We start from the raw sequence: 144179 nt of genomic DNA on the forward strand, positions 1-144179 counted from the left end.
CGACATTCCTTACTATCCTCTTGGGTTTCGAGAACACGCTTATGGGAGCGTTTCTTTACAATGAGAGGGAGTGCTAAGAGAGGGCTTGAGAGAGATTTTGGATTTAACCCCACATCACTTAACTCCCCACTCCCCTGCAATAATGCAGGGAGTTAATAATTAATATTAATCAATTAATATTAATATTAATATAATTAATATATTAAATAATTATTAATCAAATTAATAATTAATTAATATTAATAATTAATTAATTAAATGTAATATTAAATAATTAACAATTAATTATTTAACATTTAATTAAATATCTCATATTTAATTAAACCATATTCTCTCTTGTATAGCCTATAGATTTAATGTACATCTTATGTGCATCTTATGTGCATTAATTTTTAACCTATAGTTTTAATATGAATCATATTCATATTAATTTTATTTGAATCTCATTCAAATAATTTCTCTCATAATATATAGTTTTAATTTAGAATTAACTATATATTATAATGTATCAATATACATATAATCCCTTAAGAAATTTGAACAGTTCAAATTCTTCCAAAAACTTGATCCTCGTTTTATCCGTTATGAGCTAACAAGGAGACCTAATGGACCTACAGATCTGAAGCTCCAACGATACGAGATTAATCGGTCAAACTCATTGACCGAGTTAATCAACATTCGTTAACTACGGGTTACTCCACTAAAGACCCGCAGTTGCACTCTTCTCACTGCACAATGTTTTTGTGTCCATGGATATACGACCATAAATGACGAGTCAATCCTTCATGAGTGCTCGTAACTCAAGTTGGGTCAAATTACCGTTTTACCCCTGAGTTACATCTTACTCCTTAAATACCACTGCTCCTCTAATGAACAACCCGCTTATGGTCGACCAATAACCGGAAGTCCTTCTCAGGCCAATGAGAAGGTGGGGCCCCTTATTCAAGTATCGGAGTCAGCATTTAAGGGAACACTCATCTACTCCCCTAAAGTCGAAGAGGAGTGAATTCTATCTTGTGAAGTTATGTTCCCAGCTCCCCACTTGGTCTCGTCCCCAAAATGGTAGGAATATTGAGTCGGCAACTCGGGCCACTCTCACCCATACAGATCAAAGGACGAGCCCTCACGGGCAGGAGTCCATAACTCACTCAGGATTGAGAATGAGATGTCTGGTCATCCTAAGAAACAACAATCTATTAGTTAACGGTGTTACATCTAAAGACTGGCTATTTCGTGGTCCGGTCTTATACAAACTCATTGTATAGTATACCCCCACTCGCATGTCTCCACACGAACGACCTGGATCGAGTCGTCTGTAACCTTTACAGGGTGGGCCGTATCCATAGTGTTGCCAGGATAAGGTACTCAGCCTTATCCATATACTATAGACCCTTTAGGTTATTCACGGGACATTATCCACTTGTATATCAGGGTATATCAATATATATACCCAATATATATACTGTCCCGGTTACACTAAAATAACCTCGGATGTTTAGTTTATTGGATTTTGGACAATGTAATACTATGAATTCAACAACAAATTTATTGAATAAAACTTTATTGAATATAGATTTGTTTTTACACAAAATACAAACTACAAGTTTAGGGCAACACACCCAACACCTCTTAGGTTTGGCTCACTCTTCTATTTATAGAAGTCGAATTCTCATTTCTTTAGGGTTTACCCTAGTCGAATCCTCATACATCTGGGCCCGCTCACTTCGTTGTGGGCTTTAGGTCGAATCGAGAATCAAGGTGGGACAATTCGGGTGGGATTGCGAAATGGTCGGGATGAACCGCTACAATTCTCGGTTGGGGGTCGAGATTTGCTCGGCGCCGACCACTGGCTGGCCGAGGGCCGGCTTGGGAGTCGAGTGCCGACCCCCTTTTCCTAGTTCATGCTTTCTCTCGGGTTTCCTTCGACCCCCCATTGCTTGGTCCGTTCTCCTTTTCTCTTCCCATAACACATGATAATTTTATAATTAATTATGATAAATCACAAGTTTAATCCCTAAACTTCTAAGATTGTGTCTAATAAGTCCTTAAATTTCTAAATGGGGCTATGGAGGAGAATCTTTACCTCCTCATTTTGCTCCCAACTTTTAAATACATACATATTTTGCCTTTCAAATTTCTACGAGAGACACGATTGTTCGAGTTAAAGTGTCTGTTGAGATAACAAATCTAAAAAAGTTGTGACCATTCGATGAAACAAGAAGTTTAATCCAAAAGAGTTGTAACTGTTCGAGTGAAAAGGTGTGTTGAGAGAAGTTAATCCGATGAAAAGTAACTGTTTGATGAAAAGATGCATCTATCCACGTATAGGTGCCATAACAAATAATCTATAAAATGAAAGATTATGTCTTTTTCTTCTATGACCTAAAACTCATTTCCAAAATATTAATAAAGATTTTTCTTATCTTCATGAGTGAAAACTGAACCATGTCAAAAGAATATTTGAGAATCCAGAAATATATTTAATCGATTAAGAGGTAGAGTAATAAAATTATGTATTCGTATATCTTCAACTTTTATTTTTTTTAAAATTACTTTTAAGTTATATATTCATGATACCTTCGTGTTTTAATATTTAGTTAATGTTATTTTCGAAGATAGCAAGGAGGTGATTTGTTCGCTGGGCGATTCAACTAGCCAAATCGCACTAATGCAATTCATTCGCCCTACGAGACTACAGAGCAATTCAAGCTCTTAGTAAGACTAGGGCTAGGGCGACTCATTCTATTCTCTCTGAAGTCAGGTAGGTGAAGCGTCTAGCTTCGGGGGGCGCGTCGAATCGCTGAAAGGCCTTGGTGATTCTCCAATTTGGTAATCTGAAGATAGAAAACCACAATGATTCCAAACTAAACTTCCCTCGTCTCGTATCCATGCTGCTTTGACTCCAAACTCGAAAGTTTGATTTAATATTTAGTTAATGTTGTTTTAGGTTTGATTTATATTTTATTATTAGTTTTCTTATTTATCTTATATGACTTTTTGATTGCTGTTGTTCTTATTTTATTTTTCTTGGTCATGTGTTTCTTTATCCCACATTTTTTAAATGATTTCATGGTACTACATAGTATTCAATTTATTTCTCAAATTTTCAATTCTTTAATTTGGTTCATTCTTTCTTATTACATAATATACAAAAGATAAAAGAATGAGTAAATAATTTAAGAAAACACACAAAAAGATTATTGTTGTATTCTTTTTAAAAAAATTGACAATGAATAAGAATTGTCCGGTTCAAATGAATTTTGTATTAAAATTATGTTTGCACAGATAGTAATGAATCATTGTGGGCACTGGACAAGAGTTCAGGAGAGAGCAATATAAAGTTCTTACTTTAAAAATATCTAAAAAAAATAATTATTAAAACTAATAATTAATAAATTTAAGATGAAAGAGACAGATCCTCGTTAATATGGTTAGATCTCATTAATATAGTTAGATAAGATTATATTTTTTTTTCTTATTTACTATTTTGGTTTAATTTATATTTACGTCATAAACTCCCATTTTTGTATTGTGTCTATTTTACTTTTAGTTTTTTAATATCAAAACATTATCTCTTTTAACTACATAATATTACCTTAATATATTCAATTATACCATCAAATTGTATCCATATTTAGATTAAGAAAGTGGTTAATAATTGTGCCAATAGGTATAGATTGTATTTTTTTAATTATTATTATATTTAAATGGTGTAGTATAATTTATACTTATCCTTTTAAAAATAGAAAAAATATATTTGATTTTTCAATTTTAGAAAGGAGCTTAAGAGTAAAAATAAGTAATTTTATTTGTTCCGATCATTTAATATTTAATTATAATTTTGACAATCTAACAAATTATTTCACTATTGTTTCGAAGTTTTAGTTACATAATTTGATTTAATTTATTATGTCTCAATTAACAATAGACTTGATAATCAAAAATTGATAACCACATTAATTATTTCAATTTTATAGTATATTCAATGTTTTGTATGCCTCTTATTTTATTGATTTAGTTGGAAGACTGTACTTTTTCTTTTATTGAAAATGTCTAACAAATAATAATATATTTTATTTGAAACAAAATATTAATATCATTTAAAAGTTTCGTTGGGTTGTTATTCTATGTGTTAAATTGGTAGAAATATTATATTAAATATATTTTATTTGAAACAAAATATTAGTACATTTAAAAGTTCCGTTGAGTTGTTATTATATATGTTAAATTGTTAGAAATATTATATTAAAATATTTATAACCACGCGCAATGCACGTGATACTAATTAGTTTTATAAAAGGATCCCTAACCTATTAAGCATATTTTAAAATTCATAGGGTTATTAGACAAACTTTACAAATTCGTAAATTTTAAAATTTTTTATAAAATGTTAGGGACCTTCTAGACACAAAATTTAAGAGACCTATTATTAGATATAAAATTGAACGTTTAAGGACTTATTAGACACAAAATTAAAAATTAAGGGTCAGGGATCTAAAGGAGAATCTTGAAAGTTCATAATTTAACCTAGTTTGTTTTAATTTTATTTTTTGTTACTCAACTTGAACAAAGCTCGATCGATACATATGTCTTGTATCAGAGTTCGAATTATCGCCCTCACGTGGGAACACGAGTCAAGATAAATGGTTTTAGTTAATTTTTGGCATAATTTAACTATTATCTCAACATGTATTGCTAGATTTGAACACTCAAAGAGTACAGGGACCAATCATTTAAAGGAGTTTTTTTTTTAAAATAAGATATAATCTAAATCAACTCTCTCTCTATTTTTTTTAGTACTTACCATTTTAGAGTAACCAATGCATGTGTTTTTGAAACCGTAGGAAATCTCTCTCTCAAGTCTCACGTTTCTCTTTTTATTTTTTTTTATTTTCGTATGTCCGGGTCAACTTACGCACCCCGACTAATCACGGACCAACTGCCTGACCTTATTACATTTGATTGACAAGGTATCTCGTAGGATATTAAATCTCGTGTTAATGAAGCATAAAAACAAAAATAAAAATAAAACTAATTAAATAGTTAAATTCTTTTATATAATTGGACTCTTTTATCTCTCAAATGTTATTATCTCGCTAAGTTTTACGTATTTTTTATGTTTATCTCATGAAATCAACGTCTTAATAATTCTCATCACCCACGCTAATTTGGATGTGGCTAAAAAAATTTGAGAAAGGTTGATCACTTGAAATTTTTTTATAAGTAAAATATAACAAGCAAGAAAAAAAAACTTCATACACATTCTTCGATTACTTGACTTTTTTTTTCTAAAAAGAACACACATATTCATGGATTTTTCATCTTTTTTTTTTAAACATAACGATGCATAAAATAAAATAAAACTTTGTTTTTATTTCTTATTTGAGTTATTGAGAAAGACACTGATGCGGAGAGTAAAAAAAAACAAGTATAGCATTTTAAATAAATTACTTTATATATTGTTGGTAATCAAGTCTCGGAAGAAAAACTAAAACTTTGACGTTAAATCAAACAATCGAACTAAAAGATAAGAAAAGACAAGACACTAACTAAAGAAGAAAAATATATCGAAGGATAAATAATGCTTAGTGAGAAAAAAATTGGAAGAAAAAATAAGAAAAAGTTATTTATATAGTTGTAGAATACAGGGAATTACAAAACTTTTGAAATTCCTTATTAGTTATGATAAAAAATAAATTATAATTTTTTAAATTAATTCATAGAAAAACAAAGAGACATAACGTATTCTAAACTCTTTCGACATGATTAAATAATAAAAACAAAGTGGAATTAAGAGGGAAAAAAAATGGGAGGGAGTGGTGTGGGATAAAGAGGAGAGAATAGCTTGAGAGAGAAATTTTTATATTCGAAAGTAGAAATAAACTTTTTTTTTCTCACCATATAGTATAGGTTTAGAAATTTGGCTAAGACTTATGAGGTGTTTTTAGAAAGTTAAAGTTTAATGTTGGTCAAATTGAATAAATGTCGTTCTTAATCACGAAGGGTTGATAGTTGGTTAGATGAAACAATTAATTATGTTGACACAATCCACCTCATGCCCAAAAAATATATCTTCCAAGTTGCAAAAAAATAGTCAAACAACATTAATTTCGAGATCATCACTAGTACTGGGAACTCGTCGTAGAATTTGATTAAACTTGCCATACTTACTATGATTTAGAAGTTTGATTTATAAGCTGAAGATTCTAAATTATGCCATCAGGAATCGAACTCACAACCTCATGATTGAATTATCGTTGAACTATGTTCGCTTTAGTAATTAATAATTTAATGTTTAATTGTAGATTTACTATGTTAAATTAACTTTATGATTCTCAACCCTCCCCTCCGTCACTTGTGGATCTCGATAATTGACAAGGCCCAACGAGTGGAAATCAATATAAATGAAGAGTAAAAAAATGTTAGAACTTTTTTTTTTTATTATTATTATTATTATTATTATTATTATTATTTTACCAAAATATGATATAGGTTTAGCCTTTTCTTATTGTGTTTAAATAGTATATTTGAATTTGATTTGAATTATATTATTGTTATGGGTGGAATAGAGCCTGCCTTGTAGACCATTCGCTTAGAAACACGTGTTCGTGTTTAGGCCTCGAACAAATCAAAGATGAGATGACCCTGACCCAACGGAAGCATAGCGACTTAAGAAACACAAATGTCATAGCAAGAACTAGCATAACACGACAACACTTTCAAAAACCTTCTAAAAATTCAAGTGAGTCTATCTTTTGTGAAGTCCATTCCTCTTAACCGTATGTAATTTATATGTTTTAGAGTGTACGTGTCCCACCTTAAAATTTCAAGCCTTCCACTTACTTTATAGATTAATATTTATTTTAAATTACTTATGTGAATACTTTTTAAATTATCAAAGAATATATATAGCTCAAGAAGGAACGGAGGTATCTGTCTTCAATTAAAAATATAATAAGTTCGAATTTCTGTCTTTATATAATTCCTTTAGAATAAAAATAAAAATATATATATGTATATGGCTTTGTTCTCCACTCGATGTGGGACTTCTCCACCTCATCATCATTTTAAAGATCGTTTCGATTCCCAAAACGCATCCCAATCCTTTCCCCTTTCATAAGATAACATCCAAAACCCCTCTCTCTCTCTCTCTTCTCTCCTTCTTTCTCTCTCCTCTCTGTTACTGAGTTTCCGGTTCCTCTGCCGTTTGTTGCAAAGTTTCCGAAATCTGTGAGCACCGCAACTGTCCAATTAATATTCTGCAGCCACCCGTACTGGAATAATCGAAGTTAACCTGGATGAATCGCAACCGATTCTGATTCTTCTTCATCTGCGCACGCGAAAATGGAGGTCGAATATCAAGAGGTAACTCAACGATCTAAAACTCGAACTCCGAAATCTTCTTCTTCTTCGAGTTCGATCGTCTTCCCCTTCCTCTTATGTGTAGCGGTACTGATCTGAAATAACGGACGATGGCTTATTTGGAAGGTGTACATAAGGAATTCAAGAGGAGTGCAGATCTTCACTTGCCGATGGCTGCCGCGGCTTTCTTCTCCGAAGGCGTTGGTGTTCCTCTGTCATGGTTGCTCTCTCTCTCTCTTTTGATTCTTCTTTCTCTCTCTAAAGAGTGAGAGTAATGTGTTGCTGGTGCGGTATTTAATTTCAGAGTTATTGTTATTTGTTTGTGGTTGCAGGATACGGCATGGAGTGCAGTGGTTTCATGAGAGGTAATAATTACTTCTTTCTCTCTCTCTCTTTAGTTTTCAGTTGTTTGATTTCGATTTGAATGCTCTGTTCCCCCTCATTCCGTTTTTCACGTTTTTTCTTATTAATTTTTTCCCCTAAATCATTCAAAATCCCCTCGAATCCCGGTGGCTGAGTTTTGTAAAACGGGATAATCACTCGCTCACTTCTTCGAAAAAATTTCTGATACCAGATGAGCATAGATATTCATTTAATTTACTAATACAATAAATAAATGATATAAAAAATTATTTAGACAAGATTAAAGAATGGACAATTTTTTAATGCATTATTCAAATCTAACGAATATTAAAGGCATGTAAATGGTATGCTAAGAGGCGGATTGTGTTAAGTTTAGGTTTCAGTAGAAATTAAAAAAAAAAATCAAGGAAATTAAGTGAATCTTTGAGTTCCTAAGGTTTAATTCAACCAGTGGGAAATTTTGAAATCATTGGGATGAAGTGTTGAAATTAGCCCCAAATTATAAGAACTTAAAGTGAAACTTTTAAAACTATTAAATTAAAGATCAAATTGGAAATAAGTTCTAGGTATCTAAATTTGTAATTTAATTTTTTTTATTACGACAATAATTTATTAAGATGTATTTTTAGTTTCTATATTTGATCCGGAAACTTTTTGTTTTAAGAAATGAGAAAAATTTATTGACGTATGGATCTTACTATTTAGATGAATGCATCCATTTTCCAATTTGTGTGGCGAGTAGGTCAATTTTTTCCCTTCTTTTCTTTTTTCTTTTTGCAGTGCAAGAGAGTAGGTTTTGGGCCACCTTCTTTACATTTGTAAAAGTAGAAAGATTAAATTATTCAAAAAGTATAGGAACCACAACACAATTATTAGAGTCAAAGTGTGAGCTAACAGTAATTTCATGGTTGTTTGGGAATAATTCATTTTTACCTTCTAAATTTGATAAAGGCTAATAAAATTTTTTCCTAATTTTTTTTTTTTGGATGAACATTGTAAGTTTGACATTCTATTAGGCTTCTGTTTGAATAATTGTAAAAAAAAATTTTATGTGCATTCAGTTGACTGTAAAAACAGAGGTTTATTACAAAATTGACGAGCTTGAAAAAAATTGTGCTAAAATTATTTAACTTTAAAAGAACTACCGAAACAGCGGTCTGGTACCAATTGTTTCTCTCTCTCTCTCTTCTTTTTTTTTTTTTTTGAAATACAAAATTTTAAATAATTACCTAACACATTCTATTTTTATTTTTAAAAAGCAGAATCAATGACATAAAAATAGTAGACCCAATTATTTTGACTAAGTTTTTAAAGCAACCGTTGCGACAGCATTTGGGAATTTTGGATTGTGTTTATACTGGAAAAATTCCAGCACTATGAGGGGACCCGCTTATTACTCAATAAATGAAATGGATGGATCTTTAATACACTTTGAGGGTGCAAGTGAGCATACTACTCTTGTAGTACCAGATGTCATTTTTAATACACTATTGATATGGTAAGGAAGTATGATACTCTTGTAGTACCAGAAAATTTTTCTCGTCGCGTGGGATTTGGTGCCATTTTTTTTTTCATTTTTATGTTACTAAAAAAAGTGTACTTCATTCTCTCTTTTTTCAAAATTGATTGAAATTTTATTACAATCATGGAAACATTAAGAGAAAAAAAGAGTGAAAAATATCACGGCAATGGTTCCATTTTTCTCCTTTCTAACTTTTGAGAAATATTTTTGAAATTCTAGAAACAACAAAATTATATATACTTTTTTGGTTTCTTGTTTTCAAATTTTTAAAAACATAAACAAAAATATTATTCTTGTTAATTATAAAATGCATAATAAATATAACAAAATTATTTTGAGTTTTTTATTCTTAAAAAACTAGTTTCATTTAATTTAAAATTTTTTAAAACAAGAAAAAAATGATTAGTTGATATATTTTTATCTTTTAATAAAAAAACAAGGGAATATATTTATGTTTTAATTAAAAAGAAAAAAAAAAGAAACAATAAACTAAAATCTTAAAATAAGAAGTAAGAAATTAGAATACTAGGGCCCTTTTTGGTAACTATTTTGTTTCTAGTTTTTTGTTTTTAAAATTATGATTGATTTGTCAACAATTTTATTGGTGTGTTTTTACATTTCTTAGAACTTATATTCAAATTTTAAAAATAAAAATAAGTTTTTGAATTTTTTTTTGAATTTTTAAAATTTTGTTAGATTTTGAAAATGTTTGAAAAGTATATACAAAACAAATAAATAGTGAAAATAGTATTTATAAATTTAATTTAAAAAATAGAAAATAAAAAATAAAATGTTATCAAATGGAAAGATTCTTGCCATCTGAATCAAAATTCAAGACTAATTTTTCTTAAAAATAAAAAAAGAAGAAAAAAAAAGACTTTCAACAATTTCAGGGATGAAAATGAAGTGTCAAGATGAGGTTGGTTTGGAAGGCCAACAAACAAAGACACGTGTCCAGCATCTCACCAGATTTTTGTTTCATCTTTAGGCAACATTTCACCAAATTGTTTTCCTAACTTAGAAAGTCGATTCAGATGTTGACATAACCTTTCACCAAAAAGTTGATCGGCTTTCCTTTCATATTCGGGTTTGCCTGAAACCAATTTCATTTTCAATTTTCAGTTTTTATTTTCTCTTCACTGATACTTTCTTCTTTTAGCAAGATGTAATGGAGGTAGAATTAAAATAAAGTTCAATTACAAGTTTAATTTTGATGGTGGTATTTAATAAGTTTTTAATTTTAAAAAACGCATGACAAGTCTATGATAAGTTAAAGTTTAAATACCAAATTTAGGATTCAACCTTAAATTAGATTTCATGATTCAAGAACCTACTAAATTTAAATATATATTCAGAAAATTTTGAAATTTGATTGAAATTTCAATAATATTTATAGAAAATTAAAAATTAAATAAAGATAGTTTATTAAATAAGTTTAGTTTATAGAAAATAACAATCGGATCTTGGTTTTTCCTTTTTTTTTGTCCGTATCTCTATCTTATTCCTTGGACAAGTTCGAAAAAGCTAATAACATGGATTTCCTAATATTTACACAGAAATTCATTGAATACTAGTGCTTCTGTTTCACAAAATTATACTGTTAAAATTTCAAGTTTTCTTCTCTTAATTTATGTCAATTCACAAAATATTAACGGAAACAGAGGAGGAAAATTAATTATAAGTTAATTAAGTTACCCTTCTAACATGTGAAAGTTGGTTCAGGATGTGGGCACCGGCTGGCAACTTCGGGATACGCAGTGTTTGGGATGGACTACGAAGGCCATGGACGATCCAGTGGAGCTCGTTGCTACATCAAGAAGTTTGAAAACATAGTTGCCGACTGTTACAACTTCTTCACTTCCATTTCTGGTATGCATATGTCTCATGTCTGCGTGGATAAACAACTTAGAACAAAACATTAAAAAATGTGTGGTAAGTTTCAAAAGTTACAATGTTGTGTCTAATAGGTACTTTAAAATGTCTTTTGTAAGTTCTTGAGCATTTAATTTCGTGTCTAGTGGGTCCCAGAATTTTTGGGACCCAGTGATTTTGTGTTTCATGCTTTGACCTTTCAAATTTAGAACGTCAAAAAATTGAAAATTCAAATATATAGTTTAAGGACCTATCAAAAAGTTAACACAATTATCACCAAAAATGAAGTACAGATAAAATTAAAACTCTCAAAAGAAACCCTTGAGATTCTGTGACTTGATTGTGTAAGTTTCTGAGATCAGTATGTAAAATGGTGTGTACCAGTTCAGGAAGAGTACCGAGACAAGTGCAGGTTCTTGTATGGAGAGTCCATGGGTGGGGCAGTGGCCCTTCTTTTGCATAAGAAAAATCCCAGATTTTGGAATGGTGCTGTTCTCGTAGCTCCAATGTGCAAGGTTTGTAAATGAACGAACAGCTTTAATTTAGTTGATTTACTCTTAATCACTTTGTTGTCTTATTGAACTGTTGTAACTTTGGAACTGCTTCTCATCAAACTGCTTTGTGAAGCATTAGATATCCGAGAAGGTAAAGCCGCACCCTGTGGTTGTGAATCTGTTGACAAGAGTAGAAGAAATTATACCGAAATGGAAAATAGTCCCAACAAAGGATGTCATAAATTCAGCCTTCAAGGACCCCGTAAAGCGAGAAGAGGTAAATCAAATGCACGAAAACACTGTAGAATTAGAAAAATTATTTCATCCAATTGCCACAATGTATCTACCCTCGTAGTACGATAAGAGTTATTAATTTCTCTCTCATAGCATTGTTCCTGCCCCTCAAGTAATATCTAGTTGCCAACCTCTACTTTAATTCGAGAAACCCACAAGCTTGAACAATAGCATTCTAGCGCCCTACATATTATTTCTAAACTTGAGCTGAGCTTCTTAAACCTATTCATTTTTTCTGAATCCAGGCTTCTTAAACGTTTAAACTTACTAAATCTAGACTTAAGATGTTGAAACTGTATCCTAAACATTTTAAGTTATTAAGTTTTAAAGCCCCATACTTGTGCAGATTGCAGAATATGTTTAAACATCCAAAGTTCTTAGCACTTTAACCACCTTGAAAAGAAATGATACCTTATAATGGTCTATACCAGATATGGGCTACTCCTCTCATTGCCTTTCATGAGCAAATCATTTGAGGGTCTTTCTATTGATTTCTTGCTAATAATTGATGCAGATAAGGAGCAACAAGTTAATATACCAAGACAAGCCAAGGCTTAAAACAGCCCTCGAGATGCTAAGAGCCAGCATGAGCCTAGAAGACACCTTACACGAGGTAAGGGCCGCAAATTTGGTTATTCAAACACCTTGACTGCATTACAATTTCTGAAACTGACACTTGAAAACAACCAGGTAACACTCCCATTCTACGTACTACACGGAGAAGCCGATACAGTGACAGACCCAGAAGTAAGCAGAGCACTATACGAGAAAGCAAGCAGCAAAGACAAGACAATCAAACTGTACCCGGGAATGTGGCATGGCCTCACATCAGGAGAACCAGACGAAAACATCGAAATTGTCTTCTCGGACATCATAGATTGGCTGGACAAGCGCGCCGGCGGGAACTCGGTGGGGTTTCAATCGAGTCGCCCACATGGAAATGGCGTCGAGAGACTCAATTGTTCGATTGCGGTTGGCAATCGGAAAGGGCCGCATAGAAGTAACAATCGTGGGAGTTATCTCTGCGGTTTGAAGGGACGGTTGGCTTACCGATCGGCGATGTAGTTTTCAGTGTCGCCGGTGAGGGGGCCGGCCGCCATTGTTGATTGGTGGTGCTCTGGTTTTTGTCCTTTTTCATCTTCGTCTCCATCTGTTGGGTGTAAAAATCTTTGGGGGTTCGACGGAATAAAGCCTGAAATTAGAGGTAACCTTCGACTGTTTTATCACTCCCGTTGGTAATGAATCTTTAACTACTAACTAACCTATATTATAATATATTGTTTTATTTTAGTTTTGATTCTGGTTCGATCCGCGAGCGTGAGTTCGACGTTTTAACCTCAAGAACTTTTGTATTTATAGCGTAGATTTATGAAGTTTAGAAGAAAAAAAAGTGCATTAGTTTATCCAATAAATTTCAAGTTTGATTGTGAATTCAGTTCAACTGGGATGAGATGATTCCTTAAATCAAAGAACGATCAATAACATCAACATATATTATCGATAAATCTTAAATTCAAAGTGAAAAATGAATTTGGATATTTTGACAGTTAAGAAGGATTTAACTCTTAGAATTAATAAAAAAGAAAATCATGAGTACGTCCCACCCACTATTTATACTAAAAAAAATAACTTGAAGAAAAATCTACCATCTATATCTTGAGTGGAAAGAAACTCTTATATCAAAAAATGAACCATGAAAAATAATCATAAAAATATCACTGAATTAATTAATTTTGTTAGGATCTCAAAAATCATTTTAACTATTTTTCAAGTCTCATATGGGGTGGTTTAGGTTTATTGGTTAAAATAAGATTTAAACTCATTTTATTTTATTATCGTTAAATAAATCCTTTGTTATTGTATAATAAAAAATATATTTGCTGCCTGAACTCTTTAGAAAAACAATTTTTTTGCATGGTTATTTTCATGGAAAATACTTACCACATTGTTGAAAAATCTTATCCTCCTCACCACTAAATATGACAACTCATTTTTTTCCTTAATTTTGAAAACTACATCCTCGCAAATTTGTTTTGAGAATAGTAATGAGATAATTAGTAAAATTTAATGTTATTATATTTGATTGGATCTAACGACCATAGCTAGTGCGTTGCCGCCTGCCTGCACAACCAAAGCACAGGTTCGGCTCACGCATCGTCACCTTGGTGGCACCGTGCTACAAAATTGAGTTGATTTCTCTCTTTTCGATCAGTCTTTCTTCTATTTACTATCCATTGGTCAAATTTGAACCACCTTAGTCAATCAACCTCATCAAATTAGGTTATAACATTACTAAATTAATATTTACAAACTCAAGATTTTTTAAAGAATAAAAACTTCTATTTAACTTATTTTTTTCTAGAAAATGACACTAAAATACATATATAATTTTTTTTTCTTTTTTTAAATAATATTTAAAACGCCTCTATGTTTGTTAAGTTTGTATTTGATTTGTGCAACAAATAGGTTTACTAAGTCTGAGTTTGTTACGTCTATGTTTAGTTGGTGTTAAGTGACTTAATTTTGTTAAACTCGCTTTATTAAACTTGTGTTCGGTTTGTTGAGATTTAATTTTCTTTAAAAAAAATATAATTCATAAACTAATTATTTAATTAAAATAAAAAGTTAATTTTTTTATGAAATTGGGAAATACTATTTCAAGGATATATAAAAGATTTTTAATACATTTGTCCATTCAATTTTTTTCCAATGATTAATTTTTAAAATAAATATTCAATTATCTATGAAAATAATTTTTAAGTATTTATTTGGCAAGAGTATACAAATTCATTAAACATAAATTTTACCGCAGAAAAAATGTTATCAACAATTCATTTAATTTTTCACTATTTACTATAAGTAAAATTGATTACTTAATTATTCTAAAAAAATTGATTACTTAATTATCATAATTTACTATTAAATTTCACTCATTTTTATTTAACAATTACATTTTATTACAAAGTGTAAACCTTTTTAAATAATACTGGTTTAAAAACTGTTAACTTGATATAAAATTAAAATAAATAATTATACAAAATTATAACATTTGTTTTACAGTGACAACAAAGAGTAAATAAAATGGTACAAACAAAATGAACAACTATATAAAATGAAAAAAAAAAATTAGAAATAGATACAAAAAACAAACAAAAAAAATTTCTTGAATCATTTGAAAAAAAAATAGAGAAAAAATTATCGATAAATAATTATTTATTACATGTAATTTTAATTAAATTGATTTACTTATTTATAATTAAAATTATAATTAATTAATTTTCTCATTTATTTAATATATTTAATTGAAAAATAATGTATTTTAGAAGAGAGAATAAAAACAAAATATACCTAGTAATTTGGGAATACTGTGTAGCAAATATGAAAGGTGTAATAGTATTTACTATATACTGTGTAGCAAATATGAAAGGTGTAATAGTATTTACTATAGTAAAGTAAATTTGTGTTTATAAAATTGTAAAACAAACCTGGGTTTGTCTAATAAATCTTACTCCCCGTTTTGAAATCGGGACCCAACATGGGCGGCCGACCAAGCTCAAAGCTGGACAAAAATGTGAACGTCCAGTTTTTATTTTCTTTTTTCTTTCCCAAGTTTTTATTTTTTAACATCAACTCTTGGTCTGATGCTCGCAATCGGTGAACTAAAAAATCTTAATCAACCTAGCCTTTGATTAAAAAAAAATCAATAAAAATAAATCCTTGGGAAGTTTGTTTTGAATTCAAAATATATATAAAACAAAAATAAAATTCAAACAACTTTAACAACTTTAAGCATTGCCATATTTCTTTTTGGAGTTGCTAAAAAATTCAAACAAAACAGGTAAGAGTTTGGTAGGTAACAATAACAACTTTTTGGCTCAATAATTTTCATCCTTTTTTATTTTTATTTTTATTATTTTTGTTGTTTAAGAAATCTGTAATTGTTGAATGGGATGGGAACATAAATTTTCCTTAAACCACAAATTAACCCAACCCCACTTTCCTCTAATCAAACTTACAACACATAACAATTTTCCAAAATCATAAACAAATGGCTAAAAGGATCAAACTCAAATAATCTACCCTATTTTTCCATACACTCCCCTTTTGCTTCTGCACCACCTCCTCCTTATACTATTAACTTTTAACCATTATACCTTTAACATGACCCCGCAAGAAGAACTCGGGTTTCTGCGTTCGAAACGAACGAATCCTTCCACCAGATCTACGCTGCTGTGTTCGCTCCCCCGCTGCTGCTGCTGTCCTTGTGGTCGCCGAAGATGCGTTGTCGAAAGTCGGAGACCATGAGCGGGAGACCCTTACGGAGAGAGACTTTTGGTTCCCACCCGAGAAGATCCTTGGCCTTGGTGATGTCGGGCTTCCTCTTGTGAGGGTCGTCCTCTGTGTTCGGCCTGTACTCTATCTTCGCATCTGGGTCAATCGTTTCCTGCACAACCTGCTCACACAAACAAACGACCCATTTTCAACCACGTCGTTATCGTTGAGAGAAGTTTGAGAATTTGCAAGGGATTAAAAAGGGTACCTTGGCAAGTTCAAGCATGGTGAATTCACCGGGGTTTCCAAGATTGAAGGGTCCGATGTGCTCCCCCTCCATTAGCCTCATCAATCCCTCCACCTGTCCCAAAAAAACATGTCATATATCATACCGACAGTAAACGATCCAAAATCTTAGGTACACTGGTCGAATAGGGTGCTAAATTATCACTGAATCCAAAAGCTTCATAAATAACACGACCCAAATCTAAAGTAGCCTAAAAGCTTAAACATTGGACCAATTAGTCCATATTTTTTTTCTTTTTTTATAACCAGAGTTGTCGGACATTTACTCCCCTACTACCTTAAGGCCTAAACCTGGGGGACATTCTGGTATTAAACTCACCAAAAAGTTCAAACTTTGAGAACTCTAAACTAGTATGATCAAGAGATCCCAAACCTTTGGCTGTCATTGGACTAATCATATAGAATCATTGAGATTAAATATGTGATAGGTATTGATTAATCTAATTTAGAAGCATAAAAGAAATGAAGGGGGAAAATACTTACAAGATCAGAAACATATTGGAAACTTCTGGTTTGCTTCCCATCACCATATACAGTCAGAGGTTCCTTCCTCAAAGCCTGCATTTTCCCCAAAAATATTACATTAAACTCCTCTCATTAGTCATTTCTTAAAAGAAAATTAAGTATTGTATCCATTTAATTAGTCACTTAAATTATTTATTAAAAAAAAAAAGATTTACCTGGGCAACAAAATTGCTAACGACACGGCCATCATCAATGCACATTCTTGGGCCATAAGTGTTGAAAATTCTAGCAATCCTAACCTGTAAAAGTCAAAAGGAAACATAATTACTTTTAATTATTATTATTTGAATAAGAAACTTATAATTAATTAATTAATTAATTAAATATAATTATGGTTACCTCAACGCCGGCTCCTCTGTGGTAGTCCATGGTCAACGTCTCCGCCGTGCGTTTTCCCTCGTCGTAACAGCTCCGGACACCTGTCCCACATCCCGACAAAACACCCAACCAAACCACGTCAATTTTACCAAACTGTCCTTCAGATCTAGATTCAAACACGGCGGTTTTAAAAAATTAAAAAACCCACGCAGTTTACAGAAATGCCCCTCAACACTTCTCCGAATTACCAACTCTACCCTTCCCGGATTTTATTTCCTGTGACGCAGTGACGGAATATGCCACACTATAATATTAATGACAGTCCTATTTTAGTATCCGCCTGTCCATATAATATAATAACTAATTTTTCTTTTCTGAGTTCTTTTTTATGTTATTTCAATTCCAAATTCTTTTTTCTGAAATAAATTTTCGTGTGAAAAAGAAAAAAAAAAAGTAAAACAAAAACAAAGTACGCGTGTGGTTAGTGGGGGACCCTTAAATCGCGGTAATCTCTATATATAAATGACGGCCCACGTTAGAATGCAGCCTAGGACTCTCGATAACGTACGCCGGAGATGAATTTTCAATATCTCCAGTCATAGATAGGCCGGCCGCCGGACAACGACGGCGAAGGTTAACCCATGCGCACACTAGAATAAAGACCAGTTTCCTTGCTAACGTGCGCTGGAATGAAAATTTCAAAATTCTCTTTCAAAAATTAAAAATTTTAATTTTGGGGTTTGAAAATTAAGAAAAAACCGAAGAAATGAGAGAGAAATTGAAACCGACCGAAGGGGAATTCAATCCCCATATGGTACGACGTCGCACGTTAGAATTCAGCCTAGGCCTCTCGCTAACGTGCGCCGGAGTTGAATTTCCAATAACTCCCGATACATAAGGCCGGCGGCCAGGGCACGACGGCCTAGGGTAACCCATGCGCACCCTAGAACAAAGCGGAGCTTTCCTACTAACGTGCGCCGGAGTGAAAATTTCAAAATCATTTCGAAATTTTCAATTTTGGGGGTGTTTGAAAATGAAGAAATGAGAGAGGAAAAAGAAAAGAGAAGAATACGGACCGATTGGATTGACGTTTCCCCAGTAAGTCTCAACTTGTGGGTGCTGCAGAGGATCTCCATAGACCTCGCTGGTGCTGGTGAGCAAAAATCTAGCTCCCACCCTCTTGGCCAGTCCCAACATATTCAAAGTCCCCACCACATTGGTCTTGTAAATTCAGAGTCAAAGAAGAAACAACAACAACAACAACAACAACACAGCAAAAACCCAGATCCCAAAAAGAAAAAAGAAATTAGAAATTAGAAAATGAAATGAAAAAAGAAGAAAGATGGAGGATATGATGGTCTTGACGGGATTGAACTTGTAGTGAACAGGGGAAGCAGGGCAAGCGAGATGGTAGATCTGGTCAACTTCGAGAAGAAGGGGCTCAACGACGTCGTGTCGGATCATCTCGAATCTAGGGTTTCCGAAGTGGTGCATCACGTTCTCCTTCCGCCCGGTGAAGAAATTGTCCACCACGATCACACTGTCGCCTCTGTCCATCAGCCGGTCCACCAGATGGGACCCCACGAACCCGGCCCCGCCCGTCACCACGATCCGGAGCCCCTTCCGCTTCAGCCCCAGCGGGATTTTACCCCCCGAATTCGCCACGCGATGGAACCCGGACACCCGGTGCTGCTCGTACGACGCCGTCGTGGGGTTCGACCACCGGCTCAGCTCCTTCGGGATCGGGTCGGGTTCGTACCCGACCCGGGGACCGGAGGGGGAGGACGATAAGAGGGTGAAGCCGGCGGTGGCGATGCCAATGCCGACGAGGATGAAGAGGAGGCGCTGCTCGCGGAGGAGGTACCGGATCGGGCGGCTCACGGACAGCCACGGCTTTGGGGGTTTCGGCGAGTACGCGTCCGCCGGCGGCTGGCTCTCGTCGTGCCCTCGGAAAATTAGCTCCGACCCCATTTCTCGTTCGGCGGCGGCGGCGCGGCGGTGGATGGCTGGATTTTTCTGGAGGGGAGACTGGGGTGGGTGTATTTAAAGCGAGGGAGGGTGCGGAAAGAGGGCTGGATTTGGGTGTTATTACGAAAATGCCATTCGAATTCTTTTTTTTTTTTTTTTTCAGGGTAGTGTGGACACCTATGAGTAACGTCTCTGTCCTCGGCTGAATCTTTGATCCGTGGCATTTCGGGAAATTCTCTTCAAATGTTTTTGTTGTTTTTTTTTTCTTTTTCTCTTCTTTAATTCTCAAAACGTAGAATTAGTGCAAAGTTGTATTTATTAAATTAAAAAAAAATAAAAAATAAAAATGGAATTTCTGGCGGCCGGTGGGTAAATCAATTTTATTTTTTTTATCAATTACAAGTTTGATTCTTGAGTGGTGAAGGTTGTTACTAATAAGTCTCTTAAAATTGTAAATGAGAGCATGATTTATACATACTATATATACCATTTTTAAGGTTGGTAATTTTTCCTCTCGAAATTGTTCAACTTGTTGATCTGAAAAACAATTTCTAAGTCACCATTTGATAATTTTTTGTTTTTAAATTTTTTAAAATAGATTTGTTTGAGAACCGATTCTACCTTTTATCTTTTGTTTTTTAAAGACATTTTTTAAATTTTAAGTAAATTTCAAAAAAAAATTAATTGATTTCATTTATCTCAACTTTTTTTCTTCATCCATGTTTCTCTAAAAATAATTTTTTTCTCACTCTAAAATACTTATATATCTCGCTTTTACTCTCTCTAAATTTTTTTTTAAGTTTCATTTTATCTCTCTAAACTTTTATTTCATATTACATTAGACAATAAAAAAAATCCGCAAAATCAAGTACACGCTCCAAAGAATGCATTTCCCACGGTGACTTGACCCATCCTCGATTACGTTTTTAAATATATATTTTATTAACTAGTTTACTAAATTAGAAATAAAATATTAAATATTTTTAAGAACTAATTATTTCTACTAAACTTATTACTCTTTTTATTTTTGAAATTTCGAAAATAGTAATTTTTTTCCATGAAGACTCCAGTCCTCAAACAAGGATTCCTCAACATGGACCTCGATCCTTGAAATCAGAGAATGAGGTGGGGACAGAGACTAAAAATTTTCACGAGGATTGGATGACTTGTGTGACTCCTACCCCATCTAGTTGTCATCATTTACATAAATTTTTCTCTCTCTAGGATATTTATTCAAATCTCTAACTTTTGAAGAAGAAATAACTAAAAATGGTTATCAAACACGTTTAAAACGTTTATCAAACATATATAGTTTTTGTTTTTCAAAAATTTAAAACTAGAAACCGACAATAGAAAATTGAATAACTAAAAACATAAATCAGTATCAAATGAGTTTAAGGTGTTTTATTCGCATAGAACAAAAGCCACATTTACCCATCGTACCCAAGTATCTCCACAATGTATGATATTCTTTTGGTTTTACCCAAAAGACCTCGTACCAATGTAGATAATTGTTCTCATCTTGAACAAAGTACCACAAAGTCGTCCTCTGAGACTTACTGCTTCGACACTCGATGATTCACTAACACAACTAGGTTTAGACCATGACTCTTTGGGCATAACTCTCACAGCTTGTTTTTTGTTTCACTTAAAATGCCTCATTCTGATGGAGATAATTATCTTTTATCTATATACAATGAATCAAGGTCTTCTTTACCCAATGTGAGACTTTATTTGTATTTCCTATAAATACAACAATACAATCCTATTTTTCATTGAATCTCATTTATGTTTTCGAATCACCGACCAAAAGTATTACCGTTGACCTCTTTTAAGATTTGTATACCACTAAATTTATAATTAAAACATTTTGTTTCAACATATGAGTTGTGAGATTAATACGTCATCAACAAAGAGTTAATGAGTAATATTGTGGCTGAATGAGATAATTTTTTTTTTTTTTGTAAGTGTTGCTTTTTCTAGTCATATTTGAATACATTTTAGCATATGTTTTAAGTATTTTATGCTTGATTTTTTAGTTAAATTTTGGTTTTTTATTTCGTACAGTTGGGTTTGAATATTTTGTAGATATTTCGAGATGTTTTATTGGTTGAATTTTGTATAATTTATTCAAAGTTGGGTATTTTCTTTTGTTTTTAGTTCAGTGGCAGTATATTTTTCGAAGTTCAAATATAAGAGTAATTGTCTACGTGAACATATAACTTATTAAAAATGACATTTTCTCACTCTTAAAGTCAAAGATTTCTCCTAATCCTCTAAGATTAATGGGCTAGTCTCTACTCAGCAAGTCACACCATTAAATGGGAAGTTGGACTCATAATCAAGATCCCTCATATGCCTATTAAATTAATAGCCTAAATATAATTGCTACCCACATATATGAATTAATTATTAAATTAATTCCAACATTAAAAATATATAAATCTATAATATGATATAGGTCTATATCATACTCAACTTTGTCTAAGTTATTAAAAATATTTTAACTCTTCCTTCTAAAGTCCCCAAGTCTCTTTCCGATCCTTTTAGCCCGTGGATCAATCTTTCGTGGTTATTACGACAATAATTAAGTATTTATTGGACAAAATTCAAGGACTAAAACAAAAACAGTTGAAAGTATAAAAAAAACAATATAAAATAAACATGATCAAAGTTTAACCATCAAAATAGAATAATTATAAAAATAAGAATTAAAATAATGCTAAATCTAAAACATAAATTAGAGGACCAAAATGTTTGGATGTGATAAAACTACAAAATATCATTATAAATTAACAAAAAAAAAAGCATAATTTTTATTAGTTAATAAATAAAAAGGGTTGAGGATAAAATGTGGGGATCCAAGTTGGCAATTTTATGAATTTTCCAATTGTAATTGGTCAACTTAACACTAAAGAAATAAATCAATGGATACCACTACCAAGAGAAAGCAACCTTGGCAGCTAGGTTTCTTTCTTTCTTTTCTTTTTTTTTTTTTTCCTTTTTTAAAAGATATTTATTATTATAATAATAACAACAATAACAATTATAATGATAATTAAACCATGGCAGCCAGTGGGTTTGTCTCCATCCATCCAACCCCACTTGATGATGTAAATTTGGGTCCATCTTTAGAAAATAAATAAATAATAATAATAATAATAATCTTTTGGCTTGATTGAAAGTGAAGTGAAATTACCTCTTTTTATCATACCCAAAAAAAATATATATATATTGACTTCCCAATCGTAAGATCCCTAGGCGACTTTGATTTACTGTTTGGGAGTAATATTAACTATGATTTTTAAATGGTTTTAAATTACTATTTATCTCTATTTACAATTTAGGGAAAAAAATTGTAGTAGTAAAAACATTTCATAGAAGTAATTGATCCGTTCTTTATAATCAAGTGTTATTTTTCTAAGTACCTCATCCTTGGTCTTAAATTTAAAAAATTCTAAAGTTATAAACATAGAAAGATAGAATATAAAAATTTATCATTTTTTATGAAATTTTTTTGACTATGGTCTACTCAGTTTTCACTGATCTCTATCTACATTAATTTGTCTTTATGTAATAAATAAATTTTCTCTGAGCGTTATTTTTAAAATTTTTAAATTATTCATTTTATTTTGAGAAATATTTGTAATTGTGTCCTACAAGAAATAATACAATGTCCAAAAATAAAAAATAAAAATACTATAGCATAAAGATAATGTGTATTTGATTGGTAAGTGTAATGGGTCATGACTTATTCCAAGTAGAGAGTTGAGAGGTGTAGAATGTCACCATGTGTAACAAACTTGTAATTAATCATTTGTTTAAAATAATTTGACAATGTAACTTTTGTCTTCAATTGATATATAAATATTCCATCAAGATTGAAGATGCAATTTTACAATAATGCCAGTGAAAGATAGTTGACTAATCTACATCTTTCTCCATTCAAACTATCCATTTAATTAATGTACATTGTTTGAAATTTAAGGTCAATATTAGAGTTTTTTTCCCTCTTTTTTTAAATGTGGGATTCGAACTCAGAATCGTCTGATCGAACATAGTTGTCTTAATCCGTTGAGTTATGCTTAAGTTGTCATATCAATATTTGAGTTAGAATTTACAAAATTGTTAGAGGTAAACTATGATCGTCGACCATTTAAAGTGTACCAAAATCTATTTATTCTAAACTTATAATTGGTCTCATATTTACGAAGGTAGATCAACAATTAACCAATACAATTGAAACATGCACTATCGTAGATATGTGCATATCGACTATGATTGCTCCACAGTTCATTTGACTATGAGACATTAATAATATGTACTTAATCAAACTTTGACTGAATTCAAACCATATTCTCTAGGTGATGTGCGTACTCATATCTTGGTTGTATATATATGTAGAAGTGAAAATTTTGAATTGATTGTTATCTCAAGACAAAGACTCTTTGATACGTTCGAGTTTATGTGTTAAATTGAATATTAATTAATAAGTTTGCAAAGTTCAAATGAAAATAATGTGATCCACACACTATATAATCTCATTTTGAGTATTTTTCGAATTTTCTTTTTTTATGATTCAACAAAATGCCAGAGAATTAGAAGAAGTAATCAATGTCTTCAATGTTTAATGGGAGTTTTAAAACAATTTATGAAAATAATATATTTGCCCTAGAATCCAAAACCATAAAATAAAATATTTAATGCCTTGGGTCAATATAAATAACCTTATCAAAGTATAAAATAATTAAAAAAAAAAGTTGATTCAACCACTAATGTGTAAAAATATTAAATAGCTCATACGGGTAATTTAGATGTAGTTAATACAATAACTGACTGATATATCAGTTAATATTAGCCATAATTTTAAGTCACGGGAAAAGATAATAAATTAATTGGTCAAAGTATTAGGCAACACTTTTCAAATCTGCACCTCCATATTTAAATGGTAATATAAAACGTTAGGGACAATAATAGACCCTCCACATCACACAAAGATATCGTATGGTCGACTTTCAAAATAAGTTCTCGTGACTTTATTTTTTGTTTCACCCAAAAGTCTTCAGAGTAATAAAAATGTCGTTGTCACTTACGTACATATCCATAATCTTCACCTTAGGTAGCCAGTTTGAGACTCTGCCGCATACCCAATAATCTTTTCCTCGATCAAAAGTACTACTAAACCTTTCTTGGAATAGTTCATCTATCTAGCTTTTATACATGTCAACTCCTCTTCTTCGGAGTACATTACTTATCCGACACAGATTTCAACCATAGATCACACTATGACTTTATTTACCGCTTCATATTTGTTCGTCCTTTGACATAAAAACAAAATAAATTCGTTGATTTTGAGATTTAGTATCCTCGAAAAAAGTGATGCAATGTCCATACCTTAAAATGTTGCCTCCAAATTTCAAAGGTTGTGGGAGGAATGTAAAGCCCCAATCATTGCCCCAATTTCCTCCACGTGTTCAACATTTCTTTTAACTTTACACCCACGCAAAATCATTAACACTTCAATAATAATTCTTTTTTTTTTTCAAAATTAAACCATTATAATTATATTTGTTCTTACAAGTTAACTCCAACTCCTATCATTTGAAATCTCAAAATTCTCTATTAAAATAACTACCTTTCTTTGAATTGCAAGAAAGTTAGTCATTTTTTAAATAAACATTTAAATTTTTTTCTCCATTTTTAATTTTCATATTGTTATAAGAGGTTAAAATTGGTTGAGGAAGTCCTGAGATGACATCTAAATATATTTTATTGAATTGTAAATAATCTATGCTTTAATTTCATGAAATAGACGTATTCCATTGTGAGATTAAAAATTTAGCCAACTCAAATTTTCTTTATAGAAAATGAGCTCATTAAAAATGATATTATACTAATAATAATGTAACTAACAAGCCTTTTCGAAAGTTGCAGATTTAGATCTCCCCGCTCTAATTTAAATTGAAATATTTTTAAAAGAAGGTAATAAAAACAAATTTTGGAAATAAAATATATTATTTTTTAAATTAACGCAATATTCTTCTTTTAACATTTTGTTCTAAATTCTATATTTTGATAGAGTTTGTTTGGGATTTATTTTCATAAATGATTTTTTTTAGTTCATGATGTTTGTTTGTTTTGGGTATAGTCTTGTCCATATTATTGGGACTGTAAGATCTAATTTCTTTTTCTTATATATTTGCAATATATCTCACTTTTGAGAGAGAGAGGGAAAAAAAAAAAGATGAGAAGGTTTGAAAATGAGGGATCGATTTTGATTTAATAAAAGTAAAGAAATGGGGTGGGAAAAAAAAGGGATGTACTAAGTAAAGCCAATTATGTGGAAATGAGTGTTTTGGACGCTTCATATTATAATTTATTGGCCAAACCTATGCCCTATATTTAGTCCTATTTTCTCTCTTTGAATCAATTCCCTTTTCTTAGAAGAGAGAGATTTTTTAATATAAACTCCTTTAGTAGCTTAATTAATGTAATTAAAGTGCTGTATTAAGATTAAGAAAACTGACATAGAGATCAGTCATGTGCAGCAGCACGTGCCTACAAGAAAATTCAATTTAAAGTAATTAGTATTTCTAAGTAAAGCACGTTTTTTTAGTACGACAAATGTAAAGTGTCGAAATTTGAATATTCGACTTAAAAAAAAATACAAGTATCGTTAAATTAGGTTCATGTTTGGCTCTAAGCAAAATACATTACCTAAATGTAAACATACTCTAATACATATTCAAACTAGAATATTAATTTTTGTCTCACTGAATTTATTAGGTATTGAATTTACGTTTTTTTCACTATTATCTATTCACCACAATTTTTTTCTGTCTAATTTATTGTTCAAATATCTTTAAGAATGTCATGTATCACATTTATTTAATTAATTAATTAAAAACCTAGTGAAAATTCAATATTCCGGTCTTATTCATCTAACTGTATCTTAATTAGTAGGGTTAAAAGGCAATTTTAAGAAACTAAATATATTTCAAATAGTTAAGGCGTGAGTAACTTCTTCCTTTCCGTCGTTTTACTATTATTATTGTGAAAGCAAAATCTTTTTACTTTTAATTATTCTTGTTTATTGCAATTATTATATATAAAAAAAGATTAGGTAATAAAATTTGTAAAAAAAAAATCAATATAAAAAATGTAGGGAGTGGGACCCGGACTGGAAAGGCGCAGAAAATTCGTTATGAAGCAAAGTTGACCAAACTTGATCCACGTGGCATTTGTTTATGGCTCACGTTTCTCCCACTTTTCTATTGAGGACTCACATTTCTATTTTTCTAATAAATCCTTCCATTATTATTTTTTCTTATTAACCAATTATGTAAATATATTTTTTTTTTCTTTCGTTTCGTACGGGTTTGTGCTAACATATACAATGTGCTCCTGGTTATAAACATAATTCAAATATGTTGAAAATAAAATGGTTAAATTATAAATATCAAGTTTAGTTTCGATTCGAACCTCATAATTTAGGATTAATCTTAGATTGGTCCTTAGGGTTCTAAATGTTTTATTTTGATTCCTATGGTATAGTTAAAACGTTACAAATAATCATCCAAAAATCAACTCATGAACTAAATTAAAACTAAGAACAAACCATGAATCAAATTTTGAACTTTCAAAATTATAGTGACTAAGTTCAAATATTGTCGTCTAACCGAAATTCAATGAAAATATGTGGCCTTTTTAAAAGAAATTCACTCCAAAACATCAGTTTAAAGAGAATAGTTTCTCAAGATAGGTCAAATTTATCCTTAATCCACAATAACAAACGAACAAAAATTCGAACTTTAATCGAAGAGAGAAATCAAAAACGGAAAGAGATTTTGTTAATCTCCCCACCTCCAAAATCCAAAGGTCAGACTCATGAAACCTCTCTCAATACTTTAAAGGGAATTGAACAACATTTACAATATAACCATATAGCAAAAGAGTTCAATCATCAAAGAAGAATCCATAGTTCTTGTTTGACTTTGGTTTATCCGAGAATAGCTATATAGATAAGACATCTATTATTACTTTTTTTAAAGTTCGATCCCCCTATCTACATTTTTCGAACATCTATCCAAAGATTAAAACAAATAAAGATCACCCTAAAATATATTAAAAATAAAATAATATTATGAAACTGATAGCCAAATAGTGGCAGGAATGTTGCAAATTACTCAATTATGATTCTATTTTTCAGTTAAATTTCAAATATAATCGCTCAAAGACAAATAAATCATAAGAACAGTACAGGTGGAATTAATTTATACATACAGTAGATGGACGAAAATTTTGCATCCGGCTAAGTATGACCATATAGATACCATTAGTAAGAAGAAAATACCCCGTCCATAATTTCTGAATCTTTCTTATCAAACAAAAAACAATCTAAGTTTCTGCTAAAACTACGTCTCTCCCCTCCCTCCCTCTCAACAGATTAAAGAACAAGCAAAACTGGATATGTTATCGTAACCCCAAACTCCTTATGCACATCTCTTAACCTTTAAACAAAAGATGCAGATAGTTAGGTACCTTCCTCAGCCCCGCTTCATTGATGCCAAGAGTGTAGCTATCCGCTTCATCCCTCACTGAATTGGGCTTTCGTTCCTACTTCGCCAACCGAGATTATTACGAATTCAGATCTGAATGAAGCCAATGGCTAATCATCTTCATCGACTTCCTGGCCTTCTTTATCATCCTCATCCTCATTCTCGCTACCACTGTTCGTGTCTTCCTGATCCTTTTTCTGGTCACCCTTACCATCTTGCTTTCTCTCACCACCTACATTAGAGAATGAAAACAGAAAGGATTAAAAATATACTTCCTTCTTGGAGATTTTTTTAAGGGTAATCTTCAAAGCGAGGAACAAAAACAGAGCAATGCCACAAGAAAGAAAAAAAAGAATGAAGATGGGAAGGATGCAGCAAGAGCTAAAAGTTTGTGCACCAAGGATTGAAGTGCAGATTGATCATAGTGAAATAGATTGATCCTCGAACACTATAAGCAACAAGAAATTTTCCAAATCACATACCATATTCACTGAAGATAACCCCACCAGAACATAATCCCTCCTCAACTTTAATAAGCTGAAGTGTCATCCTAGGTCCTATCTCTTGAAGCTTGACAGCACTCTTAGTAGAAGCTTGATTGATTCTACCTAGATCACTGGCCAGAGTGACATGTGCTGCTTCGTCATCAGCTTCACTTTCTGACCCGTAGCCAGCCCTATCGAACAACAGACAAGAAGAATTATAAGAAATCATTGGAGCAGCCAAGATAAGAAACATGAGGTAGAAATAGAAGTTAAAACTGTGGATATCTTTTCTTTTCCCTTTCCAAAGTTGAGTCTCACATAAAGACTTTTTTTTCTTTTTTTTTTTTTTTTTTTTTTGGATAAGAGACAAATATATTAACAAAACAGCCTATGGGCCCGGGGATGAGAAGACCCCCTCCCAAAAGAACTAATGCATTGTCGCTTTCCAATATGGAGAATCGAAGATAAGCTGGAATTACAAAAGAAAAAAAATCCTTGTGTTTAAGGTAACAAAGAGATGTCATAAGTTGTACGCCATCTGTAAACATATCTATACTAGAGGAGATTCTTTAAAAAAACTCTACCATTCCGTTCTCTCCTTAAATTCCACAAAAAAGCTCTAATAGCACACCCCCATAACGTCTTAGCTTTGCCATTTAAAAGCCACCCATACAACACTTCACTGAGCCAACCATCAATCGACTTGTGCAAACAACATTTAAAGCCATTTAAAGTCGAACATGTTAGACAGAGACTCCCAAACAGTAGCGGTGAATTTACAATGCAGAAATAAATGATCCAGAGTTTCTTCATGCTAAAGGCAAAGACAACAAACCCATGGGGAAAGAGACCACCCACTAAACTTGTTTTGTAACCTTTTGTGTCTATGAGTTTCGAGACAACAAAATGTTGTAAGCTCAAATGGTTATCCAATGAGATTAGATGAGGTACGCAAAAGCTTTGGACCCTCGTGGATGACAAAAAAAAATCTTAGCAAATTCAATGGCAAACACTAATAAATGGAGACAACAAAATTGACTTCACAAAAACAATGAAACAATAAACCTTATGAACGAGGTGTACAATAAGTAATACCATATGATATAATTCTCCACAGTCCAACCAGATGTCGAATAATTTTCCAAAAGTGAATAACACAAGCACATAGCTTACTTTGTGACAAAGTCGCTCACGTCTTGAAGACTCCTTAGATCAGGAACTTGATGATTCTGAACAAACTTTCTAAGTCTTCGGGTTACACCAACAGGTTGTAATCTAATTGAATAATGTCGGAAATCAATGAGCTTGGTGTCTTTGTTATAATTAAGCAACACAATTCTCTGGCATGATGAAAGTTTAACCTGAATACATAGAAATTAAACTGATGTCAAGAGGGAAAGGAAGTCTAGGAACTTTTAATTGAGTTAAAGACAGAACCCACTGTATTTATATCAATAGCTGGAAAGATGTTCTGGAACATTATAGTAGTGAGCTTCAGATGCTGATCTCCACTCCCAAAACCAGAAAGAACAATCTGCAACAACAATAGCTTGATTATTCACATAGTTAATTACGAATAATCAAATATTGCCCCATGTTTTCTTCAAAATTTTCCCTTTCGCTTTAGTGTTTTGGGAAACATAGTACATTGAGATTGCTTAGGAGACGACACAAAACAAAGAGCTAATCATTATTGTCGATCTTTTCCCTAGGGAATATCTCATCAACCAACACACTGTAAAACCTAGAACCTCAAACAGAGAAATCTGCTTTACCTTTAGAGAACTGAGAACATGAAGCACTATTTGGAATTTTACCATAAAGGTACTGAGACTAATAATACCAAGAGTGTCGTGTACATACAAGGGCAAGAAAGACAATTACCAAAGGCGGATTCTTGAAAAGGTCTTTTGGACATCTTGGGCGCAATTGCGATTGAGCAATGTCCACTGCAAGCGAATACTCAAGTATTTTAAAGGTAAGAGTTGGCCCCTGAGGAGTCCTAGCAACTCGCAAATATGGTGCACTCTCAGTTTTGGAGAGTATGAGAAAGTGTGTAACACCCATAGGCCCAGCAACATTCAAATAGTCTTTAAGATTATTCCGTCTTTTCTCCTGCAAAAGCAATACATACAAATAAGAAAAATGACAGAAAATAAAAGTAGATCAAATACCTACCATATGATTAATGCCCGAGCATCTACTTATCCTTTCCAGTATGACAGTTTGTCCTAAGCGTTTAAGAAATTTTGTTTCAATCATGGATTTAGTCTAAGAAGCATAGATATAACACGGCAAGGACACATTTATTAAATATTCGTTTTTGAAAAAATATATATATCATGATTATACAATAAAGTAATTTTAAAAAGTCAATAAGTTCATGCATTTTATACTACAAAAAATGAATTTGATGTAATTTGCTTTAAAAATTTATCAACTTTTGTCATGTATTACTACATACGTCTACTTATTATGCTTAGTAAAAATGTTCAATATGTGACTAACAGGTTTTGCATTCATATTCAATTTGTATAACTAAGGTCTAATGCACATTTATTGAATGTCTGCGTGCTTATTAGTAATGAGTGATAGAATCACCTGAAACCTCTCTTTAGAGATATAATACATTACAAAAGCACTACTTTCCCCATCAAAATGGTATGATGAAAAGAGTCGTATAACTTAACTAGTTAAGACAGTAGTAGCATTTCCTAATCAACCCTTGTTTGAACTTGGAAAAAATTCTAACTAATTAAAGAAATTTTCAGTCACTAATAAGAAGAAATAACAACAAAAGTTGACCTTCAGATTGAGAGCAGTGTAGGGAAGCATCAACTTTCTCAAATCCATTTGCAGTTGCTTAAGCGGACCAGGCAGCTTCCCTCTGGAAAAAACAAAGCTCTTCGGGATTTTCTCCCCAGTAACATGATCTACATTAGATTGTTTCTTCACTGTAATCGGCTTCACAAACCTTTTCTTCGTCTGTCTCAATCAAACAACAACAAGAAAAATTAAACTAAAAGAACAAAATAAACCAAGATGATCACTCAGTCTAGCTTGAAAACTTCACCCACGACCAAAAAAAAAAAAAGTGGCTACAAGACAACAGAAATTGCAAAATACTGTGGGGGGTGTTCTTACGTTTCCAATACGAGCCATCGGTTGCAAGAAGAATTGTGAAAGCGGAAGTTTCAGAAGCTTGCTGGTGAAGAACTCCCGCGACCTCCAAAATCAAATACGAGTATTGGGTAACCCTAAAGTACAAAATTGAATGCGAGTGGAAATCGGGTCGATCCCAGAACCGAATAGTGGAGGCGGACCGAACCGGTTTGGACTAAATCGGGCCTGGGAGCGGCGGCGACGGCGGCGACGAGAAGAGAGATGGAAGACGGGCGGAGTTTGTATAAGTCCAGAGGCAGAATGGTGAGGGTTTAGGGTTTTATGAAAACTAAACTTTGTCCCATATATAAATAAATATATATAAACTATATATACTTTATAATAAGTGAGAACGAGAGATTCGAACTCATGATCAATTAATGCGGAGCTAAATTTAGATTGGCAATTTTATCCAATATATTTTAACTTAAAATCTAATTTTTGAAGTATGGATGGTAGGTCATAGAAATGATGAACTTTAAAATTATCTAATACATCCCTAGTTTTATTAAATAATTTTTAAAATGAGTCGAATCTAATAGATACAAAATTGAAACGTTAAATCCTATTAAACAAAATTGAATTTTTTTCATTTAATAAATCCACAAATTTTTTAAAATAACAAAAATCTATTAGATACAAACTTGGAAGTGAACCGATGGTTCAGGAATGGGTTAGAATAGAATATTTTTTAAAGTATTCTTAATATTAAAGTTTAAAAATATATTAAATACATTTTTGAAAGTTTGATTCAACTTATAATTTAAATAATAATGTCGCGTTTAGTTTGGATTGATATACTATGCTCGATTCATCGATTTAGATAACATATATTAAAAATACTTCCAAAAGAAACTGCGGGTTAAACAATAAAAGTGTGTTCCTTCCCACTGAATACAGCCCCATATTTCATATCAAAATTAGATGTAAAAATGAGATGCAGAGGAAAATAAGTTTATTATTCTAAAGTACATTTTTCAAAACAAACACAGAAAACACTACTACAGTCTTTAGTGTTCTTGATAAAATTCATAGCTATAAGAGTTTTCCTCGAAAAATTTCATTCACTGACATAATTTTAAGCTAAATTTTGAAATTTGAGTCCAACTTTCCCTTCTCATCAATTGGCTAAAAGGGTAAGAAGTTGAGGCTTTCTATAGCCCCAACAAGAACCATAGACCAACCACAAAGAAATATAGATATGCAATGAACCAACCAACAAGAGGAAACAGAAAAAGGTTTCAAATTCTTCAAAGGGAATGATCAAAATGCTGATCAGTCAAGCAAATAACTGAAATTTAAAGCAATTATTGCAGAGAAATCCACCATCTTATCCAGATTTGCGCAGAAGCTCTTCTGAAGGCACTTCAAGCGTTGCACCAGCATGATCTTTACTCGGCTTCATTTCTGCAGCAAACCCATAAATCATATTCGGATTCCATAGACTTCGTTTATAAAGAAGAACAAACACATTTACATGTCAGTTAGAAGCTTAAAAGGTATTCCATTCACAAGTTAGAATGGCATAATTCAAAGTCTAGATATCAAACCTATGTTTGATATGAGTTTATCTATCCCAACTTATGAGTTTGTTAATAAGATGCCATCCAAATTATTTGAATTGGTTAAAGAAATTGATAACCTCTTTTAAAAGTCAATAGTTCCAACCTCCCACTCATCAGACAAAACACACTATCCATTACAGAAATTTAAGTCTCTATAACTTATTCATTCTTATCAGACAAAACACAGATTACACAATCTCCAATGCCAAACCTACTAAAATTATGAACAGAACATCCCCAGAAGACTCCACAGTAGTTTCCAGAGTATTTTCTACTGGCCCACTTGATTAAAGTAAATAAAAAGAGGAAGAAATCGGGTGAAGCATTTTATCAAACAGGTGGGCTGCAAGGCTACCATTTCAAATTCACGATGCGTTAGCCAAGTGTTGATTAGTTGTAGGGTCTATCGAAAATGAATTAAAACGTGAAAAATAGAACGGGGCAAAATACCATAACCGCCACGAGAAGTGAGCTTGGCCTGAACGATCATATTGGAGATGAAATGGGAGGCCTCCCGAGCTTCTTCGAGCAGTTTGCGAATCTCGGCCTCGGAGGTCACGTGGCGGCTCTCTTCGAATTTCCGGCGGACCTCGGCGGCGGACTCCGTCAGCATCAAAGTGTCGCCGGCGAAGGACTTGTGGGTTGCCCTGAGCAATGCTCTGTACGCGCTTAGAACTTCTCCTCTCATGATCTCCGATCTCCCCCCGTCTTGGAAACTAGTTTCGGTGCTTCCTCCGCAACAAAGAAGCGCCCAAATGGCGACGACGTCGTTTCGAGTCAAATACCACTTTTTAAATTCACTTACGGACAAATTGCACAAACCACCTTTTGAACTAAGTTAGTTGTAACAATTTCACCCATAAACTTTTATCGTTAAAAATCAAACCCTTAAGCTATTATAAATGAAAAAATTTGACCCCTAAACTTTTAACGGTAAAAATTAAACCCTTAAACTTACCAATGGTACCAATAAATTTCAAATTCTAAAAAGCACACTCTCAAAATACCTTCCATTAAACCCAGCAAACAAGATCTGGAAGAAGATGAAGGAAAATTAATACATTTTGTCTGAGAAATAAACAAATAAGAAGCTAAAAGCAACAATTCACATTGAACTGCTTCAACGAGTGGTCAAATTGGGAAATTTTCGTTCCAACCCATATGTCTCCGTCGTCTTCCCCAATCGCCAGGGTGTGGGCAACCTTATTTTACTCATTTTGATAAGGAAAATTAATTAATTACTCTAATAGTCTAATCGATGTTTGTTCGATTTATAATGTTGATTCCGACTGGTGAGGCGCACCGCCAATGGCCAAGCATGCTGCAGAGAATCTACAATCGGCAAACTTTGGAGCTGAACGGCGGCAAGGGCGAGATACCGCCATGGGACCTCTACAACTCTTAAACCTCCCACTGTAAAAATCTTCCTTTTAAGGTAGAAGAGAAGCCTCCCGACGGAGGTTGTTTAATTTGAAGGTGAATTTTAAAATAGATTCAATATTCTTTTTAACTTGAGAGTTCAATTTTTACCCATTAAAAGTTGAGGGATCAATCTTTTCATTTTATAAATTTTAAGGGTTTAATTTTAACTATTAAAGGTTTATGGGTAAAATTTTTTCATTTTTAAAAGTTTGGGGTTTAATTTTTAACAACTATCATAGTTGAAGGACGGTTTTTACAATTTACCCTTTATTTATTTATGATATTTGTAAGTGTCTGGACTCATAAATAGGAATCAAAATTTTTATTATGGTATTTAATCAATTGTAGGAATGAAATTTATATAGAACTCCCCTCAAACTTTATAATCACTTAACTCACTTCAATAATTTCTTCTATAATAATTATTTTATAATTTTTACAAACAATAATTTTTTAATTAATTGTTTTACACTTTTTATCCTTTCTTTCTTATGTGTACTCCTAATCATTTTTCTTCTAAATAAATTAATACAATTTTTATTAATTGATGAGATTTTTCTAAAATATATTATAAATTTATATTTCTCTCCTTTCCTCCGTGGAAAGAAAACGAAGAATCCTTGTTTTTCTCTACAAAATTCGCGATCTCCTTGAATTTCGAAACCATGTTGTATTCGAAATGGTACTATCTCTGCCATCGACAACATCAAATCTTGATAGTTATTGTGACGATTCGATTTAATTTGAGGTGGTTCAGAGTGTGGACCACTGCTTGGTGTGCAATCGACGACGGGTATGGCAATCGGATCACCGTTGTACTTGCATCGAATAGTAGTGGTTCGTGAATAGCAGCATTCGATAGTTGGAGAAGGAGAAAATCGATGAATATATGCAACCTAATATTTTAATACATACTAATATAAAAGTATGTATTATATAACTTACTAAACGAATATATGTTTATCAAGACTTAATTAAAATGCATATATTATATAATTGTGGTTAGAAAAAATTAATGGATCATCAAAAAAGTGAACTAAGCCACCGAAAAAATTAATGGGTCGCCGGAAAAAGGAGCGGTGGAAATAGTGAAATAGAGTTTCCATTGATATGAACGGCCACCGAAATATTTTCGTAATACAAAAATAGTGAATGATGGAAAGTTGAAATCTTCCCCAAATATTTTCATAATTAGCTGAATTATTTGCATGGATTAGTTTCTATATTTGTTGCGTTATTGATTAAAATATAATAATTTAATCATAAATGTAAATATTTGCATTAATGAACCAAATATAATAATTTAATCATAAATGTAAATAGTTGCATTAATGACCCTCAATCCTCTATAGGCAAAGAAAAGGATACTATTTAATGAAACTCATTTGAGAAAAGCTAAATTCAAACCTGAAAAGTCTAGATTTGTAAATATCTAAAGCATTGGACATTTGTGAAAATATCAATTTTCATATGATCTGCTAAGTAGAATTTCTAATTTGAAAGAGTAGTTGTATTTTTTAAAAAAATTTTGTTAGCTTAACCATTGCATGTGACTTGTTAAATTTAACCACAAGGATCAAAATAGAATTAACAGTCAAAATTACATATTTTACTAAGTTCATTTACGATTTATGAAAATGCACCCGTCGGCGTGCGTCCGCGAAGGCAGTGTTTTCGAGTTCATACAGCGATCAACAAAATATGGAACACAAGAGCTTGATGCTGCAAACTGCAATTTAATTCAAGTACATTCACAATTTTAGAGCCTTTGCAGTTGAAAATTCCAGGTCTGAGAGGCATACCAGCAGGTGAGGACCATCGGCATCAGGCGCTTTCATAGACACAGTATTCATCACCTGGTTTCGATTTTTGCTTCACCTCAGTGCATCAACCATTCTACATTCGTGCTTCTTACGACGACATCTGTGGTGCGATTTCTGATCTGCAAACGTGTTTTCTCCAACAATTTCCATTCTAGAATCTGCAAGGATGCAACCATCTGTGACTTAGATTAAGAACCACAAACAGGGAACTATATGTGCATACCAAAACTACAGAATCAAACGTTTAATTCTCCCATCGAAACCAAAATCTCTATTTGGTCAACGCCACGGGTCGTGTGTTTGGGAGAAGGAGGGCAGGATATGCAGATTACAACAAGAGACAATCAACTAAAACAAATTAAGTAGAACAGTAGAAGCCAGTTCTTAAATTAACTCAGATGTTCTACCAACAACCAAGAGGCAGTTAATGACGGGACATATGCATTTGCTATGTTCAATCAATGGATTCTAGTCTTGGACATGTATTGCAGCTCCTGAAGAGTGTCAAAATTGAAAGTGAAGTAAAAAAATAACAATGAAACAAAAACTGCGATAGTCCCAAACGGCAACGGGTATTAAAAATCAATTGCGAATGCAACATAAATACTACATTCAGAAGTAATCTTATCTCTAACACCTTAATTCTACTGTGGAGATGGTTACAAAATAGTTTTTTTTTTTTTTTTCTCCTGAGATTCTTTGATCTTAACAACAAAGGACAAAGCCCGATTTTTCGGTCACAATTTGACGTCATGCTATCTTAAACCAAGCCTCCTCATGCACATCACAGACACCATCTTTGCAAAGTAATAGTGCTTTGTGAGGAAGGAGTGAAAAGATCAATTTCAAACCGAAATGATGATTGATCCTTTCTAACAAATCCGCCAACAGAACCAGAATAAGAACACATTTTGATGTCATCAGAAATCAAGCATTAGTTCGAATGCAAAGGTGAAGCATGAAGTGGCCTACCGTGGAGCAAGAAAGAGGAATATAGTTTTCAGTCCATAGAATGCTAAATGTCAGATCAGAAGTTCATAGAGCAACTGAATCCAGATGCAGATTCTGCTCTACGAAATAAATGGACTATTACCTTTGACTATATAGTATATGTGGATAACATGACATTTCTATTACCTATCTGACAAAATTTAGATTATTTGGCAAGATGTTGTGGGTAGAATAAAGTAGATAACTAACAGAATAAAGTGGAACATGCAATATGTTTTCTTTTTTGAAACAACTTATCGAGTCCCTTCCATAGACAACTCCCTTCTCCCGTTTGCTCGTCATCTTGTACCAAATCAATCAATGTTACATAATCAACAATGTTAAAAGTAACACATGGGACACAATTAGACCTTTTTAAAATTCTATGGCTAAATAGACACATTTAGAGTCTGCTTGGTACCTCATAATTATGAGTGATTTCAAATGAATTTGTTGTTTGATATCTCAGGATTTTGAATGATTTGAAATCTTACCTGATTATAAAACATTTTCTTCATCAAAATGGTCGGATTTGGTAAGATTTCATAGAATTTCAAAGTAAATTTCTTGTTTTACCTCGTTACATTTTAATTTCTAATTAATAAGTTTAGATTAGAAGCGTAAACTTTTTATTTTCTCTTCCTTTTTTGCAAACATCCAAACAAAAAGAAAAAAATTGATTACATTCTCATTCCAAAATTTGAGTCATTTCTCGGAGTTCAAATCAGATAATTTAAAATCATTTGTTGAGCTTTGTTGTTAGGCTTATCGAAGTATAGGCTTAAGGTGCCATGAACCATGTTCTTCGAGGGACTGTACTTCCCCAGCTGTAAGGTTTGCCAAACAGAGGTTTTCAAACATAAATCAAAGATGCGTTTGAATAACCAGGAAATTGAACCAAAACAATCTATATGAACTCTTAAAATCGAGAAGAAGAAGAAGAAGAAGAAGACGAACCTCCCAGTCGTTCACCCCACAACAACAATCTGGCGTCCTCATCCTCCTCATCGATCTCATCGCCATACCCGAACTCGCCATCTCCACGATACCCAGGTTCACTTCCATACCCAGACTCGTTCCCCTGAGCATCAAAACCCCCATTCGAACCAAAACTATCCTTCTCCTCTCTCTCCCTCCTCGAATTCTTCGCCTCGCTCACATCCGACGACCAGTTCGCATCCCCATTCACGAACAACTCCCCACTCGAATCCGTCCCAACCGCCACAGGGAAATCGGAGCAGGTCCCGTGCGCCGCCGAAGCCCCAACAGAGCAGCACCGTCTCGTCCCACTCCGGTCGCTACTCCGCCCCGAAACCGACCTCGATCCGCGCCGCCGCCGCTTCCCAGCCATCAACCGGAAACTCCTCCGCGTGTAACACCCAGCCGCGATGGACGGCTTGTCATCGTCGATCAAACTCAGCCGCGACATATCAATGGCGTCGACGCTAAAAGAAGTGGCGCGGTCAGAGAGACAAGGGCGCTTGGTGTGCAGGCCAGTGGATGAGTAGTAAGGTTTGGAATTGGTGGGCGCTGAGTTATGGACATCGGAATCTAGGGTTTTGGGCGCGGCGTGGAGCTGGAAGGGGCGCCAACTATGGAGCTTGAGAGTACAGGATTCAATGGATTGGCGCGAATCTAGGGCTCTGCGCGACATGAGGTAGTAACCAAATCGACTGGTTTCTTTCTGGGTATTTTCCCGCAATTCTTCAGAATTTGAATTGGAGCCAGAAACAGAAACCTGCGATTGAATTGCAGCTGCAGAATCGTTTCAATGCCAAAGATGGGAAGGATTTTGAGAGGGAGATGACACTGTTCGTCAAATTCCCGAATCTCGAAGGAAAATTCTTTGAAGGAGGGCTCCTGGTATTTATAGTTAAGTTCGTCCACAATATCAAATTCTAAATGGAAGGGGGAGAATCTAGGCATTTTTGGAAAACATTATTTTATAATTTTATTACATGCCCCTCATTTTTCTCCAACTCAATTATTGAAAAAAAAAACATCGGTTAACCACATTTGGTCTGTATTCCCGCTGAAGCAACAATTTAATCTTAAATTAATAATAATTTAGTCCATAAATTATTGTAGTATGTAATAATTTAGTCTTTATAGTTTAAACTTTGTAAAATTTAGTCTCTGCTACCAAAAACCACATCAAAATTAAGTGTTGTTTTTTATCCTACCATAATTTATTTTTTTTTTTATAAAAAAATGATTTTAATCTTTGTGATGTATAAACACATTTGTTTCTTTATTGATTTATCAGTCTACATATATATAAGAAACTTAATAAAAATTTTAATGATAAAAATTTACAAAATCGTTATAAATCTTAAACTACAATGACTAAGTTATTACCTACTAAAATTCAGGGACTAAATAATTATCCGTCTGAAAATATAGAGACTAAATTGTTATAGAATACATTGCAGTTACTAAATCATTATTTCAATAAAAGTACCGGTAATAAACTAACACCACATTCTCTAAAATTTATCATCTCAATATGTTGTACTAAAAAAAATTAAAGAGATATATGAATAGAATAAGTTAAATTTGTACTTGCTAGAGTTTCAAAGTCTTACACTCTTTTTCAAGTTTTGAAAATATTTCATTTTAGTTTTGGTGGTTAATTATTAATAGGGATTAAATTTATATTTTACTAAATGATGATACCGGAATATTTAATAAAATTTACAACCTAAGATACCTTTTAACTGTCTTAGTTTTAATTTATTTATTTTGAATTATTTTAGATTCATTTTCCAATTTGTTAATGGTAATATGAGTATAACTTGAAAGTCATTTGGTTGTACTGAAAAAACATCACAATCTTTTTTATTTTTGTTATTAAAATTTATTTGATTTATTTGTAGATCTATTCCATTTTGTTTGAGAATTTTCGCATCACGAGTCTCACGTTATTTGTTTCTTCATTATTTTTTCTCTCTATTTGTCTCTAATTTTGTCTTTTATTATATATATATTTTGCCATCCTGATTATTTTTCAATTTGTCTGTTTTTCCCTGCATATCGGTAGTCCTTTTTTCTTATTTAATTTTATTGCTGTTGCATTTCTTCACTGTTCATGCTATTTCCTTGTTTTTTAGTGCTTTTTTTTGCATGGTTTCACTTTTTAGTACCATTGAGGCTCCATTTGGTAACTTTCTTAAAAAATCTAAGTAATCTGTAAGTAATTATTTTTCTTGTTTCTCCATTTTTTTGGAACATTCACAAATTATATAGAAATTTTATAAACAAACAAAACAAATTTTTTATTTCTTGTTCTCATTTCCAATTTATTCCAAAGCATAGATACAAACATTATTTTATCATACTTGAATTCATGGATATTGAAACCATGCCTTTCATTTTTTCTATTATACAACTGCATTTTAATGCAATTGAACACCTATGCTAATGTTTTAAATGCCAATGAAAATGTTTTGTTTTTAAAAGCAAATGTTAATGAAAATGTTGGATTTTTTTTTTAAATATGACTAATATTTAAACTTATTTTGAGAATAAAGTTAATTCGAAAAAAAAAAACTTGTATATCATCTCTTGAGCCTATGGCATCCCTAGTATATATTTGTGTTTTAAAAATACTTTTGTAAATATTTGTAATGGTAAATTGAACAAATCACTTATGAAGTTCAATATCTATCGAACTTTTAATGGTAAAAAAATTCAACCCTCAAACTTTTTATAAATTAGAAAATTGCACCCCAAAAGTTTTCAATTGTAAAAATGATACTGCTGAATGGTACCACGACGATTAAAGGCGATGCATTTCATCACTCCATGTTTCAGAAACTCCCCAACTTTTGGAAAGTCTCCCCCCAGAGGATCTTGGAAAATAAGAGAAGATAAAGAACAAACACATTCTCCAGTGGGAATCTTAGTATGAAATAGAAACAGCAAGGAAAAGACTAGAGCCAGAAAGGGGGGAGAAAAAATGGGAAAAAAAATGTAGAGAGAGGTCAAATAAAATTTGAAGGTTTAATTTTTTTAATTTCAATTTTTTAACTTATAAAAGTCTGAGGATTTAATTTTTACAGTTAAAAATCTTAAAGTACAATTGTAACAACTATTATAATTAGTGTAACTTTTACATGAAAGTGCTTGTAAAAAAAATTTACCAGCGCTCCAAATAAATTTAACCCAACTACTTCACCACAAAGCAATTCAGGTGTAAAACCAAACATTTAACCCAACTACTTCACCACAAAGCAATTCAGGTGTAAAACCAAACATCATCAGTCATTTGTGATTGAAAGACTTTTGGCTAAAAATACTTACTCTAGAAGCACTTAAGTCACTTCTAATATTTATGCAACCAAACATTCATGAAGCTTTTTACCCCAAAAAAAAAAAAAATTACTTTTGACCATACCAAATTTAAACACGTAAAAAGCATACTTTTCTTCTCAATATACCTTGACATGTAATAAATATAATACTTTCTTTTCTCCATCCCAACTCCCAAAACTATTCACATTCCATACTTTATCATAAGGCGTTCTATTTTCAACAAAGTTCTATGTAAAATAAGTCATCTACTTCTCTTGGTCTTTTATAATTCAAGTGGCCTTCTTCATGCAGGTAAAGGCAGAACTATAACAAAAATAAATTTCCTAAGTCAGCAATGAGACGGTGCAGACCAGGGAGATCATCTAAGTACCTTTCTCGATATCGCATAGGCTTTGACGGAGTGTTGCTCGATAAGTACCAAACTGGACGCTACTAGGCGGTCGTAAGTTGAAAACGTAGGAAATCGGCCTCGACGCCAACATTGGCTTTTTAGTTGTTACTTTGTCGGGCAACTCCCCAAAGCTTGCTTCGTCGTATGGAAATGACTCTGTAAGCAAGAAAAAGCTATATCTACCCAACTTCTCAACCTGTAACAATGCCAATAAAGTACTCCCAAAATCACCCTATAGAATATTCAGATAATTAAATTACAAATTTAGTACCTAAATATATAGGACTATGTCTAATAAGTCCATGATCTTAAAAACTATCGAATAGGTCCATAAGCTTCCTATTCTGTATCTAATAAGTCTTAAAAAAAAATTGTATCTCATACCTCCTGAATTTTATGTCTATTTTATGTCTAATAGACCCCTGACCATTTTAAATATTTATGGACTTGTTAGATACAATATTGAATTTTGTATCTAATAACACCTTGATCATTTAATAAGGCTACAACGATCAAGGCTGCAATCTTTTTGAAAAAAATTGTCTAATGAATCAACGATGCTATTAGACACGAAATTGAATGTTTTGGAACCCATAAAACACTTCTAAATTTCTTGTGAATTTTTAGGAGCTTATGCTAAACTTGTAAATTAACCTAAAATGTCAAAGTTGTGAACTTTTAAGAAATGACCCTAAAAGTTTAGGAACTAAACCGGTAAATATCATCTAGATTTCGATCATGAAAATATCAACTAAACACACATTCTTTCTTTAATCTGAAAGACTCAACAATTACCTGCAGTTGTGAAAATCTGATGTTATTCATGGTGAGAACGACTGAAACCCCATGAAGTGAATCGGCCAACATTCGGATGGCCAGAAGATCAAAAAACTTCTGCAACAGAATCTTCTCTATGTCGAGATTTTCCTTCGAACTCGCAAAACGTGGAAACCACATTATACATTTGACCTCATACCAGGGAATTAGATTTTTCCCTGCTTTGGAAATGATGGTTTCATATGGGTCGGAAAGGTCCCAGAACTTTCTTGCGTCATTTAACGATGCATCATAGGTAGATGAATGTGGAAGGCTAGTTGTGCAAATGATTTTGGATGGATCACAGTGGCGAGCCAAGTTTGATGAGAACTGAAACCCGCTGTCATCCATTACAAGAATGCATCCTTCTGATTTAGGAAAATATTTTTCAAACGTTGAAGCATGAGCAGCTTCATCTTCTGGCAAGCATAAAGTTGATTTCAATGAAAAAGAGTCTGATGGACTCTGATCATGAGAAAAGTAACAAGAGCTCCCATTTCGACAACCCTGACATAGAGAAAGGTCGTATTATTAGCTTTATATGGGATTAGGAAACAAAAGAAACGACATAATTTAATAATAGAGAAAGGTCATGTAACCCTAGACCATACAAACCTAGACTTCTTAAAACCGCAAGCAAAAGAACACCTAAAGTTTCCAAACTCATGCAAGGTCCAGCAGTCTCATGAAATGTGCTTTATTCAAGAAATTTAAGAAATGTATGAGTCGAGATATTTTCTTATTCTTCTCTAAACAGTATTCCCATATTAGCTAATAATTTAGTTTTCTCCTTGCTTCGGAAGGTTCGGATTTTCAAGGATAGATTTTTTGTCCAGCAGATTGCCCATGGAAGGATTAACATCATGGATCGTATTCAAATATTGTCTTCAGCTCTACTGGGCCTGCAGTGGTGTAGATGTAAGAAGGCCTCGAGAAGTCGAGATTATGTCTAGTGGCATTGTCAGTTTGCTTCAACGATCTGAGCTTTTTGGGGTCTTTTGGTGTTCAATTGGCTCGCATCCGTTCTTGCAAGTCAGGAAACCTTATTCTATCCCTTTTGTGATAGAGGGATGTTTCTCTAGCAGGCAACTTAAATTGCTGACTTTATGAAACATATCGCTTGAGAGAAATAGGAGGATCCTTAGTGACAAGAAAGTTCTTGAGAGGGTGTTTTGAGTCTTGGCTAACTTCAGCGCATCCTTTAGGCTTCCATTACTAAAGAATTTATCGATTATCCTTTATCTCTCATTCCTTTTAATTGGAGTCCATTTTTATAATTTCATTTTTTAAGCCTGCTAGTTTTTTAGCTCCTTTTGGTCTGGGCTTTCTTTATATTGCCCTCTAGTATTCTTTTCTTTCATTTGTTCTTAATGAAAGTGGTACTTTTCATTAAATTAAAAAAAGAAAAGGAAATAACCAAATAGATACCTGGAGAGAGAAGAAAAATTTGCAAGTAGCTCTCTGTGCTTGAAGTGAATGAGAAAACACGCACTGATTCCCTCGGTTGCAGGATCCATTGACAAAGAAAACACAAAGAGAGGTCCCATTATGGTCATCAAAACCACCGTTCATAGAATTTAAGGGCTGATTGTTTGGTTCTTTTGCATACATAACTTTCATCTGTTCAAAATGAAAAGTTAGTAAATGTCCATATTTCGTAGAAGGGACAAAAAGATAAGACTACCTGTTTGATCACATCTGCCAACTTCCCAGCAACTTGATTGGTCTGGGCATAGCTAGTACCAACATATGGTTGAGACACACAGGTTCTTGATTCACTTGATTGGTCATCTCCATTTCCGAGACATTTGAGAATGCATGAATGCTGAAACTGAGTAGGATTGTAGGACGATCTTAGAGTGTCACACATACCTAAAAATTTGGGCCGAAACTGGTGCAACGTATGTACAATATCTTCATCTGAAAAGGCAGACAAAAAAGCTCAGGATAAGCTGAGCTCTAAAGGAATATAAAGATGCAGAGGGAAGCGATAATTGCTAAAAGAAAATAAAGAATAATTGAAGCAAGATGAGAATGAAGTCCATACACATTTCAGCGACGTGATTTAGAGATGAATGCACAAGACTGTGAGAAGAACACCATTCTTCTTCATTCTTGGAAGGTGGTGATGTGCTAGCTTGCATTTTACCAGGCTTTACAAGTTTGCTCAAATATTCAACACGTATCTTATCCTATATGGAAAAAATTATTAGATTACATGGCTAATCATAGGAAACAAATTCATACCTCTTCAAATAAAGACGTAATACCTTATAAACTTTTTCCCAGAAATGAAAAGCATGCAAGTTTCCCATGAATGCCATTTCCTTAAAGCCAAGAGGAATAGTATCAATACTCTCTCCATCGAAGTAGCATTTTATGTGCTCTGCATACTGTATCCAATACCGTCCAAAGTTGATTAAATCACATGCATATATTAAACGTGGACATCCAAATAACAAGTAATTAAGAAATACCAAATTATTATCTCCGAAAGGACGAAGTACAGGTAAGGGCTGTGTATCCATTAATATGCCTAGCAAAATGCCTTCATGGAGCATTCCGATGTCTCCAAATTTGAGTATTAACACAGAAGAATCAAAAGACAGTGAGAAACTAGCTAGTAGACTTCCATAATATGTAGGTTCATACCGGCCTCTCGGAGATTTTTTTAATGCTTTCATGTGAACAAGCAGATTCAATGCATCTTCAACGACGTAACAATCAGGTGGATCAAGGGTCTTCTGCAGCAAAACTAACCATGTTCCATAAATCAATTGTCCGCCCAGTTAGATTATAGTAATGCCACAATACAAAAAGTCGACACTAACTAAAAAGCACAACACCATGAGATCAATAACAATTATACAAATTTCCACGACTTTTACTGCATGCACATCTCTTACACTTTCAACAAACACATGCTGACTATTATTTTTTGAATAATTAAATTGAGATTGAGTTAACAAAAAACTAAAACCTTTTTTTTTCTTTTAACAAGATCGGACTTCTCATTGATTAATGAAAAAGAACAAAATTGTTCAAATGATATAACCTCCCAAAGGAAAGAAAATAAAAGAAAATAAAAAAAGGGAAAACAAAAACCCAAAGAGAGAAAGACAACCCAAAAGAACATGAACGATAATAGACAAAGACAAAAAAGAACATGAAAGGAGGAGATATTTTTTTGCTTTTTTTATAGTTGTGAGTATCTGGACCAACTTGCACGCACCTCGACTAATCTCACGAAACAATCGTCTGATTCTACTATATTTGGTTGTCAAGGAAACACATAAGAAATCAATTCTTAGATAGGTGGCTATCATGGAGTTCTGAGATATCTTTATAAGTCCATCCAAGAAGCATCCAAAACGCAAAACACATTCATTAAGAGAATCAAAGCATCGAACATTTATGGAGAGCTTTGTGTTTTAGTTTCTTTTTTGGAGGGGGTCTTCTCGTCCCTGGTCCCTTAGGCTGTTTTTGGCTCCTTTGTCTTTCTATGAATAGTTTCTTTATCCAAAAAAAAAAAGCATAGAACATTGAGAACAAGCCTTGTCACTCACAAGGAACCCACTGCAAAAGATTTTAAGAGGCTTGAACATCATAATCATTTCCAAAAAAATCTTCAGGAAACAAGGCTTCAAAATTTTGAGAATATTTGGCCCGAATTTCAGCAATCTCTCCATCTCGTTCAGCTTTTGGCTCCAACTTCCTTATAGAAGGAGCTTCTATACAAATAACTCTTTCTTTGTTAATCCTTTCTAACTCCATGTTTTGAAAAGCTAACCAATCATTGATATTGATAGTAATTGCTCCTGAGGGCTCAATGAGAAGGGAAGGAGAGGAGTTGGATGAATCCTTATTAAGGATTTCAAGGAAGGAGGATTGAGGATCCATTGATCTAGAGTAAAACTTAAATGAACTTAAACAAGAATATCAATCAATTAGAATGCTGAATGTTTGAGGCAGCAGAATGCAAATTTAAGTCTGATGATTGCTGTCAAATTAAAAAACAGCAAAGGATTTCATCCATGGATATGATAGTGTCCTGAGTTTTAATTTCATCTTACACTTACAGAAGTTGTAAAAAATAAAAATATCCATTAGTTGAGAAACTTTTTTAATCTACTTGTGGCTAAGCAACACTAATTTATCAGTGCCAGTTTTTGTGGCTAAATTGGCCTTTTTTTTGGCGGTATTTGAATGTGTTGGCGCTGTATTTGGGTTTTTTTTTTTATTTGGGTTACTTGATTTTATGGCTGAATTAGGCTGTTTTGTGGTTGGAATTTAGGTATTTTATTATCTCTAGCTCTATAGATGATTTACTGGTTGGGTCTTTTAATCCAATTTTTAATTTGGTTGTGAGGAGATCAATAAGTTCACAAACTTTGGGAGGTAATTAGAGCTATTAATAGAATAGTAAGGGTATATAAGTAATTAGATAGGGAAGTCTTTAAGGAGAGTTGTTATAAATAGAGTGAAGGAGAAAAGATGGTGAGCAATTGTGTAGTGTGATTTAAGCGTAAGTGATCTCAAGAGGGTGGGTCCAAGTACCTCCAATGACTTGGGAATTATTTTAATCCTTCTATCATTTTATCTTTCATTCTATTTTAGTTATTTGTTCCTATCCATCACTTATCCCATTTTCCAAATTTAATATGAATTTAAATCATTTAAACCTTTTTTATGTTCCCTCCGGTTTTGAGATTGAAAACAAATCTTCCATAAAAAAAGAGGAAGGGAAGATAGCATGCCCTTAAAGTAGATAATAAAACTTAGAAAAAATGCTAGTCAGTTAAACAAACAACTTTCACCAAAGAAAACTACTATACCAATTGGATCATTAATTGCTTTGGATTCAGTCGAGCAAATTAGAAGCACTTGCTGCCTCAATGATAACCTCAGTATAGCTGGTCGTTCGAAATCTTCAAAGTTTTGGTAAAATGATCTTGTTACCAATCGATAAACTTGGCCATCACAAGTTCGACCAGTCCTTCCTCTACGCTGCTCAGCCTGAGAGCATATTGCAGTATAAATATATGAAATTTGGCCAATACTTAAGCTTCCGTTTCTGACCGTACATATATATTTAGACCAAAAAAAAAAACACCCGTGAAGTTAAAGATAGAACAACAAGATTCGAGGCAATTCATGGTGACATATACTATACCTGAGATTTAGAAATCCAGACAACCTGTGCAGAGTCCTTTTTCTGATTATTATCCCAATACACTTGTAAAGCCCTGCATGAATCAATTACATATGCTACTTTTGGTATTGTGACGGATGATTCAGCAATATTTGTTGCTAATATAACCTGCATAAAATATTTTGATGTATCGTGATCAAATAACAGTTAATTATAAGAAAAGGGAGTAAGAAAAAGGTGGTGGCCATGTTGCCATACATAAGTAAAATATTGAAAGCTGACAAAGCTCATCAAGAACCATGCGGACATCAAATTCCACTCCAATTTGGAAGTATCCAATGATCAAATATGGAGAATAAAATGGCAATCATCTCAACAGAAGCACCGTCATAATGTTCACTTGACATCAAAATCAACAAACTATTGATATGCTATCTCCTCTATTTCATGATTAGACATTATATATTGTTTTAGGTATACATACCTTGCGACGTGATTTCCAAATCTTCATAGCCGTCAGGGCTTGTTCAATGTCAATACTGCTATGTAAAATATAAACTTTAAAAGAACTATGTGACTTCAGAAGATCCCATTGTTGCTCCAGGGAATAATATGTCGGAAGAAAAATCAAGATACTCTTTTCAATGTCAGGCTCATTCTTATGAATGTGCAACAACAGATTGTGAATAAGTTTGTGTACTTCGGGCCTAATATCAGCAGCAGATGTAGAAAGGCTTGTACCGTTGCAATATCTAGGAGATTGTAGATCTGACCCAATTCCAAGTAATTCAATAACCTGCCAATGAAAAAATAAATCATAATTAAATAAAAACAACTCAAAGATGATCGCTTATGTTTTATTAGCTCAATTTAATTATAAGATCAATGCTCCTCCTGTACAGCCATTTTTTGCACACACTCCGATCTTATGGATATAATTCTATTTCTAAACTCCATTAATCAAATTAATTCATAGTATATTAATAGGAACAGGCAATTTCTGTCTTTTTTAATTTTTTTTAACAGGAAACAACAGGGACTTTCTGTTTATATACCTTATTTACCTACTTCACACTTTGCTATTCCCAATGTTGGGAACTGCATCTTTGCATATAACATAATCATAAACATATAGTATGAACTACATATTAATTCATTCATGGCAGATTATAAGGAGCAAGAACTTTCTGTCTATATGCTTTATTTACCTACTTTACCCTTCACTGTCGCTGATTTGGGAACAGCATCCTTCGCTAACTTTATCAGAAGGATGAAAAATAGCTCAAAATGATACTCCATAATATGTTTCTTTAATTTCTTGCTTTTCTCCCAAACATCCCCACACCATTACAATAAAGCATCCGTACATAATAACGTTAAATAAATATAAGTTCAAAAAATTCTCAGCAGCAACACAAACAAGAACAATGTTTATTTTATTGAAATAAAATGTTTTGATCCAATGTGCAGTGTCAACAGAAGAGAGGTTGCACGTCTGTGAAGAAATAGCTTGATATATATGACTAAGTTAATAAATCTATGATTCTGAGTTCAAAACACTTCTGAAGTCCTTCTGTTAATTACTTTCTTATTTATCTGAATAACTTTTCAAGTTCATTGCCAAATGCGACAAGTCAAAACAGAATAAACATTTCACTTTCTATGTTAAATCTGCTTCAATTAATCATATATACACACATAAGATGTGTTACATTGCAGTTTGAGCTAGTCCATTATTGGTTAGTGGCAGTAATAATGACATATGTTCTAGGCTTCAAGCCCAATACAATTTTTAGGAAATTGGTTGTGATTGTTTCCGACATAAACTAATATTGTCAATAGTTTATTATGAACCCCATCAAAACAATCCGCACCAAAAGTAATGTGAAAAATATTAACACACTGAACTACCAAACAAGGAGCAAAGATACACAATTATACAATGGTTAGGCAGAGAACCGGTAGAATAAACAAGATTGATTCCAAATAATAACATGAGCTCACCTCTTCAAGATATGAAACTTTTCGTTCAAAAAAAGTTTTCTGGTTTGAGCTAGGAATTGCAAGCACTTCAACACGTTCACCTCTACCAAGATCCTTGAAATAATCCCTATACCTTCCAATATCAGCGGTTGCTGACATCAATACCACCCTAAAAAGACTCAAACAGATCAGCTGCCAGAGCAAGTATGGCCGCCCAAGAATGTCAACTTACAACAAGTTGCATCTTTTGTTGTTTACCCACAAATCAGAAAACAAGGACTACTAAAGCAAAGTGCTGACCTCAGATCATGGTTCTTCGACAGAAACTGCTTCACGCACACAAGAACAAGATCAGACTCCACAGATCTTTCATGCACTTCATCCAGTACAATCACCTTGTAGTTGAGTGCGTTTAATCCCCTGTCTCGCATTTCTTCCAACAAAACACCAGCAGTTTTGAAAACAATCTTCGATCTGGAAGCGTGAAGAATTGGTAAAAAAAAAAATCTAAAAATAGAGTAAGCAAAAATTACTAGTAATGTGAAATTGACGATTCATATATCTTCGTGTACCTTTCCGATGAGTGTTTCGAATGACCAATATGATATCCAACCTCATCTCCCATGTTACAGTTCCGAGCTCTAGCAACCATATTCGCAATGGCAACAACAGCAAAACGCCTAGGCTGAGTACAAATAATGGGTCCCATGTCTTCTTCCAAGAGAAATTGAGGAATCTGAGAGCTCTTCCCTGAAAAAACCAGGCAATAGAACCTAACAAACTGATAGACCATAACCAATGTAATCGAGCAGAAAGAAACTAACAACCATGCAGCTTAAACTAAGAGGCAGCAAGCGGATAACAAGCATCATTTCTTCCCTTAGACCAACAATTTAAAAACACAAACGCAATGATCCTCTATCTTCGATCACTCCCTCATTCTCTTTAAAATTCAAGTAACTAGCACAGTAGCGAAAGTTGCAGCGAGAACGATAACCGTAAGTTCATGCTTCCTCCTTGTTAATGCGCAATCAAAAGCCAACAAACCACCAGGAAAAAACACTAAGAAGAACTAAAACGAAATGAAGGCAACCGTACCACAGCCGGTCTCGCCGACGATAAGCGTGACACGATTCTGGCGAATTTTCTCAACGATTCTCTCTTTAAGCGACATGACCGGAAGAGCCGAGAAATTGAACGGCGGCGACGACGACGACGACGACGGCGACGGAGAAGCCATTGAAGAGAATCCTTCCGTCTGCTCTTCCGTGAGACTGATTCTTCTCTCTGGTCTCCAGAAATTTTCCCGCTTTCTGAGTTTCTTTTTTTGCTTTGCTTTGGTGAGGAGTGATCGTGGAGGTAGATGAACGGGCTTTTATATGTTGACACGAGGTCAGAGTCCGTCTTCGGTAATTTGACCAATTGGCGAAGGGCACGATTGGAATTAGGAAAATTTGAAGGGTGGAAAATGCTCTAGAATTTTGCTTTATGGTGTACGGTAAACTTCATCCCCAAGGTTTTCGCTGAGCACGTGGGCCCGTCTTCAATTTTGCCTTTTTGGAGTTTTGCCACTTTTTTAAAAAAATTTAAAATAATAATAATAACTTAACAAAGACATACTTATTTAACCGATATAAAGCAAAGTTAAATTCAACGACAGTTGACACATGTTTAGATGGGAGGTTCGAATTTCTTATCTCAAATAAATATTTATTTAAATCGTTAATGAGAGATTTTGTCTGTACGAGTACACCTACAACCAAGTTTCAATTTTAGTGTCTTTATATTGTTGTACTATTATAAATATTAAATTAGAAAGGTTGAGCATCTTATTAAAGATTGCATTGTTAAAAATATGATGTTGTGGTAGGTGAAATTATAATGAATACAGTCGAGAGTGATAAAGAAATAATTAGCTACTAAAAGACCAAGCTAAATATATGGTTGCAAAGAAATGTGTCTTGTTGATTATAACTTTTAGTAGCGTAAATCAAACTTGGGCCATTACTTTCACGTGTAGTGTATTTTGATTGAATAGGATGGTTTATATAGTTTGTGCTTTGTTTTTTAATTGGTTATAATGGTGGGCGAAGTAAGAAGTAAGGAGTGTCTTGGATGTATTAAGAGAGTTTTGGATGATTGGCTGGGAAATTGGGTTGAATATCATTTCTTTGCGAGGGAGGATCGATTTTTACCTACCTTTTTCAAAATCTTTGTTTTTTTATTTTTTCTTAATCTCTATGATTCTGATGACCTTTAGCAATTGCTGGCGACGGGTGCATCAAAACGTCGAAGAATGAGGCTGGCCTACGATGTAAATGGAGAAGTAGATAGAGAGAGAGTTGAACAAAAGAGTTGAGAGATTTTTAATGAGATTGTTCTTCCATAGTATCTAAAAATAGATAAATATTATTTTTCTTTTTTTATTCGATAGTATCTAAAAATTTGATAGTATATTTTTTAATGAGAGAGACAACGAGAGGGGGGAGAGGGAGAGGGGGAGCGAGAGCAAGAGAGAGTACCGAGAGGGGAGGGTGATCCATAAACACATTTAAATGATAATTAATTAATTTATTTGGTCAAATAATTTAATTTCTTAAAATCTATTTATAAAATGAATTCGTTTTGAAGGGATGTTTATCAATTCAAGTCATTAAACAAATTTATAAAGTCATTAATTTTAAATATTTTAAAATAAAATGTCGTGTATCTATAAAATAATAATAGTAATAATAATAAAATGTGGTTAATTTAAATGAAATCATAAACAATATTAAATTAATAGAATTGAACAAATAAATAAATTTCGAGCGAGAGAGAGAACGAGAGACCGAACACCAAAAGCATGATAGATTTGAGCGAGAACCAAATAGATCGTTGAAATTTGGAATATGTGAAACTATATAACCCAAACGAAAAAAGAAGAACGAAGGGAGATGGTGGGAGATTGTAAAAGAGTAGAAGATATGGAAGAGAAACAAAAAGGTAAGAGATGATGGAGAGAGACACTGCAATGATTAAAAAATTAAAAGAGGAGTAGTGAATGTCATTTGTTATTCAGGGTGATGGTAGCAAATATTAGAAAACATTACTTCAAAAAAAGTGGGTAAAAATCAATACGGAGAAATACTTATTCAGTCTAAAAATCCATATTTGTTGGCCAAAGCGAACATAGCTCAGCGGTAATTGACATATACCTCCAACCAAAATTCAAATTTTATTTGAATGACAGTATTCGAATTTGAGCTATTAAATTTCATGTTTAAAAGTCTCTTGAATTAAATGTGACATGATTGTTTTCTAACCACTGTAAGAAAACTTGCCAGTCCTAATAAGCTTTTCACATAGCAATTTATTTATAGTCATGAAAGTTGAAGTCTAGGCATAAAATAAAAGTGTATAGGATTTTAAATTTGTATCTCTAATTTTCACCATCAATTTTTAGAATTGACAAATTATATACATTAAAAGTTGGGAGTCAAATTTTGTTCCAACACAATTGCGGATGCCTCACTTGCATGGTAAAATGCATTTTAACTATAAGGAACTTTTAGAAGGTCATTTCATTAACGAGTCTCCTTGTTTTTACAAGCTTCTGAAATTTTTTACTGTGACATAGATTGCAATCTTGATTGGTGAGTAACTTATTCCTTGTCGTGGGTCACTCACCGACGATCTAAATCGAGAAAGAGAGAGTTTGGGGGTGCTGGTTTTCACAAACAAAATGGGCAAAAAGGAAAAAAGAAGATCCTATTAAGAGAGAATGATTAGTGAGAAAATTACGTTGAGAAAAAGGTATAAATGTAAAATAATAAAATAACTAGATAAGGAATGAGAATGAGATCGCTAGTTTTTTGGGTAGTGATTCCCAAATTTGAGATAGGCGACATTGTTTATTCATATTATTTAATTTTTGTAAACACCCTGAGGAAATGAACATTTTTATTCCCATACGTTAGTTCTCCTGGGACCTTAATGGTGGTCAGTATAAGCTACGTTATCGAATGAGGATCAAAGAGTCTGTTTGGTTGGAAATTCGGATTCTGTTTTTTGATAAATATATTATTTCATATTATAAACTTATTTTATGTTTGTTAAAGTTAAAACATGTAAAATATAATTTATTCTAAATTATATAACCTTGTAAAATAATAATTATACAAAATTCATACAAAAAATGTTAATAAATTAATTAATATAAGTTTAGATTAAACTAAAATTTAGTTTGTAACTACTTTTATAAATATATTACTAAACATACGTTGAATAATTTTTTAAATTATATTCAATTATCAAATCAGCTACCAAACACAAATATGAAAAGATTAAAAACAAAGAATATAACTCTTATTTTTATTAAATCATTGTTTTCAAATTTATGTTTTCTGATTACCAATCAAACGGTCCAATTTTTTCCTGACAATTATATATTTGTAGTCTTTCATAATAAAATCACATCATTTATAAACTTATATAATGCGACAAATTACTAGTAATATAGATAAATAAATAAATAATAAAATTGTAAAATAATTAATTAAAAATTTTATGGTGTCATTAATAAACGATAGAAAAATGATAAAAACTGTAAATAATTATTGAAAAGTTGTAGAGCGCATGAAAGATTAAATGAAGAATGAGATTAGTTTTCTAGGAGGGTGATTTCCAAATTTCATCCCTGTCCATTCTCAATTTAAAGGTTTTTAGGTCAGTAACACTCAGTAAATCATTTTTGTACTTCCCCAAATTCTCACCCGTCTTCTCAAATTGAGCATAACTCGGCAATTGATATATATCTTTAAAAAAGAGGTTGTGAGTTCGATACATTACCCATATATTATATTAAAAAAAATCCCACTCTAAAAAAGACCATTGTTGATCCGTTCTTTTTCTTTCCTTTGCATGTCCATGAAGTTTTGAAAAATCCAAACATCTCATATCTCGATGGCCCAGCCCATAAGGGCCATGCGAACTTGACGTCATCCCCACCTTCCTCCAGTATATCACTGGCAGTCCCTCATATCCAACCAAGTCTTTGACCAGGGAACATGAGAATTCCCATTACCGCTGGCAGGCCAGTCGGGCCGTGACAGCGGTGTGGTAGGGTTTATAACAAGACCTAGGAGAGGAGTATCTGAAACATGTAGAGACTGTTCTAGAAGCTCTGCATGAGCACCAGCTTCAAGTCCATATGGATTTGTGGAATTTCAACCAGATTTGGAGGATGGAGGATGCTGATTTGAATTGGAAGCCTTAAAATCAGATCTATTCGGCTTTCGCAGGCAAAACTTCTATTTGTTTTTTGGTGCATATCTTCTTCGTTCGAAAATCGTCGGTTGGGTTGGTCCAACCAAGAAAGGCATGGGAGTATTTAATAGATAAATGATCCGACTTCAAATAGTAATACATATATCAATATACTAGTTGGTGGGCATACACATAAACCACATAAATTTGTTAATGTGGATATTGAGTAAATCAATGTTAAAGACTAAGTAGGGATTCTTAATTAATAATACCAACTAATTTTTTTTCCTTATCTATAGCACAAACGATGAAACAACTTGAATGGACCGGACATAACTCAACTAGATAATTGTGGATGTCTCATTTGCATGGTAGAAATTTAAACTATTAATGTCAAGAGAAGTAGTAAAGGCTGTTGAACCATATTTGATATTACTAGTAGCCATCTAAACCTTTTAAAATTATAATCACGATATTAAATTTCCGTCTATATGTCAATATTTACCTATGTTCATTTGTTATTAATTTAAATATTTATTATCAATTTTTATTTTTATAAATTTTATAGAAATAATAGAGATCCCATAGGCAAAATTTTAAAAACTAAGTTCCATTGTTGCCCTCGGAATTGGAACCAGAATCCATTCCATTTTGGTAATTTTGTCACGGAGTTCCCTCTGCCTCACGGCTCCAGCCACCAAAAAACTCAACCCAGAGACTCCGATTCGGCGTAACCTCGAGAGATACACAAAGATGGCGTCAGGGTGGGGAATCACCGGAAACAAGGGCCGATGCTACGATTTCTGGATTGATTTCAGCGATTGTATGTCCCGCTGCCGAGAACCCAAGGACTGTGCTCTACTCCGCGAAGATTACCTCGAGTGCCTCCACCATTCCAAGGAGGTGAGACCCCTTCCATTTTCCTTGATTTCTTCCTTCCATTTTGTTTATATTTCAACTTATATGAATTGCTTGAACAAGTATTGGATGTGTGGTTACCGATTCTTTTCAACTTTTGGCGTTCAATTCGACCTTCGCTCCACGGACGGTTGCGTGAGATTTGGTTTAGATCTGTTTTTCTACGTGGATTGTGGATTGACAACATTTCCGTAGGAATTTGAATTTGCGATTGATTTTAGGTGCTAGTGATCGATTAGGGAAAGGTTGGATCATATCTAAGGAAATAGAAGGTTTTGTGGCTGATGAGTTGTTTAATCAATGAGAATGGATGTTTTAGAGAAGCATGGTGGATCTCTCAGTCTCAGCCTCTTACATTTTAAGTTTCTTGTATGATGAGGGATAGGTTATCTTTATTTCTTGCAGTGAACCGCTTGCCACACATTGCGTGTTATGGATTATCACGATTGCGTCTTTGGTACTAGATTTGGTGAAAGTTATAGTCTGTTTAGGCATTTCTGTTCATACCCAATTACATGTTCTGGATATACTTCTTCTCCTTAAATATATGGATCTATGTACACTCACTCTAACAAAATTGAGTTTTGGTTTCTTAGTTTAGTGTAAAGAAGTTGTTTTATTAAAAAAGAAAATTGAGGAGAAGTGGTATTAGTTTTTGGTTAAATTGAATATATAGTGTATTTGTGCTTGATTATTAAAGTGGAACAGCATACTTTTACGTTGTTGAAGATATAACTTACCTGTGGAGATTTTAATTTGTCAAAATCCACTTAAATCACAAGGGATACTTTTCTAAGTTTAACACATATGATGAGTTAGATCGGTTTTTGGATAATGTGGTGGCTTTATGCATGTTTGTTAAAATGAAGAATAGAAGAATGTCTCTTCCTGATATGGGAGATATGTAACTCTAACTATGAACAATGAGAAAATACAAAAGTATGCTTTTATGTTGGTGGAGACAATCTAACTCTATGAGCATTTTTCAAAAGTAGCACTCTTAACAACATCAAGTTTTGCAAACTAGAGTGTTTCAGTATTATTCATCTTGGTGCTGAAATCATCCAACTCTATCTCATTTTCAAATGTTATTCTCTGATATTCTGTCTATTTTCCACTGTTATCTTTTTAGCTCTTGGGGGCACTTGGATCTCTTACCACTTTCTAATTTTCATTTTTTTTTGTTATATCCTGATAGATCCTTTCTTTTTCTGATTATGTTGGCACCATCTGTAGCTTACTTTTGTAAGTTCTTATGGCTTGGAAAGTTATCCCCTTGTGCACATAAGCGCCAATCCTTTTTTGCCACATTTTGTTTTATTGGAGGTGGGCGATATTATGGAATAAATGTTTCCTTGTTCGTTTTGCTTTTTTGGTTTAGGTGTTGGTACCTGGTACTCATTTAAATTTGTCTTCATTAGTTCCAAATGATCATGCCTTATGCATATGTGATATGATTTCTGAAAAGGACATGAAAATATGAATCAATTTTAATCCGTGAGAATATCATTTGCTTATCTTCCTTGTTGGTCATGTATTTCCTTGAATTTATATACTCTTTCTTTGTTTTGTTTTGTTTTTTTGTTTTTTTGTTTTTTTGCAATGGTTGAATTTATATACTCGCATTGCTCTATATCTCCAAGTGCTTGGTATCAACCTCGAAGTTGCCATACCTGACTCTCCTAACTGGCTCACTTTTTCCTTTTATTTTACTGCTCTGAGTGGTTCCTCTCTCTCAGTTTTACTTCCAGTTATCTTGGCAGTAGGTGGGCTCTGATAAAACTTCTAGCGCCAAATAACAAAAATCACGGTGCTAGGTTTTTGTAGGAATAAGGTTTTTTTTAGCATGATCACGACTCACTATGCATTCAGATGCACTTTGTCTGATTTCTTGTGGATATAGCTTTCTTGCGAGAGAAATGACCACCCTCAATCTGATTACTATTTTTGGCGTCACTTTATATTGGAATGTTTTATTCCTCCTGTGCATGTCGTTGAGTAGTGTGGTCTCTTCAACTGCTATTGCGTATTTAAAAGGATAAGTTTGTTATGCCACTTGCAAGCACAGTTTGAATGTTCATGTGGAAAAAGGTGGGTAGGTGGCAAGGTATAGTAGAATATTGTTGCTTAAACTCGAAGACTGCAGCAACTATGGAGCAAAATATTTAATGCTCATATAATTGCTCCTTAGATAATCCCAAAACACTATTGATTCAATGACTTGGTTTAATATGGTCCACGCTTGGCTAATTCATGCATAAATATTTGACATGGTTCAGTATGAGACGAGGAGTTTCTGATCTTGATGGTGGATTTGCTAAATTTGATAGTTTATTTACGCGACATCTACATTTTGACCTCTTTTATCATGCACATTTGTTCATAGGGAGGAAGCCACACTGTTACATCTGTTTAATATTTATTTATTTAATTCTGCATCTCTAAGTCCATAGTGGATTGGTTCACTAGTTAAGAGTGCAAGCGGCTACACTAGATATGCCTTTGAGGGCTCAGTCTTGGTTCCAAATTCAAATTATAGCCACCATTCGATGCATGCGAGGAAAAAAATTATTTAGGAAGTTAAAACTTTTTTTTTGCCCTTTCTTTGATTCTTTTCCATGTACTTTATATGCTGTTAGTTTGCTGTGCAATGGAGAGTGAGTCGAGCTGATACTCTATTTTATCCAATCGAGTACTAATATGTCTTTGGTGACGGCCGCACATATTGCTTAGATTATGTTCGTTTTATTATTCTTGCAGTTGTATATTTAACATAAAAATTAGTTATATGAATTTATGGAGCAAGATAAAAACAGTTTTTAACTTGTTTTGATTTTGAAATTTTCTAGAAAATAGTTGGATTCTAATATTTACTGAGAACTCATTTGAGTGAGGGATTCAATCACGATGTTTCTAAATCGAATTAGGAAGTTTGTTTGCATTTTGTTTATATCATTAATCGTTAACATCATTCACTTATACAAAATTTCCATTCTTTTTTTATATTGAGATAAAAATTTGGACCCGAATTGAAATTTCTAAGTTGCACCTATCTTGTCTGTTATTTATCTCTTTACCAAATACGATTATATTAGTGAGGAGTTTTATGGTGGCTCTTAAGGGTTACTATTTTTTTGGGGCTAGAAAGAGATTAACTCAGATTTCTAAAACAAACAAGAAATTTAATCAAAATGTTTAATTCATGACATAAGGATTAAGTATATCATTGTCAAAGAATAGGAACATTTGGACAAACGTCCAAAATGCAAGGAGTATATTAATAATTAGATAGTCTAAACTATTTTTAGCTGGGAAAACGTGTTCAAGTATGATCTGCCTTTATGACAAATAGTTCTGCCTACTTTATTCTAATTTGTTCTAATTCAAATTTGCCTGTTTGATCCATGACTTACAGTTCCAAAGAAGAAACCGAATTTATAAGGAGGAGCAGCGTAAACTAAGAGCAGCCGAACGGGAGGCCAAAGAGGGTAAACATGTCGATGCTGCTCATGCATAGTTATAATCATCTTTCAGAGATTGAATAATGAAGAATGCATGGACATGCCTTGTTATTTGAACAGTTTTTGACTTGTTAATGACATTCTATTCTGTCTTTCCTTAATCTGGTATGAAATTCACAAGTCATGCAACAAGGCCAATTCATTTTATTTTTCCTTGCTCCATCAGAAAGGCAGTATTATCTGCTTGACCATGTTATTGGCACTGAAATCTTATTTCCAAGTACTGGTTTCATCAATAAGCTCTTAGCACACTGCCATTTCTATTGATTTAGGACGCTCCCCCCGGCTCTACCCTATGCAGCAAATGTGCCTGGGGTAGGGTCATTAGAGTATTTGGATTGCCATCGACAGAGAAAGGAGGGGCTCGAACGGATGTCAGAAATGTTTTGGAAAGCCTCCAACTGGTATTTTACTTACCTCTATTACCAACTCTGAATATGTAGATGAAATCGGTGAATGGAAGTAGTAAAAGAATTAAGGAATTTGTGCATCAAATGCTAGATGTGTCGATTTTAGTTTCAATTCTTGGCATGCGTCTTGAGTTGTAACTCAATACCATCATACTTACGTGCATCATTAACCAATGAGATTGGAGAGCAGGGACTAATAGTAGGGATTGATGCATTTTAGGAAAAAAATTTGAAGTAGAAAAACTTTAGGTAAAAATAGTAGTTGGCGCAGTTATTGTGCGCTTAGACGAGTCAAAGAATTTCTAGTGCTTTATTTTGTGAAGAATCAAAATCATCTTTTGGTTCATAATCTGTTTTGGCCTTCATATAAAACAGATTTCATTGGTTCCAGAAATTGATGTACTCCATTGATTCAGTATTATTTACATTCTCATGTCATTTTCTTAACAAACTTACTCTTAGGTCCTAGGATTCTAACTTGATGGTTGGAGCTCTTTAGCCGATGCCACAACAATGTCTAAGTCTCTTCTTGTGGTGAATTTATCAAAATTTGAAGTTATAGATCAGATTAACTTCAACTTTTCAACCATAAATGTTGAAAATCCAGAAAAAATTAAATGCTTAAATCTTATTTTCGTTTCTACACTTTTAAAATGTGTATTTTGTTATTTGAATTTAGGTTTATTTTATTTTAGTTCTTAAAACTTTAAAATGCCCCTTTTATTTCCTAAACTAAATAAGTACCACAAGTGCGCTAACATGTGCATAGGTTGGTTGAAACGAGTATTGAGTAAACATGTTTATACCATCAAATGGTAACAAAGATAGATGTTTTTTGTTTTGGATGTTTAGAAATCAAAACAGTCCTTTCTTTTTAAAGTTTAGAACTTAAAATAAGAAAGTTTAGAACTTAAAATAGATATTTTGAAAGTTCGAATTTTTCTTTTTCAAAAGAGAGAAGATTATAACAAAGAAATATTTGACATGAAGGTATGTGTATAGATAGAGACCAAATTGGAAGATAAGATTGCAGCAATTTGAAAGGCTTGATCATCTTGAAAATGTGAAAGATGAAAGAGAGAATTGTGATGTTATCAAAAGATAAGATAGAGATTTAAAGGAAAAAAAGGTCACTGGGAGAGTTGTGAAGTGAAAGGGTTGCACTAGAAGGGCCATAGATTCCTTTCTTATCAGTGGGGGCTGAGTTTGTCCTTTACATAAATAGATAGATAGATAAGTTTCCATAAAGCCATTAGATTGCAATACCCACCACCACCACATCTTTATGTTGCTTCATTAAGATTCCTCTCTCTCTCCCCCCCCCCCCCCCCCCTTTTTTTTGGCTTTTTTCTTCCGTCTCAACTCATGTAAGGTCACAGATTTGAAGATGTAGAATAGATGTTTTAGGATTCGTTTGGTAACGATATGATTTTTTATTTTTTTTAGAAATATAAGCGTTTGGTAATCTCTCTTGTTTTGAAAAATGTTCCTAAAATTGTGTGGAAATTTATTAACAACAAAATAAGGTTTCTTGTTTCTGTTTTCAAATTTTTTTTTTTTGGCTCCAAAGCATACATAAAAAGCACTATTTTATCATTTTTGACTTATAAAATGCATAATAAATTTAAAAAAGTTAATTTTAATATAAAACTTTTATTTTTATTTTTAATTAAAAATTTTAGATAACAAAAAACAGGAAAGAATAATCAAACATATTTCTATTTCTTTTGTTAATAAAAAAGAAAGAATGAAAAATAGTGGCTAAGTGCAATTATGTTTTCTTGATTAAAAAAAAAAAGAAATAATAATGTTACCAAATGGATCAATTATTTTTTTGTTTTTCTTGATTAAAAAAGAAAAACAAAAAACAAGTTGTTCTCGCGTAGGCTTTCTTTCTCAACTCCTTTTCAGTATATATTTATTTTATTTGTTTGTCTGTTAATAATCGTTCAACTACAAATTTAATTTGGTACTTCGTACTTTATGGTTATGTCTAGGAGATTTCTAACTTAAAATAATGTCTAATAATTTCCTAAATGTCTAGGAGATTTCTAACTTAAAATAATGTCTAATAATTTCCTAAATATTCAATTTTGTATTTGATAGGTCATCGAACTAAGTTCGTGAACTTTAAATTTTATTAAACATTTTTTTAAGACTTGTGGATTTATTAGACAAAAAGTTGAAAAACTGGAGTGTTACTAAATACAAATGTATTTAAGGTAAAAAGACATATTAGACACATTTTAAAGTTAGGATATTTATTAACCACAAACTTACAAATTCATAGCTAAATATGTTATTTAACCTGGAAATAATTAAATTAAATTATAAAGTTGGTCCACGTACTTTGAGCATTGTATCTACTCAAAATGTGTTTGGGATGATTTTTGGGTGGGTGAAAAGTGCTTTTTAACCCATTAAAATTACTTTTTAAAACATTGCATGTTTACCTAATAAAAAATGATATTTAAAATTATAATAACACTTAAAACAACACCCAAAGTACTTTGAGGGAAATTACTTAATTAATGACTCTCTCGAAAAGTGCTCATGAAAGAAGTGTTATATATATATTTAAAAAAATCTAAAACTCCCTGTTAGTTCAAAAGTTACATAATTTTCTTAAACTTTGGATAATATTTGACATTTCCATTAGCATTGTGTCTATTTGTTTGTTTCTTTTTTAACTTCAATTACTTTCGAATATGTAATTAAAGCTTTTTTAAATTTACGATTAAATTGACACAATAGTCAAAAGTATGGGCTAGATAAATGTCCCTACATTTTCTTTTAAAACATATTAAACAAATCCCATATTTAGCCTTCTACATCTAGTCATATAAATCGAAGAGATATTTATATAAATGATATAAAATAAAGATGTACTTTTAAATATAGTAAAAACTTAAAGTTTTTATAAAAATAACATAATCTAAATCAAACTTTAATTAATACCATTAAAAAATGCCACATTTGTGCTATATTTGAAATTAGGTTAAATTATAAGATTAGTCCTTAAATTTACAAGGTTGTGCATGACCTTTTTAATTTTATGTCCAATAGGTCCTTAAAGTTTAAAAATATCTAATAGGCCCTTTGAATTTTCAATTTGGTGTCTAATAGACTCTAATTCCCTTCTAAAAACGATAGTTTCTTTCACATTTTTTATGTGTTCAGACTTAAATCAAGCAAGCTTACGCGTTAATTGGTATGTCATTTCAAATTCTATCACGTTAACTTTTCGTTCAAAATATTTATGGATGTTTGCTCAAAGAGTATATTTGAAACTTTTATATAAGGTTAAGGGTAGTATTGAAACTTTTTGAAAGATAAGAGTATTTTGAGAACAAAAGCCAAGGTTTAGGGATATTTTTAAGAAAAATACTTGCTCATCTGATTGTTAGATTGTTAGAGGGATCTTGTCTTTACCACCATTAAATATTTCACAGTTCAGAGATAGAAAGGTAAAACAAACATTTTTAAAAAAATAGAATGAGTTGTTAATTTTTAAATGATGGTGATGACAAAATTTGATCATAACTATTAAGGAGCTAAGTTTATCTTTAAAAACGATTAGAATTTAAACCAACTCAAAAGGATCCGTAGTTTAAATTTTTACCCAACATAAGAACCAACCAAAAAGAAAAAAAAAATTTGAACATTGAAATTTAAGAACATAGAGTATAGGATCAAATTTGTAATTTGCCCCAAAAAAAAAAGGGAGGGAATTAATTGAATTTCCGTACATGGGTGGTGAATTGTGATGCAAAGAAAGGGAATTTGTGTGGACGGAATGCAGAGGCAGTGTGTGGATGCAAATGGCGAGAAGCCATGAGAGGACAGTGTTCCATTTCAAACCAACCGCTTCGCCTTCAACGCACTATTCGAATCTCGCCCCTCTCTCTCTACAAACCCTCGATTTTTCTTCCGGTTGCCCACTGATTTCATCAATAATGGCGGAATCTGCCTTCTCCAACCTTCCCGAGGACGTTCTTCTCAACATTTTCTTCAAGCTCGAAGACGATCCCCGCAACTGGGCGCGATTGGCCTGCGTTTCCACCAAATTCTCCTCCACCGTCCGAAATGTCTGCTGGAAGACCAAGTGCTCCACCGCCATCCCTTCCCTCCTCGCCGATCTTGTCGTCGGCGACTCTGTTCCCGCCGGCGGGTGGGCCTCGCTTCACAAGCTCGCCGTCTGCTGCCCGGGCCTCCTCCATTCCGGTGTTCTCCTCGAGAATTCCGATTTCGGCCTCGAGCGCGAGCTTGGGCCCGATGAAAATTATCTCGAATTGGCCCCCTCTCAGCACCCTAAACCGGACACGGACACTCAGTTCCAGGTCAATTCTGATTTCTCTGCTTCTGCGTCGTCTGATTGCGCCTGGTCTCTCTACGATGATTTGTATCTCGATACTGTGTATAACGATTCTGAGGCGCCCGATGTCCCCGATCCCCAAATCGGGGCCACGAAAGTGGAGAAGGGTGTTTTTATGGCGGACAGGGAATTCTCTGCTTCCAAGAGGAGGAAGATCTACAGGTCCATGAGGTCGCATTTGGCATCTGGTGTTTGGAATTTGAGCAGGGAGCAAGGGAACAAGCTTCTCCGTAGCCGATTCCGAGGCGATTGTTTGTACATTTGTGATTGGCCTGGATGCGTTCATATTGAAGAGAAGCGGAACTACATGCTTTTCAGAGGCATTTTCAAGAACTTCAAGGCGTCTCATGTTTGGAGAACGATAAAGGATGGTAACAGGAACAAAATTGATCTGAATTGTGCGTTTTGTTCCTGTCAGGAGACTTGGGATTTGCATTCTGCCTTCTGTTTGAGGCGGGTTTTTGGGTACCATGATGATGGAGAGCCAGTTGTTCGAGCTTATGTCTGTGAGAATGGCCATGTCTCTGGAGCTTGGACGGATCTGCCATTGTACACTTAACTCTAACTTCTGGTTTTGCTCTCTTTCCTCATTCAAACCCATAAGAACTGAACAAAGAAATTGAGGGAATGTTTCGGGAGTTCTTATGTCTATAATTCATATCATTTTACAGTTTAACTTTTTCTTTCTTTTTGCCTGTTTTTATGAATTGGGTATGAGGTTCCATTAAAGCATTGCTGTTGGTTTCATCTCTGTGTTCTAAGAACTCCTTATATTACTTTTAAGAGGTTTTAACATTTGAATTGAACATGTTTCATTTATCAGTAGCTGCTAAGAAAAGGTAGCAGATGAGATGTTCTGGGGAGAAGATATATAGAGGAAAGAAAAATGCTGTTAAAGATGGGGCAAAGCTTGGAGAGAGAGTAGAGTTGAAGGAACAACCATGGGAAGTTGGAAGTGCAAATGGAGCAATACTTAAAAGATAAGTAAAAAAAAAAAAACTTTGGTATTTTTGTGCCTATGATCTTCTGTTTGTATACGTATTCATTTGTTGTGGTTGGACTTGGGAGTATTGTTTTCCCATTACTAATTGGATGAAAGATATGCTAAAAAACTATGTTTAGAGATTTGTAGTGCCAACGGAACTAGGTTTGTGTAATCTTAGTTCTCTTTTATCCTAATTTCGGCCAAAGAAGTTGTTTTTTGGCCGAATCCTAATTTTGTTTTGCTTTTTCCGGCCGTCAAGCCTGATCTACTCAATCCAGATTTGTTTGGTTTGAGAATCCATGAGCAGTACATCAAAGAAAACTGAAACGGGAGGGAGGATCAACCCGTTCAGTAGAATTTCGAAGAAAAAAGGCCCTTTCCTTCCTGCTAGTAGAATGGGTTAGATACAGGGGTGGGGTGTTTCTTAAAGTGAGTCCCCGTTATTTAAAAAGTTTTAAATTCAGCCCCTTATGTATTAAAAATTTTCAAATATCCTCTTTTGTTTCATGAATGTTACAATCAGTTGATGATAAGCTTACATAGTACAATATTGGGTCAATTAGTAGAAAATTAAGAGTAGAAATTTAATTCTCCATATTTGAAATTTTATGCTGATTAAGTATCATGTGATGTAAGTTTATCATCAATTGGATTTGGATTTAACATTCATCGATGAAAGGGGTATAATTGAAAAATATTAATACATAAGGAACTAAATTGAAAAATACCCAAACATTGAACCTACAGAGTTCCTTCGAGAGAAGCATGGCAAATGTGGTTACTCTCTTTAAAATGTGCATGGGTTTGAATGAAGGAACTTGACAAGATCATGAACAAAGTTGCAAAATATTGCTATGAGATAACTTGCCAAAGTAAATTAATTATGTGAGTAGAAATATTAAAGCTATATTTATGTTAACTTGTGGAGATAGCATGCTAAATAAGTTCTAAAATTTTGGGACTTTAGACGATGAATAACAAAAAAAAAAAACATCAAGTTGAATACTTGAAAGATTTTGAGTTCAATATGGCGATTTAATCTTCATCGGTAAGGAAAGGTCATTGGTAACTTGTTTACAGAGCTATATTCAGATGGGTCGAAAAATTTGAAAGTTGATCCATGCATTATGCATTGAATTTGATTCTAGTGAGTTTTTTTTAGAGAAAGTATCAAAATGAGAATCCCTCAGCCAATTATAACATTTTACCATCATTGATAACCACATTCCAGTTAAACTAATCCATCCCAAAGATGGAAATGATGGAATTTTTCTCAAAAATATTTTAGATGTCCGGCATCTTTAGATAATCACGTTTGTTTCGTAGGTAAATTTATTAAGATATCCAGAAATATTTGAATAGTCATGTTTGTTTTGCAGGATTTATTCTCGGGGATGTGTTAAATTTATAGAATATTCCAAAAATACCTTACGAATATTTATATAATTTATAAATTCATTTAATATAATAGAGATTTGAAATAATTTATTTTTTTTATATATTTTTATATGTTATTTTGTAGAACAAATTAATTCATATTAAATTAATATATATTTCATTTTCAACTTTAATAGTATTTCAAAAAGAAAGTCATATAGTTTATGCTATCTTAGTTGAAATTTATTTATCCTATCATCACATTATATTTTTTAAGAGAAAAAAAATATCACAGGTATACTGATCGTAAAAAAAATGTTGCTTTAAAATTATATATTTATGATAATAAATATTATTAATAATGTAATTCCTTCAGAATATTAAAAATAAAGTGAGATATTATATAATTTAATTGCAATTTATTTTACAGGTAAATCTAATGTACAAATGTATTTAATAGCATAAAATTGTTTATTAGTCACGAGTACATTGATTTATTTTAATTATAAATTTAAAATATTAAAATAAAGACGGGTAAAATATTAAAAATTAAAAAAAATAGATGAATGAAAATATATGAAGAAAAAATGAAGGGTACAAATGTAAAAAGTAATGTTCTCAACATGGAAATTTTAGAAATATGTGTTTTAAAAAGACATAAAAAACGTGGGAATTTAGATGTTCGTCCAACAAGAATCTCGAATTCCCATGAAACAAACTGCTAATAAATTGTGTGTTAAGTAAAACTGGATTTAGTTTTTTTAATTGGATCAAATGCATTAAATTACATTCAAAAGCTAAATCTATTACTAAAAAATTAGCCTCTAGAAAAACCACATGCATCCAACAATCCCATCCAAAAGAGTGGGGTCCAAATTGAAAGATTTGAGAGAGAATTAACCACTAATTCCCCAAATTCTGAAGCAAACATAGAATAAAGAGAAAAAAGATTTAGGGAGATTCCACTCTTCTATGATTGAGAAGAGATCTTTCATGATGCTCTTGGTAGGTGCAAAAGTGTGCCATCAACAACTAAATAAAAAAAAAAATACAAAACAATTATTTATTAAAAAACTCAAACATAATAAGAGATCTTTCACATGCTCCTAGGTAGGTGCAAAAGTTATAATGCACTCTCAGACAAGACCCTACGAAAGAATAGATATAACATATGAACTAATTTTAGATCGATCCAAAATCAAACTTTGTGTATCGACTGACCAATCACCTACACTCTAGATAAAGGGTACAATGTGTTAGAGGAGTAAAATAGAGATCAGACTAAACAATCGAAAAGACGAAATGGAGTCAAAGAAGAAGCAGACCCAAAGAGAGGTAAGTGGGTCAGGGCCTAGCAACCCGGGTCGGTGCCGAGCAGTCCTCGGCAGCGAGACCTCCTCGGTGCAGAGGAGTTTCGACCCAATGGTCGAGTTCACCGATTCACCTCGACCCTCGTGCAGCCCGATCCGAGTCGACTTGGTCTTGGCCCTGAATGCAGCATGAGGCCCACTCGGTCTAAATCTCCTGAGTGCATTAAGATTTTAACTTATGTAAATCCTAAAGGGAATAAGATTCAACTGATTAAACCCTGAAGGGATTAGGATTCAACGGATATAAATCTTGAAGGGATTAGGATTCGACCTCTATAAATAGGGGAGTAAACTAAACCCTAAATGTATGCTCATAACACCCCACATTTTATATTCAACTGCTCTGATTCTGACTTAAGCATCGGAGCCTGTGTGGCAAGAGCGACACCGGTCTTTAATGCTATTCTATTTTGCCGGTTTCGTCGATCCCTTTTATTCTTGAAGATTGTACGAATTTAGCAGAATCTCAGGAGGTCAAATTTCTGCATCTAACATGATGCATTCTCACATTAGACTAAACAAAGGAGTAGATATGTCATATTGTCAATTGAGTAACATCCTACACACAAATAAACATAAAACTATGAGTGTAAATTTTGTGGATCTCCTAGCTCTATTATGTATAGATTTATTTTTTAAAAAAATTGTTTCAATGTTAATTTACCTTTTGATTCGTGCCATGTCTCTTCTAATTTTCACACGAGAAGAAAAATCAAATCTTACATTCTCTCTTAAATATATGATATATATATATATTTTTAAGACATAAGGTACCACCATTAGTTGTAGGTTGGTACATAAATGACATACCCTAACACAGTCACATATTAAAGATTCGTTACTATTAATTAGAAAAGCGTTTGAGAATTTAAAACCGAAAAAACTTATAAAAGGAACTGTTGGGTGTGTTTCCATAAACTCATAGTTTGTATTTATGTAAAAACAACTGTATATTCAATAAAGTTTTATTCAATAAATTTGTTATTGAATTTATAGTATTGCATTGTCCAAAAATCCAATAAACTAAACATCCAAGGTTATTATCATGTAACCGGGACAGCTGGGTATATATATTTGATATACCCCTAATATACGAGTGGATAATGTCCCGTGAATAACCTAAAGGGTCTATAGTATATGGATAAGGCTGGGTACCTTATCTTGGCAACACTATGGATACTGCCCACTTTGTAAATGTTACAGACGACTCGATCCAGGTCGTTTGTGTGGAGACATGCGAGTGAGGGTATCATATACAATGAGTTTGTATAAGACCGGACTGCGAAATAGACAATTTTTAGATGTAACGCCGTTGACTAATAGATTGCTATTTCATAGGATGACCAAATAATTCATTCTCAATTCTGAGTGAGTTATGGACTCTTGCCCTTGAGGATTCGTCCTTTGATCTATATGGGTGAGAGTGGCCCGAGTTGCCGACTCAATATTCCTACCATTTTGGGGACGAGACCGAGTGGGGAGTTGGGAACATAACTTCACAAGATGGAATTCACTCCTTCCCGATTTTAGGGGAGTAGATGAGTGTTCTATTAAATGCTGACTCTGGAACTTGAACAAGGGGCCCCACCCTCTCATTGGCCCGAGAGGGACTTCCGGTTATTGGTTAGACCATAACCGGGTTGTTCATTAGAGGATCAGTGATATTTAAAGAGTAAGATGTAACTCAGGGGTAAAACGGTAATTTGACCTAAGTTGAGTTACGAGCACTCGTGAAGGATTGATTTGTCATTAATGGTCATATATCCGTGGACACGAAAACATTATGCAGTGAGAAGAGTGCAACTGCAAGTCTTTAGTGGAGTGACCCGTAGTTAACGAATGTTGATTAACTCGATCAATGAGTTTGACCGATTAATCTCGGTATCGTTGGAGCTTCTAATCTGTAGGTCCATTAGGTCCCCTTGCTAGCTCATAACTGGTAAAACGAGGATCAAGTTTTTGGAAGAATTTGAAATGTTCAGGGAATATATATATATATATATATATATATATATATATATATATATTGATACATTATAATATATAGTCAATTCTAAATTAAAACTATATATTATGAGAGAAATTATTTGAATGAGATTCAAATAAAATTAATATGAATAAGATTCATATTAAAACTATATGTTAAAAATGATGTGCATAAGATGTACATTACGACTATAGGTTATACGAGAGAAATTCAATAGAATATGATTTTATTTTTGTAATAAATAATTAAGTGTTAATTATTTATTTAATTTTTATATATATATTAATTAATTATTAATTAGATTAATAATTAATTATTATTTAATATGATTATATATATATATATATATAAAACTCCCCGTAAAGTGACGTGGGGTACTGTCTTTGTTATCTTTTACTAGTTCTGCAACATAGGGATAACAAATTAATTAGAAGAACACCCAAGGATTTTCTCTCAATAAAACACAATCTCTCTCAATTCTCCCTGAGATTCCAAACGAATTGCTCCCACAAGCGCGATCTCGAGACCCAAGAGGATAGCATGGAAGATCATTTGGTGGTGTTCGGGTGGAAATCGTTGAAGAAAAGTTCTTCAAATGTAAGTTTCCCTGTATTTTCTTCTTCACACTTTTGTTTTTGTTTTCTAAAAAAATCATGAACGATGATCTACTTTCGCTGCGGGATTCACATCCCATGAGGAACAACTCTGAAACAAAAACTCAAAATCCCTCAAAACAAGATGAAATTTAACCAAGAATACGGTTGAGTTTTAGATTGTCTCGATGGATCTGTTATCTCAGACTAATAAAATTTGTTCCTTGTTTGAAATCCGAATCATCCCAAACGATCAAAAGAAGATCAAGACATGCTTGAATGCTTCCGCACATGCAAACTATCACTAATGGCAAAGGATGTTAACTCTTGGCTTAACCCAGAAGAAATATAGCCACTAATTCCCAACTAATTCTTAAGGAAATGAAAAGATTGAACACTAAATATAACTTTGGCTTTGTTAAATGCATCTAAACTTGAACTTGAGTTATCAACAAATGAAACTTAAAGCTCATCTAGTGCATCTACACCTTGTTGTCAACTTTGAACAACATTTTATTTGGAGTCTTTGAAAATTTTGTAGCTGTCATTTGGACACCTCGATTGGGAGGAAATAAATAAATAAATATTTAAATCTTATATTGTCAAACTAAGTATAGCTAGTAGTAATTGACATATATCTCAAACTAAGAGTTTGTGAGTTTGATCCCTGCTTTCATATGTTGTGAAAAAAAAAAACTTTTATGTGCATTTTACTTAGGTCTCAAAATTTTTTATAATGTCTAAGAAAGGGAACGGGGTGCAAACCTCCGGTCAAAATACTAAGATTGCTTGCTAACTCTTAACCACTTGTTAGAAGATTCTATCCGACAATCAGGTAGATTATTTAATTATATTTCTTGAGATTGGACTTGTTGTGATAGGGGATGTGATTGGAATTGGGCTTTTATTTGTTTGAACCATCGAGATACTCGAAGGGCCAGCCATATGTACCTTACCTTGGGAGACCCGACCCATTCAAATCAAAATTGAATGAGCACCAATCGTATGTTTGTAATAGCAATGATAGAATTTTAAATATACGAGGTATATGTAAACTGTATAATACTGATGAACAGATTACAACGTAACTGGCTACAAACGATATAGTTTTGATAATTTGATGAACACCAAAACTTGATAAAATAGTCGATGCGCGCTTCGATAGCGCTGACTTGAAGACAATTATTTGCTCTGTACAAGTTGCTAGCAGACTACAACAATTGTCTCAGCAGGATACAACGACTAACTTCGGTAGAACAGCAACTTTGAATTACTCAGATCTGGCAGAACTCTTAGACACTTGCTCTCGACACAAACAAGAACAACAACCCAAAAGAAAGAACTCTTGGGAGAGGAGGAAGAACTCAAAATGAGAAATGCTTGGATATATCATGAAGGAAAACAACTATAGATAGTTGTCTAAATTTGTAACATCTCCTAAGAAACTTGAATATATATAAAGTTACAATTGTGTAACTTTGTAACTTTAACCAAATAAAGAAAAAAAAAACTTCTTATTTAAAAAGATAACTTCATCTTTAACAAATATGTAATTTTAACAAATTTGATGTTACATGACACAAAAGTTGAAACATAAAGAATTTGTTATACAATAACAATCAAATTCTTAATACACGAATTTAATTTTTGGATGTTAAATTCATATATTCAACGGTTTTTTCAATATCTTCAAGTTTCACTTTCTTTCCCTATTAAAAATCCAACATTTTCTAAATCCAACATTTTCTCAATTCCAATTGAGTAGGCATATTGCATCTATTCATTTAAGTAAATATATGGAAATCTCTATTGATTCCTAATTAACATCGTTTCAAACACAATGAGGACATTTCAAAATTACTATTATTCGGACATCTTTACCCTTGGCGCTAGAAACCTCCTTTGGATTTTTGATTCACGCAACTCTTCCATTTTTCGATCCAAACTCAAGAAAAGAAGAAAGAAAATAACAACCATTTTGGTCTTTATTTTTGTCGTGAATATTTGTTCTACCCAATACTCACCTCTAGCATCATACTTTCAATACATGCATAAGTCAATGCACTAATACACATATTCAAAATTACATCATCCATCTATTAAACAATTGACAATAACTTAAGGATAAAGATCAACATAATTATTTTTTAAAAGTTTTAAACCCAAAATAAAATAAATCCCAAAAAATTTTCGAGACAACATACCAGTTAAATTTAAAAGGAATGATGATATTTTATTTCTAAAAAAAAAAGAGGCCCTATATACAAATAATTTAATTATTTGCATATTTTTGAAATTCAAAATACATCATGTTTTCAAAAAAGTAAGATAAAAAATAAAGAAACACAAAAGTAAATGTGTTTTCATACTTAATTTTTAAAAATCGAAAACAAAAATGGAAGGTTTATCAAATGGGATCTTAGTTTAGAGTGGCTTGGGGAGTGATGGCATAGAACGCGTGAAGCGAAGGGACGAGACACCGATAGGTACGAGAGGAGTTCCTTTCATGGTTGAGACGCGATTCGAAGGTCTCATCCACTCGCCCTTCCCAATCCATATTCCAATGTCGGGAAGAAAGCTTAATATGGTATAGTTGAGGTAGATGCCTCTGTAATTGTTAATTGTTAAGTATAATTGATTTTTTAAAATTATCATTCAAATTATATATTCAAAATGAATTTGAAATAATTTTAAACTTTTCTAAAATCAATTTTTTTTTAATTTGTCAAAGAAAATTGGAATCTCTTGGCAATGACAAAAATAATTTTGGTCATGCTAAAATCACTATTAAATATATCTTTAAAATACACTAGGCACGACCATGAAGGTCAAGAGGTTAAATTTGTAATTGACTAATTTAATATGAATAAATCCAACTGTTTGCATAAAACGTAACGATCCTCTGTCGTTTTGCTTTCGCTTTTTTGGTTTTGTTTAAAGAAATGTGAGGCCAGCGTCACTATGGACCCTATGGATGAATCGAGGAGGTACCAAAGTCAGAAAAATCCAAAATAATGTATTTTACATTAAATGGTCCTTCTTTTAAAGTGAAAGACTTAAAATTATTTTTTTAAAGAAGTGAAAGACATAATTAAATTATATATATATATATATATATATTCACTTTAAATAAACCTTTTTAAGAGATGAGTGGCCTTCAATGAATAGGTTTGATTTGATAACGTTTTTGTTTTTATTCTTAAAAACTTTACTCTATTTAATAAATCTTTTATTTTTTTTATTTCTACTTTTATTATCCACTTATATTTTTGTTGTTTTAAGAAATTTCATTTCCACCTTGACATTTAAAATAGATCCAAATATGCTCCTGAATAATTTTACTGTCGAGAGTGATAGAAATTGATGTGGCTGCTTAGTTGCAACACTTTTCAAAATGAATGGAAAATGTGGCAAATTCTAATAACCACTAAACTATCACGGACGTGGGATATGTTTAAAAATGAACAACAAATGTTGTTTGAAAAGTGATTATCGATATTTGTCGTGCTCATTTTACAACTCAATAATCATGTTAGTTTTTCGCACTAATTTAAGGGTAATATTGTTCAGAGGCATAGTTGAATCAATTTTAAGATCCGTTGAGAAATGAAACTTTTTAAATAGTAAGGGTATCGTTGAAATTAACCACAAAGTTCAGGGGCATTTTGAATAATTCAACACTTTCTATTTGTTAAACTAAAAGTTTCCTTCTGAACTAGTAAAGTTGTATATATTTGAAAGATACCCACCTAGTTACGCTATTTAGGAGAAGAAAATTGTTTATTTGATCTTTTAATTTGTATTTAATAGTCCTGACGTATTCGAGCCTCAATCTTTGTACCTGAACTATGCTCACATCGTCAGTTTTAAAATTACTTTAAATATATACGAACGTATATGTTTTTAAATCGTAAATATATATCATTAAATAATGAACTTGTATTGACAAATATATTTAGGAAAGAAGTATTAAATTTCTCGTAGACATATTCACCCTTGAGATTAGGTGACCAAAACGAGGTCATCTTTCCCAAATAATCAATCCATCTCTATCCTCTCCCAATATTTAAAACTCTCACTTAAATGGTAAAAAAATAAATATTTAAAAACACAAAGACGAAAGTGAGAGAGATTGAGGGTAAGAAAACAGATCCATTTTTAAGCTTTATTGGATTCTCTCGTGAAATTAGATCACTTCAATTTCTTATAAAAAGTTGTGTATTCTGAAGAACTGATATTGGTGTTTGGGAGAAAGATGTCAAATTTGGGTGTGTTTTTGGTATTTTGGATGCTGTTAAATTCAAGTTTAGGAGCCGTTGGTGATTACAATAGACATGATTTTCCATCTGATTTTGTTTTTGGCTCTGGCACAACAGCTTATCAGGTCAGTTGTTTCTTGAACGTAATTCAAGAATTTATGGTGGTACCTATCGTCCGGCTTTAGTTATTTTACCTCTGGTTCATAGTGATGTTTATACTCGTCTTATAACTTGATGGGATGGTGATTATCCTAGAGTCAAAAAACTTTGACGGGTTTTGATTGGGATTTAATTTCATATAATTGAGTTACTTTTATTTTCTAGTTCAGATGTTTATGTTTATATTTTTTAACGGTGTTTGTTCTTGTTGTTCTTGTTCTGGTTCTTGTTTCTGCTACATTTTTATTGACAAGTTTTCTTTATCTTATTGTGCTTTGATCTCGAGCCACGACCAAACACTTTAATTTCCTTGCAATATACTCCTAATTAACCTTCACAAAAAAGAAAAGAAAAAGTACTTCACTAGAAAGCACTTAAATCATACCTACTCTTGACGTATATTTCAAAAGTGCTAATAGAAAAGATGTTTCACTTGAAAATATTGTTTTTCACGATTCGTCGTTGTCGCAATGTCATCGCGACGCGGAGCGGCTGACGGTATCCCCTGAAGGGTCTCTTTTGAGATAGGGGTTTGGAGTCGCCACCAATCATATACGAGGTATGATTGGTCACCTATTTAAAAAAACGGACAAGATGGTCTGCGAAAATAGAGTTTTAGTTCGGAAGTCGATTTGTGTGTAGGGAAGGTGTTAGCACCCCACAACACCCGTTCGAAAACGATACCACATTTTATCATAAATCATCCTATTGTTTTACTTGGTCTGGAAAGAAAATAATTTTGTATTTTTGTTTAAATGTCTCACAGTTTACTAATTCATATTTTGCAATAAAATATGAACCCAATAATTGTGAGTGACACGAAGGCCATTAAGAAAAAGTTTATCACCTCGGGAATATTGGAAATTCCAATTTCCGTCCTTGGAGTTTTTGAAAAAATAGAAGAAGAAAAAAAAATAATAAATAAATAAAATAATAAATAAATAAATAACAATTCCCTTGGAGAGGCTTAATCTCGAGCCTTGGATGTGAATACCTCAGTCTTTAGCCACTAAGCCATGTTTTGGTTTATAACTTAATTTCTTTTGAAAATAAAACCTTTGAAAATTTTATTTCTAAAATAAAAATCGAAATCTTATCTTTCTTTAAAGACTTTAATTTTAAACAAGATTCCTTAAAAAAAAAATCCGTTTTAAAAAAAAAGAAAAAAAAATTAATTTCTTTCAAAATTTTACTTTTTTCAAAGACAAAACAAAACAAGCATTTATCAATTTTTTAAATTAGCATTTAAGTTTTTTGGTATTTTAAACAAAAAAAAACTGTTAGTTTTAGTTTTAAGAAAAAAAAAATACTTCTTTCTCCACCTCTGTTGGTCGGGTCCGAGGTCTTCACGCGAGTCGTCGGAGCTTTACACACGTGTCGTGGGTCGCGGAGTTGTTGTGCGCGGGCTGGATTCGGAGCCAGGAGGTTCGCTGGTCGGAGGTTGCTGTAGGGGGAAATCGCCGCTGTTCGTGTCACGCCGCCGTTGCTGTCGGGCCGCCGGGCTGGAGCTGCTGCGCAGGGAAGGTCGTCAATCGCCGGTGAAGGTGCTCGGGTTGAATCCGGCGTGTCGCGGCGCAGGGTTGCCGAGGGCGCGGATTGGGTGCCGCCGTCGTGGGCCTTACTCGTCGGAGTACGGCCGGAGTTGGTAGCTGATGGTGGCCGGATCTGAAGCTGCCGGGCTTGCGGGGTGCCGCTGCAGGTGTCATCGGGCTGGAAGCTGCTATCAGAATGGATGAGGAAAGAACTAGAATGCGAATAGATGAGTCTGAAGGTGATGAAGAAGAGGGATACGGTGGGTTGTACACAGAGAGAGAAGGAAGAATGTGATTTAAGAGAAACAATTTTTTTTCTCTGACTTCAAGCCCTCTTCCCCCCTTTTAACTCTCTTTTGCGTCCTCTTAAATACATCACTGGGCAACGGTATAATATGCTAAAAAAAGTAATTTAGAGGTAAAAGGGGAACAAACTGGAAAAGAAAGTAGGCCTTTGACGAGGCAAAAAAAACTTAAAAAAAAAAAATCTTTTAAAAACGTTTTTTATTCTTAATAATTAAAAAAAAGTCAATATTTGCTAAAAATAAACTTTACCTTAAAACACAATTAAACATAAAAGCTTAGTCTAAAATCCAAATGAAAGATAAAATAAAACAATAAATAAATAAACAATGTAGTCGGGCCAAATACGGAGTCTACAGCTTGCCCCCCTTTGTGTACTCTTGCGGAACTAAAAGGGTAGACAAAGGCAAAAAGACAAAGTATTGGGAAGACGAAATTTTTATTTTAAAGCTCAAGACAGTGGATCTTTCTTGATAGGTACGATGAAGCAGACCTGTGTTTTAACTAAAGATAAAAGTAATGGGAATGGACCTGGCTTGACACAGGCTTCGATCACGACTTTTGACCGGGATCGATTTAATCAAACAGGAAAATTAAAGTAACGGACCTGGCTTGACATAGGCTTTGACCAGGCTTGACCGGGTTTAATTTAAACGACAGGAAAAAGAGGATAAAGGACCTGGCTTGACCCAGGCTTCGACCAGGCTTGACCGGGTTCGATTAACCAAACAGTAAAAGTAAAGATAACGGACCTGGCTTGACACAGGCTTCGACCAGGCTTGACCGGGTTTGATTTAACCAACAAGAAACTAAAGATAACGGACCAGGCTTGACGTTTACTCGAGCGAAAAGCAAAGTCACAAAGCTCAAAGAAAAATGAAAGAAACATGCTCTTGAAGCATAATAACAAAAGGGAAAATCAACCTTAAAAAGAAGAAAGTGAAATCAAATGTTTTAAAAATAAATTTGGGATTGTCGAAATAGCCCGATCACTGCATTTTCCTTTCTAAATAAACTTTCAGTAGGCAAAACGATAACAACTTTGCCCCATACTTGCCTGACTGGCCTTTAGAGAATGATCGTCCAATAGCAGGGCGGAGTCCATTTTGAGTTTCCCGCACCCTTTAATTTCGATAGCACTTAGTCTTGGATAGTGCGAATAACCATCATTTAATAAGTAGATGCGTAAGGAAAGGCAAATGAAGAATGGACTTTATGACGAGGTACATGTCTCAAAGATACGATTCTTATTCGTATACTACAACAAAGAGTGGAAATTAAGCAAAATACTGAGATCAAAGTGAGACTCTCCAATACATTTAGTCAACTTCTGTACAACATTGTCTGATCTTCTAACGATACAACCATTGAGAAATTATGCATAATACTTTCGGACATGGTCTGAACTGACTGGATTTGCCAACTCGTCGCCATCCATGTTGATCAGAACTAGTGCTCCTCCGGAGAAGGCTTTTTTCACCACGAATGGTCCTTCATAATTCGGGGTCCATTTGCCTCGGTGATCTTTCTGAAATGGGGGAATTCTTTTAAGAACCAAATCTCCCTCTCTGAATCTTCTTGGCCGTACCTTCTTGTCATAGGCCTTCATCATCCTTCTTTGATAGAGTTGTCCTCTGCATAATGCTGTCAATCTCTTTTCTTCCACAAAGTTCAACTGCTCGTAGCGTCTTTGAACCCATTCGGCCTCTTGTAACTTAGCCTCTATGAGAACCCGCAGAGATGGAATTTCAACCTCAACGGGAAGAACGGCTTCCATGCCATAGACTAAAGAAAATGGCGTTGCCCCAGTTGATGTACGGACTGAGGTGCGGTAACCATGCAAGGCAAACGGAAGCATTTCATGCCAATCCCTGTAAGTTACAGTCATCTTTTCAACGATTCTCTTTATGTTTTTGTTGGCAGCTTCTACTGCCTCATTCATCTTAGGTCGGTAAGGTGTTGAGTTGAGATGCTTGATTTTAAACTGCTCGCAGAGCTCGATCATCATTTTATTGTTTAAATTCCTTGCATTATCGGAAATTATGGTTTCAGGAGGACCATAACGACAGATAATCTCTTTCTTAATGAATTTGATGACAACTCCTTTTGTCACATCTCGATAAGAAGCTGCCTCTACCCACTTGGTAAAATAATCTATGGCTACCAAGATAAACCGATGCCCGTTTGATGCTTTAGGTTCGATGGGACCTATTACGTCCATGCCCCACATAGAAAAGGGCCAAGGAGCTGTCAAGGTATGCAGATGAGAAGTAGGGGCATGAACTTTGTCTGAATAAATTTGACATTTATGGCACTTCCTTGCATATTTAATGCAGTCTGTTTCCATTGTCAACCAGTAATAGCCAGCTCTCAAAATTTTTCTAGCCATCATATGCCCATTTGCATGAGTGCCACATATCCCTTCATGAATTTCCTCCATAATCTTATTGGCCTCTATTTTCTCGAGGCATCTTAGGAGAACCATGTCGTGGTTTCTCTTGTACAGGATCTTTCCATTTAAGAAAAAAATTGCTGCCAACTTGCGAATGGTGCGTTTATCATTTTCTGAGGCGCTGAGAGGATACTCTTTGCGCTTGACGTACTGCTTGATGTCATGAAACCACGGTTTGCCATCAAACTCTTCCTCAATACTCATGCAATAGGCTGTGACGTCTCTTTTCTCAATTTTAATCGGTTGAATCTCCTCGTTGAGTTCTATATTGAACATAACTGCTAATGTTGCCAGTGCATCTGCCATCTGATTGCTTTCTCTTGGTAAGTGATCGAATGAGATTTCATCAAACTCCTGCGCCAATTCTGTTATAAGTTGTTTGTAAGGCAGCAATTTGGTGTCTCTTGTTTCCCAATCTCCTCTTAATTGATAAACCACTAGCATAGAATCTCCAAAGACCTTGAGTTTCTTAACTTTCATATCCACAGCAGTTTGGATACCCATAGAACATGCTTCATACTCAGCCATATTATGCGTGCAGTCGAAACATAATCTAGCGGTAAGAGGAAACAAATTTCCTTCGGGTGTTATTAATATTGCCCCTATCCCATGACCTAGCTCGTTAGAAGCACCATCAAACATCATAGTCCATGCTTGTGGGTCTAAATTTTCTTCATCTGTGGTTATGGTGGAGATATACTCGTCTGGGAAGTCGAACTTCATTGCTTCATAGTCGTTTATGGGTTGTTGGGCTAGGTAGTCAGCTAGAGCAACCCCTTAATTGCCTTTTGAGTTACATAGACAATATCGTACTCAGATAAGAGTACTTGCCATCTTGCAATTCTACCCGAGAGAGATGACTTTTCAAAAATGTACTTTATGGGGTCAATTTTTGAGATGAGCCATGTCGTATAATACAACATATATTGTCTAAGACGATGGGCAGCCCAAGCTAGAGCACAACAAGTCTTTTCTACGGGAGAGTATCTAGTCTCGCAATCGGTGAACTTCTTACTTAAGTAGTATATGGCCTGCTCCTTCCTGCCTGAATCATCATGCTGCCCCAGCACACATCCCATGGAGTTTTCCGTCACCGTGAGATATAAAATGAGGGGTCGACCTAAAGTTGGTGGCACAAGAATTGGAGGACTCTGCAAATATTTGCTTAATCTTGTCAAATGCTACTTGGCAATCCTCGCCCCATATCTCGTCGTTGTTCTTGTGGAGCAATTTGAAAATGGGCTCGCAAGTTGCCGTTAGGTGGGAAATGAATCTCGCGATGTAATTGAGTCGTCCTAAGAATCCTCTGACTTCTTTTTGTGTTTTGGGAGGTGGCATCTCTAGAATTGCTTTGACTTTATCAGGATCGACTTTAATGCCTTCCTGGCCTACTACAAAGCCGAGAAGTTTCCCAGAGGTTACCCCAAATGTGCACTTATTGGGATTGAGTTTTAGCTGGAATTTCCTCAATCGCTCAAATAGCTTTCTTAGGACAAGTGTATGCTCTTCTCCTTGCCTTGACTTGGCGATCATAGCATCTACATAAACCTCAATTTCTTTATGCATCAAGTCATGAAATAGGGTAACCATAGCACGCTGGTAGGTTTCCCCAGCGTTCTTTAGCCCAAATGCCATAACTTTATAGCAAAAGGTGCCCCATAGTGTAATGAATGTGGTTTTTTCACGATCTTCAGGTGCCATCTTGATCTGGTTGTATCCTGAGAATCCATCCATAAAAGAGAAAGTAGAGAAACCGGCAGTATTGTCTACCAACACATCAATATGAGGAAGCGGGAAGTTGTCTTTTGGACTCGCACGATTCAAATCCCTGTAGTCCACACACGGGTCGTACTTGTCCATTTTTCTTCGGTACTGGGACTATGTTTGCAACCCACTCTGGATAATTGGATACTGTAAGGAAACCAGCATCAATTTGTTTCCTTACTTCGTCCTTTACTTTGATTAACATATCTGGTCTCATTTTCCGTAATTTCTGTCTCACAGGCTTGCACTCTGGGTTGATTGGCAACTTGTGGACCACAATGTCTGTGTCTAAACCAGGCATGTCTTGATAAGACCAAGCAAATACATCAGCAAACTCATTAAGTAATTCTATTAACTTCTTACGACTTTCTAAAGACATGTTCGTGCCAATTTTTACTTCTTTGACCTCGGCTTGCGATCCCAAGTTAACTATCTCAGTTGACTCCCCATGGGGTCCCAACGTCTTTTCTTCTTCTTCCAACATTCTTAACAACTCAGCTGATGGCTCATCAATTATTTCCTCATCCGACTCGACATTGTATATCGGTGTGACAAGCTTGTATCTTGAATTATTATCACATTCGATCTCAGTATTACTGCTTAAAACATAATGAGGGAGAGAGGAAAAGGAAAGGAAACAAATGAATATATTGAACCAACAGGAAAGAGCGAATGACAAAATGAAACAAAGATAAAGTGAACGAAAAACTTTATTGATTTTGAAGAAAAGAAAAAGAAACGAACATACAGGAAATTGTAAGCTCGGAAATTGAGTAAAAAGAGGGTAGAAAATAATAACAATAAAATTACTTTGAAATGTTATGGAAAGATGGTAATTCTAACACGGTCCAATTGCTAAGCTCGAAACCATCTGGGCACGGGAAAACAAAAGGACCAGACCGCTCTTCTTCTTCGTCTACTAAGGCTGCAACTGTAGAGTATTCGTGGTCATTCTGGTTGATTACCCCAGCACTCCTGAAAGAACAACATAGAGGTGGGACAGTCCTGCCTGGGTAGTCTCGCTCTTCATTCTCAAATCTGATCAAGCACTTAGTTTTCTCATGGTTCTGCACTCTGACGAAGTCTTTTCTGCTTGGCTTGTACCCCAACCCAAATCTTTTTTTGTTATTTGCCATCCTTAGCATTTTGTCCAAATTGCCCCCATCTTTCTTAAAGGTAGCATTTAATAAGTGTGGACTAGGTTTCCCACTTTTCCCATGTAAGGTTGTTGCATTTGCAATCTCAAATGACTGGAATGAAGATTCATGAGCCTCTTCTGCTGCCTCTACATAAGACATCGAAGCGAGTTTTGAAACCAGAATATCCTCCTGTCCTAATATGATCACCAACTTCTGATCAACTGCAAATTTAATTTTTTGATGCAAAGTGGATGAGACTGCTCCTGCCGAATGTATCCAAGGTCGCCCCAGCAAGAAACTGTAGGCTGATATTATGTCCATAACTTAAAATGTTATATCAAAAGTGCAAGGACCTATTTGGATCGGGATCTCAATTTCCCCAACAACGGCACTGCGGGCTCCATCAAATGCCCTTACTATCACAGTGCTCGGCCTCATATGAGAGATATCAACAGGTAATCTCTCTAGTGTGGACCTTGGCATTATGTTTAACGACAATCCGTTGTCAACAAGGACCTTGGCTACCAGGAAGTTTTTACACTTCACTGAGATGTGGAGAGCTTTGGTGTGTCCTGTACCCTCCGGTGGTATCTCCTCATCAGTAAAGGTGATGGAACTGGACGCAGTTATATTTCCCATAACACTGCTCAGATTGTCCACTGTGATGTCTTGAGATACAAAAGCTTGCTTCAATACCTCCAGCAATGTGTTCCGATGCGCCTCAGAGGATAGCAGCAAAGATAAAATAGAGATCCTTGCTGGTGTTCGACCCAATTGTTCAATAATCTTGTACTCACTCTGTTTGATTAGCTTAAGAAACTCCTGAGTCTCTTCCTCGGACACCGGTTGTTTTGGGCTCACATCCTTTATCACAACTGCCTCCTGAAATTCATCATAAATGTCTTCATCGAGCTTGGCCTTCCCTTTTTTATCTTGTTCTACCTTTTCATTTTTCTTTTCGCTTGCTTTCTCTTTTTTATTTGTACTGTTGGGCTCATTCGTGTGCTTTAGCAAGCTCTCTGGAGTATAGCACCTCCCAGTTCGTGTCATACCTCCCCCTCTGGTAATATTGTCGACTGGGAGTGAGGAAGATTGTGCCTCTTGACCAACAGTTACTTTGCACTCATATTTCCAAGGCACTGCTTTGGAACTGCTATACTCGAACAGAGTGGGGACCTGGATAGTGATTGGCCTCCAGCTGTTGCTGGGTACCTCAGGCTTTTCACGATACAATACCGTGAGAGGTTTTGGCTTATAAGCAGCGCTTGAGCTTTCAGCAGTTGAAACATACTCTACCACATCTATCCTTTGTTCCTGGTGAGATTGAGTAACTGTGAGGATTTTCAAGTCCAGCAACTCTTGTACTTTCTCTTTAAAACAACTGCACTGCTCGAGAGGATGACCTCTTGCCCCAGCGTGGTACGGGCATGTCAGGTTTTCATCATATCTTTCACACCTGATATCTGGGCAGAGATGCTCCATGGACATATACCCGTGGCTCCAAAGGATTTCAAATAACTCCTGCATAGGAGTTGTAATTTTTGATACTTTACTCCTTGATTCGATCCCTTGACATTCAACTGCATTTATTTGTACATTCTTATGGTTTGGCAGCGGATTGTTTTTCACATCCGGACCATTTTCTTTCTTAAAGGTCAGCCATCCTGCCTTGATCAACGCTTGGACTCTGTACTTAAGTGCTGTGCAATTTTCTGTAGAATGCCCGATAGCTCCTGCGTGGTAATCACAGCGGGCGTTTGCATCATACCATCCTGGGTACGGAGGCTGGATCGGATCCACGGGTACCGGTGCCAGTTGATTATTCTGAAATAACTGGGGCAGGAGCTCAGTGTAAGTCATTGGAATTGGGTCAAACTGAGATTGCTTACGTGTCGATCTGTTGTTCTGCTGCCCCTGAGTATAAACGGTATTTTGCTGGTAACCCTTGACTTGCTGGAGGTCTAAAATTCTGAGAGGCAGTATACTGGAAAGTAGCATTATTCACGTACGGTTGGTTATATCCGTATGGTGACAGGTAATAATATGGAGCATACCGCTGTGTTTTACCATATGGTGGTTGCCTCCAAACGTGTCGGTCGGCGCCTACCATTTGCACCTCACCTTCCTTTTTCTTCGAGGATGTCACATTCTTTGTGGTTGACGATTCTCCAACAGTGCTGGTTATTCGACCATGCTTAACCCCGTATTCAATTCTTTCTCCAATAGTCAAAATATCGGAGAAGCTCGTAGAAGCACTTCCTATCATCCGATCATAAAAAGGATGTTTTAGGGTGTTAATGAACATGGAAGATAGCTCTTTATCAGTCATAGGAGGCTGGAACTGAGCAGCTGTATCCCGCCATCTTTGAGCGTACTCCTTAAAGCTTTCTGTGGTTTTTTTCTCCATCCTCTGCAAATCTAAGCGGTCGGGTGCCATATCTATGTTATGTTTATACTGCTTTAGGAAGGAATCAGCCAAATTCTTCCACGAACCAACATGGGCGCTGTCTAAATGCATGTACCAACGGGAAGCCGGGCCAGACAAACTATCCTGAAAACAGTGTATCAATAGCTTGTCATTCTGGATATACGCTGCCATCTTTCTACAGTACATGATAAGATGGTTCTTAGGACAAGAAGAACCATCGTACTTCTCAAACTCTGGAATTTTGAACTTTGGAGGGATGACTAGTCCCGACACCAAGCATAGTTGGGAGGCATCAATGTTGCCAAAAACATCTGTTCCCTCTACTGCTCGCAGTCTTTCCTCCAGAACCTCTAATTTCTCACTGCTAGGGGCCTCCTGTCTTTCTGGGTCCTTATTTGCTCGAGGACCACCCAGATTAAGGACTGTAGGCGGCGCCATGACTTGCTCTGGCTCTTGAAAAATAATGCCGGCTGGAGCTTGCGGAGCTCCCCTGACCAACGGAGGTGGGAACTGCCCAGCCGGAATATCATAAAGAGGGTTGTACGTTGTGTATTGAGGCATAAATCCCTCTGTCATTGGCCTGAAAGACGGTCCCGCTGGCCGAAAAGATGGCTCAAAACCTGGCGGGAACTGAGGGGTTGGTGGCTCGTGGATTGGATTGCTAGTTTCTGCAATCGTCTTCCCCTTTTCAAGGGCGAGGAGGATGGCGTCTAACTTCTCTCGCAGCTCTTCAATATCCTTCCTCGTTTTTTCCTGTTCGGCTTTACGGTCATCTTCCATTTTTATTTTCGTCCTAAGCCTTGTGCTATACCTATGGCGTGGCGCCGGTGAGCGAGCTATCTTGACCAATCCCTTTTCGTTTTATGAAAAAAAGAGTATAAATAAAATAAAAAACTAGATAAAAAAATGAGAAAATGAAAGTAAGCTCAAGGTTTTATTAAAAAAAAAAACAAAATAATTGTGCCGAACTTGAGCTAAATGCTTATATCCTTATATTGGAAATAAATTAAAGCAGAGCCTCAGTAAAAATGTTCTCAATGTTCCAGATCTCGTCTGAGCTTGCCTAGAAATTTAAGTGTGCTTCTGCCATTCGGCTGCGTAGGGGCAATGGCAGATGTGAGAGCTCGTGCTTCATCAGCTAAAACGTCCGCCCTTTGAGCGGCTTGTCTAACTTGAGTGAGCACACCTTCCGAGTTGTGATGTAGTCTCATATTATCTCGCTTCACCTGATCCAATTCACATTCCGCTTGGTTGTACTGCTCTTTGATGCAAGTGTAACCCTGCATTACCTTTTCAGCTGCACTTTGGGTCTGATTGAGACGACTCTTAACAACTTCAACAGCTTCCCTTAACCTCTCGTTTTCCTGAGCATACTGGACCAACTGTCCTTCCTTTTCTTCCATTACTACGACTTTTTCACGCAGGGATGAAATTTCTGTTCGAAGGGAAATAATTTCAACTTCTCGTTGTGTTCTCAAGGCTAACTCTTCTTCCCATCTCACTCGATAGACTCTGCTGAACTCTTGAACTTCGGTACCTAGCGGTCGGTTCTCTTTCCCTTGATCCATGACCTTCCTTGTTTCTTGCAATATCGGCTCAATGTTATGGGGTAAGCCCAACTGTGGTCCTTTCCTGGCTGAAGTCGAGCATCTTTCTCGTAGCTCATATTCCATTCTACGTGACTTCTGTTGAGGGGAATGATTTGGGTTTATTTCCGTAAGAGCCCTCCTGACTGGAATGTCTGCTTTGCCTTTGTCTGTTGATAGCAGAAGCACAATTTTTCCCCTACTCGCATGCCAATGCATGTATGTCTCGAATGCATCATCATGGTATCGCCCACTTTGGATTTTGACGACCGTCCTCCAGGCCTTCACAATTTCTTTGATTTTACTTTTGCAAAACCCGGCATCATAAGCAAACTCACAGTCCTTCAAGTCGTGTGTGACTGGGATAAACTGACGTATCCATATCTGGCGCAGCACCATCAATGGAGCATAAGATGTACATCCCCATAGGCCCAAAAGCGGTAAACTTTGAAACTTACCACACCTATACATCATAGGTTTGATTGACATCCATGGAGTTTTCCAATCCACGTCTTCTTGTCTTATTTCTGCAAAGAAAGCTCTCCACTCATCTTTTCCTGGGTAACTCGGGCTCCACCCTGCCTGGTTGAATTCAAAGATGGGATTCTGAATCTTATTCCATGATTTTGAATATTTAACCGGAGGATAGTGGAACTGCAGTGGGCACTTCATATGACTAAGGATCCAGATATACAACAGCTGAACACATCCTAGGAATCTCCCTGCTCCTTTTGATCTGCAGAAGTTTAGCGCTCGGAAGGTTTCTGCAAGGATAGGTATTACGGGATTGACTCCCGCCTCGATTCTGACGAATAGCTTGACCACCCGCTCTTTGATATATCCACTAACCTTAGGAAACAAGACCAAGTTAAATAAACATAGAGCCAATAGTGTTAGCTCCTTTTCTTCGTTACTTACTCTTTGCCGGAGATACAGGACATATTCTATCGGCAGACATGTATTTTCTCCCTTATTTTTCACATGCTTCTCAATCTCATTAGCAGGTAGTTTACCTAAAAGAAGAGATAGGGCTCGCCTTAATGTAAGCCCATCGTCGTAGGAGTAAACCTTAATCTTCTCCTGCAGTGGTATTTGCAAAAGAACGTGGTATTCCTCGATAGTGGGAGTCAAGTCGACTGCATTAAAGGTGAAGCACTGATAAGCTGGATCCCAATGCTCTACTAGGGCTCTTAACGCTGAGAAATTGACTTGCACGTACAAGAGTTGTGCTATATGGCCATACTTTCTCGTGAACTGGGCTTTTCTGTCTGGTCTTAAGCCTTCCCACAACTGCTTCAGGACTTCTAATTGGTCGTTTGGGAATGTTAAGTGATGAAATGGTGTGGCGATGTTTCCCGACAAGGCGTCACCATAAATGTGTTGTGTGTTCTCTGACCACTGACGGACAGTCTCCTGGTCTTGCTCCTTCCAATCCTGGGTTGTAGTTTTACCGGAACTCATGCTTTAATTTTACTGCCAATATTAATGATTTAAGACTTTGAGTCAATTTTGGCACAATTGCAAAAAAAAAAAATCTTAAAAGAAACGGAGAAAACCAAAAACACTGGAAATCTTTTGTTTTTTTTATTTTAATATAAATAGTTATTAAGTAAAAATGGAAAATGATAAAAAAGGAAATACTTATTAAAACATAAATTAGGTTTTTTTTTAGCTTTTTTTGTTTTTAAAACATGACCTGGATAAAACTCGACCCCAAAGATATAGCAAAGTAAGACATAAAACACACAGATGACATTTGTGCAAGATGATTGTGAAGGCAATGCTTAACGGGCAAACCTAGAGGAGAATAGGCCCCCAAATTTTCATATGCTCTCGCAATATGGTTAATTTGAGTGGAGATTTTCATGTGCCTATACGGGAATCGAGATTCCACGAAGGTCACACTACTCAGTCTCCGGTCTAGTCTTAAAGGTAAAGTCCGGGTAGGAGGCTTGTGAATTTGTGTGAAATGCATGACTATATAAGAAACATTAAATAACAGAAAAATAACACACAAAAAAAATGACCGATAGAAAAAAAAACAACAGGATAAAAGATAAAACAAATGGCGTGACTCTCTAAAAGTCCCCAGTGGAGTCACCAAGCTGTCGCAACGTCATCGCGACGCGGAGCGGCCGACGGTATCCCCTGAAGGGTCTCTTTCGAGATAGGGGTTTGGAGTCGCCACCAATCATATACGAGGTGTGATTGGTCACCTATTTAAAAAAACGGACAAGATGGTCTGCGAAAATAGAGTTTTAGTTCGGAAGTCGATTTGTGTGTAGGGAAGGTGTTAGCACCCCACAACACCCGTTCGAAAACGGTACCATATTTTATCATAAATCATCCTATTGTTTTACTTGGTCTGGAAAGAAAATAATTTTGTATTTTTGTTTAAATGTCTCACAGTTTACTAATTCATATTTTGCAATAAAATATGAACCCAATAATTGTGAGTGACACGAAGGCCATTAAGAAAAAGTTTATCACCTCGGGAATATTGGAAATTCCAATTTCCGTCCTTGGAGTTTTTGAAAAAATAGAAGAAGAAAAAAATAATAATAAATAAATAAATAAAATAATAAATAAATAAATAACAATTCTCTTGGAGAGACTTGATCTCAAGCCTTGAATGTAAATACCCAAGTCTTTAGCCACTAAGCCATGTTTTGGTTTATAACTTAATTTTTTTTGAAAATAAAACCTTTTAAAATTTTATTTCTAAAATAAAAATCGAAATCTTATCTTTCTTTAAAGACTTTAATTTTAAACAAGATTTCCTTAAAAAAAAAAATCCGTTTTAAAAAAAAATAAAATTAATTTCTTTCAAAATTTTACTTTTTTCAAAGACAAAACAAAACAAGCATTTATCAATTTTTTAAATTAGCATTTAAGTTTTTTGGTATTTTAAACAAAAAAAACTGTTAGTTTTAGTTTTAAGAAGAAAAAAAAATACTTCTTTCTCCACCTCTGTTCGTCGGGTCCGAGGTCTTCACGCGAGTCGTCGGAGCTTTACACATGGGTCGTGGGTCGCGGAGTTGTTGTGCGCGGGCTGGATCCGGAGCCAGGGGGAAATCGCCGCTGTTCGTGTCACGTCGCCGTTGCTGTCGGGCCGCCGGGCTGGAGCTGCTGCGCAGGGAAGGTCGTCAATCGCCGGTGAAGGTGCTCGGGTTGAATCCGGCGTGTCGCGGCGCAGGGTTGCCGAGAGCGCGGATCGGGTGCCGCCGTCGTGGGCCTTACTCGTCGGAGTACGGTCGGAGTTGGTAGCTGATGGTGGCCGGATCTGAAGCTGCCGAGCTTGCGGGGTGCCGCTGCAGGTGTCGTCGGGTTGGAAGCTGCTATCAGAATGGATGAGGAAAGAACTAGAATGCGAAGAGATGAGTCTGAAGGTGATGAAGAAGAGGGATACGGTGGGTTGTACACAGAGAGAGAAGAAGAATGGGATTCAAGAGAAACAAAGTTTTTTTTTCTCTGACTTCAAGCCCTCTTCCCCCTTTTAACTCTCTTTTGCGTCCTCTTAAATACATCACTGGGCAACGATATAATATGCTAAAAAAAGTAACTTAGAGGTAAAAGGGGAACAAACTGGAAAAGAAAGTAGGCCTTTGACGAGGCAAAAAAAACTTTAAAAAAAAAATCTTTTAAAAACGTTTTTTATTCTTAATAATTAAAAAAAAAGTCAATATTTGCTAAAAATAAACTTTACCTTAAAACACAATTAAACATAAAAACTTAGTCTAAAATCCAAATTAAAGATAAAATAAAACAATAAATAAATAAACAATGTAGTCGGGCCAAATACGGTGTCTACAGTCGTATTCGAGTGGTTATTTTATTTAGTTTCATATAAAATGATTAATTTTACAAATCCCAGAAGTTCAAATTATTTCACCTCTTGTGTCGTTGAATTAAGAAAAGAGATTAAATTAAAATTAAAATTAAACAAAATGTGAAGGTAGAGGGAGCAGCGAAAGAAGATGGAAGGACTCCAAGCATTTGGGATACTTTTGCTCATTCTGGCACGCCTACCTAACACTATCATTTTCAACCCTATAATAAAAGAATCGGGAGGTTAGGAATTCGATCCTCTGACTTTTTTGGTCGATATTAAAATGTCTTAACCAATTGAGTCATGTTCAGACTAACATGTCATATAGGTCTCTTATTATTCATTATACGAACAAATTTTTTTTGTCTCAATATGGTATAGGAGATGGACCCGGAGGAAACGGCGACGTAGCATGTGATGGGTATCACAAATACAAGGTCTACATTTGATTTTCTTTTTCCCCTTGTTTATATGCTTGAATTTGGCTTAAACTCTATGTCTAATATATTATAGGAAGATGTGAAACTAATGGTGGATATTGGACTTGATGCTTATAGATTTTCCATCTCATGGTCAAGACTTATTCCAAGTAATAAATATGTGTCTTTTTGCATTAAAAGATGTAAAAAAGAAAAACAAAAAAGACATTTACACTTTAATAAGATTTTTGTTTTGTAATTTCTCAGATGGGAGAGGACCCATAAATCCAAAGGGCTTAGAGTACTACAACAATCTCATAAATGAACTAATAAGTCATGGTTGGTGACAATTTTACGTTAAGTCATTAATGATAAGTTTACACACTTTTTAAATGGGATTTTTATTCTTAATTAATTATGTGGATTTATTTGATCAAATAGGCATCCAACCCCATGTAACGTTACACAACTTTGATCTTCCGCGAGCACTTGAAGACGAATATGGAGGATGGGTCAGTCCAAAGATTGTGTAAGGATCAATTATTTCATACTCTCTTTTATGGGTTAAATATTATAAGTTAGTTCTTCAAATTTTAGATTCTGTCTAATAAGTCTCTACACTTTAAAAATTATACTCTAATAGGTCACTGAATTGAAAGAGTCTCTATTGAAGTTTCAGAGATATATTAGACACAAAATTGAAAGCTTAGGAATAATACAGTAATATTTCTATTGTTTAGGGACATATTAGACACAAATTTTAAAGTTCAAGAATCTATTTAACACTTTCAAAGTTTAGAGACCTATTGGCTAATTTTTTTTAATACTCGTGAGTGTCTGGGTCAGCATGCGGACACGTCAACTAATATCACGAGACAATCGTCTAACCCTACAAAAGATCTCGTACCGAGAAATACATAGGAATTAATTCTTAGGATAGGAGACCATTATGAAATTTGAACCCATTCCCTTCCAATTTAACTTACCCCTTTAGATCAACGAGTCATCCATGATGGTTATTCTATAAAAAAGTAAAACCTATATGGATCTTATTTAGACAGAATCTTGAAAGTTCAGAACTTAATGGTGTCATTAAACTTTTTATTCTTCTGACACATTTTTCAAAATGTGAATGTAGAGAAGATTTCAGAGCATATGCAGAGGTGTGCTTTAGAGAGTTTGGAGATAGAGTATTACATTGGACAAGTGTGAATGAACCCAATGTATTTGCTATGGGAGGATATGACTTGGGATTTCTACCACCACAGCGATGCTCATCTCCATTTGGCATAAGAAATTGCTCTAAAGGCAACTCCTCAAGTGAGCCATACTTGGTTGTTCATCATTGTCTATTGGCACATGCATCGGCTGCACGTTTGTATAAGAAAACGTATCAGGTTCGTTCGTTTTGATCCTTGGACTTTTAAATTAATGTTTTGTTTTAGTCTTTAAACTTGACGTAAAAGACCACAGCCTTCACATGTAATTTTTCTCATTTAACAAGAGTCTAAATATGTAATTAAAAAAAGAATAATCTAAATATATTTGGAACTCCGACATGTAAAAGGATCCATAATGTTACCGTTTCTTGTTTCTAGTTTTTGAGTAGTTTCAAGCATTCATCGATGTGTATAAATAAACAAAAATATGCTCATATCAAGTTTTTTATTAATTAAAATAATAGTAAGAACTAAAATTATGTAGTGCAAAATCAGGGACTAAAATATAATATTTAAAAATTTAGGGACCAGAATAGAATAAACACAAAAATTTGAAATTTATGGTGACTATTGATATATAATAAACTTAAAAAAAAAAATACAGGACAAACAACATGGCTTTGTGGGGCTCAGCATCTACATGTATTGGTTTGTTCCTTTTAGTGATTCAGAAGAAGATGCAAAGGCTGTGGAAAGAGGCAATGAGTTTCTTGTCAACTGGTAAGTTTTTACATTCAACTCATCAATTCATTACCAGTTTAGAATATTTACAAAAGCACTTCTTTTTAAGTATGCAATATGATGAACTACTTCAATTAGTTGAAAATATTTTTCCGCTAGTCTATCAACTTTGAGGTTGTCCAATTAGTCTAATTTTAAAAAATGTCTAATAAGTCCGTCAACTAGAAAAAGTGTCTGATTGGTGAGACATTTTTTTAAAATTTGTAGACTAATTAGACATTGAATTGAAAGAAATAAACTTGATTAATTATTTGATTGATACACTTGTTGTTCTTCATTATTTTAGGCTCCTTCATCCATTGGTGTTTGGTGAATATCCGAATGTGATGAAGAAAAATGTGGGTTCAAGAATGCCAAATTTCACCATTGCTGAGAGTAGCCTTGTGAAGGGCTCTGCTGATTTCATAGGGATCATACATTACCAAAACTGGTATATCAAAGATGATCCTCACAGTTTGATGATGCAAAACAGAGACTTTGGAGCTGATATGGCAGCAAACATGATCGGTGAGTTTTGTTTACTTCCGATCTTTTTACTTTCAAAATATCTATTTTAGTATCAAATCCTTAGAAAGAAAAAAAAAAGAGTCGTTTTGGTTCTTGAACTGTCAATAAGTCTCACTTTAATCCATAAATTAAAAAAAAAAACTTCGATTATAACTATTATTTTGCCTTTTTATGCCTATTTATTTAGTATTGATCTCAACCAAATTTATGTGGCTCCAATATATACCATTAATACAACTTTTTCATGAACTAAAAAAATATGCATATTTACAAAGTCATGTTATCTCTATTATTAGTTTATAGAATTGGAGAATAAAACTGGGTTTTTTTTGTTTTTTTTTTATTTTTGAGATTAAAATAGACATTTTGTAAGTTTTAAAGATCAAAAGCATAATTAAATGTTAAACTTTAGAGATAAAATAAACATACTTTGAGTATGAGAAAATTAGAGTAGCCCATCAAAGTTTATGGACTTGAAAAATTGGAATTTATTTATTTCTATTTTATTTTAGTACATAATCTTTTGGAATTCTCACCCCCTATTTAATTATAATGCTATAGTTATATAAAAATAATAATTAATTGATACATAATTCATTTTGACTACCAAATTGAATTGATGACTACTTCAAACAAGAATCAATATAGTATTTATATAGTCTACTTAGGGAGGGAAAATTAATAAACACTTTTTTCTTAATACAGAAATGCATGATAATGCCACAACACCTGAGGTCAGTACTGTAATTTGAAGAGTTTGTTTGGTAACATTTTCTACTTTTTTTTCCTTCACATATCCACATGAATTTTGGAAATGGAAAATTTTAGACTATTTGAAAAATGAAGCTTGTTTACTATTCATTTATTTATTTTTATTGGTTTTTAAAATCATAGCTAAGTTAAAATAGACTAAAAATAGTAGTTCTAAGAAAATTTTTGCTTGTTTTTGAAATTTGGCCAACATTACAAAAAGGTATTAAAAAAAAGAATATATAAATATAGTATACAGCCTTCAATTTAAAAAATATTTAAAAAAATTATCATATGGAATTTTAGTTTCAAGTTTATGTTGTATTTATTTTCAAAACAATAATTAAAAAAAAAGATGACTGATAAAATGCATAATAAGTATAAATGGTTAAAATTCCAATAAGGTTAAATATTTCTTTTTTCTTTAAAATAATTTCATTTTAGACAACTAAAAACAAAAAATGGTGGCTTAATACATTTCGTTTTCTTTTTCCAAAAAAAAAAAAAAAACTAACTAACTCAAAGGTAAATACTAGTTTGGTTCCTCTATATATGTATTTTTTTCTTTAGTTCATTTTGATCTCTATATTTTGAAAATATCCATTTTAGTTATTGTACTTTCAAGACGTCTTTTATGTTTTTTTTGTTTTGTGTATTTTTAAAAAGTGACAATTTTAATCTATATTTATAAAATTTTAACACAAATTTTATACACTATCGAAACCGTTTAGTACAATTTATGGCTATATTTCAAAAAATTTAGCGAGTTGAATGACATGCTAAAATTTTGATCAAAATAAATGAAATAAAAATAAAAATGAAGGGATTAAAATGATCATTTTTTTCAAAAATCAAAACGAATGTTTTGATTATACGAGGACTAAAACATACGCTTTAAAGGTATTGGAACTAAAAATAAAAAAGAAAACAAGAATATTTAAGCTTTTATTTTAATAGAAAACAACACACATGTTTTTTTTTTCATTTTACAAAAAACAAGAAAATGTTAACCGAAAATTCGGGTTGGGTTTGCTTTTTAAAGGAAGCTGAACCATTGATTTTAGTATAATTTTATAAAATATTTACGAACATGTATTTTTGGATCTTTCTAAAAATAATTGCAAATTTAGCACATTTTAAAAGAACAATTGCAAATGTTTTTATTTGATTAGTATAACATATGAATCAGTGACATACCTACACATTAATTAGCTAGAGTTACTAGTATATTTGATTTAAGTTAAATTACAACTTTTCATAAATTTTTAATATCATATCTAACAAATCCTTCAACTTTAAAAAATATATAAGAGATGCTTACAATTTCAATTTTGTATCTAATAGGTTTCTGATCTATTCGACATTTTTAAAAATTTCCTCTAGACCTATTAAATATAGAGTTGAAAGCTAGTTTAGAGTCCTATTATACACAAAATTATATCCCATGATTAATAAGTTGGTGAATTTAAAAAAATGTATAATAGGTTATATTAGGAACTTATTAGATACAAAATTAAAAATTTAGAGATGTATTAGACATAAAAAAAAGTTTAGAAATTTATTAGACACGTAACTCTAAAAGACCGTAATTTAACCTAAACATAATAATAGTCATTAATGATATGCTTATAAATTGATGGACTATAAAACTAATATACCTACCAATTTTTTTTTTGAGGGCTGAGATATATCAATGATAGATATAAAAAAAGGGGGGTTGTATTGGCCAAATATACCTGTCAATTGATTAACTATAATCAATCATATACGATTAACTATAATCATTAATTAATATATATATATATATATTATAATTAAGTTCTATATATTTGTAATATTTTATATAATTTATGCTTGATTTTTGTTTCTTTGATACCCTTGGTTTACCCATTTTCATTATAGAGCCTGCAAGGAGTGATTGAGTACTTGAAGCAAGTTTATGGCAACCCTCCTACTTATGTCTATGAGAATGGTCTCTCTCTCTACCCCTTCAAAAAAATAATATAATTTATATTTCCAAGTTCTGCCAAAAGAAGATTCTGTGTTTATTTAGTGTTTAAACTGAAAAGAGAAACCTCCCATGATTTTAATGAATTCATATCATTGACATTATTATTTAAATGTGACGTTTGCATGTTAATTGGACTAATGAATAATGATCTAACACCACGTAAAATGTGGTGCACACGAAAATACGTTAGCTTGAATTTTGTCTTGCAATTTCTTTATGTCATGTTGTGCTAAATCATTTCACTAACGATGATGTACATATATATATATATATGACACTGAAATTTTTAAAAATTCAGGTAGTAGTTAATTTAACGTATTTTTATACTGAATTTACTTGATAGATTTTTGGTGGGAATATCTTATTAGGTCTTCCAATTAAGAGAAATTCATCATTGAAAGATGTGCCAAGAGTGGAGTACATGCATGGCTACATCGGAGCAGTTCTTGATGCTTTGAGGTAATATATATATATATATATATATATATATATATATATATATATATATTATATATTTTAACTTTAATGTGACATTTCTTCAAAGGGTCAATCTTCATATTTTTACTAAATATCATTTCTTTACTAGATCAAATCTGATGCTTCTACTTTAAGAAAAGAAAAATATAATAATAATAGATTAAATTTTCTTTTGAAAGTATTAGTCTTAAGATTGAATGTGGTAGGACATTGATTAAAATCAAATAATTGTGATCTCTCACTTGAGCATAGTTATAATGGTTAAAATATATTTTCGATTAAAAGATAAAAATTCGAATCTCTATTTCCACATGTTAAATTCGAAAAAAAAAATCAAATAGATGGTCATTTAGAAGGGCAAACAATGGTATGTGAGGTAAATAGTTAGTTTGAAAGAAAAGAGCATTTTTAACCCTAAATCAAGCTTTTAAATGTTATGAATATTTTTAAAAATTTATAAAAATAAAAATAAGTATTTTATTCTTTTTAAATTGAGTTCAAATTTAATAATACTAATATCACGTCCCATCAGTAATACTTTGTTGATATTTTTTTAATATTTTACCAATTTTTTCGATACTTACAGAAATGTCGACGTCGAAATTTGTCGCAGGAATGGATCAAATATAAAAGGGTATTTCACATGGTCATTTCTGGACCTATTTGAACTATTGGATGGTTACCAATCAAGCTACGGATTATTCTACATAGATTTGGATGATCCAGATTTAAAACGATATCCCAAGCTCTCTGCTAAATGGTTTTCTAACTTTTTGAAAGGGAAAGTTGCCAATTTGGATACCATTTTGGAGCTCCACAACAATCTACCCAATACTTCTCTTTATCATAATCTGCAATGAATAATCAAAATCACACACTTCTACTATAATATATAGATATACAATAATGTTCAAATTATGCATATGTAGAAGAAAATGTGACAGCATTTGGCAGATTGATGTCACAAAATAAATATTATTGCACTTGTATTTATATTATATGATTGAATATATCAATTAGGGGCTCAAAATCTTTTGGTATTCTCTCTTATTTGTTCTACTTCTATATAATGCATGCAGGATGAATATTATTCTTATGTATCCTAGAGAAATTTGAGGTCAAGTCAAATTTAAAAGAAAAAAAAAATAGTTTTCAATTTTGTGATTAAAAGAGAACTGCAGAAATACAAAATGAAACATTTCTTTTTCTATAAATATTTAAAATAGTACCCAAGTGTTTATAGAATTTTCCAACTTTTGGCTATGAGACGAGAAACTATAAAATTAGTTCCAAAGTTTTGGCTAAAAAATATTTGACGATTTTAAAAGAATGGTATCAAGAAAATAAAAATTTAAAGCATCTCATAAATGATCTAAAGAACATGATGTGTCTAAAATAATGGTTAGGTAAAAGTAGCAATTAGTATATGATATAACTAATGATTTTACCATTATTCTATCATATACCTATATAATGAGTTTATATGATATAACTCATGAACAATAGGCCAACATGAATGTAGTTCAACCAGTTAAGATATATATTTCCGACTAATTAATCATGAATTCAAACTTTCACGGGATATATGTCATATTTCTAACGGGGTAAATACGTTTTCAAATTTTTATATTTTTCTAAAAAACTTTGTAAGACAAATAATGTTCGAAAAATGCCATTTCTATAGAAAATGTGAGCATTAGGTAGATTAATGTGCTAGAAAATAATATCATTGCAAAAAGATCAAAATTGAGATTTTCTTAAAAAAATAATGAGCTATCAATTTAGGGTTTAGTCACGACCTAAATATTTTCTACTAATTTTTGCCATTAAATGATATTAAATAAATGAGTTAAACTCCTTAATTAATTAATTTTGGCATGAGATATGCTCAACGTATACTCTTGAAAGAAGTTTAGCTCATGGGGGAAATTTTCTGGGATACTCTTTACCACCTCAAGATCATATAAAAAGTTATGTAGAGTACACTAATATTACAAAAATTATTTATAAATACAAAATTATAGTATGAAGGCTCACAGATACAATTACTGCATAAATTTTGCCTAAGTGAGAATATTTGCAATTATGATCAAGTGAAATTAGCTTTTTAATTATGCCTACATTTATAATTACTAGTCTTTATGCGTGTTATGTACGAAATTTCCAATTTATTCGATAATACATTAATGATGAATTTGTTAATTTATACTAAATAATTAAAAATTTTGTAAGTATCAAATTAAGAATTCTAATCTTACACATATTTTTAAAACAAAAATAGTGACAAAATTAATAATAAAACTTTGGCCAAATACTCCCAATAGAATCATACCAATGGCCAAAGCCAATATTGTGAAGGGTTGCTATACCTGATTAATCTTTGGAAGGATAGGCTTGATTTCTTTTTCCATCACTATTTTCTACTCATCCGAAACAAAACCCGAGCTCGCGTTCTTTACGGCTTGCGTTGCTGCTCGAGACTCGACATCAAGAAGCCTAACCAAATTGCAAAGCAGTCCGCTTAGAGGTCTAAGGAGCGGTTGGCATACTCTTGAACCAATGCCCCAAAAAGTGATGGCCTCTGAATCAGCTGAGAGGGACTATCAAATTCTCTTGCTTTTCCTGTTCAATATGAATAAAAAGAGGTTACTTTGGGGGACTTGAGATGGTTTAGATATCGTGTCGGGTTAATAACACTTGCCTGCATCAATAACCAAAACTCGGTCGCAGTCCATGACTGTGGGAATTCTGTGGGCTATGCTTATGATCGTACACATCCCGAAATCCTCTCGGATGATCTTTTGAATCAAAGCATCGGTTTTCGAGTCGACCGATGCAGTTGCTTCGTCCATGAACAAAAGCCTACTGCGCTTTAGCATTACCCTTCCTAGGCAGAGAAGCTGCCTCTGCCCCACGCTCCAGTTTTCTCCATTGTCAACAACTGTTAAGATTGGCAACAGTGAATATTTGGTAGATTTCTAAAGACACAAACAACAGAATCCATCATTCAAAAAGTTTAGAGAAGAGAAGAAGAGATAATCAGATAAAGCACCTGGAGAATCTAGTTTTTCGGTTTTTGAAGCCACGACGTCTTTGAGTTGGCACCGATCCAAGCTCTGAAATATCGATTATATATTGTTATAGTTCAAGATAGAGATTGAATCACAGACCATCGAAACAAAGACATGCTCATCGTGTTGCAGTTGCAGCACTATTGCCAATTTAAATGTTTCAAATTCTCACTCTAGTGTGACGTGCTTAAATCAACGGATAAGGCATATAATATAAAGAATGTTCTTACCTTCCATATCTCTTCATCAGAATACTGACCAACTGGATCGATATTGCTTCTCACCGTCCCCTCGAAAAGAACTGGTTCTTGCGGAATGATCCCGAGCCGAGACCTGAGATCGTGAAGCCCCAACGTGGCTATGTCAATGCCATCAATAATTATCTTTCCTCCTGTAGGTTCCACTAGTCTGAACAACACTTGGACTAGAGTTGATTTCCCACTCCCCGTTCGACCAACGACACCGATCTTCTCTCCTCCATAGATGGTTAAAGTAATACCCTTAATGACTAAAGGAGTGTTTGGCCGATATCGAACCTGTTACTCGGCAAAAAAATTTAATTAACAAAACATATAGTAGGGAATTGATGGATAATCACATTACCATATCTTGAAACAGAAGTATTGTAATATAGGCTGCAGAGAGTTCAGCTCCTATATCATCTAATTCAATGTTTTTCAATAATCATAGTCTCGAGCCCCACTCGTTGTATTATGCTCGAGGCCCACCCTACTACTGTCAGAAAAGCTTCACCCACTCTAACACTAGTTTAAGGAGGGTATCTCAAAAAATCAAGGGAGGAAGACGAAAAATGAGATCTTATGAAGAAAGTAGTCAGTAGCTCAAGAGCCTATTACCTGCAAATCTTTGAGATCAACATTTCCATGGGAAGGCCAATTTGGGGAAGGAAGAGAGTCTTTAATTTTCCATTCCGCTTCTGGTGGTATGACAGAAAATTGCTTCACCCTCTCGACAGACACCATTTTGTTTTCAATGAAGCAGCTCATGTATATGGCCCAGAACATGACACTATTCAAAGACAATCCATACGACAACGACAAACCGACATTTTCTGCAATAAGTAATGATAATTTTAAGCACAGTCTGTCAAATGCTTAAAGAATATGACATATTTTTCCATCAGGATGGACAATTCACACTCACCGGGCTTGATAATGGAGCTAGGTAGTATGATCAAGAACAATGCTGAAATGCAAAACACTAGACTTCCTAGCATCTCCAAACGGAATCCCAACCACACATTCGATCCATAATTGTGGAAATCCATACGCAAATTATCATTAACTCGTTTAACATTCTCTTTGCAAAACTTATCTTGTTTTCCAAAAGAGCGGATAGTTATAACTCCTTGTATGCTTTCTGAGAAGTGATGAATCACTGGGGCTTTTGTTATCGAGTCGAGACGAGTCAATTCGCGAGACGTAGCAAGGTAGTATCCCTGTAAAATGAAAACAGTAAAGGAAATTGGAGCATATAAGAACAATACATTCTATGAACACTTTCACAGTATCAATTGAGGATTCATATTGAGATAAGAGATTGTCCTTACCCGGTACCAAACGTTAAGAAATAGAAGTGGAATCACTAGGAAAACTGTAGGCCAAGCATATTGACATGTGACAATGAAGATACTGAGTACTGTAATGTACATTGCAGTAGCAACAGTCATGAAGAAGGGGATGAACAAATCAATGTTCGTCTGATCATTTGAGGCCTACATGAAAAAGTAAAAATTGAATTTGGTTCCAGTGCAAGGTAAAACAGAAATTAGTTAAGAAAAAAGTGGTTCATAGTGGTAGAACTTACTCGACTTAGTATTCTTCCGGATGGCGTGGTGTCAAAAAATGACATGGGGGCATGTAAGATGCTATTAAGAATTTGTGAAAAGAAAATCTGGGCTGTCTTAAGCCCTATGATCACAAAAGTAAGAGATCTTGAAACCACCAACACGACTGAAACAACAGCAATCACCGCATACACAGAAATAAACAATGAAGGATTGAAGGTTGCAGCGCGGTCCGCTGAAGTTTCATATGCCAACCAATAATCACCTGCCATCATAGATGCTTGCCACGCTAGGGAGAGTGACAAGGCCAATACTACTCCCCACCATCCATAAGCCTCAGTGCAATAAAGTTTGTAAACATTCAAGCTGACACTCCCAGTTTCCCTCTCCTCATCTTGGATGAGTTTTGATGAACCCTTATCAGACTGTGGTTGATCATCGTGGCTTTTTTCACCATTCCCTTCCCTGTGGTGCTGGGAAGGTGACTGAGGAGGTTTGGGAGAAGAAACTTCAAGCATAGGATTGCAGTTATCCACAATTTCCATGGAGCTCTCATGTGCTGCAACTAGAGCTCCAAATTCCATCCCACCCTCTACTAGCTCATTGTATTTTCCAGATTGCACAATCATCCCATCTTTCATTACCTAATATAAAAAAGAAGCAAATAAATGCTCCAAAAACTTACCAGTAAAAGGAACATCTGAGACTATATGCCACTTGTGAATGTAATGAAACCAATAATGAATAAAGAAGGTATTTAAGAACATACGAAGATTATATCGACATTGTGCAAGAAATCGACTTGATGGGTAACAAGAATAACGGTCTTGCCTCTGAGAATTCCTCTTACACATTCCTGAAGAAACAAAGGTATAGATTAGTATGCATTGTTACACAATTATGCGGCCTTAATAAGCAGTTGATATGGGAGACGCCAATGAATAAGACCTTAAAAATTTCAGATCCAGTATGAGCATCAACCGCACTAAATACATCGTCAAGAAGATAGATATCACAGTCCTGGTATACAGCTCGGGCAAGTTGTATCCGCTGCTTCTGCCCGCCACTGAGGTTTATGCCACGCTCACCGATCTCAGTCTGATCACCATACTCCATCATTTCCAAGTCTTTCTCTAAGCAACAAACCCTGATAACCTCCCTATATTTCTGTCTGTTCAAAGGCAAACCAAATAGGATATTCTCTTCAATGGTGCCATTTTGAATCCATGATGTTTGAGCAACATAAGCAGTAGTTCCACAAACATGAACCTATTTTGGAAGTGTGCAACATAAGATATAAACAAATTGGATAAATGATTTGTCATAATTATCATATATGGAGTCGAACATAAACTTGGACTTCTACCTTTTCAATTAGAATAAATTTATACCTTTCCAGACATTTTATGCATCTCGCCAAGAATCGAAGCCAAGATAGAGGATTTTCCAGATCCCACAGTCCCAACGATGGCGGTAAGCTCTCCCTTCTTAATTTTCAAATTTATATCTTTCAAAACTACTACACCATTCGCATCATCATCCCAGCTAAATACGCCATTTTCAACTACCGCAGCAATATTGCCATGACATCCTTCAGTTTTTTCAACTGAAGCTTCAACCAACTCTTTGCTCAACATGAACCGGTCCAGCCTCCCAAGTGATACCATTGCTTGTGAAAGTGAGATCATAGATTGAGGAAAAGTCCGGATAGGCTCCTGCAATATCTTAAAGATGGTTGTCGTTGTGAACACTGTCCCAGGATCAAGTTTTATGCCTAACAGTAGAGCAGTCCCAAAGGTGAGAGTTGACATGATGACTGGTGCACTCCACATGACTATAATGTTCCCAAAGACTGAATACATGAACTTGGTCAGCCAGTCAAATTCCGATTTGCGAAAATCTTGAATTCTATCATTGAAGTGCTCTTCCCACGCTTGAAACTTTATCACACGCATGTAATTAAGCATCTCATTCGTTGCCTTCATTCTCAAATCACGATTCCTCATTACATTGAATTGGAACTTATTGTTTCGCTTAGAGCCGAACACAACAAATAGAAGAACGCCTACAAGTGCAACCAGTGTAGAAACTGTCGCAAGACCGAGGTATGCACTGAGAAGCACCATACCGACACCAACTTGTAATGGCATCAACCATACAGCATGCAATTGTAACATCATATCAGAAAGCTGTTGAGTATCAACAGCCATGTAATTTACTGTCTGTCCAACCCCATGATCCTGTCTAGAAGATGATGATAACCTTAATCCCTTCTTGTACAAAGATGTAATCAATGTGCATCGAATGAGAGTCCCAAGCTTTTGGGAGTTAAAATTAAATTGATGAGTAGTGAGAATTTCAAAAAACTTAGCAGCTAGAAGAATCAGTACAAGGTAGTATCCTTCATTTGGGGAGCTCCCTTTTCCAGCAGTGAAGTCAACAAAACGTTGAATAAGGACAGGCCCAACGAACATGACGCAAAGGCGCACGATAGCAAGGATGGCAGTTAAGGCAAGGTCCTTCCAGAAGCAACGGAGCAATGTGGTTCGAACTGGGTGAGTGGACTTTTCATGAGGTTTAGGCCACTTAGATTCAAACAGGGCTGACATTTTCTCAGCTCTGTGTTGAGGTGCAAGAGTTGGAACATCTTCTAGTTGCAGAGGGGCTTTATAACCTTTACATAACAAGGGATTCATCCACAGCCAGAATGCCTTCGATATAAAAGACGCCGAAGCAAATAAAGAAACATTTGATTTACTTGGATCCAATTCAATTAATTCATTTTGTCCATCAAATTCTGCATTGGCTGCTGTGGCCACCATAACCCCTGTTGATCCTTTAATGGCAACAAAAAGAAGAACTAATGATAATGGAAATGAGGCAATGGAAATTATATCATCCAAAGTCAAATTGAGTTCATCAGTTGCTCCGGTAGAGACCATACGGATAATTGCGGATGCCATAAACAAGGACGTGATTATGAAATTTATCGTCCAGTAAATTCGTAGAGTAAGTGGATGCTTGGTAGCTTCAAATCTTCTTTCATGGATTAATAAGATTGCAATAACTGCATGAGTCAATCCTTGAACCAACCAAAACATGCCATTTGCAATCCTCCATGTCGATTGAACACTCGAGGAAAATGTCAAGATACTTGAGACAATGTAGCAAATGGTTAACAGGCCAGAAACGATTAAAGAGAGTTTAAAGAAGACGGTGGTCCTAATTAGAGGTCTACTGTTTCCTATGAGAGGTTTGCTTAGGTCGGAGTTTATCCGGCCACCAGATTTGAATCGAGAATATAGCTTTTGCAATGGAAAAACTAAGAGTATGAGCAAGAACAGGATATCAATAGAGGATAATAAAACCCTTTGAGGGCAGGGTGAAAGGAAAATAAACCGTGACCATTGGATTATAGCTCCAAGAGCCTTGTCCTCTGAGGATTCAATCATGGAGCAAGAAGGTGAATTCAACCAAGATGTAGATGCCATGGCTGCAAATTCTTAGAACAGAACTATATAACCATCCAGTACTTGAAAATCATGAAGTTATTCCTCTATCTCCCTGAAAAGTGAAAAAGAAACCAAAACAAAAGTCAGTTCATATTCCTAATGCTAGTTCTGGCTCTGAAGGTCCTTCAATATGAAACAAAGATTTCCAAAGCAATGAACAGAAAAGTAAGATTACAAAGCCAAATTGCAATGGAAAATGCAAAGCAAACAAGAGGGTAGAAGCAATGAAGTTACAAAATAGTTGCATGAAATCATGCAAACAAAAAAGGTTTGAGATGAACAACCAAGTCGAATCGATGGAGTTAAAAGGTAGTGCAAACTGGGTTCAACCATGGGATAAGAAATTAGGACAATTTGAGAAATTTTATATTACTTCTGTAGTAATCGTTCCCTCCATTCACACTATGAATTTTTCTGCGTAGTACTAGACCCACGTCATTTTAGAATAATATGAACATAATTGACAATATATGGAAGTAGATATGACTTTTCCCAAAGAAGCAATCTTAAATGCAAGAAGATGGAAAGTTCCCAGGCGAACATTGGCCTGGCTGTTTTCTGGGTTCCTCTTTCCAAGGATATCATTTTAGTTAAGGACGACAAAATCTTCCAATAATGATGAAGATCAAGGTTATTATTTATTAATATTCTTAAACAAAGAAATATTTAATAGTTCACAGATTAGGAGAAACCCAGAGGCGCAAGATAAAAGGGAAGAAGCCAAAAAGATGGCAAGTTCGAAGGTTGTGAAGAGTGAGCTGTATGCTGAGTTCGTCTTTCCATAAGATAACTTTTTTGATGAAGTCTTCCAGAAATGATAGCTATCGATATTATAAAACGAAGGAACGTTGGATGGTTCAATACCTCCAAAAGGAAACAGTAGCCCCTTTTAAATATATATATATCCAGAAAATTCCCAGTTGGATTGAACTTAGATATACATAGATCAAGTACTTAATCAAAATTTTGAAGAACTATTTTAAATGGAAGATGTTAAGAGAAAATACAGAGAAGGGCGATAAAACCATAGCAATATGCTGCAAAACCGAGGAACGATCGCGTGGAAAAGATAACCAAATAAATAATAAAACATGAAAGACAAAGGATATTTGATTTACATCGAATCAAGCATAGAAAGAGAGAAAGAGACAAAGCCAGCGACAGAGAGACAGAAAACCAGAGAGAGCTTTTTGACCTCAAAAAGGGCGAAAAAACAAAACCACGACGGTGAAAGAAAAAGACGAGAGAGCAAAAGAAGAAAGAAACTACACCCAAAACGTGAGCATGGACCCATGGAAGGAATGGTTCTTTAAAGTTCAAACCAAAGATCCCAAGCAAAACCCAGATTAAACAAAATGAAAATGCGTCGTTACAACACTCGGCTACAGTTCATTCTTTGCACTCAAAACAAAATGGGGGTTTAAGGCAAAACCCAAACAAGAATCCGTCAAATGAACAATGATTTTCTCGAAACCAGAGGTTACAAGCAAAACCCAGAAGAACAAAAGGGGAAATGCGTCATTAAAACTCGGCTACAGCTCATTTGCAGTCCTCAGGACAAAATGGGGGTTTAGGGCAAAACCTGAACATCAATCCATGGAAGGAATGGCGACTTTCTTAAAAACCAGAGGTTATAAGCAAAACCCAGATGAAGAAGAAGGGAATGCGTCGTTATAAGTTGACCACAGCCACTGGGTTTGTAAGGGAAATCAGAGAAAGGAAAAGAAATGACAGAGAAAGAAAATTATCTCCGTGAATGACATTAATGGCAGAAGCCAACAGGCTTCGGCTGGTGATAATTTGACAGAAATTGACTGTTTTGGTTCTTCGGAGACGTGGAGGCCGCCAAAGCTTCAAGCTCCAAGTGGCCATTGGCGATGCCAAAATCCTCCAAGCTTTCTTCGTTTACTTTTTGGTATTTTTTTTGTTTTTTTGATTTTTTGTTTTTTGTTTTTATATAATATATTCCACTTTGAAAACAGATTTTTTTTTTCTTTTAACCACGATTGATATATAAATATTGATAATATGTTTTTTGCTAACAAGGTTTTCAGAGATATCTATCGATATCTTGAAAAAATTATAAATACAAAATTCACGATAAATATATAATTAATAAATAATAAATAAGTATTTCACTCTTTTTAGGTAGGTTAGAATTATTATATTAAGTTCATACAATCTATGAAAATGTTGATTAAGTCGTTATCAAATTTATGTACTAGTTGCTAACATTTTAATTAATTAAGCCCTTTTGAGTTAATTTAGGTTAAATTGCTAAACTTTAAAACTCATTAGATAATGGTTTCATTTTTCAATTTTATTTTATTAAAGACTATATTGTTTCCTCGTAGTTTTTTTTTTTTTTAATGAACAACTTTGAATTTGTAACTAAATTTTAGAAATAAAATTGATTTTTCAAATATATATATATATTCTAGATTTAAAAATTTTATGTTGATTTTGTAAAAAGAATATAACAAAACAAAAGAAATGTAAATATTGGATAGGAGTAGTGTTTAAAAGCTTGGTTTAAAAAATAGAAAACCATAAATAAATGCATTACCAAATAAGGACTTAATTATTATGTTTTAATTAAGTTACAAAAATGATGATGTAATATAAAAAATATACTTTACTAATTAAATTGAAAATACATTATATTTTAATTTGATGGAATAAAATTATCACACATCCATAAAATCAAAACTTACTCACCTTTTTCTTTTTAGCAAAAACTTATCACTTTAAACATAGTAATTATTATTTAAAAAATTACTAATTAAAATATTGGTATACATCGAGAACCTAAAAAATGGCCACCTTTTAGCCCATATATTGTTATTTTTTAAAAACTCCTTGATCGATAGGATTTGAGTAGAAAAAAATTCAATACATAAATAATAAAAATTGGAAATGTTAAAAAGTTGAAGAACAAATAAATAAATAAATATAAATATATATATATATATATATATATATATATATATATATATATATATACACACTCGGGAACAAATTATAATTTAGCCGTAGCCTAGAAATTTATTGCTTGGCTAGACAAATAAAGACTATCCATTTAATTATTGGAATGCTCCTTTTGAATTATTTGTCTCATCTTTATTTTTATTATAAAAAATAGAGAGAATATGGTAAAATAATATGGAAATTTTGGAAAGCTTTTTATGAAAAGCCATTACTTTGTTAAGTGATATTCTTGTTTTATATACATATATATATTTGTTCATATTCACATTTCCATTTTTAAATAAATAAATATTTAATTGAATTTCCATTATAAAATTTGTAGCAAATTTTTAATTTAGACGCCATGTTGGATGAATTTCAATTTTATTCTTTATATGTAAAAAAGATTCAATCACATACCAACTACTCTCATTTAATATGCTTTATTTGGACGACAAATGAACTCTAAAAGTTGTTGATGACTTGATCGAGAGAGACTTGATTTAAAAAATATCAATACATGGGAAGAAAATTCAAACTTGGACAATCAAATTAAAAATTGTTATTGTACAAAAAATAACAAAATTACTCATTATCATATGTTATAAAACATAGCAAACTAATCAATCATAATCCTGTGACAATTCTAAAAATAGTAGAAAAAAATGTTCTTATTATTTATTTATTTTTTACCATTTAAAGATTTTGAATTTTCATTATTAATAATATAAGTTACAAAGAAATACATGCATTATCCAATTTTTTCAATTAAAAATAAAATAATCGGACTCTAAGTTTTCAGTTTGACTGAAGGGTCAAATTGGGAATCCTAATCGAGGTCCCTAACGAGGATGGGGAGGTCTTCCTGTCCCGTCGACATCCTATTTAATATTTTATTAATTTTTATATTTTGTATATAATAATATTGATATATGTTAATTTTTATAAATTTTTTTTAAAATTTTAGAACATTGCAACTCTAATTAAATTTTTCACTATTTCACAAAAGAAAATTTTATATCTTTAAAAAATTAAAATATTTATAAATCTCTCCCAGAAAAAACTAATATATATATAATTTCGGGGCGGGATTGGGGATGGTCCTGACTCCGTCCATTGTCATCCCTATTATTTTCTCTATCGTAGAAAATAAATAGATATAATATCTAAGTATTATTCTTTTAACTATTTTCGATTGTTAAAAAAAATTGACTGCACTCAAGTAAATGGGTAAAAAATGAAGGGAGGAATCCAGCCACCAAGATTGAAAGTTTCTCATTCCGTCTCTAGATTTTTCATCGACGGTATCATCAAGAACAAGAAGAACCAATTTTAATCTTCACCAACGAAAATAGTATAATTGAAAAACTAAATCAAGAAAACAACAGTACTCGAACACAGGACTAAAAAACACACACACATATATATATATAATAATAAGACAAAAAAAAAAAAAAAAAAAGAAGTACAGCTTTACGAGCTTCTCTGTTCTTCCATATTTTCAGAAAAGAAGTAAAATGAAAATAAAGAGATTCAAAAAAGAAAATAAGAGAGAGAGAGAGAGAGAGAGAGTACCTGAAAGTTGTGGAGAATCCATTAGAGGGAGGAATCTGGTGCAGAAGAAGGGATGAAAAGAAAAGGATTTTAAAAATGGAGGACACGAAGAAGAAAGTGAAATGGGATTTTTCTTCCTCAAAGAACCGCTCGGTTGGTGTTTGGACTTTTATTCTTAGATTTTTCTTTTTTTTTTCTCCTTTCTTTTATTTATTTAATTACTTGGGTTCGGATGGCTATTTTGTTTTTAATTTTTAATTTTCAAAATTATACTACGCATTTTCTATAATTTCGTTCGTAGGCTCTTTATTCCTCTTCAAAAATATATTTGAATTGTTAGGTAAAATTTTGTTATCAAATTTTAAAAGCATTTTCAAAATCTAAAATTATATTAGAAAGAAAAAATATTTCCAAAAAGATACTTTTATTTTTAGGACTGGACTAATAATTCAATGGGTAAACACGAAAAACATATCAAAGGAATTGTGAGGAGAAAAATAAAATTTTTAAAAATAAAAAAGACAAAACAAAATTATATGTTATAGGAGGAAAAAACGACACGCAAACAAAGCTGACAGAGTGGCGGATCCAAATTGGACCAGGCCGAGCAGAGCTCGACGTCGAGCAGGTGCCCGGGGGCCAAGCCCCTAATTTCCTCCGTCATCCGTACAAGCCTCATTTCCTCCACCATCCGTCGCATGGTGAAAAAAACCCTAGAGGAGCCTGAGCGACCATAAGTAAAAAGAGAAAGCAAACTCTAGAGGTAGGCAAAACGGAGACTAGTTACTTCATACCTAGTTGCTTCGTACGTTAAGCTGACTTTGGCATCGAAACATGTGTGACTAAGATCGCACCAGTTTAGACTAATATGATTTTGCAGGTCCCTAATCATCAAAGTCGTTGCAGATGCTGAGACAATTTAAATTGGAACTGTCCACGCATCATCAAAATACATATATACATATTAGAAATTATGGTGTTAAGTTTAATTTTTAAAAATAAAATACTAAAACAAAATGGTTATCCAATGAGATCTTTTTCCCTCAAAATTTGGTTTAGACTCCAAATATATTTATCTATATAATAAAATAAAAGAATGGAGGAGTAAAAGTAATGTTTCTAACTTAGTTTTTAAAAATAAAATAGTTATCTAAGGGAACTTAGGTATATATTTATTTTGTTTTGTTATTATTATTATTGTTGTTGTTGGAATAAGAGAAGTTTTTACATTTTTGGTGACGAGTTTGGCCAAGGTGGATGATAGAACGAGTGGCTAATAGCAATACCTGTCCCGCGCGTCACGGCCTTCATCAATTCCAATTAGTGTTGTTTTTCCCTTTTTTCTCTTTTTGCCCTTTTTTTCCTTTTTTCCTTTTTTTTTTGTTATTTTCAAAGCAATGGCATAATAAAGGTTTCAAATTTGGTTAATGGTAACTTTGGTATATAAAAAGAATTGTATTTGTTTTGTACAAATTTTGTTAGTAAGTTTTTAATTTCTAGAAATTTAAAAAGTAGAAGTGAGTTTTTGAAAACTAAGTTTTTTTTCTTTTCAAAATTTAGGCTTGTTTTCCTTAAAATGTTTATAAAAAGAAGGATCACGTAGATGAAAATAATATTTATAAGCTTAATTTAAAAAAAACACAGAATAAGAAACAAGATGGTTACCCAACAGGGTCTATTTTGTAACATTTTCAAAATTATGTAAACTTTTTAAACAACAAAATAAGGTTTTCTTTTCCTCGTTTCTAGTTGTATCCAAAATATAAATAACAATATTATTTTATCATTTATTTCTAGTAGTTGTGTTGCATCTCGTGATCAATGGAGATATGGAGATGCTGAATGAGACCAGTACAATTGTAGAAGATATTTGAGTTTCTTTCTGTGTGTTTGAAAGTTTTTCCTTCACGCATGTAAATCGAGAGCTGAATTAAATGGTCCTTAGTACTACACGAAGAGCAGTGTTTGTATTTTCCACAATTTTGTAGATTAACCAATATCCTTCTTCGCTGATGTCCTAGAGGAAGGTTAATCATATTCGAGTAGTTTGCGCTTTCTTAAAGCTACTGATTGGCCAAAATAAGCTTAGTTTAACAATAATTTGCACATGTATTTGTTCAATTCTTCTAGAAACTACTATTTCAAAAAATAATAATAATAATAACAACAACTATGTAGCACAACTAATCAATTGTTGAATTATATTTAAAAACAATCTTTTGAGATAGCATAGTCATTTACATTTCATGTGTATTATTTACCATATGGTTGGTGCCATGTTATTAAAATCAAGGGCTAACAAAGAAGAAGACATTGGTCCTTTATTTTTGTGGTTTTGGAAGGACATGGGTCCTTTAACCAAACCAGACACATGTTTCATATTCAACATATACACCTTTAAAAAAGTTACTCTTTTAAGTAGGAGTAAATTCCTCATTTACCCTCCATTTTTTTTTTCAATTTACCTTGTATTTCTTAATTATGTCTCTATATTTCTAACACTAAAATAGTTTAATGTTTAATTTGATAAAGTACGTATCTCTCATAAAAGGTTAGAGGTTCGAATTTCTACCCTAACCTATTATTAAACTCAAGCGAAAAAAAAGAAGACATAATTCAAAGGTAAATGTACTTTTCAAGTTGGAGGTTCAAATTTGCTGTATTAAATACATATTATATTTCTATGAAGTAAATTTATAAATTTAGTCTTTCGAAAATGTAACTATTTAGCCGGAAGTAATTCAATAATTATAATGTTGAACTGCAATTCTTATAATGAATGAATATAAAATAACCTATTTTAGATTATTAATATAAAATAACTATGGTCTTAAATTAGTTTAAGTAATGTTTTACAATTGTATTCATGCAAATTTGATATCATTTCATTTCCATGAAAAACCAAACGCACTAATTTTTTACTCCCAATAATATTTTTCTCGAACATTTGTTACCAATAAGCATCCAAACAAACCTCAAACCAAATGATCCATTATTTTTCGTACCTAATTATATTTTTATAAGGTTAAATTATTATTATTATTTTCGTGTTCAATGCTTACATAATATGTATATTAACTTTGAGATTATGCGGCGATGATGTAATAAATAGAGCATGTTAAGTGGACTGATTTTGGATAAACGAGATGATATAACAAGTTTGAGTAGATTTTTTTAAAATACATATAGTTTTATTAGCTATTCTCCTTAAATTAGTCCACTTGATATGATTTAGTTATGCAACATAATCCCTAATTAATGATGTGTAAGTGTTAAATTGATAAAGTTAATAACGAGAGGGTATTAGAGGTAAAATAAATAAACACAAGTTTAAAAATTGAGAGGGGAAATTTGTAAGTGGACATTAACTTTTTAAATGTTGTAGTCTTCTACTGTTATTTTGTTATCCATTGTTTCAAAAGATGGACGATATAGCTTTGAATGTGTTTTCTAACATAATAATACAATATATATGTATTACACGAATATACTTATCGTATATATAATATATATTTAGAAATTCGCAAGTATCTTTTAATAAGACATAAAAAACGTGATGCATGTGACATAGAGAGAGTAGCATTTTGTTTTACAAACAAATAAATGTGAGAAAGTAGTAGCTTTTTCGTTTGGATTAAAAAGTTTGATATTGTTTAGCGTGTAGATGGAATTCAGAATCTTTAGTCAATTCAACTAAGTTTAAGTTTGGATGACTTTTGAAAATAGTAGTTTAGAATGTGGTCATTTTAGATTATATATATACATATATTTTATGTTTTGATAATCTAGAATCAATGTCGTGTGGATCAGTTGGATCCCTATAATCAAAGAGTATATGGATGAATATATATAGGATAGGGGGCAGAGGAGAGGGAGGAGGGAGGAAGTCCTAGCTACGCGCTCCGTGGGGCTCATACTAGGGAGGGGTATCTTCATTCGGCCAAACACACACGCTCGTGGTAGGCTAAATATGTATTTTACTTTTTTTTTTTTTAAATTTAGTTCCATTATTTTAAAAAAATTACCATAATTGTAACATGTGTTTTAATATTTTTAATTTTATCATTTTTATGAATGAATGTTAAAACTGACTCGTGATAAACTTACATTATATTAAGTATCGAGTGGGCAATTGAGGAGTAATTTGACCACTTAAGAGAAAAAAATGTCAAAATTTATGCCCACTCCTTAATTTTAAAATTTTAATTTGAAAACCACAAAAATAATTTTAAAATTTGTCTCAAGTTGGTTACCATTCAAATGTGTCTTCAAAAAAGTTTAAAAAACATAATTTTTTTAAAACTAAAAATAAAAAATAAATAGTTATCCAATAATCGAGCTTTAATATTTAAATTTTCATATTTATAATTTAGTCCATGATTATTAAAAAGTCTCAATTACTCTAAACTTTTTATTTTAATTCTAGTAAATTTTGATTGTGACAAGTTAATAGACTAATAAGTGATAATTTAATACGACGTGATAAAAGGAATAGATTACTTAAATAATAAAAAAATGATGTTAAATGTATAGTTCACCTACCACACCATATCTCATTAATTTTTTTATATCCGATAGAAGGCAGAACTCTGCTCCTCTAAATTTTTGAGGGGCTTGAAGTATGAGTTTGAGAATATTAGATCCTCATGTCAAATAATGAATTTCGAATAAATATGTTATGTTAACATTTAAGTAAGATAATGACGAGTTAAAAAAAAAGAAAATAACAACAATGGCTATTTAAATTCAAAATCGCAAGTTTATAATTGAAATATTTTTAGTTAGAATAGAATAGTTACATCTAGCCAGATTAAATTCCTTAAAAAAAAAAAATTGAGGATTAAATTTATAATTTAACCAAAGAAAAAAAAACTATATATTCTAGTTATAGTTATTTCAACACACTCCTAATTGTTCAAGAAAAAAAACACTTTTTTAACTTTTAAACTTAAAAAGTATTTTACATAGACTTTCAATCTTCTCAAATTAAATCATAGAATTAGATAAGTATGGTAAAATTTACCCTCTATTAAAATTCCACTACATTTCCCTAATAATTTTAACATAAAAAAAAAAATCTCTTAAACTCACTAATTTCAATAAAAAAAAATACCAAACATTACAAAAAAAAATTAAGATCGACCAATATGCATAAATCCATCACTGAATGGATCTCCAAAAATTCAAAATTCTCTCACAAAAATCTAACTCTAACGATATTTTCTCTAAAATTCCACCGTTTTGATTCATTGTCGTGTTCTATTTTTAAAATTTATTGAACAAACATATGAGTATTTCGTAAAATAATTTATCAAGTGGAATTTTAATAGGATATAAAATTACAAAATATATATTTATTTTTTCGATTTTAGTATAAAGATTGCAACATAAAATTGTAAGTTTGGAATGAAAATTATTTGGTTTACTGAACAAATTGAATCGAAAAAAGAAAAAAAAAACAGTAATTCAAAGGTGGCATTTTCATGGAAGTGCTTAAACGTGAGAATTTCTAAAGAAAGCAAGATGACGTAGCAGCCGTTGGCACCTACGTAAGGCGTGACCTCAGCAATCCCAAGATTACGTATTTAACCATTCATTTCCTCTACGTCTTTTCTTTCTGTAACGTTTTATAAAATTCTTAAACTCTCACGACCATATTTCACCGTCAAGTTTCATTTTACAATAAAGTATTATACGTTATAGATTCATCTATTTTCTTGATACTTTATTTTTTGATTTGCATAGATTTTAATCTCTATCTTATGATTTATTTTATTTTTCTTTTTATTAAAGCTAGGATTGTGGAGTCTAATCACTCACAAGTTAGATTGAAAATTTGAGAATAGACTTCAACCAACCGTACAAGATCTTAAACTTACTTTTAATTGAAATATTTCATGTAATCTCTCATTTATCTTACTTTTTCAACAATCAGTATTATTATCTATTATTAAAAGATATTTTAGCATGCGAACTATATGATGATTGGTAAAAGCATTGTTGGAACAATATATAATTTTAGTACATTATCATATATAAATGATGTAGAACAAACTTAGCTATCCAAATATTTCTAAACATCTCTATAAATAGTATTGTTTGTTTGATGTGATTTTATATCAGTCACGTGTCAATCAACTATAGGTCGGGAGGCGTCACATGTCATCTTAATGACAATCTTAATATTGAACTATCCGATGATTGAATAGCTCGACCACCTTTTTAGTCGAGCTAGTGTATTATGGTTCGTCAGGAACTTTGCTAAAGTTCGAGCCGACCAATAATCATCTTATTGGCTGGCCTTCATAAAAGTCGAGACGATGATCGTACGTTGCTTACCTTTAACTAATTTTCAAACAACATATTGTAATTTAAGGGACAATCACAACAGTTTAATCAGCGATGTCAAGGCTCTAAAACCTACAATAGAAGGACCCGATTCATTTTACACGTACGCGAGACTATTCTCTCTTTGAGCAAATAGATTGGATTTGAATGGACTTGAGCGTCAAAGCTTTTTCTCTCTGTGTATAGGTCTCGTTGTTTGTCGGCCACCCGAGTCTAAGCTTCACAAAGTTGATCATTTTTGTGATCAAATACAGTCAAACATCTATAATTTCAAATAATATAATATTACAGGCATCTAAAAATATGTCAAGTATCTAGATTCTAAAAAGACAAATGACCTCAAAGGTGGTTTGGTTCAAAGTTCTATGGGGATACGTCCATGGATAAGTGATGTCGGGGAAAATTCTATTGTTCTTTCCTTTTTATGGAAAGAAAGAAGAAAGTCCACCGGGAGACATTCATACATAAACCGCTCTACGGTGTTGGAAATTAGAGCTTTTTTTTTTTTTCCTTTTACGTAAATGTTAGGTATATTGCAAAGAAAAAAATGCTGGAGAAACAAGAACAAAAATTACAACAACATGATTAAAACAGCCCTAGCATATGAAAAACAACCTACATCAATAACTCGGAAGAAATAGAGATGATAGATTTTGCTAGTTTGAGTTCTACTCGAAAACATTTTCCCATTTTTATGACAATAAATGATGTTTGTGCATGTTTTATAAAATTAATTCTATAAACTCTATATAATCATGACACTTTAATTATTGAACTAATCTTTTTTAAAACAATTAATGAACTAATATTTTAATATGTAAAATAAATTATTGATCGTAATTAGTAGTTTTATTTTATTTGCTCGAGTACGAATAGATGTAATGTTTTTGTTGAATAATCAATTATAATTATTAAAATAAAAGTAAATTTCTTACATTAAATTAATTTAATATATTTAATAGGTCAAAGCGAGCATATCTCATTGACATATATCTCAAACCAAAATGTTGTAATTCGATCTTCAACCCACGTGTTGTACTTAAAAAAATTAATATATTTAATAGGGTAATAATTTATTTATTTTCAATATATATTTAGTTACATTAAATTGATTCTTAAAAGACATTAAATTGATATATTTTTATGAATGAAAATTATTTAAGTATATATTTTAATATATTAATTAATTTTCATCAATGCATTATAATTTAACAATTAATGATGTTAATTCAATACGTTCTTATCAACTAATTTTTATATAATCTAGCTAATAATAAATTTGGTTAAATTTTATTTAAATTAAATATATTGAGAGTGTACACGAATGACCGATTCTCATGACTAATCTTCTCAACCTTTTACCTGATAAGGGGTCGTTAGGTTGAGGGTTCAAGAAGGGGGAATGAAATTGGGTATATAAGACTCATGTTTGATTTGAAATGATTTGTCTCCCAAACATCATTAACACGTTGTCAAACGAAAGACATTTTTATCCTACCAAAAAGTGTGAGTTTTCTTTAACTGAGATATTCATAAATGAATTAAATTTACTCAAAAGTTATTTATTTAACCTGAAGACCATTTTCTCTCTCCTCTCCCTCCTGCTTTGCCTTTTTTTTTTTCTTTTTCTATTTGTTTTCCTTGGGTGTGTGCCTTCTTTTTCTTTTCGTTTTTTCTACTATTTATTTTTTTATTGGTGCTTTGTTATCATGTTTTTCCGTTTATCTTTTTCTCTATTAGTTATTTGTTCTTTTAATTTTGACAAAAACTCAAATTTCTTTTCTACTTTTAAGTCAAGGTTGAGCAACAAGTTAACTACCCCTCAAAAAGTTGAAATAAAATTTTAAAACTAGAAAGTTGAAGAGACCGCTTTTTTTTTTTTAAAAAAAAAATTGTTTAGAATTATTTTTTAATAATTTAACTTAATAAAAATAAATTAACTACAAATTATTTATTTAAAATTATCTAAGGTAAATTAATGGTCGTGAGTTGATTTTGATATTAATTTTAAAACAAATCTGACACAATTCCCTTCAACAGTAAACAAGTCCATTAACATTTCCCTACATAACCAAACACAGTTATCTTTTATTTTCAGACACCTTATTCTCAGACATCTTAATCTCATGCTACATTTTTCAAACCTTCAACCAAACCACCCTAGCTCATTTCCATCTATATTCCCTTATTTCAAGAAAATAATTTTAAAATAGTATTTTGAAAATGTTAATTATTGATATTAAATAATTAACTTATATTATTTTTGTTAGATAATATTATTTGAATTATAAATAGATTACATTTAGATTACATTATTTTTTAATTAGATTTTCTATTTCTATTATGATTAAGAATTACAGTATTATAAATAGGTCATTAGGTTTGTACGAAGCAATTTAATGAAATCCAATTCTTATTGTCCCTGTTTTCTCTCTTCCCTTAGAAAACATAACAATTATCCCAAATTCAAATCGGGAGAAGTTGGAAATTATTAATTCTTGATCCCATCTCAAAAAATGGACTAAGATTAGAACATTCAACTGGTAAAGAAATATACTAATGCCCTAACCATTGATTAACATAATTTAGATACTACGACTCTTAATTTGATTTTTCTTTTTTCTTCTTTTAGTTTAATGATGTGGGTTAAGATCTTTTGACTTTTAGAACAGATGCATAATGTATAATACCTTAATTATTAACCTATAGTCATGTTCGATTTGCCAATTCTTAACTTGATTTTAAAGATTAGTTTCCTACTTAATTTGAGGTAGAGCATTAGAAGGGACATTTTTTTTTTCTTTTTCTCTTTCGTATTGTCTTTTTTAAAACTTACTTTTAAAATATTATCTCTAACAAATTTATTTCAAAAACAACGCTTAGAAAATATTTAAATAATTATTATCATCTTTATTTTTAGCGTTCATGTTGCATCAAAAGGGATAATAATTTTAGTCCTTTTCAATAGGATATGTGGGAGTGGATTCGATCTCACCATCTTTTAATCAAAGATATATGTTTTAATCAATTAAGTTACATTCTATTTAACATTTTTATTTTTCATTTATAACATCACAATCCAATAAAATCACATTCACCTATATAAAAGTTACAAAATTTAACAAAAAGTTGAATTTTAAATTACGTAATTGTGTATATATATTATAATATATATAATATACATAATTGAAAGTAAAAATATTTAAATAAAAAGAATTTGCTACCTAACCTAATTGTGACCCTGTGGATTGACGTAGAATTATCGATTATCAAACGACCAACCGAGTCTTAGTGGACGACATATCGTATCATATCCAAGTGATTGACAAAAGATTGCAAGCATTATAAATTCTAATTATGTCTTTGTACTTTAAAAACAAGAAAAAGCAAAAAATAAAAAAAAATAAATAGAGACGTTGGCTTTTTCTTTTTTTAATCTTTTTTAATTTTTTAGTACGATTTCTTTTTCTTTTTTAGAATAGACCATGTTTGAAATAAAATAATTGAGATTAAAATACTAATTTATCTAGAAATTTAAGTTTTGGTTCATTTTGATCCCTATACTTTTTAAAATGTTCGTTTTTGTACCCGTACTTTCAATTTTGGTTCATTTTAGTCCATGTACTTTTAAAATGTTCATTTTGGTCCCTACATTTTTAAAAAGTGACTATTTTGGTCCCTTAATTTTATCTTTAATCTAATTTTTTTTCTATCATCATTTCAACACGACATTAAAATCAATATATTTCTTAAAATATAAACAATACTTTATAGTAAAGGTTTCTATTATGTGTAAAATTTGTGTTAAAATTTTTGTAAAGAGAGACTAAAATGATCACTTTTAAAAAATATAATAACCAAACTGAACATTTTTAAACTACATGGACTAAAATGAATCAAAGTTTTAAATATAGGGATCAAAATGAACATTTTCAAAGTACTGAGATTAAAATCTCATGGATGTCTTAACCACTTGAGCTATGCTCGATTCGACTAAAATTAATGTTTTTTAGTCCAATATATCGTGTCGATATTTAAATAATAATATTAACAACATAAATTTATTAGAATGAAAAGTTTAGGATGTTAATCAAAATATTTTAAAATTTAAAATCTAGATAGATCACACCACTCATTAACACTGAATTTTACTAATTATTGTTTGAAGTAGGTTCTAAAATGAAAAAAAAAAACAATAATTAGGAATTAAGCTAATCTACAGAAAAACAGTAACTATTAAGTAAAAGATTTATTACATAGAAAATAGAATAAGTAATAAAAAGTCTAAATCCAACTTTGATTATGATATATTTTAACTTTGATGTATTTTATTTCTTATACTTTTATGGTCCTTTTGGTGCATTTGTTTTATTTATTTTTTTATCTCATTTTTCCAATTATAATATCTAAACAACATTCTAGTCAACCAAACTTTCAGAATATTCTCATGATTATGTATTAAAGAATTTGTGATACATTTGATGTAAAATTTTGGGTTCACAAACAAAGACTAAAATAACTGGTTTTGTAGAAAAATGAAAATTAAAAGAACATACACCAAAAGTATGATTTAAACTTTAATAAAGAAATAAAAAGAAGAAAAGGACAACGTTACAAAAATATTTTAATTTGATCTAAAATTCAAATGGTAATTTTTAATGCTATTTAGGAGGGTTCAAAAAATTGGATGATCCAAAAAATTTCATCAATCAAACTCAATCCATATGCTTTGAGTTATATTATAAACTTTTTTGGGTTGAGTCGAGTTTAAATAAATGAAAACTTTATTCAGTGGTACATCCATAAATTTTTTTCAGGGACTTCGTACTAATTTACAAGGAAGTAATTTTAGGAATTCATAAAAATTCACTAAAAAAAATATCTGTAATTTAATATATCACAATTGTCTTCTCTAAATATTATGTGTTGTATAATAATTTTATTATCTATCTTATCAAATAAATATTTATCAATATGTATGATAAGACTATCACTCATTTACTGATCTCCCGTCCAATTATGCAACTAAGTCTTTATAATACTCATAGCAGAAAATGTTTCTCTCTATGATAGATGTTGCAATTGGTAAGATTAATGTCAAGGTGAGCAACTAATTAATAAACTAATGTGTACGTTTTTTCTTTAGCTGTCATCACTATTTGTAATGCAAGATCACTAATACTTGTTAGTTCAACAAACATAGTATCTGAATGCAAACTAATGATGTAATTTTGAAGTTGATCATCAAGAACAACAAGTTTAGTAGTTCAAAATCTTTAGAATAAAATTGAGCGAGATGAATAAGTTTTTGTCTTTCAAAAGTAGCAAATGAGTTGCTCAAATTTATGCGTACTATGTACATAAAGTAAAACGATTATTCAACTCTTGAAATTGCAAATAAATGAGTATGTAAAAAACCTCAACGATGTAAAGATGAATATTTGTGATTGTATGAGATTTTTGTCATTTCCTCCCTCGAATTTAAAGCATATTATCCATCTGGAGCATTTGAATATGATGCTTGTCATAAAAATTAAAAACTTTATCTAACAATGAATCCCAACTTGATTCCCTCATTGTTTGTAATATTTCTTTAGAAATCCGAATAAAATTCATTGCATTCACGATATCTTGATCTTTTCTCTACCGTGTTTGAGACAATTTATTTGTAATTTTCAAAATAACTTTCATAAAATGTATATGAAATATGAAATCAAATGATTGAATTGAATTTATTATAACTTTTTCTTCATATTCTACTCTAAATTTTTACTGACTATTATATTTAAAACAACTTCAAATAGTCAAATTCATAGTTATAGAATGTAAAGTTAATAATTAAAAATATAGACAGTTAATCTTAAAATTTTCAACTTATTTAGATTCTGCACCATTGATCTTGAAAATGATAATTCAAAGGGAAGAAAAAAAGATATCAATATAATAATTTATCTAAAAATATTAACTATAGGTAACAACAACATATAATTTGAAAACAAAAATAAGCTTTGAAATTTTTGGCAACAATTAGAACAAAGAAACAACAGATGAGGTATGAATTGAAAAATAAATCTTATAGGTTAAAAAGAGCAGATGGTGGCTACACAATTTAAATTTAAAAGAGTTTTTTTTAAAGAAGAAAAATTAGAGTTTAAATCTCCAGACAACTTATATATTATCTTATCTTTATCTTTTTAAGAAAATTAACATATTTTATATAGAAAATTTACAATTTCTCTTTTTTTTTTTTTGGTTTTTTTTTCAAAAAGTTACCTAATCTATGATTTTTCCCTTCTTTAAAGATAAAATTGACCAATGTTTTTTCCCTTCCTAAACCCACCGAAAAATTGAATAGTGTAATTTACAGAAAAATTACGAATCATGAAAAAAGTTAAATTATATAGTCAAACACACATATAATGTCAAAGCAAGTATAGCTCAACGGTAATTGACACATACCTCCAATCAAGAAGTTGTGATTTTGAATCCCCCATAAATTGTACTAAAAAAAACACACAAGCGTGTTGAGAGTATAATTTTTAAACTATTTCTTTTACTTTAACATAAAATTATATATGATTTATGAATATACTTATTGTAATTTTTTCCATTTAATAAACCATTACGAGTTACTTATTCTCCAACAACTTTTAAAAATTAATTTGAAGTTCCTGGAGTATAATTTTTCACTATATAAACAAACATTAACTTACCAAAATTGATGATAATATTAGAAAGTTTGTAAATAAATGTTTAAAATATTAGCATTTACTTCTTTTATTATTGAATGGTCTGAATAATTAGAATCAACCAAATTCAAATATTTCAATGGTGGATTGAGTTCATTATTTAATAAGAATTATTTTGATTGAACAAATTTACCGTTCAAATAATTGGGTTGAGTCTAATGATTACTTCTTCAACTATCCGTCCCAATGAAATTTCCCACGAAATTTCGTGGGGATCGGGTTTTCACGAGAAATTAGTCCTCATTTTTATTCCAATAATAAAATCGTATTGTGTCCCGCCTCAGCCAATCTATAATAATGCCTAGCTCGGCTTTAAAGGACAACCACTATTATTTCTAAAAGATAAAAAGATTTTTTTAGAAAAATGAAAAGATGATTGCACAGACAGCATAAAAAGGAGTGCCGAATAAGTTGGAAAATAATTAATTAAAAAATGTGACAATTGAATGTCTTTTTAAATGTTAAATAAATGGAAGGTCCGCTGGCCCCATGATTAGAAATTGAATAGCTTTCGTCCTTTATAGGATGCCAAATCAGAGATTGGATACACACGAGTTTTTTTTTTTTTTTTTTTGTCGATCCTTCCTTTATCAGGTTAGTTGGAAGGTCGGTTCACAAGTTTGCACACAACTCTTTTTTTTTTTTTTTTTTTAAACATATACAAATAAAATGATATGGTCTGAATATTATGAATTAATTCGATAAAATAATACTTTTATTAATGTTTTAGAATAAATTAAAAATGATAGTAAAAAATAAAAAACTTATTTTTATTATTTTCAAAATTTTTATACAATTTTGACAATGTTTCTAAATAAATGATAAATAAGAAATATAAATAGTAATGATAATCTTACCAAACGAATCTTAATGTTCTTTTTGTTTCTTATTTTTCTTTTTTCAATTTCTAAAAAAATAAGCTTTTCATGACTATTTAGGTTTCTCATTTCTTTTTTAAAACGTTTCTAAAATTTTGTAAAAATTTTGAAAACAATAAAATAAAGTTTTTTTTTCCATTTCTATTTTTTCTAAACTATAAATAAAAGCCTTATATTATTATTATTGACTTATAAAATATAATAAGTATTAAAAATATATATATAACATAAAAATTTGAATACTAATTTAAGAAATTAAATTTTGTATAAAAATTAATTCTTTAATTCTAAATTTTAGAGAATAAGAAACAATAAATAATTAACAAATATGTTTCGGTTTAAAAAAAACAAAAAATAGTTACCAAATGCATTCTATTTTCATTAAAAAAAAAATAGAAACGCTGCCAAATTGACCTTAAATGTATGCTTAAATTTTATAGAAATATTGATGGATGAGATATAAATAAAATGTCGATGTTGACGATATTTCTAAAAAAATTATAAAAGTAAAAAAGATTTATAATAAATAAGCAGTTTTCTTTTATAAATAAACTAAAATGTATTCCTATATTATGTACATATTAGATATTAGTGATATCTTAATATTTTATCAAATTATTTTTACGATGCTATGAAAATATCAATACACCCCTAGTTCATGTCAATATCGAATCTATAGATATCCTTCACGTTTCCACGTGATCATTATACGTGTTGTTTGTATTGCAACGCATCGATTTGTCCACCTTAACTTCTTCCTAGGATAAGTAATCGTGTAAATGAAAAAAATAAGGAAAGACTTTTAAGGTTTTCAAGAGACTTAATTTTGTTGGTGATGAGTTTGTCTATGTTGTTATAAATGCAAAAGCACAACAATGACTCAATGTGTCATTTGCTTGTCACAAGTCGTAACTTTATGGCTATCTCACAACTTAAAAGGGACTTTATTTAATACTAGTTGTCCACATTCCACAACCCCATTAATGTGAAGTTGTCTTTAACATCCATATATGTCTCAACTTTACCGTGCCATAACGTCGTTGTCCATGCTTTCGCTATCACTTTCAAAACCGACCCCTAGAATTCGTCTAGTGCTACAAGAGTACATAATCTTTTCATTTATTGTTTGACATTATCATTGAGTGATATGTTCATTTATTTCATGGAGCTCGCACTATTCTTAAATGCTTCTGATTTTGACAAATAAGGAAAGATAATATAGTATGGAAAGTTTTCATACTATATGGTACTGAAAATTTTTCTACGAGAAAGTGATGCCATACTGTGTGTGTTATGAAGTGGAGTTAATTTAACCTTGAGACGAGGGAAAGCCACGGGCTTTAGAACCTTTCCCTCCGCATTTAAAAAGTAAAATGATTGACACTTGGATATATACATGTAAAGTTGCAAATTTAACTTATAAATACTTATAAGGTATTTTGTTTTTTTCTTTTTATTTTTGAAAATTTAACTCATAAACACTACATTTACGTTTGTGTTCCTTAATTGTATTATATACTTTTAAAAAACACTTTTAGAATATAAGTCCAAATTTTAATTACTGTTTAAAAGCTTTTTTTTTCTTTTTGAAATTTTATTTAAGAACTCAAATACGTATATAAGAATAATGGAAAACAGACTGAAAAAATTGAAAAAAAAAAGTAGGATTGAGTTTAAAAAAGAGAACTGACAGCAAAGTTGTTGTCAAACAATGCTTAAATTGCCCAAGTTACGTAAACACCCCTACCATGTTTTTATGTATTTACCAACACAAAATATCTAATCTTTTTAAAACATTAGAATAGTATTTGGATTTAGAACAAAGTTCAAATCAGAAAATTAAGACTATTATATAACTTTTCAAATCCTTTGATTGAGACATTAAATGAATGATTCATGTGGTTACTTTTCCATTAGTTATAATATATAATAATAAAAGCGATCAAATATATTTTGATGTGTGATTGCCGATTGAGATGACATGTTAGCTACTGTCTCACTCTAAAACTTAAATTAGAACTTAATTCGAGCCGGCGTCGAATCAAACTTAGTTAGAATATAAGAGATTGCATACCTTTAAGAAAGTTGGAATCCACCTTTTACTAAAGGCAGCAACAGGAAGCGTGGTTCTATTACCGCAACGTCCGTATCATTATTTAACGAATTCTCCGTTAATAATACGCTCTAAAATCAGAATAATCATTTTGCTAAATGTGAGCAAATTTCTTGCTGATCAAAATCATTCATAGGTCAGAACTGAACTAAGTTCTACTTGTACAAAGACAGAGATCATTCCTCCTCATTTTTCAAGTATCATAGCTACCTGATACCAGAGGACACGTATAAGCGCTTGATTTTGCCCCTAACCAAATATACTCCTTTAAATTTTGTATCACACTAATATATGACATGCCATTATAAACCAGTGTTATTTCAAAGGAAATTCACATTTTATTAAATATAACTCCTACAAACTAAATAAAAAACATTAGATATATCATTTTATGCCGAAATTGTAAAAGTATTATAATAAAAAGATTCCAATGATGTTACGACAAACTATATAATTCAAAACCTCAATTATCCAATTCCCTTTTTTCCATGATAAAGACTACGAGGAAAAAAAGGCAGGAAAAAAAAAAGACTCACTTTGTTTCCTTTTGAACGTGTATAAAATTTCCCCATATCTAGAGAGAAAAAAAATACCTATCCTAAGACTAAAAAGATTTTTGGGCTGAATTAGCCTTTCTCATGCCCCACTTTGATATATATCTCCATCTCTACTAAACTTATATTTTCTAACCAGTTGCTGAGAAGAAAGATTGAGAAATGAGAGAAGGATACCCCACTTTGATATATATCCCTATCTCTCCTAAACTTATGTTTTCTAATCAGTTGTTGATAAGAAAGATTGATAAGGGAGAGAAGGAAACACGATGAGAGATGGAGGAGAGAGAAGAAGATGAAAATGGGAAAGAAAGAAAAGGACAAGAGAGGAACAGAATACAGGTAAACATTCAAATAAATCAAATTAGTGGAAGGGCAGTGATGGTCATTTGAATTGTTTGATGATGTCAAGTGGTTAGAAAACTTAAGTTTTGGAGGTGGGGACATATATTAAAGTGGAAAGGCTATTCAACCAAAAACCCAGACTACAACATGGATAAAAATGGATTTCTTTTGTTCATTTTTATCACGCGAGTGTAATACAAATTTTACATATCTTTTCATTTAGAATTATCAAAATATAGATAGATTTACATACTACATACACCCTACGTCACCTATATTACTAAGATAGTCGAATATGTACCAACATGAGTATAGCTCGATAATTGACATATACTATTTTCCTTGGGGTCGGAGGTTCAATCTCCCATTTCCCCAAATAATTTTTGTACTACAAAAAATAGTCAGAACATAAGACCAAGTAACAAGCAAAAAAATGAAAAAATGAGGCATCTCCCATTTATCTTACAGATAAAACTTTTTTACCTACTTTAACAAATTAAATATGGCTCCACACACCCCTAGAAAACACCCCAAGGAAACTCTATCAAATGAGTGGTGAGTGTTGGTTGGCCTCTTTTTCTCATCTTGCTCGAAAAAGGTTATCTAAGTTTAATTCTATTTGCTCTATAGCTTAAGAAGATAAACCCAATTGAACAGTTAAAGATATCTCCTCATTTTTACCGAGACAAAAGTTTAAATCTAAACCTGCACATTTATTATACTAAAAAAGGAAAAAAGGAAACTTGTATTAAACCTTTGATTCTCGTTCAAAAAACTCTAGATCTTTATACAGAAAATTATAGTTCTGTGTAGGAGGTGTGTGGAAAAAGGAGGGTGGGGGACCAATTTCTAGAAAATGTAATGGAGAAATGACGTTGAAAAAGATAGAGCTGAGCATGATATGGTTGGCTAGAACTCAAAAAATAGGAAAAGATAAAAACAGAAAAGATGAAGAAAAAAATGATATGTTGGCAAGTGAAAAGAGTCTGCAGGGAGATGATGAGTTTACTTTCAATAATATTTGTGTCTATGGTAAAAATTCGTGATAAGAAATTTGATTTGTTATGTTCATAAGGTTTCTTGATTGCACTCGGACATCGTATCTCCACTGGATCTGTTCTTAGAGGTATCCCAACAAAAGGAACGGGCTCATAAGGAGAACCTGCCGTAGGTGCTTATGACCTTAAGAAACAAATTGGGGCACCTTTTGGGAGCACCCAAAAAAAAAGAAATAAATTGGGACACCTTTTGGGTGTGGGAGGCTCGTTAGAGCTTCCACATTAAAGATTCTGACCATAGGGTCGATGTCCATCGAAAGCTTATACCTATAGACTTTGAAGCCAATTTCCATCATCCTACTTGCCAACTATCAATTATGCATTACTTTCTTAGCTCTGTCTCTTTTTTTAATGACAATCTTATTCATCGGTAAACACCTAAATATTATTATTTAACTTTTACCAAACAAGTACTCAAATGGTAAATTTGACTACCTATGTTCTTTTTTCAATGGAAAACTTATTTTATATTTATAATGAAGATTGAAAATGAGGACAAAAGAGGAAGAAAAAACAAAACAAATTGTACATCTAGCAGATTCCATCAGAATCTACTAAAAGACATTTTGAACATAACTCAACTGGTTAAGGTATCTATCTTCGATCAAGAAGTCGTAAATTTGAATTTCCATCTATTAAATTAAAAAATTTCATTGAGCCATTTACATAGTTTAACCAAATAGAAATGACTGTTTATTTGAGCTAACAACCCATGTATTGGCAATAATTGATTGAAATTTTAGTACGGGGAATTGTTCTGATTCTATATATGTTCGTTCCTACTAATAGCTTAGCCAAAGCCAATAACCGAGACAACCCTTATATAGATTGGTTGAAATTGAAACCATTTAAGTTGACCAAGCCAGATCTGGTGTATCATAAGGGATGTACCTTTATAGTAATACAGAGGATGCAAATGTTATCCACAATGAGTGGGCGTAAAGTGTCTAAATGAATCCTTCCATTGAAATTTTAGAAAAGATGAAAGATAAACGTATTACATCACTTGACAAATAATACGACATTTAATAGGGGTATTTTTTAATTTAGCCTTTATTATTTAAAAAATAATAATTTAGGCTTTGATATTTTAATATTTTTTCATTTAATTTCTCACTATTCATAAATATTAAAATTGGTTGATGATAAACTTTTATATGACATAATACTTAGTGGATAACATAAACTCAGAGGAATCATGTCATCTAGAAAAGGAAAGTTTCTGATCTAAGCTCCAAATTCATAATAAATTTATAGAAATTTCAAGCTTTATAGTCTTACGTCAGTTAAGTTTATGTCAGTCAATTTAACATTCACAGGGACTAAATTGGAAAAATATTAAAACATAACAGACTACGTTAAAACTTTCTAAACAATAGAAATCAATTAAAACTTTTCAAACAATAAGGACTAAATTGGAAAAGCTTTCAAATATTAAGAATTACAACGAATATTTAACCCAAAAATAAATAAAACAGAAAGCCGGTATTTATTTGGGCCATCGGCCCATATAACCTGGACTTGGTGGTGGACAAGTGGAGCCCAAGTAATAATAGTAGAGCGCTTTGCATCAGTCCAACGAACCTGCCAACACCACCAAACCACTACCCACAATTTCTATAAATTATAAGTTTTGATCTTCCTCTAGAGTTAAAAGTCTAAATTTTTATAATTAAAACATTCTAATTCGTTGTTATTATTATTTCTTTTTATTTTATGTTCAATATATATATATCATTAACAAAGTTAGTTTAATGTCAGTTGAGTTGGTTAGTTTAACACTTATGCTATGAAATGCGTGAATTTTTTTAACAACCAATCACTGCACCATATAATATTTTAAAGTCTACATCTCACACTTGAACGTGTCCAAAACGCATATAATCTTTAAATAAAAAGTTAATGTGTCACGTAATAATGAAGATATGTTAAGCAGAAATTTATAAGTTCAACAATAATATATTATTATATGATTGGTTGAAACATTAATTGCAAAAAACCAAATAGAATGGAGGATCAACAGTGAGGTTCAATATTTTTTTTTATATAGTAATAAATAATGTTGGGAGGTGGAGATTACTATAAACTCTTAGAAATATATTAGTTTTTAGTTTTAATAACCATTTTTTTTGTTTTTTTTATTTTTAAAAGTATATTGGGTTCTCAAAAAAAATTTTGGTGCGTTTTTTTACCTTTCTTATAAAAACATGTTTCAATTAACTTTCAAAAATAAAAAAAAAATATTTTATAAGTACTTTTTCTTTTCATTTGCAAAACTTAATTTAAATTTTAATAACGTCTTAAAAAGTAGATAATAAAACAAACAAACACATAAATATATAATTAACCACAATTATGAGTAATATAAATTTAAAAATGAATTTTATCATATTTAAATGAAATATCCACTTCATAAAATATATTTTAAATATTCGCAAGTATCAATCATCAATACCCTATTACTAAAATGACAATAGAAAGTTTTAATATACTGGAGTAAAAATGACAATATAAAGTTTTAATATGCCTGAAAATTCAAAGTTCAAGCATACAAACTAAAAATGCAATTATTTTAATCAAGCAAATGAATATAATTTGAAAATGGTTAAATTATCAATTATTAAACCATCTATATGGTTTAGGTTTGGATTCAATTATTTCTCAAAAATTAGTTCTTTTTATAATAAATTGGGAGTATAAAGGCCTGAACGTCCAACCTTAGAAGGAGGAGTAGATATCAATTATGAGCTATGTCGGTCTCTTAATTTTATCTTTTGATAACGTAGTTTGTTCAAATTTCACAAATTTTCCTTAGTGTTACTAACAAAATACGTTTCTTTTTACATGGTGAATATATTTTTGGATTAAAAAAAGTGGTGTAGAAAACCATATGTGAAATGTAACTTGATTAAAAATGTTAAAACATAAAAATTCAACCTATAGAAATATTTTTATTTTATTATTATTATTATTATTTTTTTTTTTTTGCAGAGGGAAATATTTTAAATTAACCAAACTGAAATTAAGACCTAGATAATTTAACCTCTTAAGTCTTAAGAAAGGAAGGAACTAAAAAAAGAAAATAACTATGAAAGTGGTTTAAAATGATTATTAAACAACAAAAATACTATATATATATATTTATTGAAGGACATAAACGGCGTCGTTTTGCTGGTTGTGAACCCTAACAACAGTTGGGCAATTGGAGCGAATTTCAGTGGCGCGCCTCCAACGGTTGTTCATGGGGATTTTCCATCTAAACCCTAAAAACCCTTTCTTCGCACCCAATTTCTATACTTAAAATTGGGAAAATTGTCTGTAATTTTGCTGTGTTTCATAGCTTAGAGAGGAGATAAAGGAAATGGAAGCCATTGACATGGATGTGGAGGAGCACGCTAATGCCGATACGAGTACAAATTCCAGCTCCTTCAAGCGCTTCGGACTCAAGAATTCCATTCAGACCAACTTCGGCGATGACTACGTTTTTCACATCGCCCCTAGGTAATTAGCTTCCCAAATTTCCAATTGGGTTTATGTTGTTTTATGGTTTTGCTTACGACTCATTTCATATTGTTTTATTTCCTCTGAATTGTCTCGGTAATCAAGGGGTTTTTCTTTTTCTTTTTCTTTTACTTCTTCTTTAAGTGAGGATTGGACGTCAATGGCGGTGTCGTTATCTTCGAACGTAGTGAAGCTGTACTCGCCTGTGACTGGTCAGTACTATGGAGAGTGCAGAGGCCACAGTGGAACCATCAATCAGATTTCCTTCTCTGTGCCGTCAACCCCACATGTATTGCATTCTTGTTCTTCTGATGGAACTATCAGATCTTGGGACGTGCGAGCTCTTAATGAGGTTTTCGTTTTCTCTAGTTTTTGCTTTATTGTTCATTGTTTGGTCTGGGATTTTGGCTTATGATCGTCTCCTCTGCTTTTGTTGCAGATTTCTTCCATCAGTGCTGGCCCTTCTCAAGAGATCTTCAGCTTCGCCTATGGAGGATCAAGTACGAATCTTCTTGCTGCTGGTTGTAAATCTCAGGTGAGTTTAATTTAGTTAGAGATGTTAATTTCTTTATAATCATATCAATTTTCTTAAATGTCACATTAGAAGTAATATTTCATTTTTTTCAGTGAGTGCTGGATATCTTTTGTAAGTTCATTTAGGTTAAATTATAATATTGGCTCCTAAGCTTTTAAAGTTGTATTTTATAGGTTTCTAAACTTTTAATATTGTGTCTTTCTTAACTTTAAAAAGTGTTTATTGGATCCCTAAACTTACAACTTTTTGTCTAATAGGTAGACTTTTTAAGAACTTTAGAGACCTATTAGACACAAAGTTGAAGGTTTATGGTCTTCATAGATACAACTTTCAGGATCAAACTTGTCATTTAACCATTCATTTATTAGGGAATTTGGAAGTACGAGATCTTGCTATCAATTAGTGTAGAGACATTAGTGAGGCGAACTCTTATAACATAATTGTACTTATTTGGTAATGTTACTCAGATACTCTTCTGGGACTGGAGGAACAGAAAGCAAGTCGCATGCCTAGAGGACTCTCATGTGGAAGATGTTACTCAGGTTCTTCCTGATGCTTGTGCAATGTCCCTTGTATATGGTGATTATCAATGAATATTTGCCATGATACGATTTTGGTTAACATCTGTACTCGCTTCAGTTTACAAAACGAATTATGCACCACTCCACTTAAACTTACATGTGCTTGCAATGGAAATGGTTTAGTCATATGTATGTTAGATTTGTAATTTTGTGCTAGTGATTTTTCCTCAAAATTGGGAGTTATTTCCTTTCTTCTTAAAAACTAGGATGTATTTCTAACAAACACTTGTTTGTAAAAATCTATACATAAAACAAGTTTACCACCATAGACATTATTAAATGTGACTATTGAGAATCATGACTATCGAGAATCAGATTCTTGCTAGGAAATAGGTTAATTGTTAACTATGCATAGCATTGATCTACAACATGTCATTTGATGTTCAAGTAATTAACAACTACAACTAGTTTCTTGGAAACCGTTGAGCAAAGGTTAGAGCTCTTAGAGTCCCATGGGGATGGTGTAGTGGCAAGCGCATGGGCATCACCACTTATCTTGAGGTCTTAAGTTCGATTCCCACGCTAGTCACAGGGTTGCTCAGCTCAGGCAACGAGCCTCGGTTATAGGGATCTACTAGCGTAAACCACATGACTTTGATTCCAGGAAATTAGAAGGAAAATAAAAATGGTCGAGCTCTTAGATGTCACTATGACGGTATCGTATGGCTCTTACTAGCATTCCCTATCAGGTAAATTTGGATGAAAGTTCCTCAAAAAATATAATAGTTCTATGTAACAGATGCTTTTCCTTTTCTTTGGGAAACATGTCGGGAAAAAATTGTCAGCAAGTGCCATAGTGGTTATAGAAAAGAGTCAAATACTTAATTTTCTGACAATTAGGAATTTGTCCCATTCCTATCATTGATTTTGCACTCTTTTCATCATGATATGCATTTTCTACCGAATTATGCTTCTGGGTTATTATGATATGATGTTCTTTACAATTGGATTGTCACAAAAAAACTGTGGTCATTCGTTCTACATCGCTTAAATTTACAGCTCCTTACATTTTTGCTTCCCCTCTCCTGAAGATCCCCCTTTTTTCTTTTGGGTAGAATTTTGTCAGTGCAATTCATCTCATCTAGTTTCTCTTTTGTTAACAGGTTCACTTTATTCCTGGCCATCAAGGCAAGCTTGCTTCTGCTTCCGTGGATGGGTTGGTTTGTATATTTGACACCAATGGGGATATTGATGATGACGACCATATGGATTCTGTAAGGAGAGAGACAGTATTATCTCAACGTTTTTTTGTATGGTAGATACTTTCCTGATTGAGCTTATCTGCTTCAAATTAGTGCCTCAACTGCTAGGTTCACATGCTTTGCATGTGAATCTAAAATGCCATAGTATTATCGGAATTCTTCATGGTTAGAGGCAGAACTATAAATTTTTTTAGGGAAGAGCAAAATTAGTAGGGGCAATCCTTCCTTCTTCGCTCCACCACTGTTCACAGTGACAAATCCACAGGACCGATTTAATGCTCTTAATTTAATGGGAAGAGTTAACACAATTTTATTCACTGTACCTCCTTTATATATATCTAGGATACGATTTAAAACTTCGTACAATGTTCTGTTTGACTATTCCACTACTCTTCAACAAATACCAAGTGTTTTTGCATTTGTAGTTTGGTTGACCTTGTTATATTGTTTGATTTTGATTTACAAATAAATTTTCAAGTTCGAATCTACAAATATTTGATTAGAGTTTTCCTCATTATCATGTAGGTGATTAACGTGGGAACTTCAGTCGGTAAGATTGGGTTTTTTGGAGAGAATTATAGAAAGTTGTGGTGTTTGACTCACATTGAAACCTTGAGGTACCAACTTTCTTCTCTCTAAACACCCCCAGTTCAAGTTAGACTACGTAGCTATTTCCTTCCATGTCCAGAGAATTTGCAATTCTTTCTTGATTACAAAACTTTTACCTACTGTTTGATCTCATTTTCTTTCCTCTGCACAATTGAGAACTTTATCTTTTGAGTTGCTTTTCTAGTTAACTGACGCTGAAGTTTTACATCAATGCTCAATGGTAGCTTATGGGACTGGTCAGATGGGAGAAATGAAGCAGATATCACGGATGCTCGCACACTAGCTTCCAACAGTTGGAAAATGGATCATGTGAGGTTTTATTTTAGTTTTTTTATTGCATCTCTCGTTTCCATTTAATTAGTGAACTTATGTCACTCGCAACCTGAGCTTAGCTCATCAATAAAACATTGATTCCTTCCCTTGACATTGGAGGTTCAAGTTCTCAAGTCAACTTCTACCTCAAGTTGGCCCCATTGGCTACGGTTCGTGGTCTTTGAGTAACTCCTACTCAAAGGTTGTGAGTTCGAATTTTCAAGTGAGCTTAATAAGGAAAATCCTTAATGTCTCCTGGGCCTTTTGGGGCTGGCATTGACTTTTTGAAAAAAAAAAAAAAAAGTGAATTGTTACTTGTCTTTTCCCGTTGGCAACTGGATAATGATGATTAAGAATGTTCTTTATGCTGTTCCTTCTAAGTGCTTCAAGTTCATTCATACAGTAGATTTAACCAGTCTATCAGTTCAAAGAATTAGATAATCTTGAGTTGGAGTGAATGGTTCATGCAGTTCTCTAAAGTTTTACAAATGCATGCATATCATACTGATTTGCTTTTATTTTTCTTGCAGGTTGATTATTTGGTTGATTGTCACTACTCGAATGAAGGCGATCGACTGTGGGTTCTTGGAGGTACCAATGATGGCACTGTAGGCTACTTCCCAGTCGATCACCATAAGGGGAAGAATGCAATCGAATCACCCAACGTTGTGCTTGAGGGTGGCCATGTTGGTGTTGTTAGAAGTGTCTTGCCCGTGACAAATGTATTAGGTGGTTTTTCACAGAGTCAAGGTGTGTTTGGATGGACAGGTGGAGAAGATGGACGTTTATGTTGTTGGTGTTCGGATGATTCTCACGAAACTTATCGATCCTGGATTTCGAGCACTCTTGTTATCAAGTCACCCAGTGCTCGAAGGAAACATAGACATCATCCTTACTAAAAATTGACAAATGTTCTTGTACGTCTTTGATCATGTAATCTTCCAATGTTTTTGTATCCATCATTTTGCCTCCCAACCCCTCGATCCGATGTTTTCAACTCATCTCTTTATTGGAAATGTCATATAAAAGATATGTTCAAATTATATACTCAGTACAATACTTTTTGTTTCATTTTAGTATTCGATACTTCGTTAATATCTCAGAATATTAGTTTTTTTTCTCTTGTTTTTGTTTGTGTTTTGTTTTGTTTTCTTGAGAAAGAATGTCGTTGGGGAATTGACATTTGGAGATACATAATCTAAATAACGAAAAAAGTTCAATATTTAAAAATTCTGTAAAATGTATTAAATCTTTTTTTATTTATTACAAAAGTTTATTGAAATAATCTTTAGGTGGGAATCAATTAAACCTTTTTAAGGTTTAATGATTTTACTCCTAAACTTGGGAATTCATTCTACGAAGAAATTGAAAAGTCAAAATTCTTATGATCTGCGAAATATTTAAAACGTAGAGATCTTAAAAACTTTCCATTGTAAAAATTAAACTCCATAAAGTATAAAGAAAAACTAGCAAATTTTCTTGAGAGAGAAAGTAGAGAGGAACGAGGAGAAAGAAAGTGAAAGGAGATGAGAGAGTAAAACTAGATTTGATTTTTTCATAAAATTTTAAAGATTTAATTTTTAGAATTGAAAGTTTAGGTGTACAATTTTTTTACTCTAGGAAAGTTTGGGAGTTTCATTTCTCCACTTGAAAGTTTGGCCAAAATAGGCCGGGAATCCGAAATGACGTAAATTTTTCACTCATAAAAATTTAAGAGTTTTAATTTTAAAAATTGAAAATTTAGTGTGCAATTATAATAATCATCCTACTTTAAAGAAGATTGTTTGTGCAATTGACCCTATTTAAAATGTAAAGATCAATTAAAAAAACATTTTAACCTATATTACAGTGAAAAAAACATATATATAATATTTGGTTTTTTAAATTAAAAAAATCGAGCTTTCATTCAGACAAATGAAAGAAGAACAGAAGGATACAAAAAAAAAAAAAAAAAAAAAAAGACCACGACTCCAATCAAGCAAAATTTGACGTAAGAAGTAATTGCAAAAAGTTTTGGACATGGAAGCCCAAAAAGAGACGTAATATCTAACAATATCTAAAACCTCCTCCTAGGAACTCTCAAACTCTCTAAAAATCCTTTCGTACCTCTCAATCCACATCCCCCACAAGATAGCTAAAATCTCGCACACTACAAAAAACGACCCTTATCCCAAAACAGGGATGAAGAAGCCTTCTCCATATTTGAACTCCGGGCGAGCCAAACAAACTCCAAAAGTATGGGAGAAAAATAAAAATAAAAAAATTTCAACCAAGGAGGCAAAGTGGTAGCTCAAAATAAGGAATTTGAATCTTCAACTTTTAAGTAAGGACTATACGACAGCGAACGAGAAAGTTAGAGAGAACTTGTATGATCTTTAGCCTAATTTCTAATTTACATAAAATATTATAAAATAGAACTTTAAAATAATATTTATAAATATACAAAAATTAGAACACATGTTGTCAGCTATTACATTAACTACAAATATAGTATTCTGTTTAAACGTACTCATCACTGGTATATTTGCACATTGATTAACTCTAACTACCGCCTATTGACATACCTTGAGTTAAAAATATGCCATATATGCAATCACTTTTATAAAGATTCATATCTATAAATATTTTAGAAAATTATGCAACCTCCTAGCTCCAATTCTATCAAGATCATCCATTCTCATGTGTGTTACCCTCAAACTGGCACTAACCATACTAAATTTCATCATTCTTTCCACTATCCCCCACATAAAGTTAATAAATGTATGACACAACAAAGTTGGTGATAAAAAGTTTCCACAATGGTCAAAACTTATGAAGGCTATATAGGCGTTTGCCTTGAAAGTATATTTATCTTCTAATTGAGGCTTCTCAATAATTTTTATACCTCAAACAAGTATCCTCCTGTCTCCATTTTAGTGAATGCTCCATACGGCCATATAGCCAGCTTCTGACCGTCCCCAAAGAGCTGCTTCTTGATGCTTCATGTCATGAAAAAGAAGGCAGTATTAGGATCATAGCCATCAGATGGAAAAATATCATCCTCTGCTTTCCATAATATGATTGTGGTAGATAGGTGGCTTCATTTATGCAGAATGTTTAATATTAGCTGGTGTCTCCATAGGGATGCTCAAATCTTTCTTCCGAAAGTTATTTAGGGTTGTTGGCTGAAAGGAAAGGCAAAAGTCCATAAGAAGAATGTCTCAAGAGTCGTTTTATGGATGGTTTGGCTAGAAAGGAACGACAAAATATTCGAGAATAAGCATAGAAATTCTAGAGAAAAATATGAGAGAATGTAGCTTCTCTTTGGTCTAAGTTACACAAATGCTTTGATAATTTCTATACTTTTTTAAAAAAAATTTGAAAGGAGATGCCTTGTCTTCTTTTTTTAAAAAACACACATAAATTAGATAGGTATTTTTAAAAACTTCACTACGTCCCCAACCTGAGCTTAGCTCAATTGGTTAAGGCATCTATCTCTAACCAAAAGGTCATGAGCTTGAATCCTTATCCTGTCATGTTGTTGTATTAAAAATAAATAAATAAAAATAAAAAGCTTCACTACTTCATACCTTTTGGTCAAAGAATTTTGGAGATAAGTAGAAGAGGATCCCACAAAATTACCCACAGAGTAGTCACCAGAAATCATTGCACGAACATTTCCCTTCCTTGAAATGATGATATCTCGTGGCATCGCGGACGACAATTTCTCTTTTCACTATATCACTAGCAAATTTCAAGACATTATGACAATCTCCACAAATGCGAAGATTTTTCACGATCCGAATAATCGTCCCTGGAACAGCCTTGAGAAGTCCATATGCCATGGCCAACCTCTCACTGTGCCAAAAGAGCTGTTTTTCCTTTTCTTGCTGCTCCATGTCATGCAAAACAAAGCTGGTGTTAGGAACATAGCCTCTCCTTCTCATTTCTGCATCTAAATCCTTCAGTAGATGGAAAATCTCATCTCTCATAGGATGACAAGTCTCCCCAGCATGAAATACTTGACTCTCCTTCCCAAAGTCAATGCTACTATAACCCGGTTCCTTTCTTACTTCCATAGAACTCATCAACTTTCTCACCTTTGAAACACTTTCCCACATTTCAGCACTGGCATAAACATTCGACAAGAGTATGTATGTCGAAGGATCTTCAGGTTTTAAATCCAAGACATGATCAGCAATTCGAACTCCCATTTTCATACTATTATGTCGCTTGCACGCGCTCAATAGAGATGCCCAAGTAGGCTCATCGGGTTTAAATGGCATTTCATTAATTATACTCTCTGCCTCATCAAGGTGTCCAGAGCGACTCAGAAGATCTAATAAACATGTGTAGTGCTGGAGAGAAGGATTAATCCTATAATCAGCTACCATAGACCTAAATAATTCGCGACCTCTGTTAACTAGCCCGGCATGACTGCAAGCATAAAGTAACCCAACGAAAGTCACTTCATTCGGTTTTACTCCAGCCAAAACCATCTCATCATATAAAGCTAATGCCTCCTCTGCTTGCCCATGTTGAGCAGTACCAACTATGATTGAAGTCCAAGAAATCACATCTTTTCGGGGCATTCCAAGAAAGATATCCTTGGCTGCTAAAATGTCACTACATTTAGCATACATATCTACAAGTGCATTGCTTATAAATAAACAAGACTCAAAGCCAAGAGCTATAACCAAGCAATGAATTTGCTTTCCTAGCTCCAGAAGAGCCAAATTTGCACAAGCTCCAACAACACTTGAAAGAACTAAAGGGTCAACAATATCAATTCCTTCTCTCCTCATTTCACTAAACAAAGAAAACGAGTACATTCCATTGCCACTTTGAATCAACCCCGAAATCAAAGCAGTCCACGAGAACAAGTTTCTCACCGGAACTCGATGAAAAAGCTCAATAGCATCGGATTTCCTCCCACTTCTAGCATACCCAGAAATCATAGCAGTCCAAGAAACAGAATTCTTGAACAAAATGGAATCAAAAACAGCCCGAGCATCATCGGGTTGCCTACATTTGGCATACATATCAATCAAAGAAGACTTGACAACCTCATCATCATAAAACGAAGACAACATAAACCGAGCATGGACTTGCTTACCTAGCCGCAAAATTCCCAAGCTCGCACAGGCCCTGACTATGGAGGCGAAGATAAAATGGTCGGGCTGCAACCCATCAAGCGCCAACATGGTGTTGAGCATCGAAAGGGTCCGTCGGGGAAGAATGGCTTGGTTATGGGCGGTGAGAATCGAGGCCCAGGAGACGTGATCCCTGTGGGGCATTTCGTCGAACAGTTGGAGGGCTTGGGGAATGAGACCGCATTTGCCGTAGACATCCAAAAGGGTGTTGGGGAGGGGGCCATATTGGACCAATCCGGTTTTGATGATCTGAGAATGGAGCTTTCCAGCGGCTGATGCCGACTGGCGTCTAGCGCAGAGTTGGAGTTCGTGGAGAAAATGAGAAACATTCATTCATCACTGTTCTGCCTCTGAACTCTGAAGTCTAACGATCATTAATCGTGAAATTTCTTCAAAGAAGGAACGGAAAATTGAGAGGAATGATCTTAATTCTTATTTGTGATTTGTGAAGATCGAATGGTTCTTCAGGCTGAGCCGAGAGGAAAAATTGACCCACTACAGTCTACCACTCTTTTGGTTTTGAAGACAATTTGAACTTTTTTTACTAAAACAATGCTAAATATATAATTAAAAAAAATGTTTTTTGCCCATACTAGATACTTATTATCATTTTCGTTCCCGCTATTTTTTTAGTTTCGTCTCTATTCTTTGAAAAAAAAAAACCCGAGTAATTTAACATGTGCATTCTATCTTAAATTTATAGCATAGTATATTAAGGTTAATTTTAGTTTTGAATTTATCAAATACTACAATCATTCTTATTTATAACAAAATAAATTATATATCAATAGTAAGTGATTTTTCTATGTATTTTGATAATTATTTATTATTTTTAAACTTTGGTAACACTTATTAAAATATATAATTCACTATTTTGATTGAATAAATTAATTTATATATATTTACAACATCCTCATGGTTGGATAAATCATTAATTGTAATATGTTTTGGTTAGCCTTAAAAATGTTGTTATTGTGTGTTTAACAATAAAATTTACTTTCCAACAAAGTTTTAATTACGAAGATACATGTTACTTTTAACTTTTTATTTTAAATAAAATAACTTTAGATAATGGTATATTTGTTTTAGTAAAATTATTTTTTTACATTGTATTCGTAAAAAATATTATTTAATATTTGTTAAAAGTATATCATAAAATAAAATGATAGGATGATTATTTTTTCTTCATGTATATGAGAAAATCAAAAATTAATCCTGTCGTATTTAAATAAAACAGACAACCTAACCATTTTTAAATATGTAAAAATATTTAAAATAAAAAATAATGATATCAAAATTAACTACAAAATAGTCCGAACTTAAAATAGCAATATTGAAGAACAAAATACGATTATCCTATATTTCCATAAAATATATTTACTTCTTACCGATGCTTGAGATTAAACTAACAAATGCTTGTAAGATACACACAATGATCAACAATTGCTAAACAATGCCGCTGTATAACGATGAACTAAAGAGAAAAACATATGTATAAAATAATAGAATAAATTAGTGTGTTAATGAAGAGGATGTTCACGAGAATTGAAAAGAAAGTATATCATTTGACTATTATGCCATTATAATTTTGTATATTATAATAATATTTTCATATGAAATATAATCATTTAATCAAATAAATTTAATAAATTAAAACTTTCAATTACATTTTCTAAAAAAAGCAAACAAAAAAAATTAAAATCTAAACGAGAAAATAATCAATACCTTTATAACTAAAAGAAAGACACACAACTAAATTCGTTGTGATTTCAAATTTCTTCCCTTTCTTGTCGCGCGCGCACACAACTTTCGTAAATTAGTTGTGATTTTAAATTTCTTCCCTTTCTTGTCGCACCGAACAACGAAAATGATTTAAAAATCAATATGATTCAAACAGGGGTAAATGTAAAAAATTTAATTTTAATTTTTTTTAAAATATTTAATTTCAAAATTAATTTATACAAATAAAGGTAAAATTTTTCATTTTCTTAACCTTTCATCTTTCGTTCATTTCATCCACTTTGGGTGCATTTAAATTTTGTTCCCTAAAAAAAATTCGATATTTAAAATAAAAAATAATGATATTAAAATTAACTACAAAATAGTCCGAACTTAAAAAATAGCAATATTTAAGAACAAAATCAAGTCGATTATCCTACACATATAATGTTTAAAAATTTTCAATATTTAAAATAAAAAATAATGATATTAAAATTAACTATAAAATAGTCCGAACTTAAAAATAACAATATTTAAGAACAAAATAAGACGATTATCCTATATTTTCATAAAATATATTTACTTTTTACCAATGTTTGAGATCAAACTAACAAATGCTTCCAAGATAGGTAGACACCTGGTCCGGCTTAATTTTAGTTTTAATTTTAATTTATATTATTGTATTTTACTTTATTGAGTTATATTTTAATTAAAGAATAACAAAACCATTGATTTTTAACGGTTTTTTCCTCTTTTATTTTTTCCAGGCACGTAACCTGGCATCTTCTCCTCCATTTCCTTCCTATTTTTTGTGTATTTAAAGGACACACAACACAGATAATGAGGCAGAGTTAGAAACTCATCACTGTATTTTCTTCTCTCTATCTCTAAAACTCATATTTTTCCTCAATAACCACACATTCATCTCTTCTCCTTTCTTATCCCACCATCACCACTTTTTTTCCTTCATACCTACGACCTCCGACGACGCAAGGGAACGGCGCGAACGACACAGTAGCAACAACTTTCTTCACAGCTTCTTCCAAGCCCGCAGGCACTCCGACGATCTCCCTCCCGTAGTGCGTAAGTATAAAATACGTTGTAAAGAACCTTTTTTTTTTTTAAATAAGGGAAAATTGGCTGTTTTTAATTTGAAACATATTATTTTGCTTCTATAAAAAGATTTTTTTAAGAAACAAGTTTTTTTTTTTACTTTTTTGGAAAAAAAATGTTTTTAATAAAAAAAATCTTCTAAATTAATTTTAAATAAGTTTTTGAAAATAAAATAAGGATTTTGATATTTTAAAATTTGCTTTAAAATAAAAAGGTTTTTCTTTTTCTAATAAAGAAGAGTTTTTTTTAAATGAAATAAATATAAACTTAATTTTATTTTTATAAAAGATTTTACTTTAAAATTTTGATTAAAATACATTGAAAATAGGAGTTTTATAAAATAAATCCTCTTTAAAAAATTTGGATTCTTTTAAATTTGGATTCAAAGTTTAAGAGATAGTTTTTATTTAAAAGAATTTTTTTACAAGGTTTACTTTTTATGTCAAATTTGTTTTATTTTTTAAATTAAAAAAGAATATTCTGCTAAAAAATGAGGAGATAAAAACAGAGTATTTTAAAATAAAATCTCATTTTTTAAAAAATTTCTTTTAATGGTTTGGTAGTTATGGTTTTCAAAACAATCTTAACAAAAAAATCAGTTTTTTAGCAAATAAGTTTTGTTAAAGTAAACTTGACTTTATTTTTAAATAATTTTTTTATTTTAAATAATCTTGTTAATTTCGAAATAAATAAAAAAAATATTTATTTTTTGTTTTAATTTAACAAAATTCGTAGGTTTTTTTAGTTTAAAAAAATAAATTAAAACTTTTGTTTGTGCAAAAGAATATAATGTTTATATTAGCATTGTGGTAAGATGTTTTGATTTTTAATGTAAATGATCCAAGTTCGAGTCTTTGAATGTCTCATTTTATCATTCTTTTTACTAAATAATTATTTTAAATAAAAGATTTCATTTAGAGTTTTTTTTAAACAAAATTCAAAAATACAAAATATGTATTTTAAAAAGGAGCATAGCTTATCTCAAAGTGGTGGTGGCACATCAATGTTTTAGTGTCAACGCTCATGTTGCAAGTTCAAGTCTTGATGTTCCCTAAAATTAAAATGATTTTTTATTGATTATTTTTCTTTCTCTAAATAATTATTTCAAAAACTCTAGGAATTGGAACCTTCCGTCAAAATTTTTCTAATGGCCTCTGTGCACTCATACCTATACATTCATATTTTATTACAAAATGTGAATTAATATAATATGAGACATTTAAAATAAAATAAAAACAATTTTTTTGGACCAAATAAAATAATAGGATAATTTTTGACAAAATGTGGTATCGTTTTCGAACGGGTGTCGTAGGGTGCTAACACCATCAGACCTGATGATTGGTGGCGACTCCAAACCCTTATCTCGAAAGAGACCTTTCAGGAGATGACGTCGGCCACTCCGCGTCGCGATGACGTTGCGACAAGATACATACAATGATCAACAATTGCTAAACACAACATAAAAAAGAATATTGAAAATGTTAGTATTCTATCACTAAATCTAGAAACCACGATGAACTAAAGAGAAAAAAAATATGTATAAAAGAAAAGAACAAATTAGAGTGTGAAAATGAGGATGAAGAGAACCACTTTTATAGTCGTAGAAAGTAGAAAAGTTACAAAAACCTTTAAAATTCTAACACTTTTCATATTCTACCATTCAACCTAATTAAATGTAAAAAATTTAATTTATATAAATAAAAGCAAAATTTTTGATATTCTTAATCTTTTATGTTTCATTTATTTAATCCAATTTTGTTCCCTAAAAATTTAATTATAATTAAATAAGTGAGAGATAAATCTGAAAAGATGGGAGAGTCTCACATAGGGAGTGATGGATGAGAGAGAAACATAAATTTAAGAGAATGATAATTTTGGTATTACAAAAAAAGTAAGGATTAATATTGTCCAAAAAATATTTCTTCCACATCCGTACTTTTTAATATATTATAGATATAAAGATAGATATATATTTTGTTTTAGAAAAATTTCACTTCATAGCACAAAACTAATATGTATTTTTCAACATGTTATAACTTTTTTTTCAATATAACGTAAATATGATAGTTCTGAGGATATTTTACAGTTTTATTTTGATTTGAACTCATTCTATTTTTTTTTAATTTAAAACTTTTTTTTATATTTGAAAATACTGCTAAGTGTAAAGAAAAAAATATATAGTTTGTCAGTTTAAAAAGGAATT

At 32.7% G+C, this 144179-nt stretch overlaps 12 protein-coding genes across 17 annotated transcripts; 5 read left to right on the forward strand and 7 right to left on the reverse strand.

Moving 5' to 3' along the window:
• Positions 1–7057: 7057 nt before the first annotated feature.
• Positions 7058–13204, forward strand: LOC111022456 (alpha/beta-Hydrolases superfamily protein). Its single transcript, XM_022299631.2, has 8 exons — positions 7058–7365; positions 7489–7582; positions 7695–7727; positions 10970–11116; positions 11504–11634; positions 11753–11890; positions 12422–12520; positions 12598–13204. The coding sequence occupies exons 1-8, from the start codon at positions 7345–7347 to the stop codon at positions 12970–12972; spliced, it is 1038 nt and encodes a 345-aa protein (XP_022155323.1). The 5' UTR covers positions 7058–7344; the 3' UTR covers positions 12973–13204.
• Positions 13205–15774: 2570 nt separating this feature from the next.
• On the reverse strand, positions 15775–19348 carry UXS4 (UDP-xylose synthase 4). Its single transcript, XM_088127598.1, has 7 exons — positions 18681–19348; positions 18405–18551; positions 17350–17429; positions 17166–17249; positions 16969–17043; positions 16448–16540; positions 15775–16360 (listed from the first exon to the last, which is right to left on the reverse strand). Exons 1-7 carry the CDS (start codon positions 19297–19299, stop codon positions 16130–16132), a joined length of 1329 nt encoding a protein of 442 aa, XP_087983724.1. The 5' UTR covers positions 19300–19348; the 3' UTR covers positions 15775–16129.
• Positions 19349–27541: 8193 nt separating this feature from the next.
• On the reverse strand, positions 27542–31780 carry PPAN (PETER PAN-like protein). Its single transcript, XM_022299575.2, has 7 exons — positions 31484–31780; positions 31145–31324; positions 30224–30454; positions 29781–29873; positions 29513–29700; positions 28337–28530; positions 27542–28086 (listed from the first exon to the last, which is right to left on the reverse strand). The coding sequence occupies exons 1-7, from the start codon at positions 31499–31501 to the stop codon at positions 27965–27967; spliced, it is 1026 nt and encodes a 341-aa protein (XP_022155267.1). The 5' UTR covers positions 31502–31780; the 3' UTR covers positions 27542–27964.
• A 902-nt stretch (positions 31781–32682) lies between these two features.
• LOC111022436 (complex 1 family protein / LVR family protein) lies at positions 32683–33831 on the reverse strand. Its single transcript, XM_022299612.2, has 2 exons — positions 33517–33831; positions 32683–32908 (listed from the first exon to the last, which is right to left on the reverse strand). The coding sequence occupies exons 1-2, from the start codon at positions 33752–33754 to the stop codon at positions 32832–32834; spliced, it is 315 nt and encodes a 104-aa protein (XP_022155304.1). The 5' UTR covers positions 33755–33831; the 3' UTR covers positions 32683–32831.
• Positions 33832–36075: 2244 nt separating this feature from the next.
• Positions 36076–39186, reverse strand: LOC111022393 (LYR motif protein). The gene is made up of 2 exons (XM_022299561.2): positions 38259–39186; positions 36076–36469 (listed from the first exon to the last, which is right to left on the reverse strand). Exons 1-2 carry the CDS (start codon positions 38953–38955, stop codon positions 36363–36365), a joined length of 804 nt encoding a protein of 267 aa, XP_022155253.1. The 5' UTR covers positions 38956–39186; the 3' UTR covers positions 36076–36362.
• A 2561-nt stretch (positions 39187–41747) lies between these two features.
• LOC111022419 (zinc finger (CCCH type) helicase family protein) lies at positions 41748–51312 on the reverse strand. 2 transcript variants are annotated; one of them, XM_088127307.1, is made up of 14 exons: positions 51056–51312; positions 50530–50707; positions 50258–50431; positions 49979–50126; positions 48459–48770; positions 47996–48142; positions 47658–47838; positions 45300–45577; positions 45093–45149; positions 44870–45014; positions 44507–44742; positions 44251–44442; positions 42802–43329; positions 41748–42202 (listed from the first exon to the last, which is right to left on the reverse strand). In XM_088127307.1, the coding sequence occupies exons 1-14, from the start codon at positions 51195–51197 to the stop codon at positions 41978–41980; spliced, it is 2943 nt and encodes a 980-aa protein (XP_087983433.1). In that variant the 5' UTR covers positions 51198–51312; the 3' UTR covers positions 41748–41977. The 2 variants fall into 2 exon arrangements, with proteins under 2 accessions (XP_087983433.1, XP_022155283.1); XM_022299591.2 differs by having other exon boundaries at positions 45093–45215.
• A 4522-nt stretch (positions 51313–55834) lies between these two features.
• On the forward strand, positions 55835–59882 carry LOC111022414 (NADH-ubiquinone oxidoreductase-like protein). Its single transcript, XM_022299580.2, has 2 exons — positions 55835–56107; positions 59538–59882. The coding sequence occupies exons 1-2, from the start codon at positions 55958–55960 to the stop codon at positions 59637–59639; spliced, it is 252 nt and encodes an 83-aa protein (XP_022155272.1). The 5' UTR covers positions 55835–55957; the 3' UTR covers positions 59640–59882.
• Positions 59883–63091: 3209 nt separating this feature from the next.
• EID1 (F-box family protein) lies at positions 63092–65553 on the forward strand. Of its 2 annotated transcripts, none has more exons than XM_022299579.2 (2): positions 63092–64977; positions 65252–65553. In XM_022299579.2, exons 1-2 carry the CDS (start codon positions 63869–63871, stop codon positions 65259–65261), a joined length of 1119 nt encoding a protein of 372 aa, XP_022155271.1. In that variant the 5' UTR covers positions 63092–63868; the 3' UTR covers positions 65262–65553. The 2 variants fall into 2 exon arrangements, with proteins under 2 accessions (XP_022155271.1, XP_022155270.1); XM_022299578.2 differs by having other exon boundaries at positions 63095–64999.
• A 9315-nt stretch (positions 65554–74868) lies between these two features.
• Positions 74869–97176, forward strand: LOC111013223 (beta-glucosidase 11). The gene is made up of 13 exons (XM_088127011.1): positions 74869–75124; positions 90322–90433; positions 90573–90628; positions 90705–90780; positions 90878–90949; positions 91052–91139; positions 91749–92007; positions 92435–92550; positions 92858–93078; positions 93784–93812; positions 95731–95800; positions 96208–96298; positions 96903–97176. Exons 1-13 carry the CDS (start codon positions 74996–74998, stop codon positions 97174–97176), a joined length of 1593 nt encoding a protein of 530 aa, XP_087983137.1. The 5' UTR covers positions 74869–74995.
• On the reverse strand, positions 96845–109406 carry LOC111013247 (ABC transporter C family member 14). 3 transcript variants are annotated; one of them, XR_002601657.2, is made up of 13 exons: positions 109249–109406; positions 102586–104758; positions 102143–102463; positions 101964–102050; positions 101215–101838; positions 100958–101122; positions 100552–100846; positions 100245–100459; positions 99618–99923; positions 99369–99432; positions 99018–99257; positions 98686–98938; positions 96845–97167 (listed from the first exon to the last, which is right to left on the reverse strand). XR_002601657.2 is itself a non-coding variant. In XM_022287664.2 (12 exons), exons 2-12 carry the CDS (start codon positions 104683–104685, stop codon positions 98838–98840), a joined length of 4518 nt encoding a protein of 1505 aa, XP_022143356.1. In that variant the 5' UTR covers positions 104686–104758; positions 109249–109406; the 3' UTR covers positions 98500–98837. The 3 variants fall into 3 exon arrangements, 2 of the variants coding, with proteins under 2 accessions (XP_022143356.1, XP_022143357.1); XM_022287664.2 differs by lacking the exon at positions 96845–97167 and having other exon boundaries at positions 98500–98938; XM_022287665.2 differs by lacking the exons at positions 96845–97167; positions 109249–109406 and adding an exon at positions 106289–106530 and having other exon boundaries at positions 98500–98938.
• A 21042-nt stretch (positions 109407–130448) lies between these two features.
• On the forward strand, positions 130449–135083 carry LOC111013315 (Transducin/WD40 repeat-like superfamily protein). The gene is made up of 8 exons (XM_022287748.2): positions 130449–130773; positions 130918–131125; positions 131213–131308; positions 131776–131850; positions 132993–133103; positions 133617–133708; positions 133925–134009; positions 134543–135083. The coding sequence occupies exons 1-8, from the start codon at positions 130634–130636 to the stop codon at positions 134909–134911; spliced, it is 1176 nt and encodes a 391-aa protein (XP_022143440.1). The 5' UTR covers positions 130449–130633; the 3' UTR covers positions 134912–135083.
• Positions 135084–136722: 1639 nt separating this feature from the next.
• Positions 136723–139682, reverse strand: LOC111013178 (Pentatricopeptide repeat (PPR) superfamily protein). Of its 2 annotated transcripts, none has more exons than XM_022287574.2 (2): positions 137582–139682; positions 136723–136990 (listed from the first exon to the last, which is right to left on the reverse strand). In XM_022287574.2, the coding sequence occupies exon 1, from the start codon at positions 139475–139477 to the stop codon at positions 137645–137647; it is 1833 nt and encodes a 610-aa protein (XP_022143266.2). In that variant the 5' UTR covers positions 139478–139682; the 3' UTR covers positions 136723–136990; positions 137582–137644. The 2 variants fall into 2 exon arrangements, with proteins under 2 accessions (XP_022143266.2, XP_022143265.2); XM_022287573.2 differs by having other exon boundaries at positions 136723–137176.
• Positions 139683–144179: the final 4497 nt, after the last annotated feature.

This window comes from Momordica charantia (genome assembly GCF_013281855.1).
Source record: "Momordica charantia cultivar OHB3-1 chromosome 8 unlocalized genomic scaffold, Mcharantia_2.0 BLBB01000008.1, whole genome shotgun sequence".
NCBI classification, from domain to species: domain Eukaryota; kingdom Viridiplantae; phylum Streptophyta; class Magnoliopsida; order Cucurbitales; family Cucurbitaceae; genus Momordica; species Momordica charantia.

What these genes read in the sequence shown, in the direction of transcription:
- LOC111013178 (XM_022287574.2), bottom strand. Translation starts at nt 139,477, where the DNA reads ATGAATGTTTCTCATTTTCTCCACGAACTCCAACTCTGCGCTAGACGC.
- LOC111022436 (XM_022299612.2), bottom strand. Translation starts at nt 33,754, where the DNA reads ATGAGAGGAGAAGTTCTAAGCGCGTACAGAGCATTGCTCAGGGCAACC. An exon ending in CACTTCTCGTGGCGGTTATG is followed by an intron (nt 32,909 to 33,516) that starts GTATTTTGCCCC and finishes GGTTTGCTGCAG; the next exon opens with AAATGAAGCCGAGTAAAGAT.
- UXS4 (XM_088127598.1), bottom strand. Translation starts at nt 19,299, where the DNA reads ATGGGGTCGGAGCTAATTTTCCGAGGGCACGACGAGAGCCAGCCGCCG. An exon ending in ACAGAGGAGCCGGCGTTGAG is followed by an intron (nt 17,250 to 17,349) that starts GTAACCATAATT and finishes TGACTTTTACAG; the next exon opens with GTTAGGATTGCTAGAATTTT. An exon ending in TTAGCAATTTTGTTGCCCAG is followed by an intron (nt 17,044 to 17,165) that starts GTAAATCTTTTT and finishes GGGAAAATGCAG; the next exon opens with GCTTTGAGGAAGGAACCTCT.
- LOC111013223 (XM_088127011.1), top strand. Translation starts at nt 74,996, where the DNA reads ATGTCAAATTTGGGTGTGTTTTTGGTATTTTGGATGCTGTTAAATTCA. An exon ending in TGTATAAGAAAACGTATCAG is followed by an intron (nt 92,008 to 92,434) that starts GTTCGTTCGTTT and finishes AAAAAAATACAG; the next exon opens with GACAAACAACATGGCTTTGT. An exon ending in AATGAGTTTCTTGTCAACTG is followed by an intron (nt 92,551 to 92,857) that starts GTAAGTTTTTAC and finishes TCATTATTTTAG; the next exon opens with GCTCCTTCATCCATTGGTGT.
- LOC111022414 (XM_022299580.2), top strand. Translation starts at nt 55,958, where the DNA reads ATGGCGTCAGGGTGGGGAATCACCGGAAACAAGGGCCGATGCTACGAT. An exon ending in GCCTCCACCATTCCAAGGAG is followed by an intron (nt 56,108 to 59,537) that starts GTGAGACCCCTT and finishes CATGACTTACAG; the next exon opens with TTCCAAAGAAGAAACCGAAT.
- EID1 (XM_022299579.2), top strand. Translation starts at nt 63,869, where the DNA reads ATGCAAATGGCGAGAAGCCATGAGAGGACAGTGTTCCATTTCAAACCA.
- PPAN (XM_022299575.2), bottom strand. An exon ending in ACACTGCTCTCAATCTGAAG is followed by an intron (nt 30,455 to 31,144) that starts GTCAACTTTTGT and finishes TTGCTTTTGCAG; the next exon opens with GAGAAAAGACGGAATAATCT. An exon ending in GGTTATCTTCAGTGAATATG is followed by an intron (nt 28,087 to 28,336) that starts GTATGTGATTTG and finishes TCTCTAATGTAG; the next exon opens with GTGGTGAGAGAAAGCAAGAT.
- LOC111013247 (XM_022287664.2), bottom strand. Translation starts at nt 104,685, where the DNA reads ATGGCATCTACATCTTGGTTGAATTCACCTTCTTGCTCCATGATTGAA. An exon ending in CTGGATCTGAAATTTTTAAG is followed by an intron (nt 102,051 to 102,142) that starts GTCTTATTCATT and finishes TTGTTTCTTCAG; the next exon opens with GAATGTGTAAGAGGAATTCT. An exon ending in ACAATGTCGATATAATCTTC is followed by an intron (nt 101,839 to 101,963) that starts GTATGTTCTTAA and finishes TTTTTATATTAG; the next exon opens with GTAATGAAAGATGGGATGAT.
- LOC111022393 (XM_022299561.2), bottom strand. Translation starts at nt 38,955, where the DNA reads ATGTCGCGCAGAGCCCTAGATTCGCGCCAATCCATTGAATCCTGTACT. An exon ending in GTGGGGTGAACGACTGGGAG is followed by an intron (nt 36,470 to 38,258) that starts GTTCGTCTTCTT and finishes GCATCCTTGCAG; the next exon opens with ATTCTAGAATGGAAATTGTT.
- LOC111022456 (XM_022299631.2), top strand. Translation starts at nt 7,345, where the DNA reads ATGGAGGTCGAATATCAAGAG. An exon ending in TGGAGGTCGAATATCAAGAG is followed by an intron (nt 7,366 to 7,488) that starts GTAACTCAACGA and finishes CTTATTTGGAAG; the next exon opens with GTGTACATAAGGAATTCAAG. An exon ending in TCGTAGCTCCAATGTGCAAG is followed by an intron (nt 11,635 to 11,752) that starts GTTTGTAAATGA and finishes GTGAAGCATTAG; the next exon opens with ATATCCGAGAAGGTAAAGCC.
- LOC111022419 (XM_022299591.2), bottom strand. Translation starts at nt 51,197, where the DNA reads ATGGCTTCTCCGTCGCCGTCGTCGTCGTCGTCGTCGCCGCCGTTCAAT. An exon ending in TCGAAGAACCATGATCTGAG is followed by an intron (nt 50,127 to 50,257) that starts GTCAGCACTTTG and finishes GAGTCTTTTTAG; the next exon opens with GGTGGTATTGATGTCAGCAA. An exon ending in AGCAATTAATGATCCAATTG is followed by an intron (nt 45,578 to 47,657) that starts GTATAGTAGTTT and finishes GAACATGGTTAG; the next exon opens with TTTTGCTGCAGAAGACCCTT.
- LOC111013315 (XM_022287748.2), top strand. Translation starts at nt 130,634, where the DNA reads ATGGAAGCCATTGACATGGATGTGGAGGAGCACGCTAATGCCGATACG. An exon ending in ACGTGCGAGCTCTTAATGAG is followed by an intron (nt 131,126 to 131,212) that starts GTTTTCGTTTTC and finishes CTTTTGTTGCAG; the next exon opens with ATTTCTTCCATCAGTGCTGG. An exon ending in ACAGTTGGAAAATGGATCAT is followed by an intron (nt 134,010 to 134,542) that starts GTGAGGTTTTAT and finishes TTTTTCTTGCAG; the next exon opens with GTTGATTATTTGGTTGATTG.